At 41.0% G+C, this 144,179-nt stretch overlaps 2 protein-coding genes across 4 annotated transcripts; one reads left to right on the forward strand and one right to left on the reverse strand.

The window, feature by feature from the left end:
- The first annotated feature begins 31,272 nt into the window (after positions 1–31,272).
- Positions 31,273–46,552, forward strand: PKIG (cAMP-dependent protein kinase inhibitor gamma). Of its 3 annotated transcripts, none has more exons than XM_089513929.1 (4): positions 31,273–31,330; positions 33,117–33,298; positions 40,971–41,152; positions 42,396–46,552. In XM_089513929.1, the coding sequence occupies exons 2-4, from the start codon at positions 33,159–33,161 to the stop codon at positions 42,473–42,475; spliced, it is 402 nt and encodes a 133-aa protein (XP_089370055.1). In that variant the 5' UTR covers positions 31,273–31,330; positions 33,117–33,158; the 3' UTR covers positions 42,476–46,552. The 3 variants fall into 3 exon arrangements, with proteins under 3 accessions (XP_089370055.1, XP_089370053.1, XP_089370056.1); XM_089513927.1 differs by lacking the exon at positions 31,273–31,330 and adding an exon at positions 31,337–31,596; XM_089513930.1 differs by lacking the exon at positions 31,273–31,330 and adding an exon at positions 31,615–31,723.
- Positions 46,553–52,573: 6,021 nt separating this feature from the next.
- Positions 52,574–101,290, reverse strand: ADA (adenosine deaminase). Its single transcript, XM_089513931.1, has 11 exons — positions 100,628–101,290; positions 84,898–84,959; positions 79,938–80,060; positions 77,957–78,100; positions 74,143–74,258; positions 63,722–63,846; positions 59,576–59,647; positions 57,786–57,887; positions 56,069–56,136; positions 54,797–54,926; positions 52,574–53,236 (listed from the first exon to the last, which is right to left on the reverse strand). The coding sequence occupies exons 1-11, from the start codon at positions 100,955–100,957 to the stop codon at positions 53,132–53,134; spliced, it is 1,377 nt and encodes a 458-aa protein (XP_089370057.1). The 5' UTR covers positions 100,958–101,290; the 3' UTR covers positions 52,574–53,131.
- Between the last annotated feature and the right edge of the window lie 42,889 nt (positions 101,291–144,179).

The following is a 144,179-nucleotide window of genomic DNA, read 5'->3' on the forward strand; positions in this document are numbered from 1 at the left end:
CTATGGAATGTTTGAGGAGACCTGCATGGGATAGTTGGTGAATGGCAGAGATGCAGTTTAAAAGGAGCGCAATTTAACCTGCAGTGTGAGAAGAGTGCAGCAGGAAAAAATGTTTCAGAAGGGTTTGAGTTAGAGCCTTATTGTATTACAAACAAACCTGAGAGGCAGTGACAGAGAAGTGTATTTTTGGACATTATCACATGCAAAAATAAAGCGACTTACCTCTGTTGGGATACAGTCTCTTACAGGATGCAGTCGGGAATTATTACGTGAAAAATGCCTCCAATGCCGCCAGGCGAAGGCATCCCAGCTGCATCCCGGCTCCCAGCTGCGTGCAACCTGCTGATTTGCAAACACGGGAAGCTCCTGTGTTTCCAAATCAGCTAGCTGAGTGCAGCTGGGAGCTGGGATGCAGCTGGGATGCTGTTGCCCGATGGCATCAGCAGCATTTTTCGTGCAATAATTCTCGATTACATCCTAAGCAACTGTATCCTGGCAAGGGTAAGTCACTTTATTTTTGCATGCGATAATCTCCTTTGTTTCTGTCTCCATAGGAGAATAAAGCATTTGTTATTCTCTTCCTGTTGTAAAAGCGTGGGAGGGTATTGTAAAAGTGTCCCATTCACCAAGCTGAAAAAATCCATTTGGCAAAAGGGACATTTTTATGACCCTCTCCCATGCTTTTACAATTGGAAGAGAAAGAAAGTGAGTCAACAGTCATGCGGAGACAGAAACAGAAATACGCTTCTCTGCTGCTGCCTGCCGGCTTTGTCTGTAATGCAATAAAGCTCTTAGACTAGCATCAAAATGAGAGAAATGAGCTTGCATTGAATGATAGTGTAAAGGTACCAATCAGGAGAAACAAACAAACTAGGTCCATGATCCAAGATGGCTTTTTATTTTGCATGCAAATGAACACAGGGGAATCATTTCTACCAAACTGTGCCACAGGACAAAGCGGAGAGCAGCCTTTTATACAGAAGACAATGCTTAAGCTTCGGGCACCCTCCTTCTGAACTTTCAATAACCCAAATTAAAAAAAAGTGTGTTCTTAACATTTAATGAGGACGAAACTCTATGTCTTATCATTTGGCACCGAAAACTGATTTATCTCCCTCCCTGTCTGGGTCAGCTTGGCCTTGACTCTACAGGTGCACTGTTACCGTGCCAAAACTCAGAAAGGGGAAGGTGGGGAGAGAAAGTAAGGAGTAGAAGGGGGGCAACCCAGCCAAAGGAAGAGCAGCGAGAGAGAGGGGGGTTTATCAAACCCTCACAATAGGTAAGGATCCTGAAAGGAGAGAGTATGGTGTTTTAAACGTTGTATATAAATAATCTGCTGTATTGTGTTTAACCTCTGTAAATAAATTTTTGTATTTTTTAAAATACACTTTTGGCCTCTAGAATCACTATCATGGTGTGACTTTGGTTTCCGATAAGGGGTCTGTGGTGGCAGCATTGAAGGTAGAAGGATGGTGTTCTGTTAGAGATAAAAGTAGTATAAATCTTCATAGGAACCTTGAGGGCATTTAGACTGACTCCATGGCCAATGTCACATGGGGAGTGGAGTGGAAGAAGTCATTATGTATAGCAGAGGAAAGGAATCAAGGAAAGCCCTTACACTGAGTGTTTGCAGAGAACAACATGGAAACCTTCACACTAGGTTAAGAGTGAAAGGCCACACATGGTGGTTTCAGTGGTGGGGTATAAGCTGAGATCCTCACATTTGGTGTAGCTAGGGTTGCCATAATGGAGGACCTCGAAACCGGGACAAATGTAGGACAAGGTTTGAAAATGTAGGACATTTTTATTTTTAATTTCCTGGCTAGGAAATTAAAAAAAAAAGTCCTAGATTTTTAAACCTTGTCCTCCTCCTCCTCCTCCCGGCCTGAGAGGGATCCTAGGCCGGCTCCCAGGCCGAGAAGGGCGGGGGGAAGCCTGGCACCGCGGAGATCGCCGCGGTGCCAGGCTTCCTCCTTCTCCTCTCGGCCTGAGAGGGAGCCTAGGCCGCCTCCCAGGCCGAGAAGGGCGGGGGGAAGCCTGGCACCGCGGAGATCGCCGCGGTGCCAGGCTTCCTCCTCCTCCTCCCGGCCTGAGAGGGAGCCTAGGCCGGTTCCCAGGCCGAGAAGGGCAGGGGGAAGCCTGGCACCGCGGAGATCGCCGCGGTGCCAGGCTTCCTCCTTCTCCTCTCGGCCTGAGAGGGAGCCTAGGCCGCCTCCCAGGCCGAGAAGGGCGGGGGGAAGCCTGGCACCGCGGAGATCGCCGCGGTGCCAGGCTTCTTCCTTCTCCTCTCGGCCTGAGAGGGAGCCTAGGCCGCCTCCCAGGCCGAGAAGGGCGGGGGGAAGCCTGGCATCGCGGAGATCGCCGCGGTGCCAGGCTTCCTCCTCCTCCTCCCGGCCTGAGAGGGAGCCTAGGCCGCCTCCCAGGCCGAGAAGGGCGGGGGGAAGCCTGGCACCGCGGAGATCGCCGCGGTGCCAGGCTTCCTCCTCCTCCTCCCGGCCTGAGAGGGAGCCTAGGCCGCCTCCCAGGCCGAGAAGGGCGGGGGGAAGCCTGGCACCGCGGAGATCGCCGCGGTGCCAGGCTTCCTCCTCCTCCTCCCGGCCTGAGAGGGAGCCTAGGCCGCCTCCCAGGCCGAGAAGGGCGGGGGGAAGCCTGGCACCGCGGAGATCACCGCGGTGCCAGGCTTCCTCCTCCTCCTCCCGGCCTGAGAGGGAGCCTAGGCCGCCTCCCAGGCCGAGAAGGGCGGGGGGAAGCCTGGCACCGCGGAGATCGCCGCGGTGCCAGGCTTCCTCCTCCTCCTCCCGGCCTGAGAGGGAGCCTAGGCCGCCTCCCAGGCCGAGAAGGGCGGGGTAAGCCTGGCACCGCGGAGATCGCCGCGGTGCCAGGCTTCTTCCTTCTCCTCTCGGCCTGAGAGGGAGCCTAGGCCGCCTCCCAGGCCGAGAAGGGCAGGGGGAAGCCTGGCACCGCGGAGATCGCCGCGGTGCCAGGCTTCCTCCTCCTCCTCCCGGCCTGAGAGGAAGCCTAGGCCGCCTCCCAGGCCGGGAAAGAGGCGGAGGCTGCTCCTCATCGCGGCGATCGCCGCGGTGGGAAGCGGCCTGCTCCTCCTCCCGGCCTGGGAAGAAGCCTCGGCCGGCTCCCAGGCCGGGAAGGAGGCGGGGGCCGCCCCTCATCGCGGCGATCGCCGCAAGGGGAAGCGGCCTGCTCCTCCTCCCGGTCTGGGAGGAAGCCTCAGCAGGCTCCCAGGCCGGGAAAGAGGCAGGGGCCGCTCCTCATCGCGGCAATCGCCGCGGTGGGAAGCGGCCTCCTCCTCCTCCCTGGCCTCGTGGAGGCCTTGAGGACCCCGCGGTCGGAGCTCCGACCGCGGAGCCGCCTGCAAGGCCTCGCTGGGGCCCGGGAGGGAGCGTCTCCGCGGCTGGAGCTCCAACCGCGGAGAGCCTTCCCAGGCCTCAGCAAGGCCTTGGAGCCGCCGCGGGGCCTGAGGTGGCCGCGGTGGGCGGGGCCGTCCCGGTTTGGGCGCCAAACCGGGCCGGGACCGGGACAGCACCGCCCAAACCGGGATTGTCCCGCCCCCCGGCGGGATATGGCAACCCTAGGTGTAGCCTACAGTGAGATAGAAACTGAAATCCTCACTGTGTCATTTCAGTCTAAAAAACTTTTTACATCTGGATTACCTTTTGACAAATCAGTTAATCTAGAGCGGCGCTTCTTAAAATATCTGACATAAGGAAAGACAGGGCTTTCCTCCAATGTGCCAGGAAAAGTTACTATATTTGTGCCTATTGACAACAACAGTTTCTTGACAACAACTGTGGCGACTGGTGGAAAGGGGTTGCCTTCTGGGTCTGATGGGGCTGCTGGCCAGGTAGGAAAGGTAGGCAACCACCTTTTCCACTTGACCAGCAGCCCCACCAGATCCACAAGGAACTGCTGGGTGGCAGCAGCACCCCACTCCCACCATGGCAGAGATGGCTTGGCTGGTAGGGGGGTGGCTAAGGTGTGCCAGGCAGCCTGAGGGTGACAGCAAGAGTTCCCACACTGGGGTGACATCACCCTAGTGATCCCACTGGCTATCAGTAAAATACACAGGAAACCACAAAAAGGCTTTAGCAATATCTCTTCCAGAAAACAGCAAAAAGATGAAAAAGTCAGAATCATAAAAGAAAGAGGGAGAAGTAAAAATAGAAGGTGGTGGAACACAAGAAAGGAGGGAAATGAAGAACTGAGACTAAGAGCAGTACTGTGGACTGATTTTTATAACCTGGGAGCAGATCAGAGTGAGTCCTGCACTTAGGCTGCTTCTGCACTGCAGAAATAATCTAGTTTGACACCACTTTAACTGCCATGGCATGGAGCTCTGGTGTTACAACAAAATACAGCTCCCAGACTTCCATAGTATTGAGCCATGACGCTTAAAGTGGTGTGAAACCAGATTATTTCAGCAGTGCAGAAGCAAGCTTAGACTTCTCTGGTCACAGCCTGTTCCCTCCCCAGGCATGGCTTCTATTTGGCCAGTCTAATTACCTTTTCCAAACTCCATAGAAACTGTGCAGGGCTCTGGGAAGGAAAAGAGGAAAGCCAGCAATGGCCTATATAGTGTCCACCATGTTCCTCCACTGGGATCCCCAAAACAAGGTCCCACTAAGGAGTTTATCACACGGGACAAATCCCATGCAGAAACTAGATTTCAAGTGAAAACAAACTGCTTTTATGGGTTGTTTTTCACATGACTTTTGGGTTAACCCAAACAGAAGTAGAAAAACAGATGACGTTTTCATGAAAGAGAAATAACACGAAAATAACCCAAACTGAAAGCCAACAAAACCCATTACTTTTTACTTTCAAAAGTAGAAAGGAGTGTTTTTTGTCGGTTTTCCATTTGGGTTATTTTTGTGTTATTTCTCTTTCCCTTTTTTTTTTTTTTTTTTTTTTTTTTTGGTTAAAGGACTGGTTTAATATGTGATGTGTAATTGAAAAGTACTTTTCCATACAGTGGCTAGGGATGGAAATAATATTCAAAAATATGTGAGAAAAGAGCTTCTTGAGTGTTTGGAAACACTGATGTGGAGAATCCTGGAAAAGAAAGGATCTTTGCTCAAATATGTGGATGAGTCTTTTGCACAGTATTCCTTCCTGTCCAGAAAACAGTATTTTCTGTGCATAAAATGCCATTTTCTTTCTTTTTTAAAAAAATTGTTATTTTTAACTTTTCCACATAGAACAAAACATTTCACACATTACAAATTTGACAGTAGACCACCCCCATACCCAAACGTCATTATTAAAACTACATATAACATAAATTGAGCTTCCTAATAGTACTTGAGGCTTGTACTGAAGTTTTCTTCCATCTTGTTTTATCTTGAAGTGTTCTCCTTCTTAGTTTCTTTACCTGGATCTGTCCTTATGTTGTGCAGTGCCTAAGACCGCATCAAACATAGTTCTGAGCATTCCCCAAAATACATTGGGGAGGGAGGACTGAAAATCAAATGTAAAAGGTTTTTTAAAAAATCTACAGTGCTAGAAAAAAGTGAAGGCACACCATTTTTAAAAAGGATAAAAGTAGTTGCTGCTTTGCATAAAATTTGTGTGTGTCAATTTGTATGATGAAATTCAAGTTCAGAAATAATTACTGTTTAAAGATAAATACTTTACGGATGCTGACTACATCTTTTGTCTAGATGCTCACTGTGGATGCACAACTTCAAGGACCCTGTTTTGATCTCCATTTTTGTGGTTCTGTTATCTTTAAATTGGATATGGACTGGAGAGCTCTGTAACCAGAGAACATCTTCGTACAGAGAACTGTCCTCTAAAAGCCCTTCAGTTGGAGGAATGCCCCTTGCAAAGTAGAATACATGGACAACCTTGGGCAATTTAACCTTCTCCTCTGTGCCATTTTCCCATTTTAAATTCCTCACCGAAACACACTGTTAGCCCCATAGAACAAATGCATGTGGGTGTGCATTTAAAAGGTAGCAAAGTACTTTCACCATTTTCAAAGGGCTAGCCATGTTAGTCTGTGTTGCAGCAAAACGGCAGAGTCATGTGGGATTTTGAAGACTAACAGATTTATTACAGCTTGAGCTTTCGTGGAAAAGCTGTTAGTCTTAAAGATGCTACACGATCGTTGTTTTGCGATTGACATTAACAAATTTCATGAAAAATGTGCTAGTGCAGGCAGATTCATGGACCTAGAGAAGGCATTCGACAATGTAAGCTGGGATATACTACATAACATGCTAGAAATTGTGTTATTTCTCTTTCCACCAAGTGTCTGAAAAACAACCTGCATTTGTAGGTGTTTAGGGGATTTTAAAATCCCATTTCTGCATGGGATTTGCCTCTGTGTGCCTCCATGTGATAAACACCTGAGTCTAGGGTTGCCATATCCCGCCAGGGGGCGGGACAATCCCGGTTTGGGCGGTGCCATCCCGGTCCCGCCCACCGTGGCCACCTCAGCCCCCGCGGCGGCTCCAAGGCCTTGCTGAGGCCTGGGAAGGCTCTCCGCGGTTGGAGCTCCAGCCGCGGAGACGCTCCCTCCCGGGCCCCAGCGAGTCCTTGGAGGCAGCTCTGCGGTCGGAGCTCCGACCGTGGGGTCCTCCAAGGCCTCCGCGAGGCCAGGGTGGAGGAGGAGGCCGCTTCCCCTCGCGGCCATCGCCGCGATGAGAGGCGGCCCCCGCCTCCTTCCCGGCCTGGGAGCCGGCCGAGGCTTCCTCCCAGACCAGGAGGAGGAGGAGGTCGCTTCCCCTCGCGGCGATCACCGCGATGAGGGGCGGGCCCCGCCTCCTTCCCGGCCTGGGAGCCGGCCGAGGCTTCTTCCTAGACCGGGAGGAGGACGAGGCTGCTTGGCACCGTGGTGATCGCCGCGATTCCAAGCCGCCCTGCGCCCCTTCCTGGCCTGGGAGCAGGCCTAGGCTTCCTCTCAGACCAGGAGGAGGACGAGGCTGCTTGGCACCGCGGCGATCGCCGCGATTCCAAGCTGCCCCACGCCCCTTTCTGGCCTGGGAGGAGGAGGAGGAGGACAAGTTTTAAAAATGTAGGACTTTTTTAAAATTTCGTAGCCAGGAAATTTTTTTAAAAAAAAGTCCTACATTTTCAAACCTTGTCCTACATTTGTCCCGGTTTGGAGGTCCTCAATTATGGCAACCCTAACTGAGTCAGGAATGCCATTCTAGGCAAAGATGCACAAGACTGCCCTGTTGATCATGTCTCATAGTGTGTTTGGAAGGCTAAAATATTTCTATAAAATGTTTGGATGAAAAGGTGTTAAGGAAATTACTTGCACGGATAACATAATTTGTCTGGTTGTGTTACAATGGGTATTTGATGGCTTCTCCCCAACACAAAACATCCTGATTCTGTTCAGCGTCATCTTAAACCATGTGGGTTTAAAAAGCGATAAGGACGAAATCAGCTTGCTGACTGTCCTGGGAAAAGAAACAGAGTATGCCAGAAGGTTATCCCAATCAGCTGAGCCTGGAATAAATAGCTTGTCAGACACAAATCCCCCTTGACAAAATGAAATTAACAACAATCCACTGTTATCTGTAGGATCCTTATAGAAAGAAAAGAAAACAAGCATGTGAAATGGCTACTCCTGTTCTGCTATTGCCTTGAAATCTATATTAGATATTGCTCATGCCTCAGAAAAAGAATGGAAAATTCCTATTTTTGCATTGAAGTATATTCAAAAGTATGTTATTAAAGTGTCTCAGTGCAGCTTAGATTTGGATACAAAGGTAGATATTTAATTGCCTGTTAAAAACTTTATTATATGCCACTTTATAATCTCACAGCACTTTTCTAGCCAACCCATCTGTCTAGGAAGTTAGGGAGTGATGTTGAGAAGGCTCATGCCAAACATAGCTTCATAATTCACATGACATCCTGTCTCATCCTGTGGTTATAATGGCATGCAACTAGTGGATGAGTCTTGCTGAAACTGGATGACTCTGTTGCAAGTATGATCATCATGTATTGTAACCCATCCCACAGTAGCTGAGAGAGGGTACACTGCTTTTCTTGATAGAAACCAGCTTTTCTGTAATACAAGCATAGGATAATGTTGCTCAATTGTCTTTAAATAAATGTGTGTTTTTTAAAAAGGATAATATTACTCAGTGGAAGAGTTTTGTATTATTATAATTATTATTCAGAGAGCACTTTGCAAAGTGCAAACATCAAAATGTAAGCAACAGAAAAGTACATATCATGGACTAAATTATACATTAGTTCTACCTGGAGTAAATCTGTCGAAATTAATGCATAATAATAATAATAATAATAATAATACTTTATTCCTATATACCGCTATTCCTTTTTCAAGATCATAGCGGTGTACACGTTATCTTTTTATTAGTGTAGACCAATAAACCCAATTGATTTCTGTAAGTCTGTACCATGTAGGAATGATCTTTAATTTAGCCCTATATTTATTTGTGATTCGATTCTTGAAAAATATTTTCATGGAAAAAGGATAATTATCACAGTACCTTTAACTGTTTGGCCATGACATGGTAGTAGTAAGTAGACTTAATACAGCAGCAGTAAGAGCCAGCATAGTATAGTGATTTGAGTGTTGGACTACAGTTTTGCAGAACAGGGTTCGAATCCCAGCTCTGCCATGAAAAAACAATGGGTGACCTTGGGCAAGTTACACTCTCTGAGCCTTAGAGGATGTCAATGGCAAAACCACCTGTGAACAAATCTTGCCAAGAAAACCCTTAGAGTCACCATAAGTCAGAAACGACTTAAAGGCACACAACACACACAGACGAACAGGAGCTAAATAGCCACAAGTGGCTCTTGAGAGACTTTGTCCCTGAATCCTCTCCTGTCCAATGAAATATTCTTCCTATTTTTGTACACATAAATACAATACACATAAAACAAAAATGTGTACCAATCCCCCTGTGTGCAGCCTTCTTAATAACTAGCGAAAAGTACATATACAATCCATGTTACACTATGAATCAACATAACAAAGCTAAGGGGCTCAACAGACCGCCCCAAAGGGGTGATCTGGAACCGCCCATTTTCCCTCTGGAGGGAGCCCACGGCAACCAAACCGCACAGGCTCCCTCTGCTCTGAAAAGAACCCGCTAAAAGCAGATTCTTTTGGGGCGCACGGGGAGGACGTCATCAGTGCGCCACTGGCGCACTGTGACGCATCCACAATGAAAGCACGGTACCTTGAGGTGTGGATACGGTGCCGCGCTTGCATTGTGTATGCGCACCACATATGGACAGCGGCACGTAAAGATGGCACCATCCATGTGTATTAGGGTTCCAGAGCGTGCGGTTGCCATGCGCTCTGGAACCCTAATTTCGGAGCTGACATGGTGCTTTCAGCCCATCTCTTTCGGGCCTAAGTTCTAGTTCTCACAACAATTGTAAAACTATGTTTAGGATATGCCACTTTGTATGGAGTGGTGGTAAAAGAGGTTTGCATATTGGAACACTCTATGCAGAAAAACTATGGTCCAAAACACACTGCAGAAATAATCCAGTTCAAGACCACTTTAACTACCCTGGCTCAATCCTAGCGAATCCTGGGAATTTATTGTGACATCAGAGCTCTCTGTCAGAGAAGGCTAAATGTCTCACAAAACTACAGCTCCTAGAATTCCCTAGCATTGAGCCAAGGCAGTTAAAGTGGTCTCAAATTATTCCTGCAGTGTATTTTGGAACTATGTCAGTCTGAAGAACTAACTAAGATCTGTCTGAGGAGTTTATTGCACACCATTTTAAAGTGACTTAACACATTCCTATTTAATTTTGAAGCTGGATCATATTGCATGCGCCAGGGGCCAGAAGAGTGCAAACTGGCTGCAGTCTGGGTCCCAGCCGCATGTTTCCGGCATCTTTTCAAAAGTGGAAGTCTTCCATTTTTGAAAAGATGCTGGATAAGCATTGCTAGGGTCCAGGATGCAGCTAGGTTGCACTTGCCTGGCCCCTGGCGCACGCAATAAAATCCAGATGCAAAGTTAAATGTGAAGAGGGTAAGTCACTTTAAACGGTGTGTGACAAACTCCTATGATCTAGCCCAGGGGTAGGCAACCTGCGGCCCATGGGCCGGATGCGGCCCAGCAAGGCCTTGGGAATGGCCCCAGCCCAGTCCTGCCGCCGATTGCCGCCGGGGCCTTAGGCTTCTCACGCGCAGGGGCAAGAGGGGCAATTGTCTATAGACGCCTCAGAAACATGCATTTATATTAACATTTTTTTTAAAATCAGCAAATTTTTTTGCATGTCCTCCACTTTTTTTAAAAAAGTGTCCACCATTTGAAAATGTTGTCCTACATTTGTCCCAGTTTATTTATTTATTTAAATTCTTTTTAAAAATATTTAATTATTTATTTTTTGGCTTCGGCCCCCTAGTTGTCTGAGGGACAGCAACCCGGCCCCCGGCTCAAAAAGGTTGCCTACCCCTGATCTAGCCTGAAAGCATGTCAACATGAATGAACTAGTCTCCCCCTGCCCTCACCGCACACTGTCCACACAACACAGAGCCAAAGCCCCACCCAAATCGAGTGCAGATTATCTTTGCGATGTGAGGCCAGTTCCGCACTGAATCTGGACCATCCCTTCCTGAAACCAGATTACTTTTTACTCCAAATTTTCATAACAAGGTGCTCAGTCAGATTATCACAGCTGGGCACTTTGTTTTTTACTTCAGAGGGGTGGTGCTGGGTAGCATAGCAGGGTGCATGAGTAGGCAGCTGTCTGGTGTCGCTCTATAGTGCAGAGGTAATGGGTGGAATTCAGGGCAGCTTTGAAGCCAAAAAACTCGAGGAGCAGATTGGAGCAGTGGTGTCACAAGGGGGCCTGGGAGGAGAAAGAAGAGGCCCCAGGTGTTTTTTTTAAAAATAAAATTTCAAATTTTAAAATTCTTAAATTTACCCATATATACTCAACTATAAGTCGACCTCATGTATACATCGAGGGCAGTTTTGTGGCCAAAACTGTGGGTTTTGATATGACCCATGGATAAGATGATGGTAAAATTCAGGGCATATAAGAAAAGATTCAAAAGATGAACCAAAGGAAAACAGTGCCAAAGAACCTACAAAATTCCAGCAGGCATAACTGATTGGGCTCACACTAAAGGCTGGATGGATGAGAAAGTAGAGAGAGGTCAATATTTCCAGGACAGATTAAGCTCTTTCACCAGGGGTTTCTTCTTTTATAAGAGTTTAAGTACAGAACTTACATTGACCCATAAATATGTCGAATCAGGTTTTTCAGGTCAACTTTTGACTAAAATTTCTAGACTTATACATGGGTATATACAGTAAAAAAAATCTTTAAAAACATCAAATTTTACCAATTTTTTCTTTAACCACATGAAACAATGTATATGGAAATGCATTTATTCTCTGCATATGATATTGTGATTTGAATGTATCATTTTGATTTTTTTTTGTTGTTCATGTCACAACTATCACCATTACATTTGGTGATATATAGGACTTTATGATTTATGGGTAACATTAGTACAAAAAATATTACTATTTTTTGTACTAATGGATTTCGTATGGTGGGTTTGGGAGGAGGTCAATGGTGGGGTGACACCATGAGTTACCGCACCGGGTGACACCAACCCTAGTGATGCCATTGGTCTGGAATATTCTGGCCATCAATCATTCATACTTTAATTGTACTGAAACCTATAAGACATATTAATCATGCCTGACTTATAACTCATTGACACTAAGGGAACTAAAGTGAGATTAACATACTCTAACTCCATCTCATTGATTGCCATTGCTCTTTGACAGTGAAGCTTTTTTAGTTACTATTTAGCTGTCTTTCCCTTCCCCTCCCTTCCCTATTCAGTAATATTTATTCACTGAGGCTGAATCTGCACTGCAGGAATAATCCAGTTTGACACCACTTTAACAGCCATGGCTCAATACTATGGAATTCTGAGAAGTGCCGTTTTGGTCGAAAGACATTTTGAGAGAGCTGTGATGCCACAATAAACTACAATTCCCAGCCTTCCATAGCATTGAATTATGGCAATTAAAGTGGTGTCGATCTAATTACGTACATTCCTTTTGGCATCACAGCTAATGTTTTAAATAGATTCCAGATTTTTATAGGAATGTTAGGGAACACTTTGCATATTGCAGGACTTTGTGTTGTTTACTGTTTTTCAAATGAGCCCTCAGGCAAAGATTCTTTTTTTGCCCTTAAAAATAGTTTCACAAAAAGTCTCTTGCCCTGTTTTTTTAATCTGCTAAATTCAATAATATTTGTCAGAGAATAGAGCCCATGAACCAACTTCAATCTTAATTCTTTTATTTAGAAACATCTAGAAATTGAAGTATACTTTTTAGAGTCTTTGAAACTGTCTTGCAGTCAAACTTTCTGAACATGAATTATTCTCCTCACAGTTTGCTTATTTATCCCAAGGCACAAATTCCAGAAATGCTTTTAAGATAACACAAGTGGGCCACTGCCACAGAAACATTAAGAAGAGCGGGTCATGGCTACATTTCAATTTAGAAATGGTGTTTTATCCATTAGAGCAATTTTCCAATGTGATGTCATGGTTTGGTTTGTGGTCTAGCCTAAGAAGTGGAGAGATCCAGGTTTAAATCCCTGTTCTGCTCAGCCATAAAGCTCAGTGGCTGATCTTGGTCTGTAATTTAGCCTTGCCTAACTGATGGGGCTGTTTTGAGGACAAAATGGGTATCATTTAAGCTTCTTGGAAGAAAGGTGTAATATAAATACAATATCTTGGGGCAAATCTACATGGTAGAATTAAGGCAATTTGACACCACTTTAATTGCCATAGCTCCATCCTACAGAATCTTAGGATCTGTAGTTCTGTGAGGCACAAGCAGTCTTTGGCAGATAAGGTTAAAGACCTTCTAAAACTACACATCCCAGGATTCTATAGGACAGAGCTGCAGCACTTAAAATGCTGTCAAGCTGCATCCCTTGATAGTCTCTTTGATAAACCTCCTCCTTAATTCCAATGCCCAGCTGGGCAAAATGTTGAAGCTGCCATGCAACTGGCATGGGGATAGCCACACGGGAGTGGGAGGAGAGCAAATCCTCTTCGTCATGTTTTTGCCATTCAAACACAACCCCCTAGTTACTCTTAGACCTGAAGGAGAAAAATTTGCAGATAACTGAAGAGGAACATCAAAATTATTGTGCTATTCTAGAGACAGAGAGAAAAAACAACAACTATTTTCCGATTTGGCAATTAAAAGCTCATCTAGAAAGGAAAAAAGTATCTGGAAGGAGTGGCATCACTAGGGTTGGTGCCAGCCGGTGAGGCCTTCAGAGTCCCACAGAGAATAGGTGTGCTGTATTTTTAATGTGTAAAATATACTAAATGTGTTTCCAATTTTTTAACAATTAGTTTTTTAAATTAGTTTTTTTTAAATATTTTTTACACTTTTTGCTACATATCTTTCTAGCTATTTTGTTTCAACTCATAAACTGCTTTGGATCTGATATTGGGGAAAAGTTTGGATGTGAATTACAGTGTGTACTCATGTATAAGTCGAGAAATTTTAGTCAAAAAATTGTCCCCAAAACCCTGAGTTAACTTATCCACGGGTCAATGTAAGTACTGTACTTTAGGTAAGTAAATTAATACAGTTTTTGAAAGCATGTTGAACAGTTCTGCATAAACTGCCGCATGCTGTTCTTTTCAGAAGACATTGGAATAGATAAACCATGATGGTGTTTCGAAAGAGAGAGGGTGAGTTAACAGAAAGTTTATTCTTTCTTTGGCTGCATCTGCACTGAAGAAATCATCCAGATTGATACCGTTTTAACTGCCATGGTACTCTAGGATTTGTAGTTTTGTGAGAGCTCTGAGGCCAAAACAATGTAGAAATCCCAGAATTCCATGGCATTGAGCCATGGTAGTTAAAATGGTGTCAGCCTGAATTAGTTCTGCATGCAGATGCTGCCTACAAAGACTTGATCATGCTCTGTGAATAGAGTAAGGAACACATTTTAAAACAGACCTAGTCATGTAGCATTGGAGGCAAATATTCTTTAAGAGTAGCTGGGATACGCTTAAGGAATGAAATACCAGAGACGGGAAGAAAAGCCATTCCTCCACCCCTACTCCTTGGTTTATTATCTCAGCAGAGATTACTACAGCTATAAATAGCTCTTTGAGAATAAACATTTGGAGAGTGCTCTTTGCCTTGTTCCTTGGAGCAGCCTCCAAAGTGACCGTCTTTTTTTGTTGCACGTCCACACATCCTCACTAAAATCTGCAAATCCAGGGACTGAGATAATGTGCTTCTTAAAGGCATTTTTGTTATCATTCGGAGGACTTGCCATAGGGCAGGGGAGGGCAGAAAGTAGATCAAGATTGACTCTTTTAATCACAACTTGGTATGTTTTAACCACATGCATTTTATTTGTAATTCTTTGTATTTTGTAAGACCAGTTTGGGGAAAAGGTGGAGTAAAAATAAAAGGATGGGTGGACTGTAGATCTCAGGATGATTTGAAATAGATCAGCAAATATTTGTGACTATCAGTTGTTTAACAATGGCAAAAACAGAATTCCTCCCTCCCACAAAATTATTTAGCTGATATTTTTTTAAGAGGGGAAGGAGAAGGAAAGAGAAAGAGGGAGAAAGACCAGAGATCAACTTCTTTATGCAAGGATTATTAGCCCAGTTCAGTTCTGAAGCTCAGAACAAATATCTAGGGTGAAAATTAAAGCAGATGCTTCTGTTAGAAATGCAACAATGCTTAACACTGAAGAGTCAGGAATGCTTCAGAGAGGGAAATAGTAATAGGGTTAGATAGTCTGAGATAGACCTAGAGTGCCCACTCTTCTTATCTGTTGTTGTGAGCCTTCAAGCCTTTCCTGACTTATGGTGACCCTAAGGCAAACCTATTATGGGTTTTTTTGTAAGGTAGTCTTACGGATATTTTCCCACTTCCTTTCTTCATGGTAGTTCACTTGAAGTTCTTTCCAAGAATGAAGCTGGATTTAGCACCCTGAGTAGAGTAAACAGAGGCTGGATGGCCATCTGTTGGGGATGCTTTGATTTGGATTTCCTGCATGGCAGGGGGTTGGACTGGATGGCCCTTGCGGTCTCTTCCAACTCTATGATTCTATGATTCTAGATTTCCTATCTTAGAATGGATTCCCTATAGCAAAGCTATTACAGTAGTTTGTTTCTCCAAGCCATTGGTGTCTTTGCTCCTTAATCAGGATCTGTAACCATTGCACGCACCCTCTGTCATCTAAAATCATGATATCTACTCACCCTTGTCTTAGGCACCTGAGAATCCAATGGTATCTCAACAGAAGGGAGGGGAGGGAATTACCGTATATACTCGTGTACAAGTCAACCTCATGTATAAGTTAAGGGAAGGTTTCAGGGTCAAAATCATGGATTTTGACATGACCTGTGGATAAGTTGAGGGTGAAACTTAGGGGGCTGTAAGGAAGGATGGAAAGGGGAAAACACCACTTCTGTCCCTCCTTCTCCTTCTGTAGTGCTGGGGGGGGGGGGGGGAAGAACTATAAAAGGATCTAGCCTATCCTCCTACTGTTATCCTCCAACTTAGTGCACATCTTCTTGATTTTCTAGTTATTGAAACACCACTCCCCGCACACTCACCACCTCCTCTTTTTCTGTTAAAGCTGGCTCCCAGACTTAAGATTCAACTTGAGATTTTACTTGAAATTATCTTGCAAAGACTTGAGACTTGAAGGTAGAGACTTGTGGCTTGACTTGAGACTTGGAGTAAAAGACTTAAATTCATTACTCGAGTTAATAATCATTCTAGACTGCATTCTTATAAACGATTACCTGGAAGTTAAGCCCTATTAAATTAAATTAGTCTTACCTTTTAGTAGATATATAATGATTGCACTGTACATTATTTAATATTTGATAATATCTATAACACTAGAGAGTCAGTGTGATGTAGTGGTTTGAGTGTTGGACTGGGGTGCTGGAAGATTCAGAATCCCCACTCAGCCCTGGATACCTACTGGTTGACTGTAGGCAAGTTACACTTTCTCATCTTAAGAGGAAGGCAATGTCAAACCTCCTCAGAATAAATCTTGCCAAGAAAACCCTATGATAGGTTTACCATACATTGGAGTTGACTTGAAGTCACATCACAACCACCACCACACCAGCAGTTATCTCGGCTGCTGAAGCATGGACTATGCTACTAGCTTTCTTTCAAAAGGTGTTTTGGTTATGTCTGAAACCCTTTCACTCCAACAAAACTGGTAGACAAGGAAGTATCATTGACAGGGTCACCATAGGTCAGAGTTGACTTGAAAGTACAGAACACAAGCAACAACTATCTATCAACTGTGTAAATTTTTGTACTTTGTGGAACTAAGATGTGGTACAGACCGCCCTTCTGCACCATGCTGGCACCGATTTTACGGTTAGGGACCACGCGGCAACCACAGAGTCCCTAACCCTAGCATGGCGTGGCGGTGCTATAATGGCGGTGTCCCATCCATATGATCGCTGCCATTGTGACATCACACCCATGGCGTGGCACAGGCATGACATCTCCGCACTGCCCCAGGCCACTTATGGCAGCCTGGCGGTGGCATGGAAAAGAGCTCTGAAACGGAGCTCCTTTTTGGCGCACACATCATTGACACAGCAACCAAACGGCCATGCCAACGATGCAGAAGGGAAAGGGGCTGCCCCTTTGTCCTGTGTAGCGCCGGCCTCACCGGGGTGCACTGAGCGCCTAAGGCGCCATGGCACCCCTTTTCCAGGCCAAAGAGAAGTGGCATTTTGCTGCTTCTCTTTGGCCTAGAAAAATGCTGGATTGGGGCTGCAGGGGCTGCTGGTGAGGTTGCCCAGGCTGCAATCCAGTGCAAACAGGGACGGATCCAGGCTGCCCCTTTGGGGCGGTCTGTACTGCACCTAAATTATATATACTTTAGTAAATATGTCTACTAAAGGGGGGGGGGGTAAAATATGTTTGTAAAGAGGCACATTAAGATGCACTCTCTGCAGGTTGTTTGTCCTTAAATGATTATATAGCATTTCAAATGTGTGCATTTAAGCAGTGCATAAACACTAATTCCTTCTCAGTCTTTGGGCTAAGATCAAGTATAGTAAATTGTAGCCTTGTGAGGTAGCCAGATTTATATCTGCCACAGCACAGAAGAAAAGCACAGAGATAACATTGCTTGAGGCCTCCCCGAGTTCACTGTTTTGGGGAGATTTGAATTAGTGACCTCCACATTCACAGCTTTCATTTGTAATCTGTTTGCTATACCAGCTCTCACACAGAAAACTTAGAACACTTAGCTGTAAAATGCTCTCTGCTAATTTACAACTTTTTGATTCTAGCTATATTTGGAAGCCAGTTATACAGCTGGAGTACAGCCAAAACTTTACTCAGTCTGTTTGCTAGGCATGTAAAGCATTTGTAGTTTAAAGATTCATTTCACCAAGAGCGTGGAACGAAGTCAAGCCTCCAGTTTGGAGACATGCAGAAAAATCCCATGCGACTCTGGGGAGAAGTGTGCTTTGTGGCCACGTGGCGAGAGGCTAGCTTGAGCACTTTTTCCAGGGGATGTTGGGCTCACCACATTTGTTGGAGTAATATTTTGAGGGATTTTGTTGTCCAGCAAGGGAGTGAGAAGAGACAGGCTGGAATTTCCCTTGGACAGATTCCGAGCAACAATTACATCACCCAAAATCTAAGCTGACTTATTGCCACACTGTATTGTGTGACTTGTGTGCATCTTCACCTCCCCCCAACCCCAGCAGTCCACTTTGTGGGAAACTTCTTGACCATCTGTTTCTCCTAAATAACAGGTGGGTTCTTGATAAAGTAGGACGCCTCTTTGGATAACAGAAAATAAGAGGAAGGATGTTTTCGATGTGCACAGCTGCTGGGAGATGAGGTTACAATGTGAAGCTAAACAAAAGAAAGGAAAGGAAACAGATCTCTCCTGTGTACAGCGTACAGTGAGATGGGAGCCAAGCAAGTAGCTGCTTGACATCACCAAGGCTGAGCATTGGATTACAACAAACAGGGACTTACTTGGCGTGGAGAGTACCGCCTCCCAAGCCCTTGGAGTGCAACTTCATTTAGCTGCTTTTCATGTGAGGAAACTGCAAGTCTGACAGTGTGACTCAACTGTCCATTTTGGCTGTTTGCCATTCCAGACAATCACCTTTTGGGATATGTGAGATCAAGCTGGATCTGAGTCTTGAATTTGAACAGCCCAGATCCATTAACTTCTTACACTGAGATCTGTTGGAGCCATCTTTCGTAAGTACAGTTTTGCATGGTGAACAGCGCTAAGCAACATCTGTACAAATAGAGGTTTTTCTGCCACAAAATGTACACAATTATAGCAAAGGGCCAACTTGCTCCTAAAGGTACATTGGAGCAGTTGCATGGGAATGTGAAAGGATATATGTTTTAAATATAAGTATTTTGTGGGCTTCCACCCCCACCCACAACTGATTCTATGTATAACTACTATTGTAAAGTATGACAACTTCTTAACCACTGCTCAAGGATTAAATTAGGAAGACAATTTTGGAATGAAAGATGAAAAATGTACTGGAAGCTGTTAAGGACAAATAAAATTGTTGGAAGTTTTTACAAAACTCAAATACAGCTACTATTAGAATTTCTGGAGACCTATTTCATTATTGCAGCTATTTCATTATTATTAGTTGACTGTTCCATTTAACACAACACTGCTTCATATTTTTGGTAGAGAAAGGACTTAGAGAAAGAAGACTATTTAATTTTATGAATATTAACACTGTTGACTGTTAAATTGATTCATGACTTATAAATATTCAAACTGCACTGTTTAATTTATTTTCTAATTAACAAATGATTGCATAGAGACAGGGCATTATGATGTTTCCACTGGATTGGAGGCGAGGTTTAGCATAGTACAGTACTGAACAACATTTTCATAGTTTGAGGTCAAGTGGAGTATGTTTGCCAAGGTTTGATTTCAAACTACCCTCCATCTGAGCAGGTAAGGGTTTGATGGGATGACTTGAAAATTTCAGCTGGTACAGAATGCAAATTGCTCAAGTCTTCATGGAGGCTAGGTGGCTGATCATACTATACCAATCCTATACCAGCTGCATGGGTTGTCAGTGCATTTCTGTGCCCAATTCAGCATGCTGTGTTTTGTTTGTTTGTTTTTTACTTTTAAAGCTATAATCAGCTTCAGCGCCAGTTGTCTGAAGAACCATCCATACTATACTTTATTTACCTGCACATCCTCTTGGGAGACCCTGCTTGATGGTTTGCAACCAAGATTTGTAAGATTGGCAGGCACTAGAGATTTCAAATAGGAGCGAGTGTAGCATAGTGGTTTGTGTGTTGGACTACAACTCTGGAGACCAAGGTCCAATTCCCCACTTGACAATGAAACTCAGTGTGTGGCCTTGGACAAGTAACATGCTCTCAGCCACAGGGGAAGACAAGAGCAAATATCTTCTAAACAAGTCTTGCCATGAAAATCGCATGATAGGTTTGCCTCAGAGTTGCCATAAGTCGGAAATAACTTGAAGAAACACAACAATAGAGATAACTAGCCTTCTCCATGGTGGCCCCTACCCTATGGAATTCAATCCAAAAAGATAAACAGCTGGCCATATCTATGGTGCTTTTAAAAATGTTTTAAAAACTGATCTCTTATTCCTAGCATTTAACTTAAAACCTTTACATTATCTTCTGTTGGTAGATTATCTATCTATCTATCTAGCTAGCTAGTTTAATTTCCTGGAATTTAATTTGAAACTTCTGTCACACAAAGCATGTAGTCTTCCATGGAATTGTAGCCCTTCTCTGAAGAGTAAGGACATTGCTACATACACCTTTTAAACTGCGATTACACCAGGAAAGAAGTGACATTGGCCATAGTCATCACACACTGCTACCTCCAACGTGTAGGTACATTGTCTCTGACTCATCCCTTTTCATTGGTGGGAGAAACCTGTCAATGATCTGGCAAGTGTGAAAGTCCCGAGGTTCAAAACTTCACTGCTAGGACAGTTGCACAATTGTGAGTCATATGGGGGTCAATGTCCCCTCCTCCCCTTCCCCTCACTACTCTGGATTAACTTTAGTCCATTTAATCTCCTCCCCCCAAAAAAAATTGATCGTAAAGGCATAGTAGTATCCATTTACACTTGTAGATCAAGAGCAGGCAACTATAGCCCTCAGTATATTTTTTGGACTGCAGCTCCCATAAGCCTCCATCAATGGCTCCACTGACTAGAACTGATAGGAGCAGTAGGCAAAATACATCTGGATGATCATAACTGCCCACTCTGTTGTAGATAAACAATATGTTTCTGCAGGTTCTTTTGTTGTTTCATTGATCCCATGGGACTTTTGTTTGTCTAGCTCAATGATTCTCAGAGTCTGGTCCACGTGGTGTTTTGCACTTCAGCTCCCAAAATCCTCAGTTAATTTGGCCAATGGTCTGGGATTCTGGGAGCTGAAATTCAAAATATCTGGAAGGCTAGAGTTTGGGAATTATTGCTCTAACTGATCTGTGGAATACACCATCAAAAGGCATTATTCTTTATTAAGAATTTGAGTGAGAAGAAATATCACTATATGGCAGAATATTTCCATAATGTGCTTTAATAGCAGTAGTTCTCAATCTTACATATCTATGCCCCACCAATCATTCTGTCAGAATCCCACCATGATGGGTCAGAGACAATTGTGAGAAGGACGTTAATATTTTTTCAGGCTTTCTGTTATTTTATTTAGCAATTATGGTAAATTGGTGGGCAGGAGAATGGGGGATTAGGAGAAAATATGAATGTCCAGTGTTACTACCAATATGCCAAAAGGTTGCTGATAGATAATTTGTGGCAGATAGAGTTGGTAAGAACCAACATGCCAGATGTGGAAGAGAAGTTGGGTACTGGGGGAGGGTGAATTCACAATAATTGTTATGAAAACCCTCCATTCAGCATAGACTGCGTCTGTGCCTCACCAATGGTATAAGTAATACATGAATGAGAACCACTTCTCTGAAGGATTTCTCTCTTATCTTTGTGCATATCAACACTATAAACATGTATTGGTTCCATCCCTGGCTCTGTTAAAAGAATCCCAGGACTTGTAATTTTCAATCTTGTTGTGAGCTTCCTTGAGTTATAGTCCTGGGAGAATGCTGGGAGATAAATAAAATAAATTGGTTCATTAAAGGGATGAGGATTTTCTGTTACACCTTCCCAGAACTATTGTTCCCAAGGTTCCAAAGCTAGTGAAGAAATTCATGTCTGTTGTTGTTATGTGCCTCCAAGTCAACTCCATCATATGGTGACCTGATCATAGAGGTTTGTCATTGCCTTAATCTAAGGCTGAGAGAGTTGACTTGGTCAGTGTTACCCAGTAGGTTTCCATGGCTGAGTGTGGATTTGAACCCTGGTCTCCTATATTCCTAGTCCACTACACCACACAGGCTCCCACAGTTTACTGACCAATGAGATATGAGGTTGACCTTCAATTACTGCCATCACCTTGCATGTAAGATAACAGGATTTCCCCTCCAGAAAAAAATATCTATACTTCACATGCTGGATGGAACATCTGCACTGAGGTCACTGGTTTAAAAGCAGGGGGAAAAACAGTTATAGTGATGGAGGTTAGGTAACAGTTAGACATATTTGTTCTACACTGGAGAGAGGGAGTGTGCAGCTGTCAAAGACTTAAACAAGAGCTAATGTAAAATAAAAAAGAATTATCTCTTGCTAGTGCTGACTGTTACTTTTTCTCCCTGATAGGGCAAATGCAGTAGTGATATACTTGCATGATACAGTGAAAGAATAAGTCATTTCAAACTGTGAAAGTGTGGTGTAGGGACAAGCCTAGATTAAGATGGTTGAGACCCGAGAGTCGGAGAGTAATTCCAAAAACAGGGGCCCCTTTCTCCATAAGTGCACATTTTACCTTTGGAAGATCAGCTTTGAGCTGTGACAGATTGAGCTAGGTTGCTCAATTGGGTAAAGAGGAGCCCCTGAAGAATCAGTGCTCTAATTGCTAGGATTCAACTCAATTCAATGATGCTTCTTTTAAAGCAGGGGTGGGCATTTAACAAGGTGAAGGTGCCACTTTGCCTACATCCCATACCCTCCCCAAATGGCCATATTAGAATGCCACATGACAGTAAATGACATCTCATCACTCCCAGTTTAATTTTTAGTCCATCTTCAGCTGTTGGTCTTGTTTTGTTTTGTTTGCTACTTTGGAATATGTTGCAATAGTCTTGACTTGTTTTGAGGGCTGGGGCAGTAAAATCACCTGATTTTTTTAAACTGGTCTGGGGGGGTTGGGAGGTCGCAAGGGCTGCACATTTTGGCCCATCAGGCTGCACTTTGCCCACACTATTTTAAACCTTACTTTGAACCCTTAGACTCTGAAATACAAACTACTCAAATTTTGTCTTTCCATCACAGAGAATCTAAAGAATAATTTTCTAATTGTTAAGGGACCAGCCACTTTTTAAAAATCATGATTCTCTCTTCCTTTGCTTCCTCACTTCCCAGAACTACGTGGTGCCTTTTTGTATGTGGATGCCTGTGAACCATCTTGTACAGAAGGAAAATGAATTAAGTCAGGTATGTGTTAAATCATTGCTATAGCTGATTACTCACTAACACAATCTAGGGCATCTCAGTTTTTGTTTCTATGGTGACTACATGCAGCAGGTTGGTTGTTTCTTTTGGAAAGAAGTAATAACATACCAGATACACAAGAGACTACAATAATACCTATAGCTAGAGTGCTACACAAGTGGGGTTAGTCAAAATGGGCTTAGAGTCTTCTTCTCTTGTTAAAATAGCACTGTTTTCAAAAGTGCTATTCACTCGGCACGGCTGTCTTTGCTACAATCTCACCTTGTAATCGTCACAGTATTGGAGCCTTTGTTCCTGCAAAAACTTTATTACATGGAGCATTTGGCACGCCCAAGCAGTACCACTCAGTGTTTTGTTTGTTTGTTTGTTTGTTCTGGGGATTTATGTCTCACCTTTCTCCCAATATAGGATTCAGTACCACCTCTTTTCCTAGTTTGGCACACATGTGTGTGTGCACACACAGAGAAATATAAATTAAATAAAAGCAGTCTTGAATAAGAGAAAGAATAAGGATGTTATAACACCATGGTGTTATGGCGTTATAGCAGGATGTTGTCTCTCACAGCTGCTGGATTTTAAATATTCATGAGTCCCGAAAAGGAGAGGTGGGTTTGGGAGGCTGGGAGGCTGGGCCTTGGGGATGATCCAGAGAATGTGATGGTGACAGCTGGGCAGAGATCCTGGAGGAGACAAAAAGGCCTTTTTCATACAGGCAAAAGAGACAGGAGCATAGTAGCGCGATGCTCCCGTCAGTGTTGTACAATGTGGTGAAGATTTTCAGATGATGTCGCACAACATTGTGATTACCCCATTAACAAAGAGGAGTTTTCCAGTCACTTTTCATTTGCTAATTATGAGGCAGATTCTAGTCAAAATAAGATAATGGATCCCCCACCTGTGGCTGCAATGGCTTTTGCATTCCATTGCCATCCTTTGAGGCGGAGAGAGTGTGATTTGCCCAAGACCCACCCAGTGGAAAGTGAAAGGCTTTAATAGCTGGCATCCATAGTTATCTGTTGGTTTTTCAGGCTATGTGGACGCAGTCTGGAAGAATAACGTCGGGAATAAATTCTTCCAGAACATGGCCACATAGCCCAGAAAACCCACAGAAAACTACCACCCAGTGGGTTTCCATGACCGAGCCAGGATTTAAACCCTGGTCTCCAGAGTCATAATCCAATGCTCAAACCATTACACCACACTAGCTTCCACTAACAGCTTGGGAATCAAACCACTACACCACACTTGGTCTCCATTTTACTATTCCATTGTATTTAATGAGACTTGAGCATCCATGGATTTTGGTATCCACAGGTAATCCTGGAACCAAACCCCAGGGGATACCAAGAGCCCACTGAAGAAGGCACTATTATTGCCTCCATAGTGTTTTACCTGTGGCATCTTTCTTTGCCCAACCCTTCACCTTCTCACCTATTTTGCCCAGAGTCAAAGAGTTGCTTCTGTATCATGGTTGAAGCAAAGCAAAGGTTCCCTAAACTGTCCTCCCAGTGTAATTACAATGGAATCCATATCCACCAGCCTCTCTGTTGTTAGAAAGTTATAGTATGTGCCCTGACTGTGTTCTGACACCAGGTTATGCCCAAGGATGCTATGGAGCATACAAATTAAATAGTGCAAGTTTTCTTTCATATTGCATCAAGCAGTTGTTGGTGCAAATCTGCCTCATTAACTGAAAGGCTTCACGGAAAAGCAAGGGATCTAAATATAGCACTGAATTCTCTGCCTCATGAATAGTCTACTGTGTGATATGGCAAGACTGGAGTGCTGTCATTTGACCTAGTCTCTCCTAGACTGGGACGTAATTTGCATTCTTGCTGTGTATATCAGCGGTATTGCCTTTGGGTGACTTTGTAATTGCATGTCCCAAGACAGGAATCAGGAAGCGTCCAGCTACTTCAAAGACAAAAAAACATCGTTTGATGGTGTTTTAAAAAAAGAAAGGAAATGGAAGAATATGAACTACCATTGTCTTGGTTTAGGGGAAGAAATCTCCCTGTTGCCATTCAGCAAAAACCTGTTCCTTAGTGATATCCTCTGGGGTCCTGTCTTATTTCTGTTTACAGAGAGCGATAAGATAAGAGTGTGAAGGTTTCATGCTGTGCTACAGACAATTTGATATTCATTTTCAAGGAATACTGTCAAATTCACTTTCCATGTGAAAATAAATATACTGTTGGAAAGCTGCAAGTTATTTCCACAGAAATATGGAAGATCTAGTATGCTAGCCAAACTGCATGCAGTGGCCACAAATACAAGTCTGTTTGCCTGCCTTTGACAAAGAGTTATGGGGGGTGCTATGAGGGAGTAGCAGGCAAAGACATAATACTTTTAGTACAATGGGGCTGTTCAGGAGGGGACCTACCCTTTGCTCATTTCAAATGTACTTTTCCTCTCCTAGGACAAATCCTAGAGGAGGAAACAATTGTGTAAATCTGAAATGGTACTCATTGGGATGGCTGCCACACTGTTGGATGGGCATCTTTCAGCAATACTTTAGTTGTATATTCCTGCATGGTGGGTGATTTGGCTAGGCAGCTGCTGTGGTCTCTTCTAACTCAAAGATTGCATCTATCTACACTGCAGAAATAATGCTGTTTGACACCATTCTAACTGTCCTGGCTCCTTCCTTGGAGGTCTTTAAACAGAGGCTGGATGGCCATCTGTCAGAGATGCTTTGATTTGGATTTCCTGCATGGCAGGGGGTTGGACTGGATGGCCCAAGTGGTCTCTTCCAACTCTACGATTCTATAATTCTATGATTCTATGATCCTATGGAATCCTGGGATTTGTAGTTTATTTATTTAGGTATTTATATCCCGCCCTTCAGCCCTAATGGCTCTCAGGGCGGCTTACAATATTATTTTTAATCAGACAGTTCCCTGCCCTCAAGCTTACAATCTAAAAGACACGAAACAAAAGGAGAAGGGAATGATGGAGGGAAAGAGGATGAGGTTTGTTGTGTTTGTTGTGCCACCAGAGCACTCTGGCAGAGAAGACTAAATATCTCACAAAACTACAAATTACAGAATTCCATAGCATTGGGCCATGGCAGTTAAAGTGTCAAACAGCTTTAATTCCGCAGTATAGATGCAGCCTGGGTATCCCTGTACCAATGTTACCAAGACACCTCCTCCACAATCTCCTAGAGTAGTTTTACAATTTAAAACAAATTTTGTAAAAAAAAAAAAACTTTTGGAATTTCAGATTAATGCTTTATATTTCTACTATGATTAATTATGTGTAGCAAGTTTTATTCTGCATGTTGTGTTTGTGCGTCTGGCTTTTTTGCATTGTATTTTAGTATTGTATGTTAATATTTTATATTATTGAAATAGTTATAGATATTTTATTCTATTTGTAAATGGACGGTATTATATAGATAAACGATAATAATTTCCTTTAAAGTTTCCTTTAAAAATGGCAATATATTATCGGAAGCATATTTATTAGAACTATAGCAGGTGTCATACAAAATATCTGGAGTGCTCATGTTTCCAGTATAAGGGCTACAGACTGTATACAAGTGCTTTTGTTCTTGGGCCCTTTACTACAAATGTATAGAGGCATGGTTCCACTTTAACTACTATGAATGCATCCTGGTATGTTCAGATTAGGGAGGGGCATTATAATTGTCAACAAAAGAGCTCTTGTTCCTCATCAATGACTTGGATGAAGGAATAGAGGGCATGCTTATCAAACTGGCAGAGGACACCAAATTTGGAGGAGTAGTTAATACCACTGAGGACAGGATCAAAATTCAAAATGACCTTAATAGATTAGAAAGTTGGGCCAAAACTAACCAAATGAATTTCAACAGCGAGAAATGTAATATACTGCACTACGGCAGAAAAAATGAAATGCATAGATATAGGAAGGGGGACACCTGGCTTAACAAGACTACGTGTGAAAGGGATCTAGGAGTCCAAGTAGACCACAAGCTGAACATGAGTCAATAGTGTAATGTGGCAGCTAAAAAGGCCAATGCGATTTTAGGCTGCATTAATAGAAAAATAGTGTCTAGATCAAGGGAAATAATAGTACCACACTATTCTGCTTTGGTCAGGCCTCAGTGTCTAGTTCTGGGCACCACAATTCAAAAAGGATATTGAGAAGCTCGAACGTGTCCAGAGGAGGGCAACCAAAATGATGAAAGGTCGGGAAACCATGCCCTATGAGGAGAGACTTAGGGAGCTGGGTACGTTTAACTTGGAGAAGAGAAGGTTAAGAGGTGATATGATAGTCCTGTTTAACTATTTGAAAGGCTGTCATATTGAGGATGGCACAAGCTTGTATTCTGCTGCTCCAAAAAATAAGACCCAGAGTAATGGATGCAATCTACAAGAAAAGAGATTCCACCACAACATTAGGAAGAATTTCTTAACAGTAAGAGCTGTTCAACAGTGGAACATACTCCTTCGGAGGTTTTTAAACAGAGACTGGATAGCCATCTGTTGGTAGTGCTTTGATTGTGAGTTCCTGCATGGCAGGGGGTTGGATTGGATGGTCCTTGTGGTTTCTTCCAGCTCTATGGAGTTTATCACAGGAAGGAGATCAGGAGTTTATACTGTGAATATCCCGGAAAAATTGTGTATTTACACAAGACAATTTCACATGACACCCCACAAAACCTGCCATTAAAGTGGTCACAAAAATGGGAAATCAAGATTTGCTCTTTGGAATTTATACTTTTTTGGAATATTTTCAAGCTGTGGATGCTTGAATCTGTGCATAAGAAATTGGTGGATAAGGAGGGCCAATTGTACATCACTTCCATTATCACAGGCAATATGCCTCTGAATTCCAGTTGCTGGGAAAACACAGGTTTGAGAAACTATTGTGCTTATACCTATTGGTGAGCTTTCCTTGGGCATCTCGGAACAACATCTGGACTAATCTAGTGCAGTGAGACAGTTCTTGCATTTTTTATGTCCATCCTATATGCCTACCTTTCTTTTTAGTTAGTAGTGGAAATCCTTGACATACCTTAGTAAAATTTTATGCAGGAGCAGTTTTGCATGTGTTTATGTTGGACCCCCAGGGCATGAGATTCCTCATTTCTTACGAAATGGTGCAGGAAAATTTATGGCAATTCTGCTAACAGTTCCAATAAATTCTTGAAATCAGGCCCATCTGCCTCTCTGCTTTGGATAATAGCAAGGAACATTCAGAGCAACTGCAGGGGAAAAGCTAGAACTGTTTGTCTGGTACTCTACAGTCAAATAAAACCTCAGAAATAAATAATCTTTACTTTTTATACATTTGTAAAACTCTGTGGGATTCCTTTCTCGTGTTATGGTTCTTAGTTGGACAAGAAGTTCTAGCAACAATCCGAACAATTTTTTTTTTAAATGTTCACAGCTTTTCAAATTGTGAAATTTTAGACACTCAGTGTAGTAGAGTTGAGGGAGGCCATGTGTTGGAATTAGTTTAAAAACATTTGTTATACATATGAAAATGGCCATGTAATTATAAATGATGGCTTTATATATTAAATTTCACAAGTTCTACTTACTGCATTTTCTTTGGCATCTGTTGATAGGTTCTTTCTTAATCTCTCCCAATCTCATTTTGATTTTGTATGAAAAAATCAAAATAAGTGATCTTCCCAGACCAGCCAAAAACTGAACTTTACATATAGATGTTTAGCATCATACCAACAGGCTTTTTAAACCAGAAAAGCTTATACAATACTAGAAAGGTTGTGGGAAATTGAGAAATGGAAGGAAAGGGCTGCATAAGCCTTTCTCTGCTCAGCTTTTCTACTCCCCCTTAGTTTCTGCTCCCCTCCCCGCAGTTACAACTATTGGAGCCAAGGTAGGAAAGGTTTCAGGTTTTTTTTATCCCAACCAGCATTCAAGAAGGGATCCAAAGAGATACTTAGTTCTATGGCTTGTCAGTACAGGAATCCACCACTGAAGCATCCCTAGCCATCTAACTACTTTTTAAAAACCTTCAAGAAAGGAAAGTATGCCATCTCTAAAGCATGACCGTCACAAGGGGGGTGCAGGGTGTGTGACAGGAGAAAGTAAAGGCCCCAGGTGTTTTTTAAAAAAAATAAAATTAAATATTAAAATTTCTAAAAAAATTAATTTAATTTTTTAAAAAATATTTTAAAGTGTCATAAAACATCAAATCTTACAAATTTTTCACTTTAACCATATGAAACTATGTACATGTAAATACATTTAGGCTGTGTGTATGATACTGCAATTTAAGGGTATAATTTTAATTTTGCTAGTTGTTTTATGCCACAGCTTTAACCATTACATTCACTGATATATGGAAATTATGATTTATGAGTAATATTAGTACAAAAACCATTATAGCAAGTAGCAATAGCAAGTACATTTCTATACTGCTTATCAGAATAGCACTCCTTAAGCAGTTTACAATCTGTAAGCTAATTGCCCCAACAAGCTGTGTACTCATTTTAGTGACCTACAGGATGGAAGGCTGAGTGGACTTTGGAGTCCTCCTCTAGGATCGAACTAACAACGTTGTGGCAGCAGTAATGACATTTAACCACTTAGCCACCAGGGCTCCTTACTAAGGACTCTGTATGGTGTGGTATGAGAAGAGGTAATTGAGGGGTGTCACCATGAGTTAAGACAGTGGGCATCAGCAACCCTGGTGACGCCACTGCTGCCAAGGGAGTCTATTCCACTGTCCTTACCTTCAGGAAGTTCTTCCTAATGTTTAGCTAGAATATCTTTTTTGTCATTTGAATCCATTGGTTTGAACCATATCCTCTGGAAAACAAGTTCATCCCATCTTCTACCCTTCAGATAGTTAAAGATGGCAATCACATTACCTCTCACTCAGTCTTCTCTTCTCCAGGGTGATTATACCCAGCTCCTTAAACCATTCCTCATAGATCTTGGTTTATTGATCTTTTCCAGAAGCAAATTATTACACAATTCTTCCGTCATTTTTCTTTGATGGTTTTTCTCTGGTAAGAAAAAAAAGATGGAAGAAGAAGTGGAAAAACCCAAGGAGGATGCAAGTTAAGAACAATGCCATCAAGACTTGTAAATGTCCATGAATGACAGTGAGAGTCTTTACTGGAAGCACCATATATCACTGAAGGAAAAACCTTTCCCAGGTAGTTTTGCACCTGTCCTCACCTTTAGGAGGGGTTGTGTAAAAGGTATCTACACAGTTATAGCAGTTTGATATCACTTTAACTGTAATCGTTCTATCCTACGGGATTCTGAGATTTTTAGTTGGTGATGAGGGACTTAGAATTCTCCGCTTGACAGGTCTACTGCACACCCCTGATCTAAAATTTCCAAGTTATCCTGATTTAATTCTCTTTCCTTCCTCTTAGGATGCCTTGGGAACAGTAGTTCAGAGAAGTGCAGTGCAATTGTCTAGCAGAGAATTCTAACTACCTCACTAAATTACAAATCCCAGGTTTTTGGGTAACAGTTAAAGCAGTATTAAAAACTATGACTGAGCTGGGCATATACTGTACTGTACAGCTGGAAACTATCTCCACAATTTTAATAGAATTGAAAATGTAAAGATGGTTTTGGATACCCTGCACACTCAACATGAAGACATCTCACAACTGAGTAGGAACATCTTTTAATTACTTCTCCTTTGATAAAGGTGCTGGTGGTTTTTATGTTAGTGGGGTTGTCAGTCTGCTCCAGATTTAAGTCTGGAGGTGTCTGGACAGGTTCATCAGTCCAAGGTGATGAACCTGATTTGGGAATAGGAGTCACCACTTTATTTTTTGTTTTGTGTTTTTATTATATGCCAAACATTAATATTTACTTGCTTAGGTTCCAATAGTTTTACAATATTGTATGCCACTCTTAAGTAAGGTTCTCTCAACAAGGTACACAAAATTGCAGTGTAATTCACAATTATAATTCAAGGTTTAGCAACAATCAGAATAGTTTGACAAGGGTTAGGATACCAGACAAAACAAAAAATATAGTGGGCTCTTGATATCTACTGGGATTTGGTTTCAGGAGCTCCTGTGGATACCAAAATATGTGAATGGTCAAATCCCATTAAATACAGTGGTGTAGTAAAATGGTACCCCTTATATAAAAGGGTAAAATCAAGGTTTGCTTTTCGTAATTTATATTTGTTTTGAATCTTTTCAAGCCATGGATGTTTGAATCTGTGGATATGGAGGGCTTACTGCATGTGTAGAAGGCTTCATCATTGTTGTCTTTTTCATTGTTGTGATAATTTTCCACACATTTTTAATTTGTTATTTACATTGGCTTCCAGTCCATTTCTGGTCCCAATTCAAAGTATTAATATATCGAGCCCTACATTGCTTAAGACCAGCTTACTTGAGGAATCACATCCTCAAACATACATCTAAAGCAGTGATTCCCAAACTCTAGGCCCCCAGGCGTCTCAGAGTTTTGCTCCCAAAAATCTCAGCCTTCTTGGCCAATGATCTGGGGTGCCAGGAGCTGAGGTCCAAAACATCTGGAAGGCCAGAGTTTGGGAATCACTGATCTAAAGGAACTCTTCAAAGTGGTGGGTTTGGTTTAACCACTTTGAAGAGCTCCTTCACAAATCGGATTAAAACCAAGAGCATGCTCGCCTAATCCCTGCTATAATGATGAGATGGTAAAGGATTCCATTCAGAACCTCCAACGTGAGATTAATGTGTGCCTCAAGACAGTGCTACAGTTGAGGCTGTTGGATCCTAACTGCCAGGTCAATTAAAAGGGGCTCATGTGCCATAGGGAAATGGGAGGAGGGGGTTCTTGTTCTTTGGCCAAAATGAGATAAAGGAGGGGTGGATTAGGAATCCAAGGGCTTCTTCAGAGATACAGTCACCAAGAGGCCAATAGCAGACCTATTTTTTAGCCTGGTGGGCCTGTGCTTCTTTGGCAGTAAGGCTGATTGGCATATTACACCACTTCCTCTGCAAATAGCTGGTCTTCTCTGGCTTGCAAATACATCCCTGTCCAGAACTGGAGGTGAGATCAGATACGACTAGTCATACTCAGGACTAGGAATGAAAAGGTTGTATATTGTTCTGGAGAACATTTGAACACATGTGTGTTGTGTGTGTTCAAGTTGTTTCCGACTTATGGCGATCCTAAGGTGAGCCTATCATGGCTTTTTCTTGGCAAGATTTGTTCAGAGGGGGTTTACCATTGCCTTTCTCTACGGCTGAGAGCCTGTGACTCAGTGGGTTTCATAGGTTATCTGGGAATAAACTCTGGTCTCCAAAATAAAAGCCCAGCACTCAAACCACTATGCCACATTGGCTTTTTGAACCCAGTATCTTTATCATGTCTCCATATTACCCAATATGGAGTACTTATCATGTCTCTGTATTACCCAGTTGCCCCAGCCCTTGTTCAGTCTCTTCCCCATGCCTTCTAATATAGTGAGGAGATATGCTTTGTCTCTTGCGCACACATAGGTAAATGGATGCCTAGAAAACATAAGATGGCAAAGTCACTCACTGAAGAGTCTAACTTCAGCCATTTGATGACAATTTTTTTCCAGTAAAGGAAAGATAAAGTTGCAGGATTTATAGATTATAGCTTTCAGCAATATGAAACAATTGTGGGGGGGGGGACGAGGGGAGCGAGGGTGTTTCAGGCAGTAGTCCTTGTCTGAAAAAAAAAACACACAGCTGTTACCATGTTTTAATATATGAAATGTACATTTTGAGTCTCCCTTATCTGGAATTCCATAACCCAAAACATTTTTTATGGGTGGCTGAGATTAGTGACACCTTTGGTTTGTAATGGTTCAGTGTGTGCAAACTTTGTATCTTGCACAAAATTATTAAAAATATTGTGTATAAAAATTACCTTCAGGCTGTGTATATGAGGTGAATATGAAACATAAATGAATTTTGTGTTTAGACTTGGATCCCATCTCTGAATTATCTCATTAAGTATATACAAATATTTAAAAATCTGAAATACAAAACACTTCTGATCCCACACATTTTAGATAAGGGAGACTCAACCTGTATGAGGGTATAGATCTCTTTTCCACAAGCGTACACCCCTCAGCTGACCAAAAGAGGAAAGGATAGGTTGTGTCTAAATGTAACTGCTGGTTTTTATTTTCATTTTTCCTCTTATTTCAAAATCTACAATAGAAGAGACACAATAACTATAGCCTACATAGGTGTCCTTTTAGCATCAGCAACTCATCTGCTGCAATATGATGTTAATAATACAGTACTTCTCTACCTAGTGGGATTATTTATTGGTGCTTTTAGGCTGAAAGACTAAGACAAGAGGGATGATTTGAGGAGAAAAATGCCACTAGATTTCAATCTCATTTCTGAGACTGTGGTATTCTTGTGTCTATGGCCTGCCAGTAGGATATCCCTGGGGAGAAGCTTGCTGAACAGTAATGGTTTGAAGCCCCTAACTATAAAAAGGAAAGTAGGTGGTTTGATTGAAGTACAGTACTGTTGCAAGCCCTATGCATAAGCTGTTTTCGTTTTTCAAATTCCCCTTCACTACAGTTAAGTCCAGGAGTGCTGAGTTGGCCAGTTTAACATTTAGGAATGTCTGAGAGCAGAAAGGGATCCTGTCTCAAACAGTGTCAGAAATGCCATGTCGATATGAATGGAGACATGTTAGATGCACAAGGCGTGTGTCTTCACTGCAAAGCTAAGGAGCAGCAAAAGATCCAGAAAGGCAAGAGGTAAGGCAGGGCAGAACAGCAAGATTTAGATTCAGTATTTATTGTCACAAAGAGTAGTGGTGATGCTTAATAGCTGAATAACAATGAGGGAGAGAAATCACTGGACAAATCCATAGAGGGTAGATCTTTCAGTAGTTATTTGCCATGTTAACTGAATAGAGTCCCCTGTTCAGAGACAGTATACCTGGAAATAAGGGGTAGGCCAGCTGTAGGGCCACCTCCAATGAGCCACCTGGCTACAACTTATATAATTCAATATCACTTCCAGTTCTGGGACTCAACCAAGATGTGTCTGAATCCTAACATTTGATTGCAGATTTAGTGAGGAGGCAAGGATCATTAAACCACCATGTGTTTTAAATGAGGATGATTTGGAGGTTTGGGGAGTCTCCAAAGGAGCTTCAGGAGATACAAGTTAAATGCAGCCCTCAAGCAGCACTTTCCTCATCCTTGCTCTAAATACTGGAGATGTAGTGGGAGCAAGGGTCAATGAGAGAGGGAGAGATGTTCTCTTCATGCCCTGCTTTTAAATCTGCTAGAGCCACCTGGTTCACCAATGCTGGAAAATGAATGCTGATCTGTATGAGTCTTTAGTCTGATCTTGCAGATCAGGGGGCTCTTATGTTAGGTATGGAAAGAATATTCAAAAATATTTGAAAAATGGTAAAAGATGTTTCTCCAATGTGAAGAAAGCTTGATAAGGAGAATCCTGGATTGACAAGATTCTTAACAGTTTGGTATATGTTATATGTGATATATATGTATGTCCCTGGCTTCCAGTCCACCAAAAGCATCTGAGGAAGTAGACTGAAGTCTACAAAAGCTCATGCTGTCAACTTCTTTCATTCAGTTAATGTCAAAGATCCTACAGATCTCTGTACACACCATTTAGTGGTGTGCTCTCTACAAGAGTGTGCATCTTGCTTGATTAGAAGAGCAGAATACTCTGGAGTGAACCTGCTGCATACTTGTTGTCAGATGACCCCCCCCCCCAACCTGATTTGCAGTTGATAAATAGGTGCTTCTGGTAACAAGGTTATTCTGGATCATTTTGAGTTTGTGAGTACCGAGGACGTAGACAAGCTCCTTGGATGCGTGAAAAAGATGACTTGCCCTCTTGACCCTTGTCCCTCTTGGTTGACCGTGCAGGGAGGAGATGTTATAAAATCTGCTCTCCATCTGATAATAAATACATCTCTTCGGGAAGGTACTGTTCCATTCTCTTTGAAACAGGCAATTGTAAAGCCTCTATTGAAGAAACCTTCCCTTAATCCCCTATCAATGAGCAATTATAGACCGGTCTCCTTGTTACTAAGGTGAGATTGGCGACTACCCATCGAAGGGCTTTTACAGCAGTAGCGCCTTCTCTTTGGAATGCTCTACCAGAAGAGATCCGCCTTAGTGGAACAGTGGAGACCTTTAAAAAGGCATTAAAAACCTACCTCTTCCTACAAGCTTATCCTCCCAATTCCTTGTAATAAAAGTCTCCCCCTACTGTCTACGATGTATATATACCTGGGATTTTAATATTTTTGAACTGTATGTTTTTAGATAATTGACATTGGATTGTAACGCATATTGATGTGTGTTAAATTGTTTTAATGTGCTATTTTATTTTTATTGTACCTATTTTATATGCTGTACACCGCTTTGATCTTAGGAAAAGCGGTCTATAAATAAACAATTTATTATTATTATTAAAGCATCTCTCTTTGGAAAAATTGCACACTGAAAATTATTTTCTATAGATTTTTCAATATGCTGTCATTTGGGAACTTACAACATAGGAATGCCTTTATGCATATTGACTTGCATATCACAAAACCACTTGCATAGATTGGCCTTTCTATTGGGCTTTAGGAGAAGGAACTTAGGGACTCAACCTGTCGGTCTCTAGCTTTCTTGAAACAAATTCAGCTACCAAATTAATCAGACAGAGATGTTCTGAACTGGGTGGAGTATTTAATTCCTGATTTTTCATATAGAGATATTTTGAGAATTTTGGTATTAAATAGTTTAAATAGATTAAGAAATGTTAAACAAATAGATAATTTTAGTCAGTGTTATTGTTATATTTGCCTGTGAGTACAAATAGTATAGGTAATTTTTAGATGCTGTATGTATATGTCATAGCACACATTGCCTTAAGAAAGATACTTTGTCCTCTGTCAAAAAGAAGGGAAGATGGTTCCATAGCCTGCATTCTTGACTTAAATATTATTTCTATTTTCACTTATTTAAAATGCTTTTAAAATGAAGTATTTTGCCAATTGATTGTAGTGTAATCAATTCAACTTACAACCTTTGTTTTAAATAAAAGGCAAGTACTAGTTTTCTTGAGCTTTGAGTATATAAAGTACATCCAAAGTAGAGGTTACTCACTTATTATTGTGATGCTAAATCTCATAATTTAATTTAATTGATGGGGCAACATAAATGGCATGATAGAAAGGCTCTAGCCTGTAAGTGAAGAGCAGGAAAAGACAAAGATCTTTGGAACGTGTGACTCAGAGCATGCATTTTATGATCTGACCCTTCATAAGTATCATATACTATTTAAAAGCGTATTCTTATAAGAGGTCATAGCTTCTTTGGTTACAGGCAAAGGATCCTTCAGATGTTTAACTTCACTGTTCTGCTGGTAAAGATTATTTATCAGTAGAAAAATGAAGTCACAACTTTCTTTCTAGATTTCATAACAAAATGAACACAAGCTATCTGCTGGGGATGCTTTGACTGTGAATTCTTAGATGGCAGGGGGTTGGACTGAATGGCCTTGTGGTCTCTTCCAGTTCTGTAATTGTATGATTCTAAGTAGTTTTCTTAATTGATTTATAACTGTAAAAATGTTCTGACTCCAGTCTTCAAAATTAAAATGTTAATATACCCTAGATTTAAGAGCCTGCTGTTGCAACGTGACACCTAATTAAATATGCATTCATCTAATTCTTTTCTTGTGTTTAATAACTGAGCACACCTTTATATCCTGTGAATAAAGTTCTAGGCATCTATTGTAGCAAGAACTAGAGTACCAATGCCGATAATAATCATACCTTATTCTGTAGGTCTAGCCTAGTGAATTACTAAAATAGGATCAATTAGATACTGCTGAAAGAAGATTATAGAGCTAATTAGATCATAATCTTTCAGTTTGAAAAAACATTTTAAAAGGAGTCTGCTTTTACAGAGATACTATCAGGTTTTCAGCAGTGAAAACAAGAATAAAAAAATATAATGGCATGTAGCATGTACATTTGTATAGTGCTTATCAGTGAACTCATCACTCTCTAAGCAGTTTATAGTCCATAAAATATTTGGCACCCAATGAGCTGGGTACTCATTTTACCGACCTATAAAAGGATGGCGGGCTGAGTGAACCTTGGAGCCCTCTTCTAGGATCGAACTTACAACGTTGTGCCTGCAGGACCGGCATTTAAGCACTGCACCACCAGAAAGTATGATTCTGCTTACAGGCAGCCTGCCCCATTCATGGACTTGCTTTACGCAGCTTGAGGTCCCATGGACAGCAAGCCCAGGTGGACAAAATGGCACATGCTGAAGGGTTGTGTGTGGCGCCGCTAGCGGGAGCTCATGCCCATTGATTTTAATAAGACTTGAGCATAAACAATTTTTCTCATATGCAGGGGTGTCCTGAATGGATCCCCCACGTATACAAAGGGTTCACTGTACTACTGTATTTCTCATTCTTTACAACCATTTGTTCATGTCTCTCCATCTCAATACAGTTTGCCTTCCACATTTGCAGCTTTGACTTTTCGGATTTGATTATTTGCGGTTCTGATTCATATGTTCTCTCTAGGAATCTCTTAAGTCCTCCAGCACAATTCTGCTGGAAGCTGACCATAGAGTTGTGCTGGAGAACCTAGACGTTCCTAGAGAAACACTTCTCTAGGCATTTGTAGGTCCCCCAGCATGATTTGTTGCCAACTTCTGGCAGATGTTGACCACACGTTGCACTGGAGGAACTGGAGATTCCTAGAAAAGTGTTCTCTCAGGTGAAAAGAATATATATTTTTTTATTTGTGGTTTTTCCACATTCATGGAGGTTCTTCAGTCCTAACCCCAGTGAATGTAGCTGGACCACTGTACTATATGCTACCATCCCTTGCCTTGGGAGGGGGGGCAGTGTTAAGAATTCATTTTTCAGGCAAGATGAATTGATACCACAGAAGAATTAAAACAAGATACACCACTGCTTCCTTTGCATCTTGATACCGATCTTGATTAATACATGGAATGCTTCAAAAGCAAAAACACATGGCCCCATTTAATGTGGGAATCTGTGTGTTCAGACTTGCTTCAGATGCAGTTCAGCCAGGTCAGCTATACTGCTTGTAAATAGCAATGTTCTCTCTGCTGTGAGGCACACTGCTTTGGGACTTTGTTAATATCCTACACTGTGATGGGAAAAGTTACTTAATCCAAGGGCTCCATCTGCTGGTGTACAAAGTTATGAATCCACCACACCAGACTCTCCTCTTTACTTGCATAGTTTTAAAATCACAGCTTCCCTGTCCTGCCCCTACTATACCTCATATTTAATTATATACTCCCCAAATCAACAGTGAGTCCTGTCAAGGTGTATCTGGCCAAAAAAAAGAAAAGAATAAAAAGTTTTCCGCTCTCTCCAGAGTATATATTAAAGGCACAGGCAGAAAGTAGATATAGATCTACTTGTAGACCTCCAAGGGTTTCTGATTCTCACAAGTTTACAAACTGTTAGAAAAAAATGTCACTATCAATCAATAAATAAAAATTATCTACTATAGCTGACCTTGTACTAATCAGCTTCTGTCTTCTTTATCTGTAAAATAAAAGAATTGGTTGCAGCTTTGAGTAGGTCTTTGCATAGCTCTACTTGTCAGTTTGAAAGTTGGTGTTAAAAAAACTTGATCTATTAAATTTATATTTATCGCTCAAGCTCCTGGTATGTGCATAAAAGAAGTAATTGGCTCCCCCCCAAGCCTCTGCTTTGCATCTGTCTCTGTCCCATCTGGCCACCATTTTGCACTTGTCTTTGGTTAGTGGAGCTCTACGTAAATCCCACAAATCTGAAATCTTAGAACGCCCTAATGTCACAAGAACTACTGTTTATTAGTTTCTGTGCCACTGTCTCTGGCATTATTGGTTCCAATCTAAAGGGCTTCAGAGCCACCCATTTTCCCTTCGGAGGGAGCCTGCAGCAACCAAACCACATGGGCTCCTTCCTCTCCGAAAAGAACCCGCTAAAAGTGGGTTATTTTGGGTGCACACGGAGGATGTCATCAATGCGCCATTGGCTCACTGTGACGCATCCACAATGCAAGCATGGCACTCAGAGATGTGGATGTGGCACCGCGCTTGCATGGTGCACGCATGCCATGTATGGACGGCACCACATAAAGATAGTGCCATCCATACGTATTAGGGTCCATACATATTACTGCATGCTCTGGAACCCTAATTTCAGCGCCAACACGGCACTTTCAGCCTGTCTGTTTTGGGTTGTCAATAGAGGACAGTTCTTGAGAAGACTGAATGCTCCAGCTGAAGAAAGGGGTATCCTTACAATGCTGAAGGTGAAAATGTTTCTCAAGGGTGATCAGTTTTTAGCACTGCATTTCTTTAGCACCTCATCAATCATGGAATTTTGTAGATGTGTTGATAAGAGAGTGGGAATGAGAGACTGTCATGCCCAAGAAAAGAGTGCAGTTTTGCAGCCAATCTACTAAACTAAGGGCTAACCTGCACATTACTGTGTTATGTGAGTTGGTGTATATTTTCACACCTTCAAATTGATTATCTCCATTTCTCCTGAGTGCATTCCTAACCAGTGGAGTTACTAGGGTTGGCATCACCTGGTGTGGTAACGCATGGTGTCATTCCTCCATCGATGTCATTGCATACCACACCATACAGAATCCTTAGTAATGTTTTTTGTACTAATGTTACTTATAATTCATAATTCCCATATATTACTGAATGTAGTAATTGAGACGAAAACAACTAGTGAAATAAAAATTATACCTTTAAATTACAATATCACACACACAGCCTAAACATATTTAAATGTATATAGTTTCTTGTGGTTGAAGTGAAAATTTGGTAAGGTGTGATGTTTTTAAAGAAAGATTTAAAAGAATAAAATTTTAAATTAAAAATAACAACCCTGAGGCATCTCCTTTCTCCTCTCACTGAGTCTTGCCCAACTCACACCATATGTTTTGCTGAGTTCCAGTATTTTAAAGGGATGCAGGCAAATGCCACAGCCCATTTTTGCCAAAAGGCAGAAGTTTGGGGAGCAGTGGTATTATTGTTTTGGCTGACAGTCAAAGAAGTGGACATATGCACTTCCGCTTCCCTTGTCACCTATTCCTGCTGGTGTTGTATGATCTCAGCTTTAAATAAGTTTTGGATCAAAAATGTAGTGTTCGTTGTTTCTCTCAGAACAGAAAAACATGGGCTGCATCTGCACTGCAGAAATAATCCAGTTACAAACCTCTTTAACGGCCATTGCCCAATGCTATGAAATTCTGAGAACTGAAGTTTTGTGAGACATTTAGCCTTCTCTGTGAGAGAGCTCTGGTGCCACAACAAACTACAGTCCCCAGCATTCCATCACAATTAGCCATGGCAGTTAAAAGTGGTGTCAAACTGGATTATTTCTGCAGTGCGGATGCAGCCATGTAAAATCTTCATTGGTGTTTTCTCTCTTTCTGTTCTCCCCTCCTTCCTCACAAGCTGAGGGGTGGGGAAGTTTTCACTCCCCATCCTCCCAGTCGAGTGTGTGTGTGTGTGTGTGTGTGTGTGTTGGGAAAAAGTGAATGTTTATTTCTCTTTGAATGTTGCTGCTCAGGCAAACCAGCTGGAAAGGGGGGGGAATGCTGTTGCAGAGCTCCAGCCCTATCTGCCCTCCCTACCAGTGTGACAGAGATGAGGTACCATTTTCATATTTCCACCCTAGCCAGAAACCTTTAACTATTTAAATGCCCATCGATTTCGGGATTAAAATAAAGAAAGTGGAAATTGAATACTTGTTTCTTTATTTTTAAATTTTAATTTTAAATTTAAAAAAAAATAAAAAAATTAAATTAAAAAAAAAAGAAATTGAACACTCGTTTCAAATGGCCAGTTTCAGTGTGAAAAAAATAGTAAGCAATACTGCAAAATGCCAAGCATAGGCAAACCCTGTATGCACCTAAAATCAAAGTAATCATTTAGCAGTAATGCCCACCCACCTGTCCTCTGCCAAACTGTGCTGCCATGAAAAAGCATGCAATTCAGACAGATCTGATAATGTACACCATCACAGATACTACTGTAAAAACTGTGATTCCTTTTTATTTGGAGTCTGAGGACTTTTTCATCCCCATTCCTCAATAGTATGAATACATTTGAATAGTTTATGGCTGGATCACATTCTACTCACATTCTATCAGGATAATTTTCATTGTGTAGACTGGCCCTTTGTCTCACAGTACAAATCTGTCTATTGTTATGTCGTCTCTTAACCTGTGCTACAGCAAGAACCTTCAAAGGTATAACATAAAAATGATTCCTCATTCATGCTGACCAACTACAGTGGTTTTTATATAATCATGATGGATATTAAATGAGAATGTACCATGTGGTGCTTGATACTTTCCCTAACATTCATGTCTCTGTTACACAGGGATTTGGTCATCACAAAGAATGTAAGTGAGATTATGGAGACTGAGCCTGCTTACTCTGAGTTCATCAGTTGTGATCGGAGCGGCCGAAGAAATGCAATCGCTGATCTTCAAGGAGATGCAGCTGCCCTTAAGCTGGAGAACCTGGCCAGCACCCTGGATGACATTGCCCTTGAAGAAGAAGGTAAGTTACTCTGTGCCCCAAACAAACTGAAACCCAGCATGCAGTCAAGGTAATACAGGAAGCTAACATGGAAATGTTATGCATAATTTACATGGAGAGTTGAACAATCATGAAAGTGTGTCCCAATGGCAAGTCTACTAAGTAATGCCATATCCACCAACATTTCACAGATTGCAGAGGGACATAGGATTGATGCTGCCTCAACTTTTCCAAATTTTTAACTTTATGGCAGTGTTATCAACAGTTCATAATATGCCTCAAAAGCTGGGCTACATGAAATGGCTCACTTTGAACTGCATGACATGGACTCAGTGTGCTTGGAGCAGTTTTTAACCTAGCTGTGAACTAGAAACAAGATGCATACAATACTCACTCAGACATTTTTAGTGGCAACCTCAGGAAAGGAGCTAAAGTTGGTTTAAAAACAGTCCTAGCAACCTGGGCAAACAAGATGTTATCATGACTCCTCCAGGAGCAAAATATAGTGATAGGTATCATAATATAGAGTTCTCCCAATTTAAATAGGGGCCATTGGAATACATGTTTTTTAGTTTGGCAATATTATCCAAAAGGCTTCTTATGAAAAGTTCAAGATCAACTTCTTAATCATTTTGTGTGAGTGAAAAATAAAGACACCCCCCCCTTTTTTTTTTTTTTAGCAGCTCTTCTCTTCCTTTGGTTAAATCTTAGGGCTTGGAGAACTAAAAATCATGCATGCCAGGTTTTCAGGTGTAAAGCATCATTTTTTATACTTCAGGTTCATAAAAGATTATTTCGCAGACACCATCACCACCACAGTATTCCTTAGCCAGTGAGAACAGGAGTAAAGACACAGCTGTCCACCAATGTCCCTGTAGAGCAGTTTGCTCCCTGTGGCTCAAATAAATAAGCTAGACATGTGGTATCAAATGAGGAAAGATAAATGTGCAGTCTCTTCTACTGCTTTATTTTTCATTTCATAAGATTAAAAACCAGACAGTTTCTGTCTGCATTGTTACAGTTTAAAAGGCAGGATATAAAAGGAGAAATAATATTTTTAACGATCAGCACAATGTGATTTAATTTCCTTTCCCATCCCTGTCCACACACAGAACAAACTGGGCCAACCAACAAGGGGCGAAATACAGTTCTGCCAGTATAGTTACTAAGCAGACTACATTTACTTGCCAAAGAAATAAATTGTCATTGGATTCAATGTAGTTTTTTTTCTCCACAATCACCCATTTAACTATTCCCCCCACAGAAAATCAAGTAGAGGATGATGACACTGAGAAGAAACCTGGAATGACAGCTAACAGCCAAGACAGCAGCTCATCATTATAAACTTTCTGATTGGTCTGCAAAAGGCTGGGACTCTTCCATTTGCAAAGAAGTCAACCTGCAAAAAGGAGGTCCTCACTTAAAGGTCTCTCCCATGACAGCCTGGATCACACAGTGATTTTCTCTGGCACGTAGTTGGTACCTCCAAGAACTCTATAATAGCAAAGGAATATATGTTTTAGTTACCTGAGCCAGACAACCACAGAAAATCTTAGCAGTTATTTTTCTGTACAGAAAAACACATCACTAATAATATATACACTTCAGGTTTTATTGTAAAAAGTACATTTTGTTCACATAGTAAATACAAATTATTTATTCCTACATACCTGTAGATTAGTAAATATTTTGTTGTGTCCTTCTCCAGGCACATGACATGGCTAATATTTTGGGGTTGTGAACATGGAGATCATAGGATATAATTCACCAGACACTTCTTCCATGTGAAGCTATTGAAGCCGCTTGAAGATGCATAACAGCAGGCATGTTCTTAGAGAACTCCAGTGCAAGTGCACTGGGGATTGCATAGGAAATGTTCGCATGGATGTTCCCATATTCTTCTTGAAGAGAAATACAAGCAAAATACAACTATTTCTACTTCACCAACTTAGTACTTCTCTTTTCTAGCATAGAAGAAGAGATGGAAATGTATAGTTATCCACCATCCACACCATCTGGTTCAGCATTGCTGAACAGGTGCATTATGAAATTTGGTTTAATAGTACTTTAGAAAAATGGAAGGCAAAATACCTTCAAGGTAACTCATTCATTCTATCCCTTTCCATGGTCCAGTAAAGTTTTACATCTATTATTAACAGGTATATCTTGTGTTGAAATTTGTATGCAAATTTGTAAATCTGTTTTTCAGCAATTAAAACCAAATGAAGTTTTGGGGTTGCTGTTGATGCATTTCACTTTTCCTTGCCACTTTATCTCTAGGCTTGCAAGTTTCACTGCTGGTCTTATGGAAAGATCTTAATTACTGATGTGGTAACAAAGATTTAGGTTCAATCAGTCTCGTTTATACATGAAATATAGCCAAGTTCTCAACCTGGATTGTGGAGGACATAAAAATACTAGTTGATCTGTGTGTGTTTGGAGTGGAAACTTTAGCTGGCTGTAGCCTCACATGGAGAATTTCAGTTTAACCATTTAACTTAATTGGATGACCAAGATTTGTAGTATGAGTTATGCTTCTTGCTATCCACTATCTAATTTTGGCAATTAAAAAAAACTTTCTTAATGATTCCTAAGCACAGAACTTTTTCAATGAGCTATCAACAACCCCAAGAGCTCTATTGACTAGTTACTGCTTACTCCAATTCCACCTATGCATATGTGGTGTTAAGAGATATATTTGCCCCAGGCTAATTCACTTTCCACCCAAATTAAACCATATGTACCACTTCTTTGCCCAGCTATCATGTTTTTAGGTATTCTTTTGGAGCTCATAACCCCTCTTTGTTTGTTTTTTTTACCACTGGGTGATTTGGTATTCTCTGTAAATATAGACACCTTCACTGCTCACTCCAGATCATCTGTAGCAAAAATACTGTTCCTTATACAGTACCCTGGAAAACCTACAGTATGAGAGCTGGCCACCAAATCCTTTTTGCTATTCAACATGTTTAACCAGATAGTATGCCTCTTGCTGGTGATGAACAGGACTGTGCTATTGCATTCATTATCTGTTTAGGGGCTTCTCAGTTAGGCAGTTGGTTGCCTTCTATGTGAACAGAATCCTGTAAATAGGTTTTTAATCTTATTGAGCATGGCATTTACGATCTTAGTTACTGATCCATCCAAGCTCTCATGCTCATGTTATTATTCCATCTTCTGGTCTACAGTGCACCAGCATCAATATGCAAAGGTAATGCAGTCAGAAATGACACACTAGCAAATAAAATTAACCTTCATCATGTAAATGAAACAGGTGGACCTATGGAAACAAGACAAGTCCTACTATGAAAACCAGGCACTCCTGAAAATCAGTAACACAAACTGCCCATTAGTTTCCCTAATGTTGGGTGTTCTCCAGACACTGACATTAACTTATTGTGACAAAGCTGATAGAAGCTAGTCATGCTCTTATCCTTCCCCTCTTAGAAAGCCACTCAGCTTTACTTCATCTCTCCTAGAAAGCAGTTCCCTTCTTTAAAGAAGGCAAGTTCCCCTTCTGCTTGTCTGTTCTAATAAAGCTCTATATTTCTCCACCACTTTTGCCTTCTACTCCAGGTATAATCTTTCTTTCCTTCTTAAATTGGAGTTGGTATGAGGACTCATTTAACAATGTTGGAGTTTTCTGAAACATAACCACCAATAACTGTTCTATTTTTCTAAAATGAGTGTTCATGTTTCCATTTCCTGCATGCACACAAAAAGGTCAAGACAGTAGGATGTTCACTGGTAACTGTAATATCATAGGAGACATGCTAAACTTAGTGCTTCTAGACTGTTAAGTATGCCTGGACTAGGTATTATATTTAGCCAAATCCCCTTGTGAGCTGGTTGCAAGCTACACAGGTCAGCATTCAGTTTCACTGGTGAGGTGGACAAGTTAAATGCAATTACTTATCTACTGAAGGATCATACATTTCACATATAATGTCCTTTCTCACAATGCATGGAGAAACCAGAGCTTCCATTAATAAAAATTGAAAACACCTAACTGTATTGAACTCCTATAATAGCCCAGGTCCTTGCTATAGTGCCACAAGACACCTCTCAGGGCATTTTCACTGCAAGCCAGTTTTGGTAGCTTGGCCCAAGAGAACATGCACTGAGTCCAATAAATGCTTCTTCCTTCTTCTAGCTTCCTGTCTAGACAGACTGGCACTGACTTCCATTACTTACTACACTGTCCTTGAATCATAGATGTCAGGGTTATTCCCCCACCATCAGTTTGTTTTTAGGTGAAAAAAGCCTGAGCTGCTGCTATTGTGTAAGTATGATGTGCGCTGAGGTTTCACCCTTCTCCCTCCCCTGGCTCTTTCCCTCTATGGCTCACTGGGAAAAAGATACGGAGAAAGCAACTGCTAGGGAGAGGTGATTTTGTGCAAAGCATAGAAAAGCAAACCATTAGATAGATGCAGTATCACTGCTCAAGTGGGCAGACACCCAAGACAGTGTTTTAATTAAAAGAAATGCATTTGGTCTGGGAACGGGACATGGTATTCTGCATCACATCTAGTTTGTCCTGCAAAGATAAGCGAAAAGATATCCCACTTATGTGGCATTAGGCCTAGGCTTTCTGAGCAGCAAGCTCCTCTATTTCACTTTGTCATTTTTAAAAGTTATTAATTTATTTTGCACATTCAGGTCCCTTACTGTGCTTTATAACCACTGAAGCCCAGGTAAAGCACAGCAGTCTGCCCTCCCTGCCTTGGGTTATATTAACAAATTCATTGCAAAATCAGTTATAAGGCAAAGGATCTTAGATATTGTAGGTCATACAGAAACTGCTGCAATTACTAATGATTTATTTCGAAACAACCCATTGTTGACTAATCATCCAGCTTCTTACTTATATGTTACAGTACCCAAATTCAGGAGAGCCTTGTCATTAGCTTGATTTAACGCTCTCCCAACAGCAGTACTGGAAGGGAAATACAGGAAAATTCCTCACAAGTTCCGACTACGTCCGTGAAACTGGTGCTATTGAAACCACAGCCCATGTTCTTTTGTATTGTCAATTTTATAAGGATTTTCGTCACCAGTTGATTACCCCCCTTGTAATCAGTTTTCCTGGCCACACTGACGTGTTTTATTTACATTATTTGATGAACAGCCAGAACCAAACTGTCATACTGACGATAGCAAAGTTTTGTTACATTATGTGTAAAACATGTCAACAGTTGGCTGGCAATATCTGATGTCAGATGGAAGAGATAATCTGATTTTGTCTCAACAATTGTATTTTACTTATTATTTTATCCATTTTACTTATTTTACCTATTTAGTTCACTTATTTTAATTTCATTATTTTATTCTATTTATTTATCTTATTTTACACTGGTCAATGACCAAAATAAAGATTGATTGATTGATTGAACAAATTCATTGTGATCCCGTGGACCAGCTTTTAATCATCAATTAAGGTTTGTTTAGTTTTGTGTGTGTGTGTGTGTGTGGGGAGTTGGGCTATGTGGCCATGTTCTAGAAGAGTTTCTTCCTGACGTTTCGTCAGCATGGCCACATAGCCCAAAAAACCCACACATAAACTATGGATGCCAGCCATGAAAGCCTTTGACTTTACATAGGTTTGTTTGTTTTTCTGATATGGTCAAAGAAAAAAATTGAAATACTCATGTAGTTACAATTGACTTTATTTTATTAAATGCCGAGAGACAGTCTGTTTTGTTCTTCAGGATGTGAATTGTCTCCTCAAAATGAAATTATGAAAAGCCATTACAAAATAAGAAGCTCATAATCTAATGACGCCTTATGAAGCCTTTACAAACAAAATCATTTTCATTAGCATTACAAAAATAGAGTAATTCCTCTGTACAGAGTCCTGAAGGTACACTTAACATTTACATTAAAAGCTTATTTCCTTTTCACTAGTATAGCTTATTTATTCTTTGACTCAATGTTTTCTGATGCATGCAATACAAGACTCACTTTTTTACTTTCACATATGACAGACAAAGCCAATCATCAGACACAGATGTTGGTGTTGGAAGTTTTATAATTCCAGCCTTTATAAACATTTGAAATGTGACAGCACCAGCTTATATGACTTCTTCAATGTTGCTTATAGCTTTATAATACACAAAAATGATTAATATATACATATAACCACAATCATTTTAATATATAAAATGTAGCAACATGTTGTCAGAGTACATTTTGACAAACTGAGCTGGGTCAAGCTGACTCAAAAGATTTATTTCAGTCATTTCCTATGGCACTAAAGGGTAAGCACCACAGAAAGCAGCCTGAGAATACACCTCATGATCAGGAATAAGTCTTGCTTGCATTACATTGCAGAAGTATTAACTTTCATGTTTGTGGCAGTTTAGAACTGCCCAAACTATGTGCATTCAAAAAACAAACAAACAACAAAGCCTAAAGCTTTACAAGTACAGTTGAGCAGAATTAAGAACAGTACTCTGAAGCAGGATTCAGAGCCAGTGGAGACACACTAGAACAGACCAAGTTTGAGAACTTTATTGTTGTTTACATGTTCAATTTCTGTTTCTTGAAAAAAAAATTATTTTCAATAAAAGCACAATCATCTGCTTAACCTACAGGGCCTCAGACCCATTTTCAGTTTCCGTGAAAGCATATAATGAATTTCCAGCACTACAGTGTTAATTGGATTATTTCTCTGAACACAGATAGCAATTTATGATCTGAACTAAATTTGGAACATGAATAGACAACATGGGTCCCTTCTTCTTGGACTGTAGCGTCCATCAACCCTAACCAACACCTTTGGTGAGGAATTCTGCGAGCTGTAGTCTAACAATAACTGGTGAACCATACTTCTTCGTCCTTGCTTTACAGTAAGAAAACTACCAAATTATGTTCATATGGCCACATGAAAAGCGCACACACACACACAACTAGAAATCTGAGTCACATTTTCACATTCTGAGGTGATCTTGTTGAATCTGGATTATTCCAAATTAAGTGTTTCAAGAATTCACAGTACTGCTAGAGTCATATTCATTTTTTCAAATCTTTCACTACATGAATGAACTATTCCTAGTTAACCTACATTATTCACTCAATGCTGTAGTCTGTATTTCAGAGGAAAGAACTGGCAAAACCACCTGTCAGTATTTCTAAGAAAACCCTATGAATTCATGGGGTCACCATGTAGGCACGTGCATACTCATATATACAGTATTTTCTGGCGTATAAGACTACTTTTTAACCCAGGAAAATCTTCTCAAAAGTCAGGGGTCGTCTTATACGCTGGGTATTGTCTTATAGGGCAGGTGCTGAAACTTCCAAGCCAGACTGGGAGAATCTGCGATTGCCGCATATGGTGGGGGGAGTTAAAAAACGGCCACGGCCGCATCCCCACCACATGCAGCGACCATATGAAAGCAGCAAGGACGGTGCTGTACTAGTACGGTAAAAGAAAATCCACTCACTAGGATTTGTGGAAAGAAATGACTTCATGCGGTCCTGATGACGAGATGTGGGGGTGTCTCACCAGGAAGGTGTAAGTGAAGGGCAGAGCAAGCTGCAGGCGTCCAGGATGCCTGAGGTATGGAAAAAGAGCCGTGTTTGCACTACTGCTCTGATAGTCTTGGAGACAGGGAGAGCTGACCAATCCAAGCAGGCTTTGTATACAACAAGTTTTCCTGCTAAGTACCTACATGTCATAAGCATTTGAATTAAAATTACCATATTGAAATAAAATCTTACATTTTTAAAAATTTTATTTGGTGTGCGTTGGAAGAGGGGTAGTCTTATACGGCGAGTATATCCCAAACTCTATATTTTAACTGGAAAAGTTGGGGGTCGTCTTATACGCCCAGTCATCTTATACACCGGAAAATACGGTAGTTTAATACATTAACAATGGGTTAATCAGATTGCCGTTATTGTTCTGTGCCTTTATTTCAGATTTATGGTGACCCTAACATGGGGTTTCCTTGGCAAGATTTGTTCAGTGGAGGTTAGCCATGGCCTTTTCTTAAGGCCGAGTGAGTGTGGCATGCCCAAGGTCACCCAGTGGCTTTCATGGCTGAGTAAGGAATCGAACCCTGGTCTCCAGTAGTCCAACACTCAAAACACTACACCACCCTGGCTCTTAATCAGTTTCCCAAATCTAAATACATTGTCTTAGAATAATGAGCTCTTGCTGATGGGGGGCGGGGGGAGAATTGTGTGAATCCATTTTCCTAGATAACAACATCTCACTCAAACAAAGCTAAATTTACAACTACTACTACACATGGAAACAGTGCTTAGCCATCACTTTGACAACAACTAGTAGAATTTAACCTGTGTGTTATTGCTACAACAGTCTATTTCCCATCTTCACTTCTGTGTTGTTGGCTGCTGCAGATGGGTTATCATCACTATATTATATGCATTTTGAAGAAGAATTGTGTTGGCCAATGCAGGACATTTAATACGATTTTATACGGCAGAAAAATTCCAGAACCATAGAAGGTGACAACAATAATGCTAATACCTTAAAAAGGACAAGATTTGATGAATTCCAGTAATTATAAACCCATTCTTCTATTAAATGGGTACAAAGTTGTTACCATATATACAAGTGTGTAAGTAAAGAAATTTAGGTCAAAAAAGTGACCCAAAAACCCTGGGTCGACTTATACACAGGTCCATATGTACTTGACCCGAGCCTCTCCCCAGCCAGGCTGCCTCCGCAAGGGACAATCTGTCTAGAGAGGGGCTAGGAAGGGCAATCGCCTGCCCCAAAGCCTCTCCCTGGCTGGGCTTTTCCCCCAGATGCTGGGCAGGATGATTGCTCACCCAGAAGCCTCTTCCCAGCCCGGCTCCCTCCCTGAGAGAAAGCCCCGCTGTGGAGAGGCTGGGCAGGGCGAGCAATTGCCCTGTAGCTTGTCCGCAACTGGGCTGCCTCAGGAAGTTTGACCCTTGACTTATCCACGGGGTATGCCAAAATCCATACTTCTGCCCCCAAAAGTTGACCTTGACATACTACCTCAATATTGGCAGGAAGGCTATAAATAGTATTACAAGAGTTGATACATCAAAACCAAAATGTTTCTTACATAAAAGACAATTGTGAGGAGTAACACAAGACAAGTACTAGATGTCCTGGAATATCTGAATAACAGAATGAAAAACAACACTATTTTGATGCAGAAAAAGCATCCCTTACTTTCCCTTACTCTATTAGAAAAGATAGAATTTGGTGGTAATTTTTTAACCCGGATTAAAGCAATTTATAATATCCAATCAGCAAGAATACTAAAGAGAATTAACCAATTTATGCAAGATTAAAAAAGGAACAAGGCAGGGATATCTGCTTTCTCCCCTGTTGTTTATTTTGTCACTTGATGTTTTAATATTAGAAATAAGGATGTGTTTAAACAAACACAGTTATATAGTAAAGGCATTTGCAGTCCTGGAAGATCCTTTGGATAGTATGGAAAGAGTATTGAAGATTCTGGAAGAATTTGCAGGCATTGCAGGGTTTAAAATTAATGCACAAAAACAAGAATATGAGCAAAGAAGGAAAAAATGGAATGAATGCAGTTGTCAGGTTTTAGGATAGAGAAATAAAATATCTAAGGCATTGAGCAGATGGGCCAGGACAGCATGGGCCAGCCCTGTGCTATCTTGACCTGGGTCAGTCCCCAGGCTGGTGCAGTGAAGGATGGATGTTTATATACTTGCCCACTGCTGCACCTTAGACTCACTACCGCCATATGCCCCTTACTTCCCTGCACCACTAACTCTACTGGAAATGGGGTGCCTGGCTATATCCATGTGGCCAGGCAGCCTGCTTCCACATCAGAGGTTGCAACAGGGAACTTTTCAGTAGAGGCTACAAGGGAGGCAGGTAAGGGGCATGCGGGGCCACCCAGTCTCCTGGGTGTTGCCATGTGGTTTCCTAGAAATCCCCTGGCAAACAGTGGGTCTTTTTGACCTGTGCTAAGGCCCTTTTTAGTTACAATTGGACCACTGGATTGGCATCTGATCTGCCTGATCCTAGCCTGGGGCTATTGGCTTGCATCATCCGAATGGGATGATGAAAGGTCAGGGGGAACAAGGGCCTTTTGGTCCATGCATACAGCCCCTAGGTGTTACTTTTCAGAGGAAAACTCTGCATTATTTCAGGATAATTATGTTAAAGTTTGGGAGGACATTGAACAGGACCTACAGAGTTGAAATAAATTTAAAGTTTATATAAACATGTTTATATATTATTTATTTTTATTATACCAATAAAAAGTATTTAAGAGGCTGCAGAAAAATGTGGGAGTAGGGAGAGAAGGGAAAGTACTACTCTGTGATCTCTGTTATGTTCATGAATGCAAAATTTGGATTTGAGGTTATATATTTCTTAAATTTTAGGATGGAAGTTTTCGGTGAATCACTGAGGCAAATTCTGTAGTATATTACAAATGTAAAGACCCAAACTGCTGATCAGATGCATGGAAACTTTATGAATATGAAACTCTCCCAAAAATTAGCATTTTAAATGTGCAAAATAAAATTTCACAATCACTAAAAAAAACCCATTACATATTTATGTTAAAATAAGGCACTTTTAATTTCTGCATGATCATTTTGTGTTTTTGATATGGTTATTTAATGTTGCTGCACAAAACACAATTATTCTATTAGCATGTCATTTAACTACCATGCTATTTAAACTATGTTATATAATATAAAAAGTATTTAAAGAACTTGCATTTCAACCAAGCTTGTCCCACTGAAAAATTATTCCATGGAACACCTAGCTCAGTTCTAGTAGTTTAGCATTACTAGTTTGCATATTATACTATTAAGCAATTACCCATAGTTAACATACATTGACCTAGCACCATTAGATGTTATCTTGCTGTTAATTGTTCTTCTTGTCTAACTTAATCGAAACTGCCAGTCAAACTGGATGGTTTCCGTATTACTGGTGTATGTATGGGGGCGGTGGGGGGAAGGTGTGTTTCAGCAAATATACTTGACTAAGTATGTTAAAAATTTGATTCTTCTGCAAAATCAGTTTATGTGTATAGTTTTAAAATGCTGGTTCTTTGTTCGTTGCACACACTCAGTTTAAGACATCTTAGGCAAGTTGGATTTTGAATGGATACAGCTATTCACTCCAATTCAGCAGGGGAAAGCAGAATGCAAAAAAGGTATTTCATGTGTGGATCCCTTGCTACATTGAGAACTATGTCCACAAATCAAATGTAAATACGTACCTGGAAAAGAATCCACATTCACAAGATTGTGTGGAAAGCTTTCCCAAGCTTCTTAAAGTATACAGAAGAATTCCATATGTATACAACTATCTTTGGACTGAAGCCATTATTTCTAGATATGAATTCTACAGAATTTGATGATATTACCTGGGAATGAAGTGATATACCGTACTCATTTCTATTTGAGATTTTCCACCAAAGGACCACAACTCTGATGACATTTAGTAGAAATGTATAATTTTATTATTCGCTCTTTCACATATGGGGGCACACAGAATGCAGACCAGTTACAGGGAACACCTTGTAAGGTCACAGATGAATTATCTTTTTTAATTATTTGCAAAAATTATTTTAATTATTTACTTCTGTGGGTCTACTTTTGTCCCATTATCACATCTGGTAAAATAGTTGTTTTTGTAATCAGAACCTGCAAAACCTATGTACCAGAGTGGAAAGGAATGTAATCATTACAAGCAGCAATCCAGCTTTTAAGACTTAAGGTTGCTGAAAAACGACTGTTTTCCATCTATAAAAATGAATAGGGTTAATTTAAGTTCCACATTCTATCAATGGAACTTGCTATATATAGATAATGATATAAACATCATAGAAATACTGTTCTGCTTATTGAATGCATGCCCCCACTCTGTGGATAATAATAGTAAACATAATAATAATACTAAGTTTAGGTTTTGCCTTCTAAGAAGCAAAACAGAGGTCTGCAATGTGCGTGAATATTGCCAGGACAAGCGGACATGGCTGGTTTGCAGAAAAGAGATTAGAACTCTGTGCTCTTTATCATATCATATGCTTCATACAGCTTGTAGAGAAGCTCCTTCTTCTCCTTCTCTGGCAGAAAGCTGGATTTGGCTGCGTTTATATTCTGCAAATAAATAAACAAACAAAAATAAAATATACGAAGAATGAACATGGACATTTGTTGTTGTTGTCATGTGCCTTGAAGTCATTTCTGACTTATTGCGACCCTAAGGCAACCTTATCATAGAGATTTTTTGGCAGCTTTGTTCGGATGTATGTGTGTTACATTACAGCAAAAATATGAGATTTTACAAGTGACTTTGTATGCATTTTTAATGAATAGCTGGTAGTGCTTTCTCCTAGCCTGTAATTTTTTTTAATTAAAACCCCCCTTTTTTTAAAAAAAGGGAAAAAATGAGTATTTTAAAAACTCAGTACCTTAGTCCCATTAAACTCTACAGACTTGCTGTTCACTTAGCTTCTGCTCCATTGTATCAATTGCCACATACCATTTGGGGTGACCAGATTGGTTAGGTCTCTGACCTTCTCCTGTCTTCTAAATTTAGAGTGTACAAAACAGTTCTAAAATAGCAACTCATTGATTCACTAATTGGCTAAATGATGATCCAGCATTTATTTATTTCCTTGTGACCAAGGAATATTCCTCTCACCCCGAGGCCAAACAGGCCAACACAGATTAACATGTAACTCACTTCCCCGCAACCAAGGACCACACAGTATACACCTCACACACCTGCATGCCACCATTCTCTAAGAATGCTAGCCAGAGATGCAGGCGAAACATCAGGAATATACTCTTCCAGAACATAGCCCGAAAAACCCACAAAAAACTCAGCTTTAAACATTTTGAGGTGGAAAAAAGGCAAAATCCCAATATTGGAAATTTCTTCCATGCTGTTGAGTTTATTATTACATCATCAATAACTCCACTTCCTGGTTACTTCAAAAAAGTGGGGGCAGAGAAAATTTATCAGTAAGGCGCCTCAGCTTCCAAAAAAGCTTTTGATGGGAGTTCTTGTGAATATATGCAAACATATACAGTACGTGCAGATGGCCATTTACAAACAATATCTTTATAATGGCTTCTAGTCATGGAGGAAGCTAATGAATTCCTGTACCTGACCAAGCCACGTGTCCTATGATAAGAATTCCAACATACCCCTACAACCTAGATTTCTGTCTCCTTGCAGATAGAGGGTACTCAACGTTATCCAAATGGCGTTGGACAGCCTAAACATAGAGTTGTAGGCCTACTATGATACCCCCATGGGCATTCTGTTCTAGTGAACCTTGAGAAGGCTGACTTTGAAAAGATGACTCTGACTTAAGACCTAAATTTTTCCTGGAAGTAAGCTCTTACCTTCAAACAAATAAATTTAGGCTGCACCCGCACTTCAGAAATAATCCAATTGTCATCACTTTAACAGCCAAGGCTCAGTGTTATGGAATTCTGGGATCTGTAATTTTGTGAGACCTTTAGCTTCTCTGTCAGAGGGCTCTGGGGCTATAACAAACTACAATTCCAAGAATGCCATAGCATGGAGCCATGGCAGTTGGTGTCAAACTGGATTATTTCTGCAGTGCGGATGCAGCCTTACGATCAAGACATAAATTATTGTAAAAGAAAAAGCACAACCAATGCAGAACATATAAATGATCTTACAATTATCTTGAATTCCTCCTCAGTGAAGCCCATTGAGTCCTGAGCTATTTTGTAATCGGTATGAATAGTGGAGCAGAAAACGAGTGGATCATCTGTGTTCAGGGAATAATTTGCACCATCTTTCTTAAACCTAGAAAATAAGATAAGAAACAATTTTAACGAGGCCTCCATTTTGCATTTTCTAAAGGGTAGAAATCTAGTGAAGCTAGCTACCCTAAGGTTTCTACTCTATTTGTATTCAGTTTCACATCCACCATGGCTATTGTCTCAGTGACACAATTACATGTTACTTTTCTTTGTTCAGAGTTAAAAAGACAATTAAGTTATGCTTTCAAAAATGCTCTGGACAGAAATGAAGGGCAAGGCAAATAAAGAAGCATAAATTGGGACTTAACATATATACTTGTATATAAATTGATCTCATGTATAAATTGAGAATTTGGGGCCAAAATTATGGATTTTGCTATGACCCATGGAAAGCTGAGGGTAAAACTTGGAGGGATGTAACAAAGGATGTAAAGGACAAAGCAAATGAAAATGATGCCAAAGAACTTACAAAACTATGGGCCCAATCAGACAGACCATAATAAAGCTGCTTCGGGTCACTTTGGAAGTATGCTGTTTAAATGACTCATGCATTTTAAGAGGCCAGAAGTCATGCCAAAGCTACACTCCAGTCATAAGGACTGAAGCGCAACTTTGGTGCAGCTTCTGGCCTCTTAAAATGCATGAGTCATTTAAACAGCACACTTCCAAAGTGGCCCGAAGCAGCTTTATTTTGGTCTGTCTGTTTGGGCCCATTGGCAGGCATAATGTGCTCACCCATAATGCTGGATGGATGAGGAGGGAACTATGGTAAATCATGGAGGCAACCAGACACAGGCACATAAGTCACATATCAAAAAGGATGTAAAGACAAAGCAAAGAAAATAATGACTACGTTAGCAATGGTTACAACCTTTAACTTTAAAAATAAGTAATATTGTATATGCATGAGTATATAGAATAAGTCCTTTTTGACAGTCAGATTTGAGATTGAACAAAAATGTATCTTATTGCAAACCAAACAGACATGTCAAAGCATGTTCCTGTGGCGCTAGCCAAGTATTTCCTGTACTGCTAACAACCTCAAGAAAACAACAAAATAAAAGACATTTGATTAACTGGATGGAGAATTTGCTTCAAGTACTGAGGAATAATGAAGTTGAACTTAAATGAAGTATGGCATGATTACTATGAAATAACAATACATAAAGGGATAATCAACTATACCTTACTACTGGATGATTACTGAAGGGTGTTTTACATGCACCAGTGAGGTAGCTAGACCAAGGGCAGAGCTGTATGTTTATCATTAAAAAACAAAAACAAAGAACAGAAATCAATACAGATTCCCTTAAAATGCTTCTGTACTAAATCTACTGCAAACCAACACTTGAGCATGCTACATCAGGTACAAGGACCTGTTCTTGCAGTTTACATCACATGACAATTCTATTTTTACTTTTCCAGCAAAAATATTCCATCTCTTTCCCCCACCATGAAAGAAAGTGCTTGTGAAGATAATGATTTGTGTTAAGTGCAAACATAATTAAAATATTTCTGCAAAGTATAGATTAATCTGTGCCTTTGTATCCAGTCCCTATATATTCATCACAGAAACGCAATACAATAAACTGAAGCACTTTAAAACTAAGAATGAACTGGTAAGCCTGTGACAATACAGGCATTACAGATGAGTGTATGTGCCACATGAAGAAGATGACACAATATAGTGCACAACAGGATACAGTCTTCTACACCTGTTGCAAAGGTTGCATGCTCATTCAGATATAGATCAAGGAACTAAACTTGTTTCTTTACAGATTTCATGTAGAATGGTTTTGTTTTTTGTTTTTTTTGTATGGAGGGAGAAGAATCAAGAAAACTTTGTAATTACAATGTGAAGTCAAAGGCTTTCATGGCCGGCATCCATAATTTTTTGTGCGTTTTTCAGGCTATGTGGCCATGTTCTATAAGAGTTTATTCCTGACGTTCCACCAGCATCTGTGGCTGGCATCTTCAGAGAATGCTAACCTGGAAGAGAGTGGGTATATATACACTGTGTGACCCTGGGTGAGGAGGAGTGATTCCCATGTTAATCTGTATATTGTTCTGTTGTTGATGGCCTCCTCAGGGTAGGAGGATATGCAAAAGAGGATTAGTGCATATCCTCCTACCCTGAGGAGGTCACCAACAACAGAACAATACACAGATTAACATGGGAATCACTCCTCCTCACCTAGGATCACACATTATATATGTATACCCACTGTCTTCCAGGTTAGCATTCTCTGAAGATGCCAGCCACAGATGCTGGCAAAACGTCAGGAATAAACTCTTATAGAACATGGCCACATAGCCCGAAAAACCCACAAAAAAATTTGTAATTACACTCCTATACTGATATTGGAATTTTCTTGCCTGTGTGAGTTGGGGAGGAGATTATTATTAACAATTAAGAAACAGACTACATTATGCTTGTCTCATAATATATCTGCTGATCAGCCTTAAGGAACAGAAAGCCACTTTGGCTTTCAAATCAAGTAAAACTTTACATAACCAATTTTCTGATTTCAGCAGAAATGAGGATCTCAAAGTTTTCTCCATGATGAAGTGTCTATCCAAAATGTTCTGCTGCAACATAACTCCTATAGATGCTGTTTATCAGCAAGAGTAAATGCAAACATGCAAAACATCCCAGATTCAATTCCTGGCACTTTCAGGTAGAGCAGAAAAAGGCACCTGTCTCAAATGCTTCAGTGTTATTGCCAGTCAATGCAGAGTTTAAACATACTCCCACTGCACCCTGCCAATTACCGATCCCTGTTATAACCAATAAGGAAATAGATGGACCAATACTTTACTTGTTATAAAGCAGCTTCCTTTGAACTGTTAACTTATACAAGGTAATAGCTAGAAAGATTCCAGGTTTTAAAGTGTGTCAAACCTCAAAATGAATATTTTCTTTCAAAAGCTGTTTATATAGACATTCATCTTCAAAGACATGGTAGCCATGGCCAATTCGCTCTGCCTTTAGAATGTTGACTGCCTGTAAAGATATAGGAAATGTGTGAAATATGAACATTAGCAAATATGTAATTAATATTGCTATGAATTATGCAGTTAGCACAGCGATAGCAAATTTAAAAATCAAAGTTATAAGAGCTTCATTAGTAGATTTAGAACAAATATGTGATTTTTAATATATATTGAACACACTGTGTTAAGGTACATAGTTGGGAAAAATTACTTTCTTGGGCTACAACACTCAGGTTTATATGAGTCCAAGAGTTGTCTTAAAAGTGAGTTTTTCAAGCTCTTGCTTATAGCTGAAAATATAGTTCTGTACTATTATATCTGGTGCAGACATCTTGGACATGGCCTGCTATTGTTTCCAGGAAAAAAAGAACAAAGTATGGTTTGGCATTACATGAAGAAGTACTGGACCTCCCTACTTTGTGATCTCCCATACCATTTTTTTCTGGCCATAAACCACAGTTTTTCTTACTGCTGTGATGGCAAACTGTCGTAAAATGAATACCCAGCTTGCTGGGGGCAACTGGCTTACACACTGTAAACAGCTTAGGGAGTGCTTAGTTCACTATGAAGCGGTAAAAAAATGTAAATGCTAAATACAAACTATATTGTTTGCATTCCAAACAAGAATCTCAAATAGTGGGGTGTGTGAGAGAGGGAGGAGTGCACGAGACTGAGGCCTGCTCATGTAATATCAAATTATGATTTGATTTTACTTGTGAATCAAGCCTATATTGATTTTGCAAGGACAATTTGGTGAACACTGAATCCCTAACCTCCACAGATAAGGAAAATCAAGACCAGGAATCCAAGGAACTTGACCCACATTTTGCAACTGTTGTCCAATGTTTTATTAACAATAATGATATTCCATGTAAAGATAAGCATCACCTCCACAGGGCCTACAGCTACACATATGCATTTAAGTCATGTCATGTCTTTTTAGATTGTAAGCCTGAGGGCAGGGAACCATCTAATTAAAAAGATTGTATGTACAGCGCTGTGTAAATTTACAGTGCTTTATAAATAAAGGTTAATAATAATAATAAGTCCCTGAATTCTACAACCAAAAACCCCTATCTATTTGGAGCAAATAATTTTTGCAAAATAAAACTTGTATCCCGAAAGCACTTCTGTATGGTCACAGATGTCTCTGCGCACTTTTGATCAGCAAACAAATATCCTTTTATACTGACAAGTCTTTCACTTTCGTTTGTGCAGAATCACTTTTTAAATAGGGTGTGTTAAATACTCTTAAATCAATCTGTAAAATAATTTTCATAGGCTGTCCAGTTAATTTTTAAAAATGTTTGCATTCTACATTGTTTCCACTGTATTTTGTTTTTAACTTGTACTGTAAGTCACTTTAGAGTCCCTATCACCCCACCCCACCTCACATTGTTCATTCTAGTAACAACTCTTTCTTGGTTAGAAATTTGAATTCAGGGGCTGAATTTCGTGGAGAAAGAGATATTCAAAGGAGTCCTACCAACCACCTATTAAAAGCATCATCTAGAGGACATTTAATTACTGGGGTTTACCAGCCATATAATGTTTTTAAAGTGAGCTAGAAACATAAGGGTTCTAGTACATGCTATTTCCATCCTGAAAAGTACCTTCCATAATCTGCTGTATCATTGCCAATTACCAGCTTTCTCTGAAAACATCTAATTTCATTGTTTTGTGGTATAATTTTTTTACCTCCTTGATAACCTGGGCTTGCCCAACCTCTCCAGCATGAACAGTCCGATGAATGCCACATCTTTCAGCTTCCTGAACAAAACAGAATATGAGGTAGAGAGATTTAAACTGACTGGCAGATGTCAGAGAGGTATAACAGTTATGGCTGGCATTTGTTAACTTTCTTGTTTCTTAGTTGTAGATTTAGAAGAACTGACTCATACTGATAAATTTTTTTGCCTAGCATTGCTATTTTTCCCAAAAGAAGTTATTAAAATATATTCAAATCTAAAGATACCAATTTCTTGCTTTCTGTATGATAATCTTAACTTTCCCCATTTATGCAGTTTTAAATAGAATAAGCCCCATTGAACTTAGAAAGCTGCCATATGCCACCACAATATTTACAGCGCTATATAAATAAAGGTTAATAATAATAATTTTTTTAATTAAAATATTTATTACAAATATTACAAATATACATTTCATCCCATACACCATAACTCAAGACTATCATTCAGTTTTCCCCCACCCCTTTACTTCCCAACAATTGTCTATTTACTTAAAGGACAAAGAAACAAAGCAAAAACAGCATTCTCTCTGATATATTCCTCTATACATGGTTTCCTGGAAAGCTCACATCTCACTCTATATATCTAAGTATTTCTGATTTAAAAATCACAGTCTATGTATTTACTTCCTTATAGATGCGTTATATATTTTTCATTTCCTTTTTTACTTCATGAAGGTGTTTAGTGTTTCCTCCTCCTTATAGTTATAATATTCTTAAACATTCCTATCACATGTTATCTTGAATCACTGTAACTTGTTATTAATCTCTTTTATATATATATATTATTAACCGTATTTAATCTTCTTATTCTATTTACTTACAGTTATAATGTTATACCATCTTATCTAAATTGTCACATATACTAATTTGATTCAAAAAGGAACAATAAAACAAAAAGGAGAGACAAAAACAGAAAGGTCTTTATATCTCATTATATTGAAATGTCACTATAGTTTTTATGTGCGATTCTTTCTTATATTAATCTTTCCATCTTTCTTCGCAGTATTTAACCAAGGGTTTCCACATTTCGTTATTTATTTCTTCATAGTTTTCATTCTGACGCAATAACATTGTTAATTTGTCCATTTCTATTACTTCTAGTGCTTTATTTAACCACTCATCAATATCTATTTCTCCAGATTTTTTCCAATTTTTGGCCACTGTAATTCTTGCTGATCTTATTAAGTATAAGATTAATTTTAGGTGTTTTCTCAAATCTTTCCCCTCTAGCATATTTAACAATATTATTTCAAGTTCTAATCTTACACCAATCTTATATATTTCCAAAATTATTTTACTGACTTCTTTCCAAAAAATGTTAATGTACGGTCAAGTCCACCACATATGGTAGAAAGAACCATAATGTCTGTTGCATCTCCAGCATGTTTCTGACTTTTTTTTTTCATTTTTGCCAATCTCAAGGGTGGTAAATACCATCTGTGGACCATTTTCATGAAATTTTCCCTCATGTTCATGCAACAGGTAAAATTTATGTCTTTCCCCCACACTTTCTCCCAACTCTCGAATTGTATATTTCTCCCAGTATTTTTTGCCCACTCAATCATACAATTTTTGACCGTTTCTTCTTCTAATTCTAGTTTTAGATACACTCAATAATAACAACAACAACAACAACAATAATAATAATAATCTACCTATATTGTTAAAGTTCAGGGGGGATGAAAGTTTCCCCGGGAGGGGGGGGTGCTGATTAAACAGAAGGAGGGGCATCTTCTACCCATCTCTCAGCTTGCCACCTTGTAAATTAAAACATAAAACCCTATATGGCACAGGTCCAGGCTATTTGAAGGACTGGATTCTCCCTTACGAATTAGCCTATGCTTTGAGATCTGCAGGAGGGGAGGGCTTCTTTCTGTCCTGCCACCCTCACAGCTACATCTGGTGGAAACAAAGGAGTGACACAGCCTTCGGAGTGGCTGCCCCCAGGCTTTGGAAGTTCCTTGTGAATTTTTAACTGTGTTTTTTAATTTGTTATAAGCCACTTCGAGTCCTGAATGGAGGGAAAGCAGGACAGAAATAATAATAGTAACAGTAATAGTAATAAGCTCAACAATTTTCTACATTAGGAAGAAGTAATGCTGTTTTTAATATTTGGATTATTAATCATGCAACTGAGTAACTGGTCACTAAGGGCCTAAATATCCTGATGGCACAAGATCCTGTCTGATCTTAGGAAGTAAACAGAGTGAACCCTAGATGGGAGAATGCCAAGGAATAGAATCATAGAACTGAAAGAAACTACAAGGGCAGAAGAGCATTGTCCAGCTTTACTTCAATTACTTTAACCATATACTTCCTCTGATAATTCTGTGGCCCTTGAACACCTGCTTTCCTTTTTCTAAAAGGCCTGCTTCTCAGGCCCTGAGCAGGCGGGCCAGGAAAGCAGCCCAGGTGCTCAGGTATTTACATGCGTGTCTCCGTGTCACCTGAAGACCTGCTACGAGTGCAAGCTCTGTACCTTTCAGCACCATCGCTCATACTGGAAAGCCCCGTCACCACTTCGGATGCTGAAACGGGGTGCCTAGCTGCACCCATGTGGCCAGGTTTGTGCATCAGACACAGCAACGGAGGCCTTCCCAGTAGTAGCCGACTGCGCTGAAAGGTAAGGACCATGTGGGAGCCATTTAAGCAGACAGAGTTTGCTGTAGAGTTTCCAGAAAATTCTGCTACAATCTGGCGGTCAAATTGACCCATGTTATGGGCCCTGGAGTTGGCCAGATCCACCGGATCTGTGTCAGGTCTGTCAGGATCCAGCTCGATCCTGGTCCCTGAGTTTTGGCCTACTTTGTCCAAGAAGAACCTAGGCTTTTTGGCCTGTGCAGACAGCCCAACATATTACCTCCTCTTGATACCTAACGAAATAAGATATTATTCATAGAATTAATGATTGTGCGATTTTTAAAATATATATATAAATGTAGGTGAGGTAGGAAACTGCTGAGAACATAGTGTGAAAAAAGATGGGATCCAATTACTTTGCCCTGTTGTGGTCCACCTGTAGTAACCATGCCTGTTACTAGTGGGATCCTGGGAGCTAACCTTTTGTTGCAGGTATCGCCATGGAGGGACCCATGGTAGGGACCAAGGGTTTGTATCTTTTATTTTAAATTATAAGTTAAATTGTGTGAATAGTATTACATTTGGCCCTCCTTATCCATGCATTTTTTATACACGGATTCAAGCATCCATGGTTTGAAAATATTAAAAAAAAGTATAAATTTCAAGTATCAAACCTTGATTTTCCCATTTTATATAAGGGACACCATTTTTGCTATGCCATTGTATTGAATGGGATTGAGCATATGTGGATTTTGTTATTCATGGGGGTTCCTGGAACCAAACCCCAGTGGATTACAAGGGCCCAATGTATGTTAGTCTGGATCGGGATTCAAGAGGTATACTACTATTCTTCTCAGGGGAATAATTTAAGCGCAACAAAATGTTATTTAGAACATCCCTCTACAACACTATCTTTGTCTACAAAGAGCAATGAACCAGAACAGATAAAATAAAGAAGATGCATATTGGACTAAAGTAAGCTATGAACATTATCAGCTAGGGTTAATTACTTTGATCACTGATGCTTAAGACAAGGAAGCTGGATATCCTTTCTTTCATAACAATTATCTCAATTAACTTATATGACAGTGAAAACAACTGATATAATGTTGTACTCACATAATTCATGGCAAGAATTTTTAGTGTATTAGAATGGATAAGAAATTACTAGATAAACAATATGTTATAATTAAATACTTTTGGGAAAGACAATAAATGTTGGAAATACGTTATAAACAACATTTTTTGAAATGTGGGTATGTGGGAAATCTTGCCATGTTTCCCACACTAGCCATTTTAGGCCAAGAAATAGCTTTCTTAAATGACAGGCAACTGGAAAAAATGGGAATAGGGTGTTATGGGCCCAGGGCTCTCAAAAACAGCCTAATGAGACTGTATGTAGTCCACAGGTCATACTTTTATCATTGGGAGAGAGGCAGTATACTAATAAATAAATACTCTCCAGTCACATAATAGCAATCTTTGGTTGATATTCCATATTGAAATAAACAAACCTCATAAGCTGTCCGATGTTCTAAGAAGGTCTCAGCATTTAATGACTCATCCCCAGCTAAATCTATACCAACCACCGAATCATTCTGATACTTCTTACACAGCTGCACTACTTCTGGTGACCAGCCTGGAAAGAAAAGGAGCAAAAAACACCATTAAGGAGGGAATTTTCTCTCCAAACCCTGACTTGAATTCATTCATAGAAAAATATCCATCATACAAAAACAGCACTTTGTTTTCCCAGGTTTTTCCTCCTGACAAAGTTGTCCAGAAGATCTAGCAGATACTGAATACAGTCCAGGAGCAACAAGCAAGTTTATTTCTGGGCATGGAACACTTCAGCTATGGTCACTGAACCTTCCAGAAGTGAATTATAAGCTGCATACTTTGGTCTGAGGTACTGCACAACCCATATACTGCAATACATTATTCTAGCTACAACCAACCTGCCCATTAAAGAACATGAAATACTGACAGATTTATAGTATAATCCTTAAATACCCACATTTATAACTCAAAAAGCATATTTTCATGTGTTTATTAAATGGCAAAGAGTCCAATTCATTTGAAACATGAAGTGTTATTCCCAGTGATCACTTCTCTCTTTAACTTCATAGTTTTCATTCTGACGCAATAACATTGTTAATTTGTCCATTTCTATTGGCATATTTCTATACCAATTACATATGCACACATAGTGAAACCAAATGTCCATAAATGGTACAGTCTGTGATAATTATTTAAACACTTTTAGTAATTTATGACTTATGATGACCCTAAGACAAAACTATCATGGGACTTTATTGGTAAGATTTGTTCCGAGTTTGGTTTTGCCTTCCTCTGAGGCTGAGAGAGTGTGATTTACCCAAGGTTACCTAGTGGGTTTCCATGGCCAAGCAGGGAGTTGAACCAAGGTCTCCAGAGTCATAGTCCAATGCTCAAACCACTACGCCACGCTGGTTCTCAATTGAATGCACACTTGAAATAAATGTATTGCTTTCCAAGTATGTGCCTGAACTTAGCACCTATTTCAGTACATTTTAAAGATCATCCTCCTTAAACGAAACATCTGTTATAAACAGTGGGGGATCTTTTTAGAACAGTAACACTGCCTAATCCAATCTGAAGGCTACAAACCAAGATCACTTTTAATTTTTTAAAAATATTTTTGTTGGCTTTTTCCGTTTCTGAAAATAAAAGGATTGCCATCTAATGGAGTGCATTGAGAAGCAGCACACAAACTGACTAATTGAAGAATATTCTTTTCTCAGTTTTATTATACAGCAAATCAATAAAATATTGTATATTAGTACGTTATATATAGCACTATTAAATTATCCAGAGACAAAGAACAAACCAAACCTTAAAACAATTTCCTATGGAATAAGGACATGTTTTAAAAATAGCAACACATGGCGTTAAGCGTGCTCCTTAAGAGAACTAATTTTTACAAGAGGAAAGAGTTGAAATGTTTAGAGGTGAGGAGTTCAGGGAACTCCAGGCATCTTGTTAAGAGTTATTTAATGGAATAGGCTGCCAGATCAAATCAGGAATACATGGAAGGGAAAGTACAAATATTTATCCTAAAATACGGTGGCCAGTCTTAATGAAGATGGGATGCACTGCTGGAAAACCTGTTTCTCCCAGAACCTCTGTCACAATGCTCTTACCATTTGGCTTTTAGAGACACAAGCTACATTTTCATTGGATCCAGTTTAGGCATATGTAGCTGGGCTGGCAGGAGACCTCCCTATTTTCTCTCTCACAGAACAGCCCTCTGAAAATGCTGCACACAGCGACAGGGGACCCTGCTGAGTGGGGATAAATTGTGGTGTAGAGTTGTGTGTGGGGGGTGGGCAGGTGTGAAGTATCCTTGAAAATCAGGAAGAGGCATCTTCCACAAGCAGAGCCCTTCCTTCCATGGAAGGCAGACCTTGAATCGAAACCAACAACGTCTGTTTGCAAACAAACTAAAACAGACTTCAGCATGATATTTCACAGGACCTTCTTCTCTTCCACATCAGTGTACTGTTTCTGTATGGGTTTTTGCAGGTTACATACATTTAACAGGGAGTGAAAAATGGAAAACTGTTGCTTCCGTTTTATTAATCTAACCTCCTAATCACTCAAATGAACAATAGGAAGTTGTATGTTAAACACATGGTTTTCATTAAAGGTTGGACTGGGAAAATAGAGGCAGCTTTCTGGCAAGTGCTACTGGATGCCGTCCAACCTTCATGTGCTGTTATTCTAAACAAATGAAAAGGCTTCAAGTTGAACCACTTACCTTTGGCTTTCTTGCATTATGACACTCCTTACTGAATCAGTTCAAAGATCATTTATTTTTATAAGGAGTATAATATACAAAAGAGGATCGGTTTTCTTTTATAGGAAAAGGGTAGGAGATACATTATGATTGACTTGTATGTCCAGTTTCTACCAGTCTGTTTGACAGCAAGCAGTGTCTAATTAAGACGTTCTTTATCTTTGCCATAATCACTGAAAAGGCAATACAATTATTGCACCAGCTTCCCAAAGTATAAGGCAGGTGATTCACTTCACTTTGAGCAATCTTGCCTTCAGCTCTGGGCACACAAACAGAAGCAGTAGGATTATGACTGCATAAAATACAGACTACTTTAAAGTCCTCATAAGAAGATCCCTGGAAGACTTGTAGCATGAGCAAACAACTATGAAGAGTGTGACGCTATTTCCCATGTCCCTGGCCATCTGTTCCTGTACAAAGTTCAGCCAAAAGGTGACTAAAATAATCCCCCCTCCAAAAATGGCGAGAAGGGTGTGCATGCATGTGGGGCCACAAGAAACATGGGTAGTGTGCGATCTTTGCCTTTCTCTATCCTATAGCTACATAAGAATTGATTTGAAGGATACCATCTATTGACTGGGACAAACATTTTTGCATTCTGCCTTTGAGGCTGACCAAGATACTGTGTTGAATCAAAGAGACAACCAGGCCTATAATTTGGGCAAGTCTATGCCTGTTTAGGATATGCTGCAAAACCAGTAACTTTGTTTAAGTTGAGAACTCCAACAAAAGTCATACTTTATTTGAATTTCTAAGAATTAATACTGCTCAGGTCAATAACTTCTTCCGAAGAAAAATTTCAATTGAGGTTTTGCAGCTGGTCTATTGGAAATGGAAGAGTTTGTTTCTTCCATTCCATCACCTTCAATAGTACGTATACTAACTATGAGGGTCACAAATACTACTTTTTTGGACAAAAAGTTCTTAACACTTACTATATGAGCCAGTGTGGTGTAGTGGTTTGAGTGTTGGACTACGACTCTGCAGACCATGGTTCAATTTCCAGCTGAGCCATGAAATCCAGTGGGTGACCTTGGGCAAGTCACATGCTCTCAGCCTCATAGAATCGTATAGTTGGAAGAGACCACAAGGGACATCCAGTCCAACCCCCTACCATGCAGGAAATCACAATTAAAGCATCCCTGACAGATGGCCATCCAGCCTCTGCTTAAAGACCTCCAAAGAAGGAGACTTCAAAAATCTTACCAAGAAAAACCCATGGTAGCTTCGCCTTAGGTTCATCATAAATAAAAAATGACTCGAAGGACACAACAACGACAGGAAGAAATAGGAAGAAAGCATTCCTTATAAAAGCTTACTAATGTAATGTTTAAACAAGGCTATTGTTACAGCAGGAACCAATATAAAATCAAAAAAATCAATAAAGGAGTCTGCAAGCCAATAAATCCAGTTCTTCAGATGGCCTTTATTGCTAGCAGTCCAGTTCCTGAATCATTCCAAGGAAACTGGCCATGAACAGAGATTGCAAATTTCTTTTATAGATCAAAACCACAAGATATCACAGGTACATTTTACTTAGACAGTCTACATTTTACCTTTTGGTCTTTTGCAAATGTAAGCAGGCTTTATTCCTGTAAGCAAAACTGCACCCCACTAGCACAGCATTTTGCTCCTTGTCCCTCCCCCTCCCCTATCCATTTCTTTGGCTTAACCACAAAACTATTTTGGTAGTTAGCGTCTGTCTGAAAGACAACTTCCTCTTTTATAGGAGCACTTTTCTATCCTATTAGCAGTTTCCAATTCAGATCAAACCCTGTATTTTTGAATCTTGCTTTTTAACCTTATATTTCTAAGGTAGCTTGCACATAACCTTTGACCTCTGGTCTTTCCCCTCTCACTATGACATATCCAAAGAACCAGCGTAGTGCAGTGGTTTGAGTGTTGGACTATGATTATGAGAACAGGGTTTGATTTCCCACTCAAGCATAAAAACCCTCTAGGTGACCCACTGGGCAAGTTACATACTCAGCCACCTAGGATGGCAATGACAAACCCTATCTGAAGAAACTTACTAAGAAAACCTGTTTGCTTTAGGGTCACCATAAGTCAAAAAAGACATTGAGGCACACAACAAAAACAATGACACATCCAGGAGAAGCTATTATGTCCTGATCTTTTGACTCTTTACTACAGACATTTATCAGAGACATACTTCAAAATTACAAACAGGGATGGGAAAAGTTTACTCTCTGGGTGTTACCAGACTGCAGCTGATATCAACTGGTATAACTGGTTATACTGGTTAGGGTTAATGGGAATCGTAGGCCAGCCACATTGGGAGAACCACATGTTCCTCACTCTGCTTTGAGGAATTTGACGCCAGCATCTCCTTTACCATGGAGAAATGAATAAAAACTTTCAAATGCAATACAGTTATCAACTTTTTTGCAACTAAGATTATCCAAGTAATATCATCTATGTCCATGAATTAAAAATTATATAGAAACTTTAGTTATTCTGTCTGTTTAGCAGTGGTTATCAACTGACAGGTAAAACAGATAGGTCTAACAAATGTTCAAGTTTGACAGACCCTTAAGAAACAAATAGGTAATATCCAGTGAGAACATATGTTTGCATATATTTGAACATCATACAGGATACACAGTCAACAAGAAATTCTTGAAAAACTGCAAACATTCATGCAACAAATATTTATAGTTTTCCAGCTGTGTGAGACTTCCAGACTTTCTTTCACTAGAGGGTTAAATATAAAGTATATTTATAAATGACTTCCCCCCCAATACTATACATATATATGCGCGCGCGCACACACACACACACATTATATAAAGTATAAAGGTCATATTTATACATATTAGGACTTTTGAAAGAACATGGGGATGCTTATTTTGTTATCTAATCTCTAAATGCAAAGGTTCTTTTCTCATATACCTAAGTCAGCAGAAAGGAAAATAATGGAACAGTCACTTTCTTCAGAGAACAGTTCTTTTCCAGCAACAACCAGATGATCACAGAACAAAAATTATGCATCACATTTTTAAAAAATACTACATCCCATATAAAAATCTTCTACTGTGTAAAACTAATTACAACAACTCAGAGATTAGCTACGTTCAATTAATTAGGGCTGCTATCTTCATAAGGTGATACGCAACACACTCACAGGTAGAGTGCCAATGGAAAGCCACATTACAGAAACACTACAACTACAGATTTCATCTATTTGCACCAGTTTATTGAAGGACACACCCTCAAAATTACATTTTTCAAAGAAAGGTAGTTACCACAAATGCTTTTCACCACAAAATTATATTGTTGGCTTGAGAGCTATACTAATATTCATTACTCAACTACAGTTTTGAGGCAAGTAAATCATTTGCTTTGGTAGCAAACAAAATACAATAAAGGAGTCAGTGTAAAATTGCTTGAATCTACACTGTGGAAAACTTTGCTTTTAGGAATGGAGTTGGTTCACAGACTTGTTTTCTCAAACAGCTGGAGCAATCATAAAACAGAGGTGTTAGACGTCTTCCCAGGAAATCTAACAGGAAGATCTGCCTCCTCTCCAAATTCAGAAATTCTCCCTGAAGTATTAACAAACCTCAAAATAGCTTTAAATGCCTTTTTAATTTTAACTTGCAGTATATGGCTGAAAAAGCATAGCCTTATGCTATGCATACTCCTATAGAATGTAACACAAGGAATCAATTACAAATCGTAATGCTTTGAGGAGGTTTCATAGAGGAGATGATGCTCTCTTGGATTCTCAAAATATAGGGTATTTAGCTTTATTTTGAATCATTTTATGGCATATTTGGACACTCTGGCATACTTGGACAGCTTGTAAGGCACACACGTTCTTGAAGGATGAAGCCCTGGCCAGGCACAGTGTCATCACTTGGCATGGTCAGATAAATGCTTTAGCCCCTGGAGGGTCCATCTAGAACAGGGGTCGGCAACCTCCGGCCCGCGGGCCGGATGCGGCCCGCAGAGGCCTGCTGACCAGCCCCTGGCTGCTGTTGCTGCTGCTGCTGCAGCGGCCGCCCGTCACGGCTTTTCGCCGCTCTGGGCGCCGCCATTTTGGGTGAAAAAACGGCGGCGCCAATAGCGGCCTCTGGGGCTATGGGCGCCGCCATTTTTTCGCCCAAAATGGCGGCGGAGGGTCGCGCAAGACTTCGCCTCCATTTTGCCACCCAAAATGGCGGCGCCCAGAGCGGCGAAAAGCCGCGACGGGCAGTCGCGGCAGCGGGCCTCTAGGAGGCCCGCTGCCATCTCTGGGGCCCTCCAGGAGGGCTCCGAGGGCGACAGGGGCCCTTTGCCGTCTCTGGGACCCTCCAGGAGGGATCCGAGGGCGGCAGGGGGCCTCTGGGGGGCCCTTTGTCGTCTCTGGGGCCCTCCAGGAGGGCTCCGAGGGCGGCAGGGGGCCTCTGGGGGGCCCTTTGCCGTCTCTGGGGCCCTCCAGGAGGGCTCCGAGGGCGGCAGGGGGCCTCTGGGGGGCCCTTTGTTGTCTCTGAGGCCCTCCAGGAGGGCTCCGAGGGCGGCAGGGGGCCTCTGGGGGGCCCTTTGCCATCGCTGGGGCCCTCCAGGAGGGCTACGACGACGGCAGGGGGCCTCCGGGGGGCCCAGTGCCGTCGCTGGGGCCCTCCAGCACTGGCGGCCCCCACCAGCTTTTTTGCCGGTCTCTGACGGGGCCTGGGGCCCCATCAGGGGCCAGCAAAGATGGGGAGGCCTGGCCCCCGGAGGGTGGAAGCTCCGCCCCCGGCATGCGGCCCCGCCCCTGGAGGGTGGAAGCTCCACCCCCCGGCACGCGGCCCCACCCCGGAGGGTGGAAGCTCCACCCCCGGCACATGGCCCCGCCCCGGAGGGTTGAAGCTCCACCCCCGGCTTCGGCCCCCCAGTCGCCTGAGGGACAGCAACCCGGCCCCCAGCTCAAAAAGGTTGCCTACCCCTGATCTAGAATGACACCAGCCTCTTACAAAAATTAAACGACACAATGTAACTGAGAAGTACTGGGCAGGAATTTACACAGCCTTCCTCATTTCAGTCTCAAATGCTTCTAAGGCCAGATCACAACATGTATATCAGTGCACAGACGTATTAAGGAAATACATAAAAAATTGTGCTGATAGGTTATTGTGCGTTCTCAGGCATCAGCAGAAACTGAGGAGGAAGTGCCTATCTCTGTGTTAATTGGGGCAAGTGACTTCAGAAATGAGACAAAGAGTCCAAAGCTATGCTTTCGGCTGTGTCTCTGCGAATCATCAACAGTACAGCTCCTGTCTGCTTAAAGCAGTTTAGGAGGAGGCTTTAAGAAGCGATCAGCCAGCAGTTGCCTGTGTAGATCCTTACCAGGAGTGGGGGACCTTTCCTGGCAATCAGCGGAATGCTGGGAGAGGGGGAAAACCCCTAAAAGATATTGTAGTTGGATCCAGAATAGCACAGATGTCACTTGCCCTCTATCCTCACCCACCAGTGCTTACTAAGGGGTTATTCACACTGTGAAAATAATCCAAGATGAATCCAGGTTGAATTTTAGTTGTTCACATGCATCCTGAATGCATTCAATTCAGTTTTGGAGGAGGGCTCCAAAAAACCCCTTAACCCAGGATATTGGTGCCGGGTTTTTATCCACGTTTTTAAAGAAGATTCACATCTTCGGCAGTGTGAATAAAGTAAGTTGTGAATAAAATAACCAATGCGAATAGACCCGTCTTTCCCCTCCAATGAGGGAAGAGGAGGACTCTCCCTCTTTTGTTTTCCCCCTTTCCCTAACTGTCTCTTGACAGCTGTCAGCTCCAGGGAGCAATGGGAGACATGGCTGCTGCTGAGGACAGTTTCTCCCAAGGGGGGAGGCTCAGGGCTGGTGAGTGTAGAACATGGGGAGATGCAAAGCAATGAAGTTCCAATGAAAAAGACTGTGTGAATAACAAAACCGGAATGTGTGAGTTGGCTTATCTGCACCAAGCCACTTAAAAAAAAAATGTCTGATTGACCCCTAAGACTGAAGTCAGCTGGGAGACATGAAAGACTCCTGAGCTCGCCTTTTGACAATTACTCTTACATGTAGATAGATGTACACCTACATGCAAAGTCTGGAGGGCAAAGAGACCATTCTAGGTGTTTGGAAATATTTGCAAACTCCACAAAATATGGATATCTGCCAAGATTTCATTGTGTGGTCAAAGTTTCATTAACACTATCTCTAATATATTGCCATATTCATAGAACTCAGAGACAGAAAATTCTCATTAGCTTAGAACAATCTATGATCAAGATGGAATGCTGAGCATAGGTTAGGACATAATGAGTCTTAAACCAATGGCATACTTAGTTTTGCTGAAAGCAAGAGACAGAGATAAGATAGGAAATTAACAATTAACATTCATTGACTTTACACGTTCCTCTAAACAAAAGGTAGTGCCTGATTTGTCATTAAAAGTCTGCAAACATACTGGATGCTCAATGAACATATTTTCATATACTCTAACAAACTCTAGTTTCTAAGATTATTTTACCAATCACACAAAGGTAACAAGCATCAATTACATCCCAATTTTTTGTTTTAATTTAGAAAGTAGTGCATTATTTCATGAGTTTAAGAAGGTTTGTTATCATTGGTCTGCCACCAAAACCATTTAGTTTCATGAAGCAGTCACAACAGTCATAAAAGCAAAGGGTTTAATCCATTATAAGTTCTGACAAATAAAAATTTCAATTTGAAGAATTATGTGTGCAGAAGAGGGCATAGAATCTAGTACATAAAGCATGTAAGCCAATTCAGGACTGCAAAGTTTTAGAGAGTTATAATAAATGCAAAGCACACATTAAGTATGCTAATACTATATATGCATGATTGAATAGCTTTGAATATAAATTCAAAAGAAGAGCTGGGCCTGGTATCTTATAGTTAATATACAGTCAAAAGTGAGATGTGTTTGTAGATATAGTCCAGTGGTGGCGAACCTATGGCACAAATACCAGAAATTGGCACTCAGACCCCTCTCTGTGGGCACATGTGCTGTCACCCAAACACAGAGTTTACCAGAGTTTGTTACTAGAAAGCCAGAGGGACTCTACTTAGGATGCTTCCACACTGAAGTTTTATAGACCTGCTGAGGCATTACTTTTCTGCTCTTAGCAGAATTCCAGCTAAAATTCAAACAGTAGTTTCATATATAACTTGATATAAGCTGGGCACTCCACCAATTATCCCCCTTGTCCAATATCCACTTATAAAAGTGTTTTTTAGCACTCACTTTCAGTAAAAATCCCCTGTAGTGTTAAACAAACATTTCCTCTCAATTTCATCTTGTTTCTTTTCTTGCTGTTAAATGGAAATGGAAGGCTACTGAAGAATTGTCTCTAACTGGTCAACTTCTGTTTTCTCCCTGGTGAGTGAGTGTGGGTGTGAATTGCACTTTTATAATTTCTTTGTTTTGTTATTTGTCTCCCAGCCAAATATCACTACTTTCCAATGAAAGAAAAGTAAATATGGGAGACAGTAGTACAGGAACTACCACTGGGAAATTAATCACAAATTTACCACATTGTACACTAGGAATATATTTTCAAGAAGCACTAGACACAAGGAACAATAAGCCTTAAAGCAGATTGTTCACACTACACATGCTGGCAATTAGGAGTGCATTTTATTGGGTGTGTGTGTGAAAAATCAAATATGAAAGACATGGGAGGCCAACACAGAAGACATTTGGTGAATGTTGCCATTTTGTTCCCAACTAAAACTGGTTGGCTAAGGATGGCAATTGCAGTATGGAAATAAATTTTGATTAAGCAGATCATTTTAAAATGTCAACAGCTGTCAACTAATTTTTAACTTTAAAAAACAAGCAAATTTCTCGTGATTGGCAATCTATTCAAGTTGCTTTAGATATTACATGGCAAAATCTTCCATTTATTGTGTTCTGTTTATATCCCTGTACCTATTTTTCAGTAGTATTGTTAATTAATGTTTTGTGACAATTAAACCACAAAGAACTACTTCTTCAAAGGGACTTGAATCTTCAGAATCTATGTGTTTGAACAGTGGGGTGAGGAACAAGACAGAGTTGGTAAAACAGGGCACAGTGCTGTGGCTGAGTTGTAATACATTACTTGGCATGTGGCGCATGCAGCATAGAATAGACCTGGCTTTGATGTTGAAAGCCTTCTCTCCAGCTTTTAACCCCCGATTAACAAGGTTAACCACTTCATCTGGAGTGAGGTCTCCCCTGAATGAAACAAATACAGAAATCAGTTAGTATTTCATTGTTTCCCACTGTCACTGCTTATAGTACAAAAAAAGGGAAAGTCTACTTGCATCTCAGGGTCACTTATTTTATTAGTCCTTTGTTTACTGATATTCATTATTCTTTATTCAGGGTAATAATGTTTCCATAAGTAAACTGAACATTTATTTATAAGTTTACTGGAACATTCTTATTTTTCATATTGCTAATCTTTTTAAAGTACTGTCTTGTTTTTCTACCAACGTTTATTTTTCAGATGTTTTGGGATTCACTCTGGAAGGAAAAGCGAGATACAAATAATTGAACAAACCATCACACTTCAAAATAGCATCGGTGCTTGGATCCTCTCCCCCTAATCATTAAAGGGTATAACCACAAATTATGTGCAGTTTAAGATATAAACCCCTGGGGGACTACAATATATGTATGTCTGGAAAAATGGCCCTGGTGCAAGTTGCAGGGGGAAAATGCATGTAAGAAAATCTATTTCTCAATTCCAAATTGTCTCATTTCTCAAGTTATTTTATTCTAAAACAAAGGTGGGCAAACAGCAGATATGGGGTGATGTACAGAACATTAGCAAAAACTTCAGACTTCCAATTTGTCTGCAGTAGAACAATAGAAAAAACAAACAAAGAAAGAAAAACCCTGCCCTAAACTGCAAGGATGAAAGAAAGAAAAAAAGATGACCAATTGTAGATAATAAGGAATGCAGTTCTGTGTGGAAAATCTGTGTCTTCAGTTCAGACTGGCCCTAAAAAACAAATTCCTTGGATCAAGGTTGTTTAATTCTAACTATTTGTCTCTTGCGCCATCTGCTTAGCAGACCTTGAGATTCAAGTAAAAAAAAAAAAAAATCAATTCTGAAAGCCTGAAGTTTTCTCATTCCTGCTCTAAAACATTCCTACATGAAATATTCAGTTAACTATGCCATAAAACATGAAGAGAACAAAATTCTTTAACATTTCACAAGTTTCACTACTAGAAAACACCAGGATACAAGTAACAAACATGCCTGCCCCATAAAAACCTAGCTTAGAGGTAGAGTAACTGCATAATATATAAAGGGTCCCAAGACTAATCCAAGGATCTCCATCTGACAACATCCCTATCTAAAGAGCTGGGAAAGACCTCTGCCAGAGACCCTGAAAGGTCTAGGGAGGTGGCGGCGCAGAGTTCCTCGGGAAGGGTGTTCCAGATCCCAGGTGCCGAGATAGAAAAAGCTCTCTGTGAGGTAGACACAAATTCTTCCCAGATGACCGGAGTGTGCGGAGTGGACTATATGGGGAGAGGCGGTCCTCCAAGTACCCTGGGCCCAAGCCTTTCAGCATTTGACTATTTCTACAGAACACAAATATCAAAAACGCACCCCTTCTCCCGAAGATCAGATAAAAAGCTACCTGGCTGTAAAGCTCAAATGTGTCAGCTGTAGATTGATAATGTCCATGCTATATCAACAAGTACTGCTTTAATTATTTTGATAATCACAGATTGCACTCCCCCGGCAGCATCTAATTAACATGCTCCAGGCTATCCTGGGAGAAATTACAGCCAGCAGCAGCAAAAAACTCTTTGCTCCCTCCTGAAGCTCCTTTACAAAGCTGGTTCAAAATATAAATTAGCAATGCATTGTTAAATAAAACTCTGGTTCCTTCTGAAGGAATTAAGAGCTATAAAGATCACCTGCAGGGTCTCAACCCGCCAGTTGTAAGAGCCAAAACTTTTAGGTTGTTTTAAAAAGTTGCTGGGGAAGAAAAAGCTTCTGTTTTAACTCTGCTTTTTTTCTTGAGCTGAGTCACTTCTGTCAACAGCCCCTACAGCTACTTCACACAGGCAGGATGGATGAAGTACTCAGGGCAAGAGGTCCCTTTAACATGGAACCATTCTCAGAGAACTGGCTATGAAAAAGATGGGAGAAGAAATGGGGTGGATTAATTAAATGGCTAGCCTTTTCAGAAGGGAAAAATGATTGCAGATATGCTCCATGTCCTCTGTAAATACAATATTTTTGAATTTTATATACTAAAATTGTCATGAAGGCTTCAATGTTACTCAAATGTGATTGGGATGAGTGGGACTTACTTGCATACATGTGTCAGACTGCACTACACAGTCCTTCTCAAGTAACCTGATGTGGTGCATCAGGAGTTTTCTTTTCCAATATGCCAGGGATTAGTACCCTATTTGTTCCATATTATCATATTCACAGGATTTCCTGGAAATATGTTGCAAACTGACAAGCAATGGGTCACAGACTGGCACTCATCCACAGATCACCATTAGAGTGGCACTGCCATAGAGAACTATTTTCAGCTACAGCATGGCATGCTTCAGCAAATGTTTAAGATATTTGAGTGTAATTATCTTAAATGAAAGAACTAGGCAATTCCTAATCCCTTCCCATTGACAACTGCATTACTTTAACAGTGGAAGCCAGTACATACACTCATCCAATTTTGCTCTAAGGAAAGAGTGTATGAGATTGAATATACTTTTCTCTCACGAACTGAGAATAATACAAAAAGTAGCATATGTAAGGAAATTCTAGACCCGGAAATATACATGTAACAACTTTTCAATATACTGACACTGCTTTCCTATTTGGTCAGGAGAAAGTTGATCAAGCATAGTATCCTAATTTCTACATACATCTCTCTGTATGTATGTGGGGGGAAGGGGGTTGCAAATAAACTATATGAGTAAAAAAGGTTTCAGCCTTTGTGCCCACAGGTGGCTCCCGTCTCAGTCCACATCAGAAGGCTACCTGCTTAAATGTAATTTTTTCTCGTTGACATGAGTGGTCTAGTTCAGTGATACAGCATTTGACTGAAGATCAAGAGGTCCCTGGTTCAAATCCAGGTGCACTCTCTTTTATAAGGAGTCCTGGTGGCACAGTGGTTAAATGCTGGTACTGCAGCCACTTACTCACAAGCCACAAGGTTGTGAGTTAAACTACAGGCAGGGGCTCAGGGCCAACTCAACCTGGCATCCTTCAGAGGTAGCTAAAATGAGTACCCAGCTTGTTGGGGGCAATTAGCATACACATTATAAACTACTTAGGGAGTCTTAAATGCACTGATAAGCAGCATAGAAATGTACTTCCTATTGCTATTGCTATGAATGTCTAGTCATAACCAACTGTAAGGAGCAGTGCTCATCTCTGTTACTAAGCCAAAGAGCCAGTGTTGTCTGAAGTTGACTCCTTTGTCATGTGACCGTCATAACTGCACAGAACACTGTTACCTTCCTACCAAAGTGATACCTATTTATCTACTTGCACTTTTACTTGCTTTCCAACTGCTAGGTTGGCAGAAGCTGGGACTACTGATAGGAACTCACTCCATCATGCGGCACTCGGGCCTCGAACTGCCAACCTTCTGATCATCAGAATTGGCATCTTAACCACTAAGCCACCACATTTCTACGAAAATAAGAAGCTCCATTACATCCTATACATTTAATGTGACATGTAGCTTAGAGCTTAGCATGGAGAGGAGTTATACATACCAGCATCATCACTGATGATGCACTCAAATGTAGATGTGATATTACAGAAGTGCATTACTACAAATATAATATTTTTAGTTGCCTGCTTAATCAGTGTACTTAATCAGGTATTTACTCTTTTGGTGAGTATTACATTGAGGTGCATTCTCTCACATATTTAAAGAGTTACTCACTTTTTTTGTTCCCAAGGGATAGGATGCACTTCACAGTTGGCAAGGAGATGAGGGCTGTATCTGGCCTCCACATAGATTATACCCTCCTTTGCTTTCATTTCCACAAACTCATAAGCAATTCTTTCTATAGCCTCACGGTCCCCCCTGCAAATGCAATACAGTATGAGTTATAATAACCAATCTACAATTAAGAGCCTGAAAAACATGAACTTCATATTTTGCCATAGCTCAAGTTCCAAGCTTCAGCAATCAAAGCTGGAGTGGATTTACAATCCAGACTTTAGGCTCCGGAAAGAGTATTTGAATGCATTGATATTTTGGATTTCCATATATGTTTCAGATGGCCTACCTACAACAACTGAAATAATATAGAAACAAATCGTGATTTGATTCACTTCCAATCCCAAAGTATAATGAAGTGACTAAGCCATGCTTGTCATACATAGAACATGAAAACATATGCTCTATTTGAACCTGAACTACATGTGCCCTATTTGAGGTGGAAAATGCAATTAGCTGCAACAGAGAATCCTTCCAATCCACTAGCATTCTGTGTCTCAGTGCAATTTTAGTCCAAGTCCTGCACAAGTTTGTTCATAGAGGGGACTGAAGAAAAAGTGGGATTTAGCTCTAGCTGCACAAAAGGGAGACCAACAGGAAAGCATACAAAAAATAGACATGTGGCCTGCATCGCGTTCGATTTGGAACCAGGACTACTTCTATTCGCCAAAGTTCTCCTACTATTAAATCAAAATCTGTCATATTTGTTTTCCAAGACTGCTTAAATTCTAGAAATTGTGTCCCTAAAATAGCATATAGCTAGTTCTAATTTAGGAGCTCAGAAAAATAATGATATGTATAAGCACTGTCAATGTTTAAGCATGCATCATATATGGTACCAAGGGATTCCATGGGTTTCAGAAAAAATGTCAGTCTCTGTTCCCAACTTCACACTAGCCACTTATTGGAACTTGCAAATTATGTTAATTCAGTTGTAATGTAGCTCACGGTTTGGCACTGCTTGTCTGAGACTCCCACTCTTTATTTCACATTTCTCATTCCTTGTGTTTTACAAATCCTTGTGTATACAAGTCAATCCACTCACATTGGCAAATCTTTATCCCCTATTAGCTTCCCAAGATTGCAAACAAACCTATAAAATGCTTCAGCCTTTCCTAATCAAAGGTAACCAGATGTTTCACTTCTCTTCATCCACAGTTAGCATGGCTAATGGCCAGGGATGACTGGAGTTACATCCCTGAAAAATCTGGGGATCCAGGGCTAGGAATGGCTGGAACAGACTCTGGTCCTCCAGGTATTTTGGACGTCAGTTCTCAGAAGCCTCAGCCATCTTGACCAATGGTCTGGGATTCTGAGAGCTGAAAGCCAAAACACTTGGAAGGCCACAGTTTGGGAATCACTGGGCTGGAATATGGACTAGAATTCCACAGTTCCAAGAATCTGAAGGCAGAGTCCTATTTACTGGAAGATATTTCTTCAATGAGTCATAATTAGAACATTATGTGCTATATCAAATCTGGAAGCTATGTGAGAACTGGCCACACATTGTATCTCTGATATTGCACTGGTCTCAAATCCAGAGTGAAGTGCTAAATTAACATTGGGCTGATCCCAATGAAGCCCATCTCTTCTGACAACAGTTCCACAACTGCCTACACAGGATTTCCAAAGAATCTTTTTCACATGTCCTTATAAGCTGTTCTATTCAACTGACTTGTAAGGCTACAGGATCACGATGTACCAGTGAGTCACATTTATTTGGTTGCTATTTTCTCATCAGGGATAGTGCCGGATTTTAGTTAACCTGAGAAGTTAAACTTTATGGGTTTTTTATCCAACACCTTAACAGGCAAGAAAACAGGGCAGTTATATGTAATATAACCAATTCCCATGCTGCTGTCCTGAGAAAATGAAAAAAGGTTTGTTTGACAAAAGTTAAGATAGAGCAAGTTTTACTTACGCAATTGCAGGCATGTAGATAGAAAACTTCGCTAGGAACTGTGTGAGACTGAGAGGTTCTTTGTAACTAACATGTTGTTTCAGGCCTTCTATGGTGTCTGCAGGGAGCTGTATTCCTCTTTTCCTAGAAGTTTTAAAAATACACATTTCAATTGCTAAATGTTTACTTGGTGTGCTGACGAAATGAAATAATGGCGGAAGAGCCCTGAATAACTTGTCATGTGGTCACTAATTAAGCGTATGGAATTTCTTGGATCTATAAACGTTCTCAAAGTCTCTGTCTTATGAACAAAGAAGACTATAAATACGTATGGTTTGGAGCACATAATTCCAATCACTCTGTAGAAATCCTATACATTGTAACTTGTACATTACAAAATAAAATTTCTTGGCCTTCTGTTAAAGGAGGCGACTTTAACAACCTACAGGAAGGTTTATTACGTTTAGTACTTAATCACATCGGCTCCCCATGACCTGGTCAGATTGCTCCTTCCTAAATAAATGATTACAATTCCTCTTCAGTTGGTAGAGTGTAAGGAGAAGAGACAGTTCAAATATACAGAAACTATAAAAAGGAAAATAACAAAAACAACAACAACAACAACAATAATATTTGTATCCCACCTCTCCCATTTGAGGATTGAGGTGAGTAACAGCAAGGAAAATTTCAAATACAGTCACAGGAAAAAATAAGGAAACAGTCCTCCAAAACCCCCACCCTTCTACTCTTCCTCTCATCAATACAAAATAATAACAATAAAAACATTTAATTGGAATAACATCAGTTAAAACAGCTCAGAAAGAAGTGATAGCAATATGACAATAATTGGCAATAATGAGGGGGGGCGGCTTATTAACATGGGCGGTTGATACTGTTTTAGGAGAGGTTAGTCTGGAAAGGCCTGCCAGAAGAGAGTCATTTTTATCGCCTTTTTAAAAGCACCAAGAGATGTGATCTGACGAACCTCCTCCAGCAAGTCATTCCAGATTTTTGGAGCGGCAGCTGAAAAAGCCCTCCAGGAATTCACCACCAGTCTAATTTTTCCTGACTGCAGTTCCTCCCGGAAGACCTGAGTGTGCAGGAAGGATTATATGGGAGGAGATGTCCTTCAAATAAGCTGGACCCAAGCCATGTAGGGCTTTATAACCAACACCTTGTATTGTGCTCTGAAGCTGACAGACAGCCAGCATAAAGATTTTAAGATAGGTGTAATTAGGCCGAACCTAGATTTTCCTGCAACCAATCTGGCTGCCATATTTTGCACCACTTGAAGCTTCCGAACGTGGTACAAGGGTTGCCCCATGTAGAGCGCGTTGCAGAAATCGAGGCGAGAGGTTACCAGTGCATATACAACCGCTTCTAGGTCCTGTGACTCCAGGTAGGGTCGCAGCTGGTGAATCAGCCAAAGCCGACAGTCGCATCCACCTGGGATGACAGTTGAAGCGACGAGTCCAGGAGCACCTCCAAGCTGCCAACACAGCCCTGTAAGGGAAGTGTGACCCCATCCAGGACTGGTGAGCTTATCTCCATACACGGATTGGGGTTACATATCACGAGTACCCCCGTTTTGTTTGGAATCAGCTTAAGTCTATTTTCCCTCATCCAATCCATTACTGACCTCACACAGTCATTCAGAGGAGAGATGCCCTCCTTGGTCGCTGAAACAGCCCGAGACATAAAGAAAAAAAATTTGGGTGTCATCATCGTACTCATAACACCCCGCCACATGTCTCCGGATGATCTCATGCAGTGGCTTCATGTAAATGTTGAACAGCATGGGGGGACAGAAAGGCGCCCTGAGGGATGCCAGATGTCAGTTCTCTTTTAGAAGAGCAATTGTCTCCAGCATCACCATCTGGAATCTGCCTGAGAAGTAGGAACAGAGCCACAACAAAGTAGAGCCTCCAATTCCTAACTCTCTCAAGCGTTCAAGGAGGACACCATGGTCTATGGTATCGAAGGCTTCTGAGAGGTCCAAGAGCACCAAAGGGCTACACTTCCCCTGTTGATGCACAGACGGAGATCACTGACCAAAGCAACCAGGGCAGTCTCCACAACAACCCTGTGCAAATATCAAATGAAGACACATAAAGCACAGTTTCTTGAAGCCAATTCCATCCTCGATCCCTTTCAGTCTGGTTTCCGCCCAAGGCATTCTACAGAGACAGCCCTCACCAAGATCTCAAACGATCTTTTACTGGCCAAGGCAAATGGCCTTTACTCTGTTGTCATCCTTCTTGATCTGTCTGCAGCCTTTGACACTGTTGATCACTCTCTTCTAGTTAATATACTTTCTGACCTTGGGTTCTCAGACTCTGTTCTTGACTGGTTTCGATCTTATTTGTCTGGTAGATCTTTTGCAGTGGTTGCTGGCGGTCAGACTTCTTCTCCTGTTCCCTTATCTGTTGGAGTTCCCCAGGGCTCTGTTCTGGGTCCCCTTCTGTTTTCTCTCTACACACTGTCCTTAGGTAAACTCATTAGCTCTTTTGGTTTTTCCTACCATCTGTATGCCGATGACGCCCAGTTGTATTTTTCCACCCCCAACCTTTCTCCAAGGCTTGAACAGCAAGTTTCATCAGGTCTCACAGCGGATGCGCCATCAGCGTTTGAAGCTCAACATATCCAAGACAGAGCTTCTTGTCTTTCCTCCTAAGCCCACCCTTCAACACTCCTTTTCTGTTTCTGTGGACAACATTTCTATTCACCCAATCCAGCAAGCCCGCAGTCTTGGTTTTATCTTTGATTTTTCTGTGTCATGTACCCCTCAGATCCAGACCACAGCCAAGGCTTGTCGATTCTTTTTGTACAATATTGCTAAAATCCGACCATCTCTCTCCGCCTCTACTGCCAAGATCCTGGTCCATGCCCTAGTGATCTCATGACTTGATTACTGTAACGTCCTCCTGGCTGGGCTTCCTCTTTCTCACCTCCATCCTTTAATCTCTGTCCAGCATTCAGCTGCACGCATTATCACATCCGCCCACCGCTCTGACCATATCTCTCCTGTGTTGGCATCCCTTCACTGGCTCCCCCTCCCTTTCTGTATTCAGTACAAGCTCCTGCTGTCGATGTTTAAAGCCCTCCATGGGCTGGCCCCTCCTTACTTATCAGACCTTCTTTCTCCTCACCTTCCCACCAGGGCCCTCCGTTCTGGTAGTCAAGGTCTGCTGTCCCAGCCCAGGATTTCCTCTGTCCCATCTAGGATTCGCCCCTTTTCACTTGCTGCCCCTCACTCCTGGAACCTTCTTCCCCCGCGAGCAAGGGCCATCACTTCTTTAACCAGCTTCAAAACAGAGTTGAAAACCATCCTGTTCAGAGAAGCGTTCCCAGGCATTGCATAATTGTCGCTTGCTATTAGATGTTCTTTTGATGCCTGTTTTATCAAACCATTTCCTGTATTGCTATGTACTTTATATGTATTAGCCTACTAGCCCCACCACCTTTCCCTTCTCCTTTTATGTCATGTCTTTTTAGATTGTAAGCCTGAGGGCAGGGAACCGTCTAATTAAAAAGATTGTATGTACAGCGCTGTGTAAATTTACAGCGCTTTATAAACAAAGATTAATAATAATAAATAATAATAATATAAGATTTTAACTTTTTGTTCAGAGCAACTTGGCAATTTTAGCATAGAGTATGTATCCTCAATTAACCTCTAAACTTAATTATCTTCTCTGTGACAAAGGATAGCAATTTCCTTTCTTTGCCAGATGTTTCCTCACCCTTAGTTTCCCTGCAATTTGCTTAAGTCAGAGAAACCATGTCTTAGTAAACAAATGCATCTCACTATTGGCTTGAGAAGTCCCCTTTTGCAAACATATGCTCCTTATTTATGGGTTGATGACAGCATGTTTTTCCATGGTATGGGGAAGGGTTTTTTCCCCTAAACCCACACCAATCAAATTCCATTGCTTTGCAATACAAATTATTGGAATATGACCCTTGTTCTCACTTTCCTCCCCCAGCTGAATGATACTTGAATTTTGCTTTAATAGTGGAGTGTACTCTATAACATATCCTGTTAGCAAATGAATCCTCACATATGGAAAAAGTCTTAGAACAATCATACACAATTATGAGAATGGCTAGTTGATATGATAGACCAGGGAATCACAAGAACTCTGGCTTAGTGGTTACAAAGAGCATACTTAGTGCACCCTGCTAAACTACTTCCATTTGCAATTTGTTTAGTGGCTCCATTGTTTATCATCTGAATGTGGGAAACGTCCTCTGGAGTTTCCTTCTCTTGTTTTTTTTGGGAAAGGTGCAAGTGCCCACATTTGATTACTGAATAAACAAGCCATGGAACAAAGCTGCAAGCAGAAGCAAACAAAGTGTATGTGCTTATGTAAACTACTCCTACAATTTCCTGACTTGTTTTCTAAACTCAATTATTATCAGTGATATAGAATAGAAAATTGTCCAACTGTGATAGAACAAGAGTCTGTCAAGTTGGTTTCCTTTCCTTCAGATTTCCCCTCTTACTTGGTTGGTGATGAGAAATGAATGGCGGGCTGGCTTAGATCAGGAATGGAAACCATGCAGCCCTCCAGAAGTTGCTGGATTTCTATTTCCAGCAAGCCCTAGCCAGCATAGGCAACAGTGAGAAATCCTGGCAGTTGAAGTAGAGCAACTCCAGCCCTGCTTTAGATGGTGAGACACACGTCAGTACTGCGATCTACCCATTTTCACTATTGGTAAGTCTGCGATCTTAATAAGACTTACTGGGAACAAGACCCACTGAACATAGTGAAGCATACTTTTGAGTAAACCTGTATAAGATTGTGCTAATGAAACCACCCCTCTTTTATAACAATTAGAAAGAATCAAATGTTCTGTTTTATTGGAAACAGAATCAGAATCCATAAGGAATGCTTTGGATATAAAGACTTACTGTAAATAAAGACTATTAAAACAAAAAAAAGGGGAAGAAAATTCAAACCTGGCACTGTTTACTCACTTGCCAAAGTATAAAATAGTTTCTGGTTTAATGGCTCCATCCAGATGGACATGAAGTTCTACCTGCAACAGAATAGGAAATATGTGAAAACTTTTGTGTGTGTGTGTATGTGTACATGTGTGCGCGCACACACACACATATACAAATACACAATGGCATCACTAGAGAGGAGTGGGTGGTATGGACCGCATGAGGTAGCTCCCTAAGGAGAACAATGTGGGGTGAGATGCAGCTCTGTGGGCAGAGGAAGGAGGCAAGCGAGGTTAGCATGTCTTTCCACTCTGGCTGCTGAGCCTGGAAGGTGTGACATGTATGTGTGGAGAGAAAGAAAGAAAGAAAGAAAGAAAGAAAGAAAGAAAAGAAAATTGTTTCATGCATTTACATAAATTTACTTGCACAGCTCCCTAAGGCTTCTTTTCACATGAAGACTACTGTAACGTACACTAAAACTCTCGTGGATTATTTTGCACCCAACATACATTATATATTATATTTTATTATTTTTATTTATCACAGTTAAAAATACACTGTTTATCCAATTTTATATTCACAATAATGCTGTGAATATGTGGCTGGAGCTTTTGTCAATCAGGAGGTCTATGCAAGCTAGGTCCAACAATCTAGATGTTACATTCTAATACCCACTTAATAAGAAGCATTAAGGCATTTTTAAAAAAAGAAAAAAAAGAAAGGCTAAACAAAATGAAGCAAATACTGATGGTTCTTAAAGATATACCGTATTTTCCAGCGTATACGATGACTTTTTAACCCTTTTAAATCTTGTCAAAAGTCGGGGGTTGTCTTTTATGCCGGGTTAAGCCCAGCCTGCTCAGGCTGCAAGTGAGCCCCACAGCATGGCATGCACACCTGGCCCATTCCGCAGCCTGGCACATTCACCGCCGTCCTTCTCCCACTTTCCAGGCCTCCTGAGGCTCTCTGAAACCAGCTTGGCCTGCTGCCGCCGGTCCAGGCCTCCACAGAGGCTGCAAGGGAGCCCCGGCGCTCGGACCCGGCCTGCTCTGCGTCCAGGCATGTTCGCTGCCGGCCTCCCCCTCTTCCAGGCCTTCACAGAGGCCCCCTGAAGCCGGCGCATGCCCGGCCTGCTCCCAGATTCCCAGGCCTCCACATTGGAAGAAGGCTAGTCTTATATGGCGAGTATATCCCAAACTCTATATTTTAAATGGAAAAGTTGGGGGTTGTCTTATACGCCCAATCATCTTATACGCTGGAAAATACGGTATACAGTCCGCACTTGCTTTATGCAAGGGATCCGTTCCTGACTCCCCTGTGTAAAGCAAATATCGCCCATGCTCAAGCCCCATTTAACTGAATGGGGCTCATGCATGCGGCAGTGCGTGCGTGCCCCATTAGTACAATGGGACGCGCCGCCCCTTGCACCCCGCATGCTCCCAAGCAGCTTTCAATATATGCTGAAAACTGCGTATAGCGCGCCCGCACTGTATGTGTATGTATACACACACACACACACACAACGATCTCTCTTGCCTATGAAATATCAAAGCTACTTAAGATGGAAAATATATACATCTGCCTGGTCCTGGTCTGGCCTAGTCCATCTAGCCTAGTCAGCTCTACCTGGCAGTGGCTTTCCAGGGTTACAGCAGATACTTTCTGAGCAGTACCTGGAGATCCCTGGAATTCCCTGGTTCTCTCCTATTCAAGTCCTAACCAGGCTGACCTTGACTTTCTGAAATTAAACAAGATCAGGTGTGTTCTGAGTGGTATGGTGATACTCTAGACATATCACAAATGCATAACCAAGTGCCAGATTCTAAAGTCCTTTGTGAAACAGAGAGGACATCTTTTGTTCAGCAAGCAAACAATCCCAGAGTGCAGCTTGTTTGTACTGCAGAAGCAAGTTGTTAGGTCTCCCCCCTTTATAACTTTGCATTATATTAATATATTAATATATTATATTATAATTAATATATATATTAATATATTAAATTTATAAATTTGCATATGCTGGAAACTGCGGATGGTGTGCCTGTCTATAACGTGGGCACGCTGTATTGAACTCACAACCTTATGGTTTGTGAGTGAGTGTCTGCAGTACAGGCATTTAACCACTGCACCACCAGGGCTCTCTGAGAGAAAGAAGTTGCTGAATAAGCTTTTGTAGACTTATTCTATTTCTTACAAGCAGTGAGCTATAGAACAGGAAACCATGACCTCTGTTCAGCCCACTATTGATGGACTGGAATTTGTGGATACAGTTTACCCTTCATTATCAGTGGGTTGGCAACCTGCGAATTTGACCACCTGCAGATCGCCATGGCCCATATTATTCAATAGCAGTGCATGTATTCTGACATGCCCACACATGTCACCACTGTTGAATAATATATGGTGTGACTGTCCGAGGTTGTTGCCATCTGTATGGGAGGGACCAAACCCCCGTGCGTGGGAAGAGTCCACTGTTTTTCTTTCCAATCTTCCATTGTATTTTCTTTGTTCAAGGGCAGCTGCTCTGAGGTGAGAGGTAGAAGGCAGCTTCTTATGTTCCTATGAAGTCAATTTGTGGGCAGGAGCATAATTAATCACATAGCTCTTTGAACTATCAAATGAAGGTATAAGTTTTACAAAGTATTCAATAAAGACCCTGCCTGTCATATTTCCCTGCATCAGTACAAAGCTGCTAAACAGGCTCTTTCATGGAAAACTAGACAGAAATATTGCACAGTCAGTGAAGACATTTGGTGATTATTTAATGCCTCATAAAACCAAGAAAGCAGACCAATATAGGATAAGATCTCATCATCTTGCTTATATTCCTAACCTTTTGATGACTCACATCAAGGGGCCTACTATCCTAAACTGTGTCACAGGAACAGAAACCTATACTGGGATTATGCACTGCATAGCCTATCTCCTGTGAGCCAGTATAGTGTAGTAGTTTGTGCGTTGGATTACGACTCTTGACACTAAGGTTCAAATCCCCACTTGGCAATGGAAATCCACTGGGTGACCTTGGGCAAGTCACAGCCTCAGAAGAAGGCAAAGGCAATCCCCCTATGAACAAATCTTGTCAAGAAAATCTCATGATTGGGTCATCGTGTCAGAAATTGGAAGGCACACAACCAATGTGTATTTTATGAGACACTGCCATTGTCATTCTTTTATTGCACTAATAGAGCATGCAGAAAGTGACACTACCTGTACTAGAAATACAATACAAAGGCATGGATGAACAAGCCAGGAAGCATCTTCACAAACCTGCATCATAATAATTCTACTGTAAACTCTACTGCTTTGTTTACAAGCTTTTAGCCTACAAAACAATCCATGGCAATATTAACACTATCATTAACCTAGAACATTCTCCCACTCAACCAGTTCCATTAATTATACTTGATATGTACACAGAAGTTCTAAAGGAGCATTGCCAAGTCAAGAAAAATGTTTTCCGTCTTCCCCCTCCACCCACATAGTCTTAGGCCTGTTTGGACAAGACTTTGAACACAGTATTGTTTTAAGCTTATGTACAGGACACATCTCTGCCTCCTCCCAGTAGGAAAAAGTAAACTGCCCTTTACTGTGATTATCTAAATGCCATTGTTCCCCAACTACCTAAAAAAATGTAATACCACTCAATTAACTTTAATCCTGTCTTTCTACTGGAAGGAGGAGGGATGCACCAAATTCCAGGTAGACATTCAGGACACATTTACTGCAGAATAAGTCCTGATGAAAGCAGTACAACTTTTGGGTAAGCATGCAGGATTGGAATACTTATGTTACACTAAAGTGAGACATCTCCCTGAAACATGATGGCTGAACAAAACTGGCTTCATTTGAATCCATTATGATCTCATCACAAGAGAGGCAATCCATTTGAGATTATCACATCCTTATCACATCTGTCCCACAATGTTTGCTTCTCTGAACGTGATACAAATTTGAATGTTCTAAAAGAAGGCGTTGAACGCATGGGCAGATACCATGTGTCAACCCTGTGGTATCCCACCCCTGGTACTTACCTAGCCCAATGCAATGATGTGCAGGTATTCAGATGTCCCCCAGTGCCCCACAGAGATGCCACCCTCACTGCGCCCCCTTATCTGTCACCACAACCGTTCGCTGTGAGGATCCCCATCATAGCCTGTAAGAAATTAGGTGCCTGGTTTCACCCACACAGCCAGTCACCTCTTCCAACATCACAGGTGGGGTCTTTACAGTGAACAGCTGGAGCAGCTAAGGGGGCACAACAGCCATCTGGTCTGCTGGTTGTTGCAGTGGAGTTTCTGAGAAACTCCACTGCAAACAGCCGGTCTGTTATAGTTGAATATTCCCACTCTGATTTGATAATATGGAAAACAGATGATGACATGGATGTTTTAATTCATCTACAGCAACATTGCTGGTAGACAGTATTGTTAAATAATATTGTTTTTATTCTACTGTGCACTTTGTAATTTGTATTGTTGATACTGTTGTGTTCCCACCTCGATCTGCAGGGAGAGGCGGGAAATAGAAATAATTTTTTTATTATTATTATAAGATAATAATAATAATAATAATAATAATATGGTTTATTTATATTCCGCCTTTCCCTTGCGGAATCAGGGCCAGTTGGGCTGGGATCAGGCCAGATAACCAAATCAGCATTTAGATCCCAGGCCAGGCATGTTGGCCTCCATTGTCTAAACAGGATGGTGCCAGGTTGATAGTGGGGAGATAGGCATTTTGGCCCATGCGTATAGTGGCAAAGCTAACATTCATGTTGAAATCAGATGCCTAACAATAATCAGAAATATAGTAAAAAGATAGTGATTTAAACCTACATTATTGCAACCTATACAACTCTCAATTACTCTGACTTCATTATTAGGCATATGGACAGCTAAATCGCAAGTATACACTCACTACACTAGAAAGACATTTGCTGAGAAGGAAAATACTTTTAGTTGCTTCATTTACCAATAAAATAAGTAAACACAAGGGATACTTGAAAGTATTGATTTCATTATTCCTGTTTTGGTTTTTAGTACATGATTCACATAGAAGATGTACTTGCAGTTGATCTCCAAGCATTTGAGATTTGGCTACTTTTCATTCTTATAGAGACCAAGTTATATTTAAGTTTATATTCAAGGGTGTTTTCTCCCCCTACACATAATACAGTAAGTATTATGGAGGGGCTAACCCAGAAGGTGATGCTGGGGGACTCCTCCTCGACACCTGGCGATTGGCCTATGGGGTCCCTCAGCATTCTATGTTGTCCCCCCTATGCTAGTCAACATATACACGAAACTGCTGGGAGAAGTCATCTGGAATTTTGGGGTGCAGTTAGGGTTGCCATTTCACGGTGGTGGGCGGGACTTTCCCGCCCCCTGGGGGCGTGTCCGGTCCTGTCCCGCCCCCGCCCCCGACCCCGGGTGGCTGCCCAACTCTGAGCTCCCAGGGCTGCTGCCTGCCTTCTATAGAGTGCTGCCTGTGAAGCATGCCTGGAGCAGCAGCAGGAGGACTGAAACCAGCAGGGGCAGGGTCTGCTGCACTGCCCTGCCTCTATTGGCCAGCCCTCTGCTTCCTTATTTGGGCAACATCCAAGCAGGGAGGAATTTACACTCAGGCAAGCTGCTTCCCACTTTCTCTTTCCCCTCCTTCTCTTCTTCTTGTTACTCCGTTTTTTTTCTCCTCCTCCTCTTCCCCTCCTCTTCCTCCTCTCCTTTTTCTTCCTTTCTTCCCCCTCCTCATCTTCTTTGTCTCTTTCTTCCTCTCTCTAAGCCCCCCTCCTCTTCTTCTCAGGGGTCCAGGGCTTCTGAAGGCTTTGCCCCCATTAGAAAAGAAAAAAGGTTTTGGATCCGTCCCATAAATCCCTCCTAAGTTGAGACATACCTGGGAAAAAGAGGGGGTGAGGGGTTTGGGGGGGTTGGAGGGGGCAAGGAAAAGGAGGAAGGGGGGAAATGCTAAGAAGGCTTGGGAGTGGGAAATGTAGTTTGCAGTGGCACAAGGGACTGCCTGTGATCTTGCAAATGCTAGCTTGGAAGTGGGAAATGTTCTTGTAGAATTTGGGGGGGGGTGTTTGGCAAGAAAGAGAAGTACATTTCAGCCTTCTGTCTAGGAATAATGCCAAAATGTCCTCCATTTTGAGCATGCCTTAGAAACATGCATTTATATTAACATTTTAAAAAAAATTATCAATTTTTTCATATGTCCTCCATTTTCAAAAAAACGTGTCCTACATTTGAAAAGGTGGCCCTACATTTGTCCCAGTTTGGAGGTCCTGCCTTATGGCAACCCTAGGTGCAGTGCCATTAATATGCAGATGACACTCAACTCTACTACTCCTTTCCACCGCAATCCAAGGATGCTGTCCTGGTCCTAAACCTGTGCCTGTCATCAATAAAGGACTGGATGAGGTCAAACATATTAAAACTTAATCCAGATAGGACAGAGGTGCTCTTGGTCAGTCAGAAGGCAGATCAGAGAATGGGAATTCAGCCCATGTTAGATGGGGTTAAACTCCCTCTAAAGATGTAGGTGCTCAGTTTGGGGGTACTCCAGGACTCAGCTTTGAACCTGGAGGTCCAGGATTCTGCAGTGATCAGGAGTGCTTTTGTACATTTAAAGCTTATGCGCCAACTGTGCCCATTCCTTGAGACGTCTGATATGGCCACAGTGGTACATGTCTTGGTTACATCCCTGTTGGACTACTGTAATGCACTGTACTTGGGGCTGCCTTTGAAGAGTGTTCAGAAACTTCAGGTGGTCCAAAGCGCTACAGCCAGGTTGTTAAACAGGGGCAGGTCACAGAGACCACACAACACCCCTATTGAAACAGCCCCACTGGCTGCCAGTTTATTTCTGGGCACAATTCAAAATGCTGGTTATGACCTATAAAGCCCTATATGGCTCATGTCCAGGCTATTTGGCAAACTGTATCTCCATGTATGAACACACGCAGGTTCTGAGATCCTTTGGAGAATCCCTTCTCTCTGTCCCACCACCATCACAAGCACAGGTGGTGGGGACACGAGAGAGGGCCATTTCCATGACTGCCCCTAGACTGTGGAACTCCCTTCTCAGGGAGACCAGAATGGCCCCCTCCTTGTTGGCCTTCCGCTAACAGGCAAAGACCTTCCTCTTCAGACAGGCTTTTAAAGCAGAAGGTTTTTATTGTATGAGTTTGGATATTTTATTGTTTTTAGTTGCTTTTAACTGAATTTTTATGTAAACACTCTGTGCTTTTATTTAGTCTGTAACCCCGCTTCGATCCACTGGGAGAGGCAGGGAATCATAAATAAATTTTATTATTATTCTTAATAATAATAGGATATTTAAAGAACAGGCTGGGTGTTTACTCTTTTAAAGTATTTTAAACCCCTTTATTTTTTAAACTATATTTTATTTTTTATGCAATCTGTTTTAATATTGTAATAATTTAATTCTGTTTTAATGTAACATCTTTCCATGTTTTTAATTGTATTCTTTTTAATTTTGTAAGCCGCTCTGAGTCCCAGTTTTGGGGAAAGGGTGGGATATAAACAGTAAGAATAAGAATAAGAATAATATTGTACAATAAATACAATTATCATTTCTTGCTATGCCCATATTTCAGTTCATTCCTATGGACTCTCTGCAAAACAATTCCAGGTTTGGATTTAGAATACTTATGAACAGACTACCATTAATGGGGCACTCTTGCCTGAGGAAATGGGGAAGACAATAGCACCCCCCTCCCAACTGGCACCCCATACTGCCTTAAAACCTGTTCCAGAACAGTGAGGAAGATGCATGAGAGGCTTCAGAAGGAAATGGCAAAAATCACATACCCCTTTTATGTTAGTGGGAACAAAAGGACTTCTTGCATTTGAAGTGGTAACTGACCCTCCAAATCCTGACTCAATTGTTATTTTCTATTTACCTGCATTGAAAAAAAAAAGCCATAGAGGCCTAACCTAATTCACTGCATCACTTGGCCAGACCTTAAAAATACTGGATTTCCTTTCTGCAGATTACATTCTTATTTTAGATATTTTCATTAATGAAATTTGGTTGACTGAACTGTAAATGAATTGCAGAGTTGTTTTTTTTAAACAAAAATTAAGGACGAAAATTAAACCTTACTCAGTAAAGCAGTAGTGCACTCATCTAGTGAAAGAACTGTTAATCATTTAACCACATGCAAATTCGGACAATGGGGAGCCAGTTCGAATGCAATGCGTATTCACGTAATTGCGTGAAACTAGCAACTTTAAGTGAATGGGTTTTGGCCCCACTTTCTTTTCATTCGAATTTAAGAGAAATTCCTCCCGTTTGATAAACTCCTCCGTGAAAGTGTGATCTGTCTTCCATTTTATTCCATACAATGATGTGCACATCAAAGCCAAATATATATACACACACACTCATAACCATATTGAGCCACATACTATTATTAATCAAGCAAAGGTGTGAATGTAATAATAATTGTAAAAAGGTACAGTATGTACAGTGCAACCACAGTGTATGGGACAGTATTTTACTCTTTGTTCAACTCTACATGCAATACATTTTCCTCATAATTTGAACTATAATCTTGCTCTGAAAAGATGTATATTACAAGACGCCTGTAAAAAGAAGTTCCATAAACTGTTCCATACAACATACTTAACTTTTAAGAGAAGAAAGAACACTCTTGTTTAAATTCTCCTGGCTGTATCTGAACAAGTGCCTTTTTTCTATATGTGAGAGATTACATGTTATTATCATGAAACTAGTACTGATACTGGACAAAACTTATAAGCAGATTCAGAGCTATAGAATTCAAACACACATGCTATACATAAATGCAATGTGGAATAACTGAGATCTGATACTGAAAATTCTTGTACGCACAAGTTACTGACCATGACAACACTGCTCAGCCTATGCAAACCAGTATCAGGAGAAAGCAGATGATTCCACTTCAGTTTTGTGACGTCAGTGATGAGACTATTACACAAATAATGCAAGGCCTAAGTGCTCTCTTAGTCTAAAGACAGAGGGTTTTTTAATGCAAGGCAATGCCATATATAATGGTAAACTTCATTAGCACTTAAGGATACAATTTAAAAATCTACATTCTTTTTACATCTGTTTATTACCAAGTGCATATGCTAAGTCTTCCTTTTGTCATTAAAGACAGCCAACCATTCATAGCATGTACTATTTCAAAAGAGGCAAAAACCCCCACATGAATATTGATATGGAAGCATATTCATGTTCCATATTTACAGTGGTCAAAAAGAGTCCCATTGAAGAAACAGATTTACAGCGTGCTTGTGAGGATTTGGCCCCACATCGGGATGACCACTCTTCTACGGTGCTCAGGATTGCATTTAGCTACCATAGTTAAAGTTGATTAATGTGTTTTAAATTATGCTGTTCATTGTTTATTTGTTATTGCTCCCCCAATTCAATCTACAGGTAGAGGCAGGTAAGAAATGATAGTAATCATCATCATCATCATCATCACCACCACCACCACCACCACCAACATTATCATCATCATCATCATTAAAGCTAGTTGTAGCAGCGGTCCATTGCTGGGGATGCCTGATTTGGCCACAATGACACATGCCTTAGTTACATCCCTTATTGATTTATTGTGATGTACAGTATGTGCGGACTCCCTTGATATGTGCTCAGAAACTTTAGCTAGCCTGAAGAGTTCCAACCAGACTGTTAATGAAATTGGTTAAAAGTCATATACAACTCCTCTGTTATGACAGCTCTATAAGTTACTGGTCTATTTCCAGGCACAACTCAATGAGCTAGATATGATTGCAAAGCCTCAGGCTTGACTACCTGAAGAACTGTGTTCTGCCATATGATTCTGCCCAGAATTTGAGATCTTTAGGTAATGTGTTTCTGTCTTACCACCTTCACAGGTAGTAAGATACCTGTATATGCCACCTTCACAGGCATACTCTGTTGATAATCTGGAAGAAGGTGTTCATAGGAGCTCCTCCCAGGTTCTGGAAATCGCTTCCCAGAAAGGCTAACCTAGCTCCCTCCTTCTTCTCCCTTCAACAAACAGGTGGAGTAGTTTCCCATATGTTCTAGTTACAGAATTCCAAGAAGGTAGATAAGGTTCAACTAACACTCTAGCAACCTAGGAGAGAAATATTTAAGATGTTTTCCCCACTGCATATCTTACGATCATTTTTAAAAATCAATGACAAATATACCCCACTGCAACTACACCATTAATAATAATAATAATAATAATAATAATAATAATAATAATAAATTTAATTGAAACACCAGAGAACAGTATGAGCCAGCATGGTGCAGTGATCTGAGCTTTGGACTACCTCTGGAGACTAAGGCGGGGTACAGACCGCCAGAAAGAGGCGGCCAGGAGCCACCTCTCTTTTTTTGCGCGGTGAGGTTGCGCGAAAAAAGGAGCGCTGAAAACAGCTGGTGGCGGCACAAGCACGTCGCTGCCACGTGGCTCCAACTAATGGGGGCGCCAAAATATTTCTCGCCTAGGGTGGTCAAATATCTAGAGCTGGCCCTGACTGCTACTGCACTTACTCAAGTTCAGTAAATTTTATTCTTTAGTAGACTATATGGTTTTAATTTAATATACAGACTCCTCACACTGAGAAACAATCCACCAAAGGAATTAGGTAAACTACCTCAATACAGGGCCATTCGGCTCATTTTATATCAAACGACCCAGTTCAAAGTTTAATTGTTTAAGCTAACATCATGTATGCTACGTATTAGGATGATGAGACTGTTTTTATTATAAATAAGCAACTCTGCTCTTACACCAACAAAAACCCAACCAAGATTTGTATTCGAACTTGGAGAGCTAGGCTTCATAAAGGGAATGAATCACAAACTATTTTTATACATACCACAATCTTTATTTTCTTGTAACTCAGCACTATGTATTTAACTTCCTCATGCCATCATTTGGAAACTTAAGACTTAAGATGTGTTGTCACTGAATGTTCAACAAGCAAAGAGTCAAAGATCTAAGTCATACAATTATTGATTAGACCATGTATAAGATCAACCCCACCAGTCCCAGCCATTGGTGATCATGCATTGTGAAAATGATGCTACAAAAACATCTGGAGAGCCACAAGTAAAGGTTCTTACTTGTTGGAGTACAATTCTCACAATCCATTATCATAGATCGCTGGGACTGACAGGGTTGATGTGAAGGGCAGTACGGTATATTTGTCATCTATGGATTAGACTGGGGTTGTTTAATTTCTTTTTCTTTTCTCTTCTTTTCAGTTAATCATTCCTATTGTTTCCTCAAAGCCTTGTTCAAGAAAAGTCATCTGGTTCCAATAAAAAACTGCAGGAGTGTCAGCTGTGGATTCAGGATCACCAGTGCTAAAGAGATTAGGACTACATATTACATAAAGTACACATTCAGCAATATTTCATTAAATTGTATATTGTATATAAAGCTGATTACTTATATTGCACATGATACGATAGGAGCCGCTAAAATATACAAAAAGGATAATGTAATTTTAGCATAATTCCCAGCCACTCATGCCGCAGTATAGAATGTGGATTTTCATATCAACATGGATACACAACTTGTGAATGCCTACAACAATCTTACCTCAGCTTGGTGTCCTCCAGATGTTTTGAACTCCTATCCATTGCCGACACTCCTACAAATTCCAACCAGTATGGAGTCATGCTGTCGGGGTTTTGGAGTATTGGTCAAAAACATCTAGGGGGCACCAGGCATCTAGGGGGCACCAGGGGAAGGTTTGCCTAGACTGGGGTTTATGAACTAGTGAGGCTCAAGATGTTGAGACTGTGCAGAAGGCTAGATAGACCTTCTGGAACTTAAGATCTATTTAGATGACATTCTTGATCAGAAGCAGTTAATTGGTCTTCAAAATGGCATTTCTCAAGCTTTTCTAACCTGCAGTCGCTTTCAGTTTGCTAAATTACTAGCAAGACCCAAAGTCAAATTAGCAAACAGAACCTGATAAAATATATTGCTTACAATCTGTATAGGAGAGCCAATGTCGCATTGTGGATTGACTGCTGGACTACAACTCTGGAGACCATGGTTCAATTCCCTACTTGGCCATGAAACCCATTGGGTGTCCTTGGGCAAGTCACTTGCTCTCAGCCTTCAGGGGCAGCAATGTCAAGCCTCCTTTGAACAAATCTTGGCAAGAAAACCCTGTGATAGGATTGCCATAAACTGAGAATGACATGAAGACACACAACAACAAACAACAGTAATAGCAAGCTCTCATTATCTTGACATAACCAAAACTGCATCATTCATGTACAAGAGGAAAGAACTAGCATGCCTGGGGGAACCTCAAGTTGGCAATAAAATACAAAGGAAAACTATTTTTGGAAGGGGGAATCTAGTGGGAGTTGAATGCTCAGGCTGGATACCCACCAAAGAGACGGGGTAAAAGGAAAGCTCTTGCACAGGTGCACTCATATAGGCTGAATTAGCTCTGCAAAAATAATGCAGTCTGATACCACTTTAAATGACATGACTTAATTTCTGAGACATTTGACCTTCTCTGTCAGAGATCTCTGATGCCACAACAAACTACAAATCCCAGGATTACATAGCATGAACCCATCGCAGTCAAAGCAGTATCAAACTGCATTATTTCTGCAGTACAGATTTAGTCATAGTATGATGGAGAGGGAGGGAAGACATTTATGCCCTGAATAGTGAGGTACAAAGAAGAATTAATACATAGGTTGATCAGTGCTGGACTACAGAGATCAAGGTTTGAATCTTCGCTCAGCCATGGAAACTCCCTGGTCACACGCTCTCAGCCTCAAGGGTGAGTGAGTGTGGGAGGCAAAAACAAACCCCCTCTGGACAAACCTTGCCAAGGAAGCCAGATAGAAAAGAATTAAAGATTCAAAATGACCTGAATAGACTAGAAAGCTGGGCCAAAGCTAACAAAATGAAATTCAACACAGAGAAATGTAAGGTATTGCACTTAGGGCGGAAAAATAAAATGCACAGATATAGGATGGGTGACACCTGGCTGAATGAAACTATGTGTGAAAGGGATCTTGGAGTCCAAGTAGACCACAAGTTGAACATGAGTGAACAGTGTGATGTGGCAGCTAAAAAGGCCAATGCAATTTTAGGCTGCATCAATAGAAGTATAGTGTCTAGATCAAGAGAAGTAATAGTGCCACTGTATTCTGCTCTGGTCAGGCCCCACCTAGAATATTGTGTCCTGTTCTGGGCACCACAATTCAGAAAGGACATTGAGAAACTGGAGCGTGTCCAGAGGAGGGCGACAAAAATGGTGAAGGGTCTGGAAACCATGCCCTATGAGGAACGACTTAGGGAGCTGGGGATGTTTAGCCTGGAGAAAAGAAGGTTAAGAGGTGATATGATAGCCCTGTTTAAATATTTGAAAGGATGTCATATTGAAGAGGGAGCAAGCTTGTTCTCTGCTGCTCCAGAGAACAGGACCCGGAACAATGGATGCAAGCTACAGGAAAAGAGATTCCACCTGAACATTAGGAGGAACTTCCTGACAGTAAGGGCTGTTCGACAGTGGAATGCACTCCCTCGGATAGTGATAGAGTCTCCTTCCTTGGAGGTCTTTAAACAGAGGCTGGATGGCCATCTGTCAGGGATGCTTTGATTTGGATTTCCTGCATGGCAGGGGGTTGGACTGGTTGGCCCTAGTGGTCTCTTCCAACTCTACGATTCTATGATTCTATGAAAGGCACACAACAACAAGTCACACTCTCTCAGCCTCAACCCCCTCTGAAGAACTTGCAAAGAAAACCCTGCCTTAGGGTCGCCATAAGCTGCAAATGGCTTGAAGGCACTCAACACACACAACATAAGCCTTCTCAAAGGTTTGTGGTAAAAAGACACAATGCTGTCAGCTGCCCCTTGAATGGTGTCCAAAAGAAAAGCTTGTGCAATTCATGACTTGAAGTCCCACAAGACACAAAACACACACCTGTGGTGGCTCCATTAATTTCACAAGATTTTCATAGGCATCCTTCAAAGGGCATCCAACACCATATTCAGGGTGACCAGACATCCAGGACATGTCCTACACTTCCAGCCTTCTGTCTAGGACATGTCCTACATTTTCCCAGGATACATCCTACATTTCAGCCTTCAGTCCAGGAGGGATTCCAAAACACCCTCTGTTTTTAGCACGACTAAGAAGCATGAATTTCTATTTCGATTAGTCTGTTTTTGTATAACGTTTACTGATTTTATATAGCAACAACATCCCTAACCCCTCCCTACATTAACACCCTAAAATTACACCAGCATTGTGTTACACAGCTATTATACTAAAGTAGGAAAATGTCCAAAATATTTCCTTACACGCCATGTAGTTTTACCTGACATTTGACATAACTGTACATTAACAAACAATATCACATTACTTTCCTCTATAATTCATAGTGATCTCTCTGTGTGTATGTATGTGTGTGTATATATATGTATGTGTCTCTCTCTCTCTCTCTCTCTATATATATATATACACATACATGTAGCCCTATTATTCCTGTGACTTATTCATAATAATGATTTAAAGAAAATAATAACTGTCTATGTCTTTTGTAGTATACACTTATCCTTCCTAATTTGAAAATTTGATTATTATGGCAAAGTCCAAGGCTTTCACGGCCGCATCTATAGCTTTTTTGTGGGTTTTTCAGGCTACGATTATTGATTATTATTATTTTTTGTAATTTATCCATCTCCGTTTACTTTCTTTGCAGTATACTCTATTATTTCAATGAGTGTTCTGAGCTTTTTTCTTTGGTCATATCCTCCGCTTGTTACTGAATGCCCTCCATTTTGTGTGCGTTCTCTTCCTTTGTCAACTTGGGAGTTTATCACACGAAGGAGATTGGGAGTTTATCCCCTGAATATCCTGGAAACGCGAAACGGTTTCACATGACGTCACTCAAAAGCCACCATTAAAGTGGTCACAAAGAAGCATTAACTGCATCTTTTTACTTTCGTGATTTTGGCGACAATGCATTTTTGATATCACTTTATTTGCGCAATTGTGTGTGACAATCGTTTGCGCAATTACTTGCCATTTTCCGCTTTGTTTGCAGGATGCTTTAAATGCGCTTTAATCTCTCTTAAATGCCATAATTAGCCCCAGTGTGATAAACAACCTTAAGAACACTGTCTCTTTTAACACAAACCTTGAAGGAGCTCCATCCAGAACGCCTTGAGACACTTTATTTTAATGTTTTGGATGAAAAGAAGAGGGTTGACAAAAGGTCCAAAACACACTGCAGGAATAATCCGGTTTCAGACCGCTTTAAGTGACCTGGCTCAATGCTAGGGAATTCTGGGAACTGTAGTTTTGTGAGACATTCAGCCTTCTCTGTCAGAGGAAGCTCTGGTGCCACAACAAACTACAATTCCCAGGATCCCCTAGCACTGTGCCAGGGCACTTAAAGCGGTCTGAAACTGGGCTATTTCTACAGTGTGTTTTGGAAACCTGGGAACTGTAGTTTTATTGTCTCTCTCTCTCTCTCTCTCTCTGACAGAGGAAGGCAAAAGGTCTCACAAAAACCACAGCTCCCAGAATTCCACAGCAGTTAAAGCGGTCTCGAACTAGACTATTTCTGCAGCGTGGTGTTGTTGTTGTTAATATTAATATGATTGTGTTAATTTATATCCCACTCGCCTCCATTTCGAGGCGCCTGCCTGGGTCCTCCTTGGCAATAATGAGGAGGAGGAGGAGGGCCCTGGGGAGTGACTCACCTTCGGCTTCTTAAAGACCGCCGGGCCGTTCTCCATGCTTCGTCCTCTCCTCCTCCTCTTGTCGCAGCAGCCGGCGCTTCCTTGCCTCTCTCTCGGCCGAAGGCAGGGCTTTTGTAGCCGCCGCCGGCCCAGCTTCAGGGCTGGCTCCGCCTCGCCTTCGACTTTCTCCCCACTGTCTGGGGCTGCTCTAGTCTTTACGTGTGTGCCATGTTTTGTGTGTCTCTGAGGCGGGAAAGTTTCCCTCCTTCCTTCCTTCCTCGCCACAACGGTGCCCACCATTAACCGCTGAGGGGAGGAGGCATCGTTCTCGCTTTGCCTCAGGGCATGCATCCGCACTCAGGCAATAACCCGCTTCGACGCCGCTTCCACTGCCGCGTTATGGAATGCTGTGGGATAGTTGTATCCCACTATTTCCCCACAACTGGGACTCAGAGCAGCTTCACAACATTAAAAAACAACAACAGTACTATTAAAAACATAGAAAAAAGTACATTAAAAAGGAATTAAGTTATTACAATATTAAAACAGATCGTTACTAAAAGAAAGATAGAGATTTACACTGCTTTGAGTGCTCTGGCTCCATGCCAGGGAATCCTGGGATTTGTAGTTTTATTGTGGCACCTGGGCTTCACCTTTTAGCCCCTTCTAACCCAAAAGGCCATATTGGGAAGAGAGATCTTGTGACACCTTTGAGACTCGCTGAAAGAAAGAAGTTGGCAGCATGAGGCTTCCTAGGTTTCAGTCTACATCCTCAGATGCATAAGATACTACTGTGATACTAATACTACTATACTATGCATCTAGTAGACTTTAAGTCTATGAAAGCTCATGCTGCCAGCTTCTTTCTTCTAGTTAGTCTCTTAGGCCTGTTACAGACAGCCAAAATAAAGCTGCTTCGAGTCACAGTGGAGGTATGGTGTTTCAATGATGCAAGAGTCCAGAAGCCACACCAAAGCCATGCTCCAGTCCTTAGGGCTGGAGCGTGGCTTTGGTGCGATTTCTGGACTCTTAGGACGCATGCATCATTGAAACACCATACCTCCACTGTGACTCGAAGCAGCTTTATTTTGGCTGTCTGTAACAGGCCAAAGATACTACAAGATCTCTCTACGTACTGATTCTACACACTAACACAGCTAGATATTTTAATTCAAAGGCCACATCTACACTGCAGAAATGATGCAGTTTGACACCACTTTAAGTGCCCTGGCTCCATGCTAGGGAATCCTGGGATTTGTAGTTTGTTGTGGCACCAGAGCTCTCTGACACAGAAGGCTAAATGTCTCCACAAAACTACAATTCCCAGAACTCCCTATCATTGAGGAAGGGCATTTAAAGCAGCGCCAAACCAGATTATTTCCACAGGGTGGATGCAGCCCCAGTGAGGGTGTGAGAGGTCCCAAACACTGCAGAAATAACCCAGTGTGAGACCACTTTAAGTGCTGTGGTTCAGTACTAGGGAATCCTGGGAATGATAGTTTATTGTGGCACCAGAGCCCTCTCTGACAGATAAAGCTAAATGTCTCACAACACTACAGTTCCCTGAATGCCCTAGCACTGAGCCAGGGCAGTTAAAGCACTGAAACTGGACTATTTCTGCAGTGTGCTTTTGGTTTTGCCTTCGGGGCAAGTATGAACACCGAGGAAATAACCCAGCTATATCCTGGATTATTTTCGTAGTGTACATGGGGCCTTAGTTTTGAAAGCAGCTACTTGGTGGTTTTGAGAGGAGTTTACCAGGGAAGTTGGAGCGGCGGGCAAACATTTGATTTGAGAAAGATAATAGCAGGAGACTGGCTTATGAGGAACGATGCCATATGTGCTATTAGCCATTTCCCTTAATTCTGTGGGATGGGCAGGCTGCCAGTTGTTGAGTACGAAAGGGAAGACACTCTGTCTTCAGAGGCTTTTTGATTATATTTTTTTGCTGACTTGAAGACCTTTTGGCTGCTAAACCCAGATTGGCGTTGTTATTCTGATTTATGACAATACTAAGATGAGCCTGTCACAGTTTTCTAGGCAAGACTTGTTCAGAGGGAGTTTGTCTCTGCCTTCGATTGAGGCTGAGAGAATGACCTTCACAAAGTCACCCAGTGGGTTTCTACAGCTGAGCAGAGATTCAAATGCCAGTCTCCAGAGTTTTACTCCAGTGCTCAAACCACTACATCATGCTGACTCTCATTTACATGGCATACTTCCAACTTTTGAGTGGTTTGATCTACTTTGCATCAAACATGGAATTATATTGGTCAGCCATGCTCTACAACAGAGCTTTGGAAGGAACTGATGGGCCCTCCAAATACAACATCTGGAGAGTCATATTGAAGATGCAGTAAGCTGCTGCTCCAGAGGCTAGGTCATGGAGTAATGGATTTAAACTACAGGAAAAGAGATTCCATTTAAACATTAGGAAATACTTCCTGGCAGTAACAGCTGCTTGACAGTGGAACAAGCTGCCTTGGAGAGTGATGGACTCCAGTGGAGTTTTCAAGACAGAGGCTGGATGGATCTGGGAGTGCTTTGATTGTGTATTCCTGCATGGCACGGGGATGGAGTTCGCTTCCAACTCTGATTCTATGATTTCCCATCCTGCTGTAAGCCAACATTCCCCAAACTATGACCATGCCTGCTAGGAATGATGTGAATTGTGGTATCATGCATCTAGAAGGCATCACACTGGGGAAAACTTCTCAGTTTCTAATTTCCTCCTGTTTAAGGCAAGCCAAATCTTCTGAATCTATGGTCACAAAAACAGCAGTATCTCCATTAGATTCTTGCCTTTCCCCCTAAGTGTTGTTCCTAAGTTCTCATTGCATCCATTTCCACAATTCCAAAGAGTTTTAAAAACAAACTTTTGTGCAAACTATTTGCAGTCTACTGATATTCTAAAGATTATGCTTAGGATGGGCCCGTTCGGAAAAGACTGAGTGGTGTCACTGAAAAAAGGCAGGAAGGAAAGGGTTTTTCTGTTTCCCTCTGGAGAAAGTGTAAACTAGTACAGAAAGGGTAAGAAGAATGTGCTTACGTAAATTCTTGTTGTTAGTTGACATGATCAAAATATTATTAAAATGCATGTTTTGATTCTGCTCAAGCTTTACTGTTTTAGCATGTTGTTCATGAATGCTGATGTTGATTTTACCACATACTGCATTATCTTGCATCTATTTTATAATTCTGCCCCGAGATTACAAAAGCTACAGCTAAACAATGGCTGCTGACAAAGAGGTAGGATGCTTGTTATTGTTAACAATGGAAAGGGGAGGTGTGGGTGCGGAAGGCCTTACACAGTATAACTAGATATCTATAGCTACAGCTGTATTCTTGCTGTGGAGGGGACTCTGGATATAAGTTCTCTCCTACTCCATAGACGTAAGATGGGAATAAATGGACTGATTTACTACAAAAGAGATTCCAACTTAATGCTAGGAAGAACAGTTTTACTGTAAGAGCTGCTCGACACTGGAATAGACTGCCTCAGAGGGTGGTGGAATTCCCTACTTAAGAGCTCTTTAAACAAAATCTGTATGAACATCTTTCAGGAGTGCTTTAGGAGATCACTACATATACCTTTTAAACTGCAGTTATATCTGGAAAAAAAGTGGCTTTGGTGGTACAGTACTTATCATGCAATTGCTTCCAACCTGTAACTGCTGCATTACCCCAACCACGGTTAGGGTGTGCCTTTTCATTGAAGGGAAAACCTGTCATTGAGTTCTCAACAGCACAGGTGCCCAGGTGCAAAATGTCATTGCTGGGGAAGTCATGTTATTGCCATTCATGTGATATCAGTATCGCCTCCTCTCCTCCTGTCCCCCCTCTTCCTTGCTATTCCCAAGCTGCCCAATTACCTTTTCCTCCTATTTCTTTTCTTTCTTTCAAAAAAATTTCTTTTACTGACCACTGTAGCAGAGCCACGGAAGTGAGTGAGTTAAAATAAATAAATTAATTAATTAATAACCAAAACAAGGGAAGAGGTAGGGAGACAGGATTAAAGGGGACTCACAGAGAGTGCAATGGCAGTAGCAGCCCAAGTTGCATGATTCCAGTGTGATATTGGGACTCTGAATGTAGTATGTTTCCATCCCCCCATCCCCGAAAAACCAGATTGCTGTAAGAACAGAGTTCATGTGGGAGCCTTTCGTTGTAATTCCTGTGTGGCAGGGGTTTGACCTGAATGGACCTTGTGGTACCTTCCAGCTCTATGATCCTCCTCCTCCTCCTCCTCCTCCTCCTCCCCCCCTCCCCCTCCTCTTCTTCTTGTTTTTTCTTTATGCTCCCAGTTGTTGAGATAGTTGTTGTTGAGTTGCTTATATGGATTCATGTAGAACTATGTTTATGGATAATAAGCAAACAAAGAATAGCCTTCTATTCCAAGGAATGTACAGCTTGTGTATAAACATAGCAAAAGGGCTCTAGAGGCAAGAAAGAGAGTTTTCCTCTCCTAGTCTTGCGGGTGGGGGCACGGTGAACTTTAAATGAGCAACTTACTCAAACAGCGGAGAGTGAAGCCTTCTTATGCCTTGATATCCTGCATTGCCAAATCTTGATAAACAAATGTGAAAATGCTTGTATAAAGGCGTTGCCCCACCTTGAAAAATGGCCTTGAGCCCAGCATTCCCTTATGTCCCTAAAAGCCTATGTAAGATGCACGGCTTGCTTGGGATTACCAGTTTGGTAGTTCTGCAAATTCCCTAAATATATGTATAATGGGACCTTGCTAGGGACGTTATCACATGGGAGGAATGTCTCTCAATTTCGAAAGAAAAGAAAGTACAGCCAATTCGGAAATGAACACAAGTACGTGGATGGTTATCACACCACAGAAGAACACAGCACCCATCCCAAAGCCAAAGTAGTGTGAATGCAAAAGAAATTATCATATGACTATGTACTCTTCGTAGTCTAGAATTTAAATTAGCATCCCTGCACATGTGCAGTGAAGGCAGAATCGGATTGTGTCCTTTTTACACTTCCCTTGGGACTTGCTTCCGTTTCCGTGAGTTTGCCTTGTTTCATGTTATTTGTTCATTCATTACCCTTTATTTCACATTATTTAGGCAATTCACCAATTCAAAATCAGTCCAAAGCAACCCTGTACTTGGTTTGAGCATTGGACTATGATTCTAGAAGGCAGGGATCAAATCCCACTGGGTGACCTGATGCAAGTCACACTCTCTCAGCCTCCTCAGAAAATGGCAATGGCAAACCCCATCTGAATAAACCTGCCAAGAAAACCCTGTGACAGGGTCGCAAGAGAGAAAGAAAAAGCCAGTCCCTTCCCTCCAGTTGGAGAGGATGAGTTTTGCAAAGGGAAAGAGCCAGAAAGGACTGAGAGGAGAAGGGAGGGAGGCAGTGTGTGTGTGTGTGTGTCTGTGGGGAGGGAGGACTGCTTCATCCCCAAAACAGCTCCAGAAGTACCCCGAGAGGCTGAGAGAAAAGCCCCCCACACCCAGAGGGAGGGAGGGAAGGAAGGAGGGAAAAATTGCAGCCAGCAAAGGAGCTTGGGAGTTGTAGTCTGGTTCGAAGGCAATCCAAGGGCGACCAAGACATGCGTTCCATACCTGCCAAATTCGAATTGAACACAACTTTGGAGTGGAACAGGATTTGTAAATTCTGTTTTTCCCCAAATTTACACATCTCTCGGTTGACCCTGGATTGGGTTCGAATTGACTTAGCATTGAGTTCGATTACATGTGATAACCTCTAGCGCAAAAACGTGAAACCCAATGATTGCATCACACTGCACTGATCTTCCAATTTTCTGCATGTGATAACATCCTAGATGTAAGCTCAAGGGCCACTGGCACCTCAGTTCAATTGGGTCTCTAGCACCTCAATTTTGAGAGTCTCCAATGTGGTCCTCCATATGTAGCTGGGCTTCATCTCACCGCTGCCTATTTCTTTTTCAAGTGTGGGCGTGGGTGTTCTAGTGCCTTTATAGCAAAGAACTTCAGGTGCATACCTAAAATTTAAAATTCAGTTCAGCAAACAACTTACAACTAAACATAAACCATAACACTGAAAGGCTAAAAATTGTCAAAACAGTATCAAAGTTACAAATTTAAATTTAAAAATATAGAAACTTATAGATATAAACTTAAATAGCTATATAAAATATACATTTTTATAATGCCTACACAAATGAAACTGCTTTGGTTTACTACATGTTACAAGAAATTTCCATGTCAAAGCAGCTTCTGTTTTCATCGTAACACGACAGCCTGCAGTTTTATCATTATTTTGATCAACTCTGCAGCCTTTCATTTCATTACTATCAACACGTTTATCAGACAAGCAGAGTAGTCAAGGACAAGGTGAGAGTTCTGAGTGAAAGCAATTCTGCCTTGGAAATGTTACCCATATATATGTCTTAGATCAGGGAAGACTTTGGAGGGTCACACACTCCACCAAATCTGCTCTTGCGAAACAAAAAGCTAAACAAAACCCCAACAAAATTTGTTTTGCCACTAAAGGAACTCTAGGGGACAAGGGAGCATGTTTGGGAGGCATTCCTGGACCTCTAGAGGGCATTCTGAGGGGAAATGTTTTTTGAAACATTTTGAAAAGTTTCATTTTAAACCCAGGGTGGGCTAAATGCCCTTCATACCTCCCTCCAGGTCAAAAAGAGAGCCAACATGGTGTAGTTGATTGAGTGTTGGACTGTGACCCTGGAGACCAGGTTCAATTCCCAGCTCGGCAGTGTAAACCCACTGGGTGACCTTGGGCAAGTCACACTCTCTCAGCCTCAGGGGAAGGCAATGGCAAATCTCCACTGAACAAACCTTGCCAATAAAACCTCATGATAGGTTTGCCTTAGGGTTGTCATACATTGGAAACAACTTGAGGGCAACATAACAAACAAACAACACCAGGTCAAAAAAGCCCCCCAAAACAACCCTGGGAGGTTGCCTGTGGCCTGTAGACCACAATTTGCTTACCCTTGCCCTAGGTTGTTCAAAGAGTTTAGTCTCCTGACTGGTTAAGTAAGTTACACATGGCTGCCTGGGTACAAAATATAAAAAGCCTCCTTTGCCCATGTTCTTTATACTACAAAATGTCATGGTGGTGCAGTGGTTAAATGCCAGTACTGCAGCTACTCACTCATAAACTACAAGGTGGTGAGTTTGATCCCAGCCAAAGGGCTCAGGGTTGACTCAGTCTTGCATCCTTCAGTAGGTCACTAAAAGGAGTACCCAGTTTGTTGGGGGCAATTAGCTTACAGTTGTAAACCGCTTAGAGACTGCTTAGTGTGGTATGAAGCTGTATATAAATAAAGCTGCTATTGCTATATTGCTATAAGGGCATCACTAGGCAGGTGTGGGGGAGCAGATTGCACTGGTTGACACCTCAGAGAAGGTGCCAACTGGTGTACTAGTGGGAATGGATGACTACATTCCAGTCTGGTGGCTTTTCTGGCAGTGAGGGGGGAATCTTCTTCCTCTCCTGCACAACCAGCAGCTCCGTCAAACCCAGAAAAGCTGAGGTGCAGCAGGATGGATGAGAAAGAGAGTCTCTTTTCTCTCTCACCTGGGCAGCAGCGCCATGGAAATTTGGCTGGGCAATGCAGAAGCACACACATAAACACACAAACATGTATGTGAGCAGTCTCAAGTGAACCTCATAGGCAAGAAGAACTGATGAACAAGTCAAACCCCTCTCAAATCAAATCAATGGAACTTATCTATAATTTGCAAGCATTGAAAGAACAAGTCACTGGAAAGTGTCTTCCTTGTAAAACTAATTGGATGTGAGAACCTGTATTGTTCCTGTGATCTGAGGTTCTGCCTGATATTGTGGTGTGCATATTCACTTTGCTACATTTTGTAACTTTTTTACAATTGTAATATATTTCCCAAAGTGTCTCTTAGGTGCTTATCACATTATTAGCCAGTTGTTTCAAATTGTTCTTTTTGAAAACAGCTCCTCTTGTACTCAGAAGAATAGTGAAATGGCAATGCACTCTTTCAGACCCTCACTACATTTGCACTGCAATGACATTTGTTTGCTTTCTCACATATGAAATATGACCATACCATTTATACTGCCCTGTTTGCTTCACCTCCTCCATTACTGGTATGTGTGGTGTTGTTATTGTTGCTGCTGCTGCTGCTGCTGCTGCTTTTAAAAGAGAAGCGATTGCATAATGGCACTATTATGGAACTACCCCCACTTCCTGCCCAGATCAGGAAAATGAACACACACCACACCACTTCCAAAAGCATTTTTTCTTCCCTTTTTTATGTGAATTAACACTTGCCTGGTTCTTCTTTTGTACATTATTCTTTAAACCTTTGTAACCAGTCAAATCTCCCTTATCCAGAATTCCAAAATCCGAAATACTCCAAAATTCAAACTTGTCCACATAGGTTGCTGAAATAGTGACACCTTTTGCTTTCTGATGGCTCAGTGTACACAAATTTGTTCCATGCACAAAATTATTTAAAATATTCTGTATAAAATTACCTTCAGGCTATGTATATAAGATGTATCTGAAACATAAATGAAATTTGTGTTTAAATTTTGGTCCCATCTCCAAGATATCTCATTATATATATGCAGTTATTCCAAAATCCAAAAAAATCTGAAATCCAATACACTTCTGATCCCAATAATTTCAGACAAGGGAGACTCATCTTATCTATTTTACTCTTTATTATTCTTTAAATTTTTCCTGAAACCTGTCATTTCTCTGGGCATTAATCCTTAGTAGATTACATCAGAACAGCAATACTGCACTACTCTCATATAAATAGATAGATAGATGATGATAGATAGATAGATAGATAGATAGATATTCTGCAGAAGAGAGAACTAATGTATGGCAGTTCACTTGGGAGCACTTGGTAACACTTGTGTCTTCCCAGCCCCATTCACTGGAATTAGTCAGGGGTTTCCTTGCTTGAGCTGCTGAGAAAATCCCCAAGGGAGAAGCAATGAAACCGCACCCACAGTGCATCCACTGTGCTCCCAATATCACAACAAAGTGGAATAAGATATTCATACTGAAAGTGAGCAACTAAATCATAAGCAGTCATTACCGTATTTTTCCCCCAGTGGAAAAAGAATCATTTTCCAAACAACGCAACAGCATTGTACAGCACCAGTAGCTCCATTGTGTGATAAGCTCCAGGCAAAGATGAGACTAATATGGTGAAACTGTGGTATAATAGTGTCATGTGAGTCTCAAGAGCATGCTGTGTTGGACTAGGTTTCCCCAGACACAGGCTAAGCATGCATAAGGTGTGGTTGCATCCTGCCTTGCTGGGCTGGTTTTCACCATTGGTGACAGTTTGCGGCAGAGGGGCAGAAGACTTTAGTTTGTTGGTGGAACCCAAGAAATATGATTTTAGTCCTAGTTACTCTCTGTGACAGTTAATCTTGGTGTGAAGTAGGATGTCATTATAAGGTAGAGGTACCAGTGTGGCATAGTGGTTTGAGTGTGGGACTATGACTCTGGAGATCAGGATTCGATTCACAACTCAGCCATCAAACCCACTGGGTGACCTTGGGCAAGTCACATGTTCTGAGCCTCAGGGGAAGGCAAGAGCAAACTTCCTCTGAACAAATCTTGCCAAGAAAACCCCATGATAGCATCGCTTAAGGGTCGCCATAAGTTATAAATAACTTGAAGGCATATAATAACAACAAATCACTATATACACAGCTCTGTGTTTTGTAGATGATAAGTGTTTTGGACTATGAGAAGGCACAGAAAGACAAGATTATAATTTTTTTGAGAGAAGAGCGGGAGCCTATTGCAATTTTTCTTTACATCTCTTATTTCTTTAGTATGTATTCTGGGCAAGATTAAAACACCTAATAATAATGCCTTCCATATATTCTTTAAAACTGTTCCTAATATTGTCACACTCTCTCAGCCTCAGATAATGGCAATAACAACCCTCCTTTGAGGAAACTTGGCAAGAAAACCCTGTGACAGGGTTGCCGTAAGTTGGAGGCACACAACAGCAAGGCTATTTATTTCCTACCAACGATGGACTAGGTGTAATTGAAACCCTGAGTCTGGCTCTCATGATGAGATGATAAACCTGTAGTGGAGCTTAGGGTTTCAGAGCGCAGCTGGAGGAACATACAATCAAATGGTTTTCCCTTCCCTGAAAGCAGAAATTAAATTGTCAATAGAAGCTGAACAAACAGCGGAAAAGAAGATAGACTGAAGGGGAAATTTATAGAAAAGAACATGTGGAAAGTATGAAACCACTGCTCTTCTGAAGCTGTTCTGATAAAGAAATAGGCTTTGGGGAGAATTTTGAAAGAGGATGGGGATGTGGCTTTACTGAGAAGAGACAGGAAGTCCTTGGGCTTGTATACCCAATGAAGGCAGGGAAAGGGTAGTGTGGAAGGAGGTTTTATCTACTTTTTATTGGGCATTCAATTCACCTTATATATTTGTAGGGAAGAGCCAGTATGGCATAGTGATTTGAGTGTTGGACTATGACTCTGTAGACCATGGTTCAATTCCCAGCTCGGCTTAAACCCAAACAACCCCCAAAAAATCCAACAAATAAAAAAGAAAAAAATTGTATAAAATGTCTGTATACTCATTCTTGTGTATAGATTTTACAACCATTGAAATAGAAATAGAGTACCTCTCATCATACTCTGTCCAAGAGATCTGTGTGCTTGGTATGTCTGCTACCCAGGTGCTAATGGGGAATTACCAAATTAAAGGCCCCTGCCCTCTTTCGTTTCAAAAAGATAAATCTTTAAATGAGAATAATGCTGGACAGCCCTTCACATAAAGGATGTCTTGCACTAGAGGACTCTCCTCTATGAAGTAGAACATGTGGCCATCCTATTCCACATCCCTGCCAAGTGACTCATCAATACTGGCAGAAGTTATACATTCAGATTCAAATGTGTGCATCTGTGCATTCAGGAGCAGTCATTTCTTTGCACACTTAGATTTCCGCTCACATACAGCGTCCTTCCTCACTCCTTTTATTCCTAGCTTAGGTTCCGAAAATGCATGTAGGAAAGTGGGCAGGCAATTGTAATGTCCAAACTGAGATAATGTTTTCTGGAAGGAATCCAGTTGCTTTACACCTTCATGCAACAAAGATCAACAAATGAGTTTTCCCTCTAATGCTGACTCTCTGGAGTGGGGTAGAACCACTGCCTGGGGAGAGAAGGCTGAAATGAAGGCTGAGACACTGAAGCAAAAAGCCTCAACCAGAGTCCCTCTTGCCACGTGCACACATAACACACACTGAAGGAGCCTCCAAGTTTTACCGTCAACTTATCCACAGGTCATGGCAAAATCCATAATTATGGCCCCAAAACCTGCTCTCGACTTGTATGTGAGGTCAAATTATAGTCGAGTATCTGCCCTTGGAAGGAATTTCATAACTTGAGGGGCTGCCACAGAAAAGGCTGTGTTTTCATTGCCCATCAAGTGAACCTGCTTTAAACTATTTAGGAACCTATAGAGAATGAGCAACTTGAACAGGTGCCAGAAATGAATGGAAAGATATTCTGTATATTTTGCTGTGTCTGCACAATATGCTACCTTGAGGATTTTGGACTAAAAGATGGTGTATGCACCAAAATGTTCCTGCTCTGGTTTGGTTTGTCATATCTTATAAAATCTTTCTGATGCACATTTTCTAGTGATTATTTTGTTGTTGTTGCTGCTGCTGCTGCTTAGAAGATAGGTGTGTTGCATTGCCACCATTTTCCTTCTCTTCTCTCTCTTCTTTTTCTTTCTATGCTTTTTCTAATAAGCAAGCATAACTGTTTGAATATTGCCTACTGTTCTGAGATAATTTCTCTTTCCATTTTACAATGTCAATGATAAATGGAAATGTTGTCATTCATATGCAATGCAATATCTGAATAAAAAGCATGAGTGTGCAAACATAAAGACAATGAAAGGAAGGTAAGTAATATCCTGCAGAAGGTTACATTAGGATACATGGAAAGATAAGCAAGGTATTCATAATAATCTTATTTGGATATGAAGATAATTCTGCTTTTATTTTAAGAGCAACATGATAAAAACTGAGCATAAGTATGCAAATAAAATTGAATCACTTCCTTAGACAGAGGCATGAGAGCTGCAGTTAAAATGTATTTGTTCTGCTGAGCCAGCAAAGCCTGTGCTACATGTCCAATGAATGTAAACATGAGTACTATTGTGTATGGCACATAAAATCCTCTTGTACAGAGCTTTGAAGTTAGGGTCAGGCTGCTTTTATTAGGCCTGACCTTGATCCAATGAATCTATTTTTATCCTGACTTAATCAAGTGCTGCTATAGCTTCTGAGACTATTATTTTATCTTGATTGTCCTTGCTCAGAAATGACAGTAACACTGTTTTTTGTAATAACTTGCCCAATGAAGAGAACTGATGATCAAAAAAATCTGCATATTTTTGTACCACCTAATAAAAGTATTGCATTAAGATGGATTTTGGACTTTTTCTTTTGGCCAAAACTGTTTGCTTTTAAATTTGACAAAGCGTTCTCAAATTACTTTTCAGGGATTATTAATTACTTGCAGTACATGTCTAGTTGGGTATGAACAACAGAGAATGTACAGGCCAGAATGACTGGTTAATGTTTTCCAAACTTGTTTTGGAAAATTCCAAATTCTATATTAGTGTAGGCCTACCGAAAGGACACATGCAATTGTTAAACAATAGAATTCAAAGACATCGCCAGGCTAGTCTGGAAAATCAGTATGCAAAGGGATCTTGTAGCACCTCTGGGACCAACTGAAAGAAAGAAGCTGGTAGCATGAGCTTTCCTAGATTTGAGCCTACATCCTCAGATACAGACTTAGGAGCTTAGTGCATGAACTTTAAAACTGTCTCAAGCCTCCCGGGTTGCAGCCGGAACACGGGACACGGGATGGAGGCAGGGATTATCCCATGCTAAATTGCCACCTGCCATCAACCTGGGTCCAAGCCGGGTCCCAGCCATGCTCGGCCAGTACTTTTTCGAAGTTGGAAGCTTTCCAGCTTCTAAAAAGTGCTGGCAGAGTGCGGCTGGGACCCAGGCTGATGGCAGGCGGTGATTAGGAGGCGATTTAGCATGTGATAATCCCCGCCTCCATCCCGCATCCCTGCTGCAGCCCAGGAGGCTTGAGATGGTTTCAAAGTTCATGTGATAAATTCCTTAATCTAGGTTGGCCCCATCTTAACTAACATGGCTCAATGCAATGTAATTCTGGTATTTGTAATTTGTTATGGCATCAGAGCTCTCTTGACAGAGAAGGCTAAATGTCTCCCAAAACTACAATTCTACAAAACTACAAAACTACAATTCCCAGAATTCCATAGCACTGAGCCATGGCAGTTAAAGTGGTGTCAACTTGGATTATTTCTGCAGTGTGGATGCAGCCTGAGTACAAAGGAACCCACAAAAATTAGGAAAGGAATGCTTGCTAGCTTTGTGGGTCAGAAAGTTAAATAGCTTATCAAACTGCCACACATGGCAGAAAGCTGAAAACTGATAAAAGGCTCAAATACTGATAAAACCTACTTCTTCGTCATGAAATGAACACCACCCACAATCTGTCAGGAAGATTCTCTTGACTTCGAGGATATTTTCACGTCCACTTTAAGGAGAATGTGCACAGCGTGTTTTCTTCAATTGTTCATAGCAGCTAGTACTCAGAGGCATGCTATATCTAATTCTGCAGCTGTCATGTAATCCTCATAACTTCTTTGCCATCACTGATAGCTGTTTGTTGTTAGCTGCCTTCAAGTTGATCATGACTCATGGAGACCCTGTGAATGAGACATCTCCAAGCCTCCCTATCCTTTACCTCCCTGCTCAGATCCTGCACGCTCAGGCCTCTGGTTTCCCTCATTAAGTCTATTCATCTGGCATATGGTCTTCCTCTCTTTCTACTTCCCTCCACTTTCCCCAGTATCACTGTCTTTTCTAATGAGTCCTTCTCATGATGTGGCCGAAGTATGACAGCCTCAATTTAGTCATCTTGGCTTCCAGGGAGAGTTCTGGCTTGATCTGTCAAGGACCCATTTGTTTGTCTTTTTAGTTGTCCATGGTATCCTTAGCACCCTTCTCCAGCACCACATCTCAAATGAATTAATTATCATTTATAAATCTACCTAATCCCCTTCAAAGCTGTTCAAATTAGTGGCCATCACTACATTTTGTAGTACCAAATTCTGCAGTTTAACCTATATTGGCCTCATTTCCACTTACAAATAAATCAGTGTGCAATCCGAATCGATGGATCATAGTTTACACTACACTTGCCCCAAGCACATATTCTGTTATTTTCTGGCATCAAAATAACCCACTTGTGGTTCCCATTCACAAATGAATCAATTCAAAGTGATCCGATTCCAGACAGCTGAAGGGGAAATTTGAATTGATTCCAGTACGCTTGTGGTTCACATGTGTGTGGAATTGATGGAAAAAGAAGCAGAAAAAAATCAGTGTCAAAAAGTGCGTTAAGTGGGTCTGGAGCATGCCCCCCCCCTCTTGGAATCACTTCAGCGATTTGGATTAAGTAGGAACCAGGGTCGTTTGAACCGGTTCAAACCGATTTGTGATTCACTTTAAAAGGTAGTGGGAATGGAGCCATTGAGTGAAGAAGTACTACCATTAGTAAAGGGGTAGAGTTTTTTCTTTTGGCCTGAGAGTCAGGTTTTATCCAATTTGAAAAGGGCTTTGGCTTGAATTCTAAGAGTAAGTAGAGCTAAAGGTATGGAGTATAGCTAGGGTTGCCATAAGTCTGGACCTCCAAACCGGGACAAATGTAGGACAACATTTTAAAATGTAGGACACATTTTTTAAAAAGTGGAGGACACGTGAAAAAGCATCAAAAGCACCAAAATTACACAAAAAAGACACTTTGAGGGAAAGGGAAATAAGTGGGCACCCACCTCCTCCTGCTCATCCTCCTCCTCTTCTTCCTCTTACCTCCTCCTCCTCCTCCTCATCGCTTGAATTTCGCGCCAGGAAATGGCACTTTTCCCTCCCCCTGGCCAGAGGCCTTGGTCCTCCTCCTCCTTTGCCTCCTCCTCCTCCAAAGCTCACTGGCCAATGGCAGACTGGGGCTGGAAACAGGCCAGCCCTGCTCTTCTGCCGTTGGGCAGACAGCTTCAGGGACACATGCTCCTTTTTAAGCCACGCGTGCGGGTGCTCAAGAGGGGCGAGTGCGCGCTGCTGCCCGGGCAAATGCCGTGGGCAGCGCAGCAGCTGCGCTACTAGAGAAAGAGGAGGAGGAGCAGAGGAGGAGGAGGGCGGCGCGGCCGAGGAGGAGGAGGAGGAGGTGGGTGGGTGGCCAGCCAGTGCCAGCTGCATTAGCAGCTGCGGCAATGGCCGCATGAGCGGGCCCAGCCTGGAGGCCGGGCCCAAACCCAGGATCTAGGGGGAACCAAGCCGGGGCGGGTCCAGTTCCTTGAAAACCGTGATTGCCCCGGGAGCCACCGGGATATGGCATCCCTAAGTATAGCAGATGTGATTCTTACTAATGTGGACAGTTTCCAAACAAGCATACAAAGACCAACTTTGTTCTAGGTATATCTATTCCAGATTAGGGCTGCCAGTTCAGGATCATCTCGGGCCCAGAGGTTTTGGGATCAAAACCTGAGACCTAGGGATGGCCCCTGGTAATGTCATTAAGTGTTACGCATTAAGAAATGACCACTTTTGTTTGGAAATTAAGACAGAAGCCTTAACTAAAGGGGCTGTTCCCAGATCAAGATGAGATGAGGAGACTGTTCCTTCTCACCTACTCAGAGATTATGAACATTTAATCTAGCCCATTTGCTCCTAGTGAGATGGTGGGTGCAGAGCAGAGGGTAAGCCCTCATGCCACAATAACTAGAAGGAAAGGTGGAAGCTAACAAAGTAAATACATAAATCCTCCTTCCCTGAGTCTATTCAAGTTGCAGCAAGAAATCAATGAAGCCTTGAAAATCGTAGTAAACTGCTGCTCTCCTAGCTGAACTGGAGATTTTTACAGAGCCTTTTCATCTTGCCCAGAACTGAGTCTTAGAAAAGTGTAGAATTGGCCAGCATAGATAGTGGTTGCAGAAATAATTCTGCAACCACTATAAAAGTAAGGCAGTTTGACACCACTTTAACTGCCATGGCTGCATCCTACAGAATGCTGGGATTTGTAATTTTGTGAGTAACCAGCACTCCTTGGCAGAGAAGGCTAAAGCACTTGTAAAACTGCAAATCCCAGGATTCCATACAGTGGAGCTACAGCACTTAAATAGTGGTCAAGCTGCATTGTTTTAACAATGTAGATACACCCAGTGAGGAATTCCGAGAGTTTCCAAGATCTGAAATAGCAGATGAAATTGATTTAAAATACAAGCAAATACATCTCTGTCATGATTGGTTGTATGTTAACATATATGCTTGGTGTGTTTATCTCTTGTGACTGACTAGTAAAATGTGAGTACCTGTACAATTTTTTGGCTAATTTTAGAGTGTTGGGTTGCAATATGTGATCTTCAGCATTTTTTAGTAACTTAGATGTACATCTGTATTTGTATATACAATACACTGTTCTTGGACAATTTACACCTCACTCATATTTCTGTAATGGGTTAATCTCCAGATTTTAGTAAAAAGCCAAAGTGAATCCTAGAATATATGTACAATGTGTCTCCTTCAATACCAGTCTTCTAATTCATGTTTTCAAGAACAAGAACATGGATGGGGTGAGGGGGGATATGGAAAATCCAAACATTGTTTCCAGACACATACTTTGTGGAAAAATCATTGTTTTGTGGAAATTTCACAATTCTTGTACAGAAATGTCCCCATATGATTCTAGAAACAGTGCTTTTTGCACATAAAACATAGGTATTGTGACGAGAGAGAAACCACACAGAATTAGTTCCTCAAATGCTTTGGTGTGTGAATAACAGGCGGAAAACTGCACAAAATTCTCTAAATGCTATTCTTCCCAACTGAGTTTTCTGAAATTCATTTTATGACTAGGAAACAAATAATGGTGAATAATATTTCCATCCTAGTTCGGAATCAGCTGTGGTTAGTACTTGGATGGGAGTATTCTTTGTCTTAGAAAACCCTATGAAATTCATGGGGTCAGCATCTGTCTCTGTCAGCATCTGTACAACAGTAGAGGGCACTCTGTACTTGCTGAATTGGCTGCAAAGCCAGCTTTTGCGGGCCTGTGTCACTTTTCCAATAAACCTGTTAGATTTTATTCTTGTAATAACTAACCTTCCTTGCTCTCACTTGTACGACCCCACCGTAACCACTCTGCCCACATGATTGTCAGAGGATGGGAATAATAAAGTTCTAGTCTAACACATCTGGAAGGTGTCTGGCTGGGGAAGGTTGTCTCAAACCTATAAAATATTAGATGAAATACTTTAATGGGATGCTGTACTGCAGACATAGATAGCCTTCAGATGTGAAGGATTGTTGCTATTGTTGTTGTTGTTACCTGCCTTTTCCCCAATGTGGGACCCAAGATGGTTTACAAATTTTTAAATTTGCACCACACAAAAACTATCAGGAAAATTAAAACCAGTTTAGCACATGAAACATTAATGACGACAACAACAACAACAAGACATCCAGCATATTATACATTTTTGTTTTTTTACTGGAATCCAAAACAATATCTTAGGGGCAGAGTTAATTGTGTATTGTTTCTCACCACCACCATGCATTGCACTATGTACAGTTCTCCTTGTAAGTTACCAATGAACAGTGATTCTAGAACAGCATCCTGAAACTAGCCAGCAGAACTAAAACAGGTGGAGTCATAAGCAACCAGTTAGTACAGTTTTACAGATGCTGGATAATGAAGCTGGGGGATAAGCATTTAGCACAAGGCCAGCCATGGCAATAGTCTTGTTCAAGTAGTGCAAATTAGAAGACCTTAAGGATCTCCAATAAATCACCCAGAGATCTATTGGTAGACCTACCTGTATGGATAGCACAGTTGGGAAGGCTGTAAGTTATGCTGTTCTATGTAGCTATGGTGAGATAATGTTGTGTATGACATATTTCTGAAAGCCCATATCTCTTCATATTAACCTTTACTGTTATGTGCCTTTAAGTTGCAACTATAAAGTGACTCCATCATGGGGTTTTCTTGGCAAGATTTCTTCAGAGGAGGTTTACTTTTGCCTTCCTCTGGGGCTGGGAGAGAATGATTTGCTCATGGTCACCCAGTAGGTTTCCATGGTTGAGCAGAGATGTGAACCCTGGTCTCCCAGAGTCCTAGCCAAGCACTCAAGCCATTACACAATGCTGGCTTTCCTCATATGATCCTACCTGAGTCTTATAATTGATGGGAGAACACTTTCTCTCCATCCCACCACACTTGCAGGTTCATCTAGTGAAGAGAGATCCTTCTCCATGTCTGATCAAAGGCTACAAAACAATATAAAACGGGAACCTCAGTTGACCCCTTCTCTGCTCTCTTTTCAGCAGAACACAAATTTAAATATGCATTTCTAATTGTTTTAAGTTAATGTTTTAAATTGATTGATTTTAACCCTTTAAAACTTTTGTAGCACATATTTTTAGAGGGCTAGTGTGATGTAGTGGTTTGAGAGTTGATCTCCAACTCTGGAGACCAGGGTTTGATTCCCAACTCGGCCATGAAACCCACTCGGTGACCTAGGGCAACTCACTAGGTCTCAGCCTCAGGAGATGGCATAGCAAAGCTCCTTTGAACAAACCTTGCCAAGAAAACGTTTGCCTTAGGGTCACCATAAGTCAGAAACTTCTTGAAGGCACACAACAGCAACCACATATTTTTAGTTATTTCCTTTTTTAATTATTATTATAAGCTGCTTTGGGTTCCACAAGATAAATAAATATCTTGTGTTGCTGATTTCCTACTCTATATAAGTAAGAGTGGGCAGCCTGTGGTCTCAATGGTGTGGGCCACTACCTTAGTCCATAATTGCAGAGGTGTCCCCTTACCCTAATGCCTATAGATTTAAACTCAAATATGCTAAGAAGCACCACAGCTCAGAAGAACAGGAATGTACTGATGAATGTTTGATCTTTATGGGCTTTTTAACTACAGCAAATACTTTTTATATTGTTTATACTATAGCTACCCTGTGGCTGTTACTTTTACTATTATTTTTCCCACCCTGGGAATGTGATTGTGTTAATGGTGCAGGATATAACTAACACATGCACAGTATGTAGAGAGATCTTGTAGCACCTTTGAGACTAACTGAAAGAAAGAACTTGGCAGGAAGTAGACTGATGTCTACGAAAGCTCATGCTTCCAATTTCTTTCTTTCATTTAGTCTCAAAGGTGCTACAAGATTTCTCTACATACTGATTCTATAGACTAACATCGGTATATCTTTCAAACATATATGGTATGGAAGTGCTTCCTAGGTGAGAATGTGAAAATGTATCTTTGTTTTGCTACTAAGGACAAATATTTGAACTCATAATGGCAACACTTTTTACACCAGTAGAGCAAGGAGCGTGTATGTGTGCGTGTTTTAATCTCTGTGAAATATAATTATGAGTGATTTGAGGATGATCTTTCCTAATGACATATAAAATCCAATCCCTGCCATCGGAAATTTTATGATGAGATTGTTTTACATCACAAAACATATTATTCTTTTTTGTTATAATTTGTGTATTGTTTACTGCTCTACAAGCCTCAGTTTGGTCACTGCAAAACAGAGAAACTAGATGGAAACAAATAAAATGATACAATGTCAATAAAACATAAACATAATTTGACTTCCTTTATGGAAACAGAATTGTAAAATGAGACCACTGGTCGGTTTACCTGAGAGTTGTCAGGGTCACTCCAGAGTTTCAGACAGGAATCTTTCCTATCTCTATGCATATGTAAAAGACTGTGACCTGGAGGTATGTATGTATGTTCATGTGGATGTATTTCATTTATTCATATGCTGCTTTTCTCATGGTAGCTTGTGTGCATGTTCAGTCTGCTGTTCAAGTGCTACTTGCTAATGAGCAATTTCAAAGTCCTGTTTTCTCTTTATGTTTTATATATTTTTATATAAAAACTTGACACTAGACTCAGACAGGATAGTGTGTGTATATACCTTCAAGTTGCCTCTTGACTTAAGAATTTCTTAGGGTTTTCTTAGGCAAGGAATATGTAGAGGTGGCTTTGCCAGTTCCTTCCTCTGAAATATAGCCTACAGCACCTGGTAATATTTGGCAGTCTCCCATTCAAGTAACTAAACAGAGCTGACCCTTCTTGGCTTCCAAGATCAGATGGGTTCCAGTGCATTTAGGGTATTTAGGTCTGCCCTTCAGTTAAAATAGGGGTGGGGTTAATGCTATCCATGGGTCACATATGGCTCCAGGGCTGTTTTTGTGTTCCCCAGGGAGGTGAAAATGTCTTCTGGGGATGTGTGGTAGACATTTTGACACATTTCTGCTCCCTATTTTAGTGCCAGGAGAGAGCTTATTTCCAACAGTAAGTGACTTTGAAGTTAATTTATGAGACATTTCCAGCTGAGGGGAAAAAAGACTTTCTGAGTCCCAAAATCGGCTCCCTCCCACCTTGAGCCCTATCTTGGAGCCATCTAAAGCCTGCTGTGACGATTTTAACAACTTCTTTGCGGATAAAATCTCTCGGATAAGGGCTGATCTCGACGCCAGTCTTTGTGCAGATCCTATAGGAGAGGTGTCCGAAGCGTCCGTGGTCCCTGTTATACTGGATCATTTTGAGTTTGTTAGTACCGATGAAGTGGACAAGATCCTCCGAAGTGTTAGGAGGACGACTTGCTCTCTTGATCCCTGTCCCTCATGGTTGGCAGCTCAGGGGGGAGATGTGGTGCGACTAATGTTGCATCACATAATCAATACATCTCTAAGTGAGGGCCAGTTTCCATCTAAATTAAAATTAGCAGTGGTTAAACCCCTGCTAAAGAAACCCTCCTTAGACCCCCTGATCCATAATAATTATCGGCCCATCTCGCTGCTACCTTTCTTAGGGAAGGTGATCGAGAGAGCAGTCGCCTTCCAGCTTCAGTCGATCTTGGACGACACCGATTTTCTGGATCCATTTCAAACTGGCTTCCGGGCGGGCTATGGAGTTGAGACTGCCATGGTCGCCTTAGTTGATGATCTCCGTCTGGGCATGGACAGGGGGAGCGTGTCCCTGTTAGTGCTCTTGGACATCTCAGCGGCCTTCGATACCATTGACCATGGTATCCTTCTGGGACGCCTGAGGGAGTTGGGAATTGGGGGCACTGCTCTGCAGTGGTTCCGTTCCTACCTCTCGGGCAGATCCCAGATGGTGGAGCTGGGGGACTGTTGCTCCGATAGGAGGGCCCTGACATCTGGTGTCCCTCAGGGAGCGATTTTGTCCCCTATGCTTTTTAACATTTACATGAAGCCGCTGGGAGAGATCATCCGGAGACATGGGGCGCGGTGTTATCAGTACGCTGATGACACCCAGATAATTTTCTCTATGTCTCCGACTGATGCAGTAACTAAGGCTGGCATCTCTCCTCTAGATGCCTGCTTGGCGTCAGTAATGGACTGGATGAGGGAGAACAAACTCAGTGTGAATCCAGGGAAAACGGAAGTACTGGTGATAGGCTCCCCGGTCTCGGGTAGTGAGATCTGTCACCCGGTCCTGAACGGGGTCACGCTCCCCCTGAAGGACTCGGTGCGCAGCTTGGGTGTACTCCTTGACTCGTCGCTCCAGCTGACTTCTCAGGTGGATGCGACGGTCAGGAGTGCTTGTTATCAGCTTCGGCTGATACGCCAGCTGCGTCCCTACCTGGACCGTAAGGACCTTGAATCTGTCGTACATGCTTTGGTAACCTCTCGATTGGATTTCTGCAATGCGCTCTACATGGGGCAACCCTTGTACCAAACTCGGAAGCTGCAATTAGTGCAGAATATGGCAGCCAGATTGGTCGCTGGTAGCTCCAGGTCGGACCACATAACACCTATCTTAAAAGATCTTCACTGGCTGCCTATTCGCTTCCGGGCTCAATACAAGGTGTTGGTTTTGACCTATAAAGCCCTAAATGGCTTGGGCCCAGGGTACTTGGAGGACCGCCTCTCCCCACATAATCCACCCCGCACACTCAGAACATCTGGGACTAAATTGTTGGAGGTCCCTAGGTCCAACCTTATTCGGACCTCGCAGAGAGCTTTTACTATTGCTGCCCCTGTACTATGGAATAAGCTCCCTGCAGAGCTTCGCTCCGCCACCTCATTAGATGTTTTCAAAAAACAGCTGAAAACATATTTATTCCGGCTGGCCTTCCCACCTTAATTTGTTTGTCTGTTTTTTTCCTGCCCCTTTTTTCCTTTCTGACCCTGGATCGATGAATGTTTTTGCATTTTTCTTCTGCCCCTGATATATGTATTTCTTATTTTATCGTTTCCTGTTCCTGTTTTTGTAATTAATGGTTTTTAACTGCTGATTGAATTTTTAACTTGTATTGTAATGTTTTTATAACTTTGTAAGCCGCCCTGATCATTTTTTGGAAGGGCGGGGTAGAAATAAAAATTTATTATTTTATTTATTAAAATGACCCAGAGAGAGCAGAATATGTGGTGAAATTGCCTCCACACTCCCATGGACAGCCCTCTGATAGCTGCCCACCACTGAACAGTCCTCTGTAAAGTGAGAAATATGGTCACTTTGTGTGGGGTTAGATTTGGGATTTTTTGCATAGAAAAGCTACAGCCTCTTCTGAGTCTTTAAGGATAGCTATACACTGGGGATGCAATTTTTTATTAAGTTTCTTCTCAAAGGTAGTTTTGCTATTCTTTAATATGGAGTATGCATAAACTGTGAATGTGATCTTCTTCCCACTCAGGATCAGCAGTTGCAGGGGATACTTCAGGAAACATTAGATAAACTAAGGGGAAGCCACAGAAGCTTACATCTGTTTGGTGATCTCATTTTGAGGAACTGGAGATATAGTATATGCCAGTGTGGTGTTGTAGTTTGAACACTGAACAAAGACTCTGGGAGATAAGGGTTCAAATCCTAGCTTGGTCATGGAAACCCACTGGTTGATCTTGGATAAGCCACACTCTCTGGTCTTTAAGGAAAACAATGGTAAATCCTTTCTGAACAAATCCCACCAAGAAAACCCTATTATAAGTTTGCCTTATTAGCTTGCCATAAGTTGAAAACAACTTGAAGACACACAACAACTATCTGCTGAGTTAAAAAATATGGTCTTGTTGCTCTTTAACTGCCCATGCTGTGTGAACTCTTGTTGACTGGTGTAAAGTGTTAATAGTAGTAGCCTTAGCAATTGCTATGCTTGGCAGAATGCTTCCAAATGTTGCCCAGCATAAACAGCTGTCCATGAGAAATCAATTCAGCAACAGTAGAGTGTGCTGGAATAAAGCCTAAGTCACCAAATCTCAGTGCTCAGAACATTTTGTAGCTGACATTTAAAAAGATACACCACTATTCTATGTAACATGTATATACCATGTTTGTAAATGCTTCAGATAGGGCAGTGATGGTGAACTTTTTAGAGGCCGAGTGCCCAAACTGCAACCCCAAACCCACTTATTAATTGCAAAGTGCCATGTCCCTCTGGCTTTCTAGTAACACACTCTGGCAAACTCTGTGCTGGGACGATGGCACATGTGCCCACAAAGAGGGCTCTGAGTGCCACTTCTGACACGCGTGCCATAGGTTCACCATCACTGAGATAGGGTATGTCAATAAAATCCTTGCAACTGACTTACAAGGTAAACTAGTACTAGCAAGAGGAGGATACAGAAGACCTGATAGTTGGAGAACAATGGCTTGATTTAAGACTATGTTGTGATTTTACAGCTCAAATGAGTTGTGCATGGGAAACTACCTATGACTCCATTCAAATCACCTCAAAATAGGTGAAGAGTTTTTAACATGTTACCTTGAAAGTAGAGCCTAGATAAAATACTTCTTTTGGACCAGAACCCCCCAAATCCTCCAGATGTTGTAAAGCCTTGTTGCATGAGAATAGAAAGGTGAAACTGAGCAGAAGAATAGTGGCTTTTTCCGTGTCTCTCTGTATGCCATCATAGCACTTCTTTTATCTTCCTGAGGGAGATAATCGTACAAGTGTGCCTTTTTTCATGCTGGAAAAATCTGTTTGACAAAAGGCACTATTTTATAATCATCTCCCTTAGAAAGGAGAATGGAAGTGCTACGGTGGCATGGAGAAAGCTGCTACTTTCCTGTTCTATTTCAGCTTTCATTTCTCATGCACTGATTTGGAACACTGGTCTACCAAGCCCAGTATTGACAACTCTGACAGACAACTGCTTTTTAGGGTTTCAGGAAGGGTTCTTTCCTAATCCCTAGTGTTCATGGGGGGGGGGGGGTCTTTCATCTAGGTATTAACCAGACCCAATCCTTACTTTCCAAAATCAGATTGAATCGGGTGTATTTTGCAGGATACCATGGTGATTCTGGTGTTTGTGATCCAAACAAGTAACTTTTTCTAACACCACTATAGCCCCATTTGTCGCTGCTGAGATTTTAATGGGACTGTCTCTATTTGCCTTTTTGGCTAGGCAATATAGAAAATCTAAAAAGTGTTGGTTGTGTGTGGATTTTGGCAAAGCTGAAACTGTAAAGCAACTGGAAACAGATCATCTGGGGAGTCAACCATTTCGCAATGTATCCTTCCAACTGTCTCTCTTGAAGTTGGCTTCCTCCTGACCATTCCTCAACTGTGATGTAAGTCTAGCCTAAAATAAATTCCCCCCAGAAGCAACAGAAAAGTTTGGGATTCAGAGAAAAGGTAAATGCCTGGGGAATAACGCAGAACAAATGCCAATATTCTTTCACATCTGGAAATGATTCAACATGGATTATGTTTGCAGCACTTCCTGAATGCCACATAGTTTAACTAGTAAAAACATTAAGAGTTAAGTAAACTTCAGTTGTGGAGACAGTCTCTTAAATGTGCATTGAGAATAAGTCTTTCTCAGGTTGAAAGAAGGATTTGGCCACCATCAGCAAAATTTTACTAGGGTCAGAGAAATTTCCTCTTTCACATTCACACACACAAGAATCCTGGAGGATTCCTGTCCCAGGGCTGCTTCATGCATTTAGATGGCAGCTTGGCATAGTCTGTACACTCCTCCTGGAATATGTGGCCACCCAGAGACTGAAGGCAATTGTATCTGACAAAATTTGCAAAAATGGGTTTCTCACATTCCTCCACTTTTTGCCTGTCTGCTTCAAGTGGTTTTGAAGGAGACTGACAACTTAGAAACAGGGTTCTCAGCTTTTTTGCTTCTGTGGGGACACTGGGGAATTTGAAAAACTGTTGTAGGCACCACCACTAAAATGGCTCCAAAGATAGTAGAGGGAATTTCCTTTGAGCAGACCTACACAAGATCGCTCCATCTACCCCACAAAGGGCTTGCTACAATTTGCTGTATTTTCCACATTCCTCAAAGCCCCCATTTAGGAAACAGATATGTGAGTGTAAGAAAGAGGTTCATGGATACACAATGCCTAATGCTATGAGGTGAGGAATAGGTGGAAAAGATTCAGGACAGGACCATTCTCCAGGTTACAGATTGCTCTCTGCTCCTCCAGCCGCCGACCAAAGTGGCATACCACAGACCACAGAAAATGTTACAAAGTGTTGTCACCCAGTGTCTTTATAAAGGGCAGTTTACAAGACTGTTAAAAGTACATTATTACCACCTGTGTGGTGCTTGGCAATATAAAAACTTCAGATGGGAAATAAAAGCAGGCAGAATTACTATTTTAGACACATGTAACCAATGCACTGCTTTATGCTTTGTTTATATACTTGAGGTCAGATGGTCAACAGTCAGGGGAATGAAAGTTGATGCAGGGGTGGGGAAGTGAAATGGAAGGAGAAACATCTCCTTCCCGTCTTTTAGCTTGCTACACTAAATTATGGTCAGCTTAACTAGAAGAGTTTACCACAACTGTTAATTTGTGGTCATACTGTTTTAATTCTTTGGATGATTAAATATGCCCAAGATCACACACAGGCTATTCACATAAGAAAACAAAAAATCTAATGTTAATTGTAAGAAATACACTGAGATAGAAAACATGGTAGAAATCCTATTTCTAACTAAGTTGGAGGTGCAGGGAACCATGTTTGCACCTGGCTCCCAGGAACTAAGGTAAGATGCCTTACCAAGGAGGAGGGCGTCAAGAGTGGACAAGAAGGGGAGAGTAATATCAGCAATTTTAAGAAATATTCATTTAGGATTGGAAGGATGGTCAGAGATGTCAAAACACATACAGGGCAGACTAGGAGACCTAGAGGTTTATCTATCTCTGTACTCCTCCAATGTAAATGCATATATTTACAGTTGCAAATAAAGTTGTATTTCTGTCACTTCCAAGTCAGATATGAGCCATACCTGAATAATGGCCTTTAGATGTGACAGAGCTGGCTCTCTTCCATAATCTTCTCTTGACTCACCTTGCTAGACAGATGACAAGCATGTGACTGGCTGTTAATTTGCCATGGAAGTGAATTCCTTTGCTCATTGGATGTATTTGCCCATTTATTTTCCCTACTAGGTATTTGACCATAAAAACATATACCATGAAACAGCTGAAGTAAGTGCTGAGAGGAAATACAGGAAGCCCACCGTTTTCTTTTCTAAATTTACTCCAGCTCAAACTGTAGCAGTTAAAAATAGTCATGATGGTGCCCTGCCTTTTTCCTGTTTGCTTCTATCTTCCCTTTTTCTTTGGCCCTCTTTGCTCTCCTTGCAGCGATGAGAAATAAACTTTAGCACATAAAAACAAACACAACCATATCTGGATCCTATTCTGAACCAACTGAAAGTGGAGTGCCTGTTTCAATGGCTCCTTGTGCTCAGGGATGAGTGTACTCTCTGCTTGATATATATTTGATGCCAAAGTAATTTTAATTCTAGCCCAAGAGCCATGCATACAAGCCAATTATAATGTACAGAATTAGACAACATTTCACTGATATTTGATGTTCTTCATAGTCCATTGTTATATAACTCAGGAATAGATAACATGCACCTCTAGCCTTTTTATTTTGTCTCTCACCAAGAACCATCATCACCCTTGTTGCCAAATTTGCTGTGATATTAGTCATGACAGTTGTTCTTTTATGTGAAAACAATTTGCACAGGCTGTGCTGATCTTGTTTCCAAAGCTAACAGGGCTCTGTGCAGCCTTGTGGCAGTACTATTACTCTTGGGAACAACCCCAATATGCACACTTGTGCCCACCCTCCGTTTATATTTGCAGGGCAGGTGGAAAGTTGGAAATGGCACCTGTCTGTTCTTTGGTTGGGATGATGAAGGTTGTGCCAATTTGTTTAGTCTATTATGTTATGTAGCAAATTGTTGTGATCAACTGCTCTCAAGTCAACATCAACTCTCTATGAAAGAGAGACCTCCAAACCACCCTGTCATCAACTGCCCTGCTCAGGTCTTACAAACTCAGGGCCATGGCTATTTGATTGAGTCTATCCACCTGGAATGTAGTCTTCCTTTTTTCCTACTGCATCTAGTGAGTCATGTCTTTCCATGATATGGCTAAAGTACTACTGCCTTAATTTAGTCATCTTGGCTCTAGAGAGATATCAGGTTTGATTTGCTCCAGGGCCCATTTATTTGTCTTTTTAGCAGCCTATGGTATCTGCACAACTCTTCTCCACCACCATATTTCAAGTGAGTTGATTTTCTTCCTATCAGATTTCTCCACTGTCCAGCTTTCATAACCACACATAGAAATGGGAAATACAATGGCATGGACAATCCTAAGTTTAGTAGTCACATGTATCTTTACAGTTCAGGACCCTGTCTAGTTGCTTCACAGCTGCCTTCCAAGTCCTAGTCTTCTTTTGATTTTTTGATTCTGACTTGTATGGAAAATACTGAACTATTTCAGTGGACCTAATCACACGTGGGGGGGGGGGGGTTGCAGCTCAGATCCGCAGTCACTCCTGTTCTAGCAATGCAAAGTGTGATATTTTTTCATACCAGATCCAGAGTCACTCTTGTCTAGCAATGCGTATTAAGGTTAAAACGTGATGTTTTACCACACCTGGTTGCGTTTCTGTTGCCCTTCTGAATTGAGGGGGAAACGAAGTCAGTTCTATTCCAAGCAAGTCACGTGATACGAATTCAAGCAAAGTGGAGTGAGTGCACATTGTTTTACCACACTGGAGGGTTCAACGATTCAAATTGGCACCCTTGCACATGCTCAGTGGGGCTCTGGATGCTGTCCTCCTTCCCTGCCCCCTCCTTAGCTGTCATTCTTCATTGGGGGGAAGAAGCAGTGAGGGGATGGTGGGATAGGTTGCTGCAGGTTTCTGGGGCCAGGATCAGGATGCAGGAGAAGGCAGGGGATGATGGGATAGTTTGCTGGGGTTCCCTGGGGCCAGGATCAGGATGCAGGAGAAGGCAGGGGACGATGGAAATGATGGGATGGGTTGCAGGGTGGCAGAGGAGGTGAGATGGCATGAAGAAGGAGGAGGGGAATGACAGAGCAGGACGCAGGGGGCCAAGGGGGGTGACATCGGAGTGGTTTTCCACACCAGACCAATTCACAGTGCAATCGAAGTGAGCCTGGAAGCGAATTCTGTGAAGTCACTTTTTTTCCGGTTTTACCAAAATGAGGGGTCACTTTGGAATCACTGTGGAAGCATCTTGCAAGGAGCTCCCATAGAAAGGAATGGCGTCTGATAACACATTCACTTTATGACATGAATGCGCATTGTTGGAAGTGCAGTCACGTTGGAACTGAGCCGGAAAATCTCCAAAAAGCTCCGTGTAATATACTCCAATGTCTTCCTCATCTGTTTTAAAGTTACGTAAATCATCTGTGATCATTATTTTTGTTTTATTCATGTTCAACTGTAAACCTGCTTTTGCACTTTCTTCAGTAATTGGTCCAGGTCTATACTATTTTCTTTTAGTAGCATGGTGTCATCTAGATTTCCTAAATTGTTGATATTTCTATCTCCAGTTTTCATGCCTGCTTCCTCCAAGTCTAATCCCACTTTATGTATGATATTTTCAGCACACAAGTTAAACAGATCAGGTGATAAGATGCAGCCTTGCCTGACCCCTTGCCAACTGGAAACTATTCAGTTTCTCTGTATTCTGCCCTAACAGTAGCCTCTTGTCCTGAGTACAGGCTAGAGATCAGGAAAATCAAATGCTGCGGTGCACCCATTTCTTTAAGAACAACACATTGTTTTTCATTATCTATACAATCAAAGTCTTTGCTATAATCTATTTTATTCTGAAATTCTTTAGTGCTCTCCCAGGTGGGAAAAACATTAGGGAAACCAGGCAAATGATTCCAAAAAAAAGATTTAAATGCCTCTCCCTTTTGCATGGTCCCAGCTGAGTTCCTTGTGAAAGTTTAGTAAGTTAAAAAGATGTATTTGGGAATTCATTGCAAAAACATTAAAGAGTTTTAATGAATTGCAAAGCACAGATGCATTTGGAAATATCATACTGTGTTGTTTGAAAGAGAGCAAGTTCAATATTTGTGTTTCTGTTTTTAGAGAGATCCTGTTGCACCTTTGAGACTAACTAAACAAGTTGGCAAAATGAGCTTTCATAGACTTAAATCTACTTCCTCAGATGCATTTACATGCATGTGTTTCTGTTGTTATTTAAAACAACAACAACAACAACAACAACAACAACTGGGGAAAAACTGCATGGATACAGCCTAGGTTCTCATAAAATCTGTGTACCCACCAGTGCTACCTACATTTCACATATATCCTTCTTTCTGAAAGTCTGGTTAACAGACTTCTCCTTTCCACTGCACCACTGTGTGTTGAGCTGAGATTTTTTGCCATCTCATATTTGAAGATCCAGACAGTGGAAACTTTAGCTGCTGCTCCAATCTGCTAGGAAATTCCTCAAATTTTGCAGCCTCCCTAGAGTCTTGCTTTGGCTATTTCACACTGTACTCTTTCCATCTGGAAACCTAACCAACAGAGCAACAAGACAGAAATGAAAGCAAACATCAATGACAATATGGTTAGAACTTTGCTTAGAGCTCAGAAAAGTTACCTTTATAGGACTATTACCCCCCCCCCCCCAAGTTGTCATGGCCATTGTTCATGGTGATTGGAGGTTTGTAGGTGATGTAGTCCAACAGGTAACTTTCTCCCTGACTTTGGGGTAGCTACCTATTAATTGAGAAGATTAGTTCTTTCCTTGAGTCCTTATGTTCTGTTTTAACAAGAGTGATGTCATTTGGACAGATCTGGATCATTTGTATTGCGTGATGGATTTGTTCTTACTGCATCTCCACCCCTTGAGTAGTTTTTTATTTGCAGTAGTTGTTGGAGAATATGGTCACAGAAGAGTAGATGGCACCAGAATGGTGGGATACCATTTGGGCAAAAGCCACTGTATGGTTGCACTGCCAGCTGAGAGTGGGGCAAAGTTTCCTGACCCTGAGGATGGTGAGACCTTTATGCAACTTCCAAGGTCTCATGAGGGGATCCGGCACCACTCCTGAAAGGCAAATCGGCCTCATCTGTTCCCTAACTGGATCTAGTTCCCATGTTAAAACCATCTCAAGAGGCAAGAGTTTTCCTAGACAGATATTAGTAAGCAAAGACAACAGACTTTTGCCCTATTGCAATGCTTCTTAACCTTTTCTTTGGCATGGATCCCCTTTAAATATCTTTTGTTGTCACAGACCACCTAGACATAAGTCAAGATTTAAAACCCTAACTCTGACCCTACTCATACTTTCTCATATACTTACAGTCTCTCTCTCTCTCATTCTCTCTCTCATTCATGTTCATATAACATAGGACTTTATCACATGGGAGGCAAGCGTTATTAAATCAGCATTAAATCTTGCCAATATAATGCAATAACAGGTTGATTTCACACTACAACACCATTATACAGCCATTATCCTGTGAATAAAGCAGCAAAATTGTGATTATCCCTTGAATAAAGTGGCAAAATCATGCCACTTATTATTCATGAGATGTTTCAGTGAATAAAAACTGGCATCATTTTGCTGCTTTATTCATGGGGTAATTGCTCAATAATGGTGATTTTGTGCAATGTCATATGAAAGTCAACCCATTGCACGATATTGACAGAATTTAATGCTGATTTAATGATGCTTGCCTCCCATGTGATAAATTCAATACATATATATATTCATATAAATTATCTGTCTGTCTGTCTGTCTGTCTGTCTGTAATGTATCATCAATCTATCCTTACACACATGCATGGATATATATATATATATATATATATATATATATATATATAGTGTGTGTGTGTGTGTAAATATATGTATACACACACATATCTACACACACACATGCATTTGTGTGTGATAGATAGATAGATAGATAGATAGATAGATAGATAGATAGATAGACAGACCGTTTATATGAATAGTTATATGTATGTTACATATATATGAGGTGGCATACCTTGCCACTTACCATCCCGACTGACCTGCCTGCTTCTTGTAGGAAAGTCAGGTGGAGGAAGGTCCTAGGAAGTGGCTGTGGCATTGCCTCAAACCCTACATTCCTACCTGTCTCTCAAGAAAGGGTTCCTAGAGGCAGAGTTGCTGCCACCTTAAGCCATCATTTGAAGCATTAGAAATGCTGTAATGATCCAGTGCAAGCCCCTATAATAGCTCTAGAATCATTATAAAGGCTGTTCTGTTAGTTCGAAGTTAACTCAGTGCAAAGTACTTTTGTTTTATAAACTCAGTTTGCCCCAGCTAAAGTAAACTGGAGACAAAGAAGGAAAAGGAGGAGGAAGAGAGTGAAAACATTTTTTTTTAAAAGCAGCTGAAAATGTGAGATGACAGAGGATTAATTGGGAATGTCCCTACCAAATTGGGACAGTTGGTGGGTATGTGATTGGGGGCTTCTCAATCATCTAGAAGTTGCCTATCACTGTCTTAAGCCCACAATTCAAACTATAGTGAAACTAGCCACACTTTTATTTAGAAAAATCAATCACAGAACCTCCTGATCCAGGTTTAGATCTTTGCATGGTGGTGGTGAACCTTTTTTCCCTACACTATTTTCCATCAAATATTCCATGTGCTATTTGCCCCACATAACAGCAGATGAGGCAAGCTGGTTTTCAATGAGAAAAAGGCATGAGAAAAAGGGTTAATCCATCCCTTCATTTTCTTGCACTTTGGACCTGATACAAATGAAAGGGCTGCTTTTCATAAACAGAGAGTTGTGTCCAGTGCAAACATGTTTTTTAATCAATCTGCTTCAAGACACATCTAGTTTGACTCAGCCTGAACGGGAAGATTTTACACATCTGTGGGGAGCTAATTACCAACATGGCTGGGTCACTTTGGACTAAAGAATCTTTTTTATTGCCCAGCAAAAGAACATTCCCCCCTCAGTCTCAGTTTTGAGTTTTCAGGAAGTTGTTTCCTTTCTCCAAAATGATGAGTCAATGTTCATTGCCTTTTATTGTTTTTTCTATTACCATCAAGCCTAGGTCCCATTCAGAGTGGAACTGAGTACCTGAAGAGCCCTATTCAAGTCTGCAGTCCCTTCTTCCCCTAACATCTCTTAATACAATATGTAGAATGTGTGGATATGTGCCTTCCAGTCGCCTGTCAATCTATGGCAGACTGCTGTTGTTGTGTGCCCTCAAGTGGTTTCATACTTGCCCTAACGCAAATCTCTCATAGGGTTTTCTTACCAATATTTGTTTGGAGGAGGTTTGCCATTGCCTTCCAGTAAGGCTGAGAGCATGTAACTTGCCCAAGGTCATCCACTGGGTTTCATGGTTAAGCTGGGAATCGAACTCTGTTCTCCAGAATCATAGACAACACGCAAACCACTATGCCATGCTAGCAGACTAAATGACTTTAAAATCAAGTCATTATCCTCACTCCCTTTCCCTGTGCCTGCTTTTTGTAATATCTTTGAGCATGAGAAAGGGACCTGTCAGGAGTTGCATTTGCCTTTGTCCTACCATAATATGTGGGAAACTAGTGTGATGGGTGCTAAGGCCAAGAAGAGGCAGGCATGACTCAAGCCTACTCAAGGTGGTTCCATGTGGGAAGGTATGTGATGGTGGAGAAAGAACAGAAGGATGGTTTGGGAACCGGAGAGCGAAATCTGTTTATTAATCATAATGAAAGAGCATACAACCTGCCATGAATTTGAAATAATGTATTGGTTAATTAATCAGTGTTAATACTTGCTGTTTAGTTCTGACACTGAACATCACTGGAATGGTTCTGTAGTTACTGAGTACAGGTTTTCTGGCTTTAAATACTGAAACCTGGTTTTGTGAACTAGGAGTCCTGACAGACTTGACAGGACCTGAAGGTCTTGAAAACTTACACAGACTTTTGCTTGGCCTCTGTTTGGATTTTGAAATTTGTCATATGTCCAACATGGCTAGCCTTGTATTTTGTGTACTGTAATTCACATTTATTCATGTTGGCTACTGGCCATAACAAACCTTGGCATAATAAAATGTATGAAATGCAACAAGTATAATATGTATAAAACAAGGATGGGCAATTTCAATGGGCTGAATTTCACTCCCAAGGTCTGCCCCTGTCTACATACCCACCATTGCACCAGACTTCAGCAGCAAACTGCACTGCTAAATTTCCACAGCTAACAAGGGGGAAAACATTAAAACGACATTATATATGTATGTATATATATATATATATATGTATATGTATATGTATATATATATAAATGGCTTTAGTGGTTAACCACTGAATTTTAGTGACATGTTTGTGGGCTATAAAAATGGTCATAGGAACCACATGTTGCCAATCCAATATAAAATTAAGAGGTTTATGAGTGCCACCTTAAAGATACAATGGCAGCACTCCTATTATTAGACATGCATTGGGTTGCACTGAAGATCTCACCACCACATGTTTAATTAGTGCTGTATTACTGCAATATATATATATATATATATATATATATATATATATCTCCCCAACCCACCCCAGTCAGGTACATAGTGCAGTTTCTTTTGTTACTGAATAACCACATAGAGTTCTCATGCAGTAAGAGAAAAGCAGAGATTACAGGACCAGGCTTCCAAATCAGAGGACTGGAAGCTTTTTCCAGACATACTTGAGTCCTGGCACCACTTTTTCTAGATGTGAGGTGCTGCTTTCCAGCAAAAATGAAGCTGCCCAATCTGCTCATTCAGCCTTAGACAGCAGATGCAACAAAAACATGCCTTAGCATTTAAGCCAAACACCTTTTACAAATTACTCGACATACTTTACATTCTCTTACTCTTTACAGGCGTTTCCATTTAGTGAGACTGATCATGGCTGGAGCCAGAGTAATTATGTTTCCCAATGATTCCCACTGATTTAGAATTCAGCCTGAGCTGCTGTCCACGCCCCTGATACAGGATGTTCTCTCAGCCTTACATAGTTTCCAGGCGACACTGTGGTTTTCATAACCAGACTAGACCAAACTTCCCTACCCCCCTCAGCTGAATCATACACACACACACACACACACACACACACATACACACAACACAAGCACACCGACATATAATGGCTGCAGTTGCATTTTTATTGATTTGATTGGGCCAAGATACTGAGAAAAGATGTTCAGTATTGGGTTGGTCAGACCATTATATATTGCCTGAGAATAAGAGGTATCTTGATAGCTGCATGATGGATGGCTAAGTGAGAACTTCTGCAATGGTACCATGGCAGTATATCTTGTAAAGAAGATCCTATTCAGATATTGATTTACATTTGAAAATGGACAGAATGTGAACTTCATATAGAATGAATTACAAGCCATGTCCCTATAATGAGTGAGACAGGGTGGCCTGATATAGTGTTGGACAGGGCTCCTGCAGAACTGGTTCCAGCTATGAGCAGCAATGGGCAGCTGTTTTTAAGGGTGTAGCCATACTGAAGAATTAAAGTGACTCGACACCACTTTAACTGCCATGATTCTATCCTACAGAATCCTAGGTTTTGTAGTATGGTGAGGTATTCAACCTGGACTGCCAAAGAGCTCTGCTGCAGAGGCAGCTTATTGTAGAGACAGCTCAAAGTAACAAGGACCAAGTTTATTCCCTTGGTCAATATGGGGCATAAATTAGATGCCCTTGAACGTATACTATATTTGTGGCAGCCCTCACCCTCAGGATTGCAAACTACCAGGCATGTATGTCTCTGTGCCAGCATTTCCTATATTTTTCACAAATACATTGCTGTGGATTAGTTGTTATCCAGGGGGGGAAAATACCAGCATATTCCATTTTTACACCCATTCTCCCGACCCAGTACAATCTTGCTAATTTATAATTTTGCACTTTCCTCTCCTCTCTGCAGAATGAAGCTTTAGAAGAACCACAGCCAGGTCTAGAAAGAAAGCCCTATGAGAAACGGTTGAGAGAGCTGGATATGTTTAGTCTGGAGAAGAATAGATTGAGAAATGATATGATTACCATCTTAAATGTTTCAAAAACATTTCAAATCTGTTTTCCACTGCTGCAAAGGATAGAGTTCAAACCAATGGATTCAAATTATAAGGAGGAAGATTATAATTAAAATTTAATTAAACATTACCAATACATTCTAATTCATAAGAGCTGCTCAAAAGTGGAATAGTTTGCTTTTAGATGGAGATGAGGTGCCCACTGTTGGAGGCTTTTAACCAGAGTCTGGAAGGTCATCTGACAGAGATGCTTTAACTGTGAAAACTGTGTGTTTTCCACATCACCAGGGATTGAACTAGCTGATCTTTAGGGTCATTTCCAGTCTATAACTCTATGGTTCTGTGACCCACAACCCAAAGGATTAAGGCTGTATTTGTTACCCTTTCATAATGTCAGTATATTCTTCATATCTCTTAAGACTTTATCACATGGGGTAAAATTGAGGGGGAATCTGAAGTTTAAAAGGCATTTTCCTGGGACATTTGTGTGATTGCAATGTTGTTGGAGCATTCCTGATTCTTCTCGGGATAAGTCCTCTTTAATTTTTTTTCAAGGACTGCTGTTGTGAGGTCTGAGATGGAATGCCCAGGGAGAATGAAATGTTCTGCCACCGGGTTTTATGTCTATTTATCCTCTGGTGCAGGGACTAGCTCGTTTCCCCAATGTAGAGTGCCATACCCTGATTCAGTTATAAATCAAAATAGAGGTTGTAGTCAGGACACCAGAAATAGACTGAGACTTGGAGAAACAACTATGAAGGGATCAGATAAGATCCTCAAGTGTAAAGATATATAATTGAATCCCAAATTCAAGACTGTCCATGACATCTTATTTTGTATTTATTGTTGTAAATTAACTTGAGAAAGGACAGTGTAGAAAGCTGGTAGGAGGAGAATCATTTGATGCGTGGTACTTTCTTCAAGTACCACACATCAAATGATTTGATTCTCTTCCTACCAGCTTTCTACACTGTCCTGCTTCTATATTCTATGGATACCATGGATTGCCAAAAGGTCAAATAAATGGGTCTGGGAGAAAATGAAGCCTGAACTCTCTCTAGAAGCCAAGATTATTTAACTGTTATACTTTGCACTTATCATGGAAAGACATGAGTCATTACAAAAGTCAATTATGGCCTGTTACAGACTGCCAAAATAAAGCTGCTTCAGGTCTCTTTGGAGGTATGCTGTTTAAATGATGCATGCATCCTAAGAATCCGGTGCTTAGGAATGGAGTGTGGCTTTGGCGCGACCTCCGGACTCTTAGGACCCATGCATCATTTAAATAGCATACCTCCAAAGAGACCCGAAGCAGCTTTATTTTGGCAGTCTGTAACAGGCCAATGTTTGGTAAAGTAGAAGGCAGTAAGAAAAGAAGAAAACTACATTACAGCATGTTGTAGCTGTTTGGACTATGACTCTGGAGATCAGGGATTGAATCCCTACTTAGCAGTGGAAACCTACTCAGTGAACTTGTGCAAGTCATATTCTCTCAGTCTCAGAGGTAAACAAAGACAATGCTCTCCCATGAACAAATGTTGCCAATAAAGCCCTGTGGAAGGGTTGCCATAAATTGGAAATGATGACATAAAACTCATTCTTTTTTTAAAAAAACCCTAAATGCAGCATCTCTGGGATAAGGCTTTCTAAATGGAAAAAAACCCTGATTGGTAGGTAAGTCTGAAAACTCTTAATTTAAAAATGAAACTCCATGTACAGCACAAACAGAGGAAGATACTAGGTGTACTGTACACCCAGTATGCAAAAGGTTGTTCAGTAAGTCTAGATACAAAACATCTCTGAGTGCTGGGACAACCTATTTCTTTCTGATAATGCCCTATAAGAATAGCACTGTTTTTGCAAAAGATGGTCATTAAAAGAAACAACTTGCTGTGTCCAATATAATGCTAATAAATTATTGGCCATTTTGTGTGGCTTTGTCAACAAAATTTAAAGTGTTTCCACTAGATGGCGGACAATGCCAGAAACTAGATTAGTACTTTGCTAGTACTGGGTAAGTAGAACACAGGCCTTTGAACCTGGAATTCTCTGACTGAATTGCAATGTCACCTATATAAAGAGCTTTGTCTAAGATTCATGCTTTGTAGGGGCTTCTGGGAGTTTTAGTGCAAAATCAACTTTCCTGACTTTGACTAAAAGCTATGGGGAAAACTGAATGGCAAAGTACATGCTTTGTCTGCAGAACATCCTCAAGAAGCCAAGGTGAGGTGCAGGTCCTTCTAGGAACCACGGCCTAAGTAACCTAAAGTTACCAGATCCTACCAAATCTCGGAAGGCACAGTTCTGGTTAATACTCATATGGGAGACCAGGTGCAGTAGGCTATATTTCAGAGGAAGTTAAATGGCAAAACCACCTCTGAGTGTTGCTTGCCTAAGAAAATCTTATGAAATTCATAGGGTCACCATAAGTCAACGGGCAACTTGAAGGCACATACACATATAAGAACCTGAAAACTTTTGCATGCAAAGTGTACAGTCTACTTTTGAATATGGGCCTTCTCCAGAAGAAAAGTATTGCCACTGTCTCACAAGTATGCAGGCACACAATTACAGTTTTCTTCACAACTGCAGTCCAGCTCAAATGTACTGCTGCCTCAGCGGAAATCATTCATTGCACCAGTGTTATTACTGGCTTATACAGTACTTTCACAATGGTAATTATGGGTACATACATGCTCGAGGAGCGTTTAATGGAAAGAATTTGGTGGGAGGAATGAATTTATTATGAATTAGACCCAAATCATCTAGTAATTTGTGCAGAGATTGTATTAAAAACCTTTCAGTTCACTAGATAAGCACTAGCAGTCTTTCTAATGGGGAATAACAGCAAAGGTAGGTACACAAAATACTGTAGTTCACCTATCAACAGGAATGGGGCACAAAGGGTATATTTATATAGACCCTCCAAGCTCACTTCAATATAATCATTACTGTGCCTTTTAAAGCCCACAAATAGCGTAGATACTGTATATCTAAGGTAAGGGTAGATGACCTGTACCTTTCCAGATGTTGTTGGATTCCTACTCCTACCAGGAAAGCCAGTGACCAGGAATGATGGGAAATGAAGTCTGATAATATCTTATTCCAGCAAGTGGAAAGATACCAACTCGATGACTAAGGGAATGCTGGAGTCAAAGTATTGTAAGGGACTTAGGACCTTATTGCACACACTTTTGCCCCTGATCTGGGCATGGACAGAGGACGTGCGTGACCGAATGAAAATGCATTTTATTGCATGCCACACTATCCTCAAGGTGGCTCAATTCAACTGCCAGCCAATGCCATAGGGTCAGCTTGAGGACAGTGTGGCATGTGATAAAATGCCTTTTCCCTTGGCCATGTGCATCCCCTGCCCGTGCCCAGATCAGGGGCAAAAGTGTGTGCGATAAGGTCCATAGATGAGAGTGAGAAAGGCTTGCATTCAGTATTCATCAAGATGCTCCGGACTGACTTCCAACGACTTCCCAGGAGGAAAGCATCATCTCCCCTCTCTTCCAAGCATGGAAGATGAGCCCAGGCCCAGGTCTTTTCCTAAGTTTTTTTTTTTAAAATTGCATCTCTGACAGTGTGAATCACTGATGCAAATAGACCCAGATTAAAGTCTGCATACTTTGAATGGGTTTCAAATACTTTCACATCGTTGACTCCTTTGAGCATGAGGCTCCGCCTGGCTAGCCTTAGGAGGAGACTGTCCTCTTCTTCCTCTTTACTTCTACACCCATTGCTCCAGGCTGGCTTCCAGTGACTTCTTGGGAGGAAAGTGGCATCTGCCCCCCCCCCCCCTCGGTGCCTCCGGTAGAGGAATAACCCAGGGCATAATGTGACTAACAAAGCCAGAAAGTGTGAGTGACGTTTTTGTTCTGATACAAAAAACGATGTGTGAATGACCCATTGCAACTCCCATCATACTAGCTAGGGCTATGACCCATTGCAACTCCCATCCTACTAGCTAGGGCTGATGAACATTGTAGTCCAACCGTTTGGGCTGTTACTGGTTGTTGCAGAAAGATTTTTAAATGAGTGTTGCATTTTTGTTGTTTTTTGAGAACAAGTGTTATATTTCTGGCCCTGTTTCCACTACATTTAAATCATGATTTGGGTTAAACAGGCATGGTTCCCACGGAATCTGATTTCACAAGCTAAGTCAGAAGCGGGGGGGGGGGGGGGCTTTTGCCCATTTAACTCGTGTCAAAAAGACGCTGGGAAAATAGGGTGTTTTTTGGGCTGACTAAAAATAAATTGATTCAGCCCAAGTGGGAACCAGGCGAATTCAAATCGGAATTGAATCTGCCCTGGTTCCCATGAGCAGCCTGGCCCGGGGGGGGGGGGGGCAGCTGTCATGGCCCAGCCTCTCCTGGCCCCCAAATCCCCAGCCCAGCCTCTTTACCGGCTTCTTTGGCTGCTGACTGGGTTCCCTGGGCTTTTTTTTTAAATTTCCCGCAGACGGGGAAGTCGGAAGGAAGTTGCATAGAAGCCAGAAGCCTTGCAGATTTTCCAGTAAGTGGAAACTGGCCCTTTAAATGTTTTTAAAAAGTGTTTTAAAATAGTGTTGTTTTTAATAGGACAGATTTTTAAAAAGTCTTTATTATAATGATTGTATATGAGCACTATCTTGTTTTGGTTTGTGATGTGGGTTGTCTTGAGTTCTAAAATGGGATGAAAATTATATTAAGGAAGGAGGGAAGAAAACATCTGGGGGATTACACATTCCAAATCTTTCTGTTGAGTGACCTAATGTTTTGATATACATAGGAATAATTTCTTTATAAGTAAGCACACACAAGCAAGAAGATGAATTCTTTAGATAATCCAGTTCTTTAAAGCTCGGTGTGAACATGGTTTATGATGCTCTGCTAAGTGATTCATTCAGAAACTCTGTGAACAGGGCATCTGGAAAATATCCATAATTATGATACTGTATCGTGTGGTTATTATCACCACACAAAGTTTGCCATGCAATCCTGCTATAAATAATTTAGAAGAAACAAGGTTTCCGGGTGGGAGGAGGAGTAAACAAAATTGTGCTGTCTTCTGACTTGAATATGTTTGCCAGTTCAGGACCTCCACAAACCCCTATGGAATTAATCTGTCTCTTGATTTTTTTGTGGCTATGCAAAAAGACAAAACACCCATAAAACAAGAATAATGAGTTTTAATGTTTTCCAGCAGAAATGGAAACCTCTGTAGGATTGTGATGTTTGATGTTTAATTATATCAGGCATAGCTTCTCAAAAGATGATGTTTAACTGACAGAGAAGATTGGGTATCCATTATTCATCTGGATGTCCAATCACTGCATAATGTAGCAATTCATGACTACAAATTGCAGCCTGAGATAGCCACTAGAAAGCACATCTCACAATGAAGGATGAGCAGATGGATACCCTGATATTAAAATAATTGTCCCTGTAGGCTAGGATTATGAATTCTTTCTTGTCTTTGGCTGACTTATTATTTACTGTTGGCTTGCCTCCTAGCAATATTGAATTTAACCTTCTCTTTAATTCTGTGTTCCCTCTGGGCTGTCTGGGAACAGACAGCTACAGGAAATCCAGTGCCTGTCTATACCCTACCACACAGTTTCCACTCAGAGTTTGGAAATGTTACTTTTTCTTAGAGCTACTATGTTACTTCGGATTATAGCTCCCAGTGGCCATGCCAGTTAGAGAGTTCTGGGGATTGTAGTTCAAATATATATATTTTCCAGACTCTGACTGGCAGGCAGAAAAATGTGTTATGGTGGAAGTAGGTCATTTGGCAGGAACTGTGCACAGTAGAGGCATGTTGGAGACATTTGCATACATGCATGCTGCCCAAGCGATGTAGATTAACTTCGTGGAAGTCCATGACTACCATCACAACCCATGTCCAGATAATTCATGCAAGGCTGTTCTCTCCCAAAAGGATCATAGTAACTTTTAAGGGATGGCTCCATCAGCCATGAAAGAAGGGGTTTCCATTTAATCTCTCTTTAGTCTCCTCCCTGCATAGGTTCACTAATGTAAACATTGGTACCTCATCTTTGAAGACTGTGTATTGCCTGTCTGAGAAGATGATTCTGTGGCCATATAGCCACACTTCCACTGGAACTCCTGTTGAGATAGCATCACCAGTTGGCAGGGTTACCTTCAAATGTGTATGCAAACCGCTGATCAAGAAAACTGTATGTTTGCTTAAATAAAGCAAGAGCCTGCTCTCTGAGCTACAAATAGCCTTATGTTTCCTGAGGCCTCATTCTCACTTACAAAAAAATTGCTTTGTGATCTGAATCGATGGATCAGTTCAGCAGCGGAGCGTGGTTCACACTACATTTGCTCCAATCGCACTTTTGTGCTGTAAAATAAAATAAAATAACCCACTTCTGATTCACATTGATGAATGAATCAATTCAATATAAACTGTTATCTGTGGGAGTCTCTCAAAATAACCCACTTGTAGTTCACACTGGCAAATGAATTGGTTCAATTTAAAGCTTTTTCAGTGGGATTTTTTTTCTCTGTCCATCACTGCAATCACATTTACATACTTCCAAATGAGGGTCGAAAGGTGGGCAGACACAGGTTAATTTCCACTTCCCCACCTGGCGACCCCTTATCACATCATATTAAATCAATTCTGATCCGCATCTCATTCACACTGATGCTGAATCAATTTGTGAATTCGATTCTTGAAATCAATTCCAATCTGCATCTGGTTTACACTTGCGCGGAATCGATTCATCCAAAAAGACATGGAAAAAAATCATTGTCAAAAAGATGCGGGTTAAATGAGTCTAACGCATGGCCCTCTCTCCAAATCACTTCAGCGATTCAGTTCAGGTGTGAACCAGTGTCATTTAAACCGCTTCAAACTGATTTGCAAAGTGGTTTAAAACATTGTGGGAATGAGGCCTGAGATTTAGAAACATCTGCCAGATGGAATTTGATACAGGTACACCTACCAACGATGCATCCAGCCTGCATTCTCATCTTTAGTATAACAGCAAATCTCATGGTTAAAAACATCAAACCAAATTTTTGTACTTCCAAAATTAGTGTTTCTTTTGCTAGAGCTCTGCCCGGTTTTGAATGTACCTAACATGATAAAACAGTGGTTCCTAAACTTTAGTTCTTCAGGTGTTTTGGACTTCAGCTCTTAGAATTCCTGACAGCTGGACAAGTTAGCTGGAACATCTGGGAGCTAAAGTCCAAAACACCTGGAGGGCCATAGTTTGGGAACCACTGTGATAAAGAGATTGTAAGAACTTGAAAATTGGCCAGCTGTTGTGGAATTATAGTTGGTTATATTAAAAGTGTGCTTTTCTATCAATCTTGGATTTTGTTTGATTCTTATGGGTCAATATAACAAATATTTATTCAAAGCTCAGTTTATGGTGTCTGAACTAACAACTTTGTTGGTGTTTTAAGAGCTTTTGTAATTCTGGGTGTTTAGTGTGCCTGGGAAGGATGCATTTTCTAAATAATAGGGGAATTTAAATTTAAAGACAAGATTCCCCAAATTATTTCAAGAGGCACACCAACCACAGAGCTGTTTTTCATACTGCTTGCATAAATTTAGTAAATATTCTTAATGTAAAGCAAGTATATCCACTTTCATCTGGAAAATATTGTTGAAAATCTTATTTAAGCTGTCATTAGTATTACTGCTCAATGGCATAGACTTGCAATTCTAACTACAAAACATCTGAATTAGTTGCATCATTCCCAGATTCTGTAGGAACACAGGATAACCTGCCAGTTCCAAATGCAAAGGAATTTTATTCATGTCCTTGTGTCAACTCTTGTCTTACACAACGGGTCACAAGAGGAGAATCCAACTTTTGAACACCATGGAAAAACTTGAGACTAACATCATGACTTAATTAAGGAAATAATGAAACTAAATACAAGATTAGAACACATCTGAAACATTAGAACACATATGAAGCATAAGGTGTAAAGAAGGAAAGCTAAAATGAACCATAAGCTGAAGAAATAATGCAGTTTAACACCACTTTAACTGTGGTTAAATGCTATGGAACTTTAGGATTTGTAGTTTTGGGAGATACTAGTCTTCTCTGTCAGAGAGCTCTGGTGCCACAACAAACTACACTTGATCTTAGCCAAAAGGCTGA

This window comes from Sceloporus occidentalis, unplaced genomic scaffold, assembly GCF_023333645.1.
Source record: "Sceloporus occidentalis isolate IW3139 unplaced genomic scaffold, rSceOcc1.0.p SCAF_3, whole genome shotgun sequence".
Classification (NCBI taxonomy): Eukaryota; Metazoa; Chordata; class Lepidosauria; order Squamata; family Phrynosomatidae; genus Sceloporus; species Sceloporus occidentalis.

Excerpts from the sequence above, each read along its gene's own strand:
- PKIG (XM_089513929.1), top strand. The coding sequence starts at position 33,159 with ATGTCTGAGAGCAGAAAGGGATCCTGTCTCAAACAGTGTCAGAAATGC. Across the intron at positions 33,299-40,970 it reads AAGATCCAGAAAGGCAAGAG|GGATTTGGTCATCACAAAGA; the intron begins GTAAGGCAGGGC and ends TCTGTTACACAG. Across the intron at positions 41,153-42,395 it reads CATTGCCCTTGAAGAAGAAG|AAAATCAAGTAGAGGATGAT; the intron begins GTAAGTTACTCT and ends TTCCCCCCACAG.
- ADA (XM_089513931.1), bottom strand. The coding sequence starts at position 100,957 with ATGCATGCCCTGAGGCAAAGCGAGAACGATGCCTCCTCCCCTCAGCGG. Across the intron at positions 78,101-79,937 it reads ATCTACATGCCTGCAATTGC|GGGGGACCGTGAGGCTATAG; the intron begins GTAAGTAAAACT and ends TTGCATTTGCAG. Across the intron at positions 54,927-56,068 it reads AGTAATCATCCAGTAGTAAG|GTTTAAGAAAGATGGTGCAA; the intron begins GTATAGTTGATT and ends CTTATTTTCTAG.